Raw genomic sequence first — 144,179 nt, 5'->3', positions numbered from 1 at the left:
GGAAAGGATATCAAGTCTTCTATGGGCTGCTTAAAAGAGAAGTAACGGGTCAAGTTTTTCCCTTGAATCATACTTACCTAGGTGGATGCCGTCTGATCAGTGGCGGCTGGTGGGTTTTTTTTTGGGGGGGGGGTGGCAAACAACCACCCCTGCTTCCTGGTGGCATCCCCCCGCTCCTGCTCGGTCAGATCACCCGCACCCCCACCCCCCCGGGGGTCTCGCGGTTGGTCATCCCTTATCTAGGTTCCGGGCAGGCAGCGCTGCGACAGGTGACGGGCTGGTATCTCCTCCTTCTCTGCACCACAGCGGCTTCCACTGTGCGTCTTCTCCCTCCTCCTCCTAGGCGTCCAATAGGATTGTCTTTCCTTTCAGCCAATTGGGTGACGGGCCTCACTACCCGCTTCCTGATTGGCTGGGAGGAGGATCAGTGTGAGAATAGCGAATGTTCATTCGCTATTCTCACACAACTGGATAGGCTCGAAGCACAGTGCTCTGCGCCCCGTCCCCAACCTTTTTTGAAGTCTATCAGAGCCTCTGTCTCTAATCACGTGCTTAAACCCCCCCATTGGAATCCATGTATCCGGCGCCCCGAATGTAGATTGGGGGGGGGGGGGCGGACGCATGGATAGGGGGGGTGGCGCCCGTGTGGACGGGACCGCCACTGGGTTCTGATACTGTATCTGTCCCCCGCTGGCTCTAACACTGAGAACTGAGCGATCAAACACCACCAATCGCTCGGTTCTCAGGGCTCCCTGAACATAGAGCTTCTTAGTTATTATCTACTCTGACCATCTAACACCTCTCTAGCCCCTGTCCTGCCTGCTAGTCGGTGGGTGACGCATCGGGCCCAGCAAAGTCCACACCACAAACGGCTGGACCCGCAATGGTTTGCTCATTCTACGTGACACCGTCATCGGAATTTGGAATGCATATGGGCGGGGCCAGGGGTTTGGTACCCGGAGAGGAAAGAATGCACACAGAGACCAGGGATTGCAGTAATGTGTATGTGGCTGGAAGGCAGTTTGGCAGCGAGGCACTCAGATGCAGAGGGGCTCCCAGCTGGCGACCCAGGTGAGCAGTCCCTACTAGACATGTGCACTGCCAAAAAATGTGTTCGTTTTTTGTTTCATTTCGTTTTTTTGGTTTATAATTTCGCTTTTCGGGTCATTCTTTATGATCGAAATTCGTTATTTTGAATAAATTCATAAATTCTAAAATTTGAAATCCGAAAATTTGAAAATTCAGAAATCCGGAAACCTGAAAATTTGAAAATCTAAAAATTCGGAAATTCGAAAATCCGAAAATTCAAAAATCAAAAAATTCGCAAGAAAATCCGAAAATTCAAAGTAATAAGTAAATAACGAATAATAACTATTACTAACTATTTAGTTATAAGTATTGGAATTTCTTTGAAATTTGGCTGTTAGTGAACATAACAAATTTATCCGATGTTACGAATTATCCGAAATAATGAATGCCTTATCTAAATGAATGGAACGTAATAAATTAATAATAATAATAAATATTACCGTATATACTCGAGTATAAGTCAAGTTTTTCAGCACATTTTTTTGTGCTGAAAGTGCCCCCCTCGACTTATACTCGAGTCAAGCAATTTTCTGCAGCAAAAAATTTCATTTTCCGAACCGACTTTGGGGCCCCGTATCTCAGGGCCACTTGGTGCTAGGAACGTCATTCTCTGCTGCAGAAAAGTGCTTGACATTTTCTGAACTGATTTTTTGGGCCCTGTATCTCGGGGCCACTTTGTGCTAGAATCCCCAGCTTTGGAAATTTTATGGTGCTAGTTCCACTGGGTTTGCACACCAAATTTGGGGTTCTTAGCACTAAGTGGCCCCGAGATACGGGGCCCTAAATTCGGTCAACTGTGACCATCTGCAGCAATGTCATTTCGGGACCCTTTGGGTTCAGAGACCCCAAATTTTGGCTGCAGCTAGGGGGCATCTAGGAACCCTTAACTACCGAGTTTGAAGTTCGGGGGACCTATGGCTGCAAATGGGCACAGTGAGGCTGCAAATGGGCACAGTGAGGCTGCAAATGGGCATTGTTGACCCTCTTGTCCACTTACAGTAGCTGTGCATTTCTCACCCTCGTCTTATACTCGGGTCACTAAGTTTTTCCCATTTTTTTGTGGTAAATTAGGGCCTCGACTTATACTCGAGTATATACGGTAATAATGAAACATTATTATTATATTATTATTAATTCCTTACGTTCCATTCATTTAAATGCGGCATTCGTTATTTCGGATCATCTGTAACTTCGGATAAATTCCTATTCATTTCGTTCACTAACAGACAAATTTGAAAGGAAATTCCAATACCTATAATTTAATAGTTAGAAAAAGTTATTATTATTAGTTAGTTATTATTTCAGATTTTCGAGATTTCGGGTTTTCTAATTTTCAGATTTTTGTTCTTTCTTTTTTTTTTCTAGGGAATAAAATGGCATGTCATTGCAACTTTTTATGTCGCATGATATTTCCCAAATCCAATAAAAAAAAACAAAAGAAAAAAAAAAACAGTTTCATGAATTTAAAAAACAAACAAAAAAAACTTAAGTTAGCCCAATTTTTTTTGTATAATGTAATATATAAAGATTTTTTTTTAAACAGGTTTTATGTTAATTTGAATATTTCCAAAATAACCAATTTGTCGAACTTTGTCGAAAAACAAATTCAGAACTAAATGAAGGTGCAATTCATTTAGTTCAGAATTCGTTTTTCAACTAAATTCGACAAATTCGTTAATTTGGAAACATTCAAATTAACATAAAACCCGTTTAAAAAAAATTTAAATTTTAAATTTAAAAAAATGTCTAGTCCCTAACCATGTCCCTCTTCCACCGAAACCTTTCCCCGCACTAAACACACTGCCCCTAACCAGTGGATTCCTGTTCCTAACCTAGCCACTTACTGCAAATACATGCTAACTAAAGGGGGGGGGGGGCTAGTTATTAGCACTGCCCCCACTAAATATGGCCACTGAGGTCATTCAGGGCAGCAGCGCCCAATCAGACAGCTGCTCCCCTGATGAAGCCTGTGGGAGGCCTCAGAGGAACTAGAGTTCCTCCCTCTCCTCTGCTCTCAGGCTACACAGCAGCTGACAAATGGCGCCACCTATACAGGGAGGCCGAACTGCACCTGCCTACAAGCATTTTTGGCATATCTGGGTAGACTTCATCATTGGGGTCCCCCAAAGATAAAACAAGTCTGCAGCAACCGCCAAAAAAAAAAAAAAAAAAAAGCCATTAATCAGAGTATGGTGGAGTTTGCCTTTTAGGTAAGCCTAAACGTTTTAATCGTCTATACAATGCCACTTGATTGAATGTGACGCATATAATGGAAAATATTAATTTGTAGTGTTATTGGCTCTCGGAAGGGGGAAAAAAAGACCTTCAGGCTAATAGCTGGGATGGGGAAATCTAAGGAAACAGTAAATGAATATTAAATACGTTTCAGCCGTGTCTATTTGGCGAGATGCGCCCTGAAGGAGCACGGCTCGCGGTACGGCGTCAGACTTGTCAGGTGCTGCTTCTCCTAATGTGCTCTGTCAATGACAAAAGTGATTTTGTTTAAGGTTTGCTTGTGGGCAGTGTTTGCGCGAAGCGTGCGCAGCAAGCCTTCTATGTGCCCAGGAGGGGGGAGCCGGGCTTGTTTTCTGACAGTGCAAGGTGTGCGCGAGGAACGATCGACTCTACAACAAATCCTCTTTAAAAAAAAAAAGGGGGGGGGGCATTTTAGCATTTCAAACCTCCCTGCCGTCTCTTCAAACATTGGAAACGGTTTTCTTTTGCAATGTAAAATCCCACGTCACTTTATAAAAAGGATGCTGAAATGAAGCAGATTTCTTAAAAGATAACTAAACCTTCATTTAAAAATAAATTAAAATAATAACAAACATGTCATACTTGCCTCCTCTGTGCAGTTGTCAGGGCTGGGCTCAGCCCTTCTTTCCTCTGAGGTGGCCGCTCAGCTGTCGGCTAATTGCCAGCTCCTATCGCTCCACAGTGTCTCACCTGTTGATGATATCCTGCTCGTCAGTCCTGCCTACTTAAGCCGCCCAGCCCAGATGAGCTCTGCCTTCGCCTTGGTCAACATCACAGAGACTATCTCCTGCGTTCCTGTTAAAGACTTCCTTGGCTGTAATTCCTTCTGGCTCCAGATCCTGCTTGCTGTTCCACTACACCAGCGGTTCTCAACCTGGGGGTCAATTGCCGATTTGCCAGGGGGTCACAAATGCTGGCCGAGACGGACCCGAAGATATTGTGTTACGCCGGAGTCTGTCCGTCTCGGCCAGAGAGATGTCACTTCCGAGAGAGGAGAGACCGCACGGAAGTGACGTTCCGTCAGCGCCATCTTGGTACTTTCGTCCGCAGTGAGGCTACACTTAGAAGTCGGCAAGCGGACATCTTTTTACACCCACCGAAGTCCGCTTGCTAAGAAAGAGTCTACCAAGATGGCGGTGACGAAATGTCTTTTCCGGTTAACACAGACGGCTTGCTAATTCTGACGGAACACCAGTGATTTGGTAAGTCAGAGATACTAATTAATAAAAGCATTTTTGTACATCAATTGCCGCCACTGTGCCATCTAACGCCGCCACTGTGCCATCAAACGCCGCCACTGTGCCATCAAACGCCGCCACTGTGCCATCAAACGCCGCCACTGTGCCATCAAACACAGCCACTGTGCCATCAAACGCAGCCACTGTGCCATCAAACGCAGCCACTGTGCCATCAAACGCAGCCACTGTGCCATCAAACACAGCCACTGTGCCCATCAAACGCAGCCACTGTGCCATCGAACACAGCTACTGTGCCCATCAAACGCTTCCACTGTGCCATCAAACGCCGCCACTGTGTCATATCAAATGCTCCCACTGTACCATCAAATGCTGCCCCCGTGCCATATCAATGCTTCCACTGTGCCATCAAACGCAGCCACTGTGCCATCAAACACAGCCACTGTGCCATATCAAATGCTCCCACTGTGCCATCAAACGCCGCCACTGTGCCATCAAACACAGCTACTGTGCCCATCAAACGCCTCCACTGTGCCATCAAACGCCGCCACTGTGTCATATCAAATGCTCCCACTGTACCATCAAATGCTGCCCCCGTGCCATATCAGTGCTTCCACTGTGCCATCAAACGCAGCCACTGTGCCATCAAACACAGCCACTGTGCCATATCAATGCTTCCACTGTGCCATCAAACACAGCCACTGTGCCATATCAAATGCTCCCACTGTACCATCAAATGCTGCCCCCGTGCCAAAATAAATGCTTCCACTGTGGCCCGCCGCCCGCCCGCCGTCTGCCCCCTGTCTCTCAGTGGGGCATTTTATTCATTTGTAACTTATATGTTAATTAAATATTTTGCGCTGTATATTACAGATTGTTTTTGTGATTAATCACTACGCTTTAAGATGTTAAATTTGTAGGAATGAAAATACATCCTGCGACCATACCTCTACCTTTCAACCCTTTTTCTTCTTTCTCTTTCCTTTTCTCCACCTTACGATTAAAGCCCATTATCAGAATTTATTTGACCTCTATACACTCTACCTGTAAACAATATGTATAGTAGGTATAAATCATTTAAATACCTACAAAAGTAACTAAGGAAATGATATATATCTTTAATTTAGGTTTACGTGAACCCAATGTTTAATATTTGAAATTTCATGATATTTACCTATATAAACCCCACTGTAAAACAATGAGCTTACTATATAGATCCTTGTAAACTTACTTTATGTATCTTTATAACATTGTATACTCAATAAACTTCTTTTGACAAGGAAAATACATCCTGCATATCAGATATTTATATTTCGATTCATAACAATCACAAAATTACAGCAATGAAATGACCAACGAAAATAATTTTACTGTTAGGGGTCCCCACAACGTGGGAAATTTTATCAAGGGGTCACGGCACTAGTAAGGTTGAGAACCGCTGCACTACACTGATCTCTGGCTTCCTGACTTTCTGGCTTGTCTGACTATTGGTTCCGGTTACCGAACTTTGCCTATGTTTTGCCTACGTTTTTTCCATTTACTTTTATTATTAAACAAGTGTGATTTAACTGGTACTTCTGTCTCGGTCTGATCCAATGTTTTTGACTGAAGTCTCCCCCCTCCTTTCTCTCTCCTGCCTCCGGGCGAGTGAGTACACTAAGGTAATAGGAACTCGGATGTAAAGGGGGTCCTGTGGAATCTGATGTAAGGAGGCTTTGGGAACCCTGATTTAAGGGGGGATTCTGGAAACTCTGATGTAGGTTTGGGGAGCAGAAACCCCTCATCAGAGTTCTTCTTTATATCAGAGTCCACAGCGTCCCCCCTTAAAAAAAGAAAATGTTGCCGTAACCAATTAAAGTGTTCGGGTTTGGCTTGCAGAAACCCTAGGGACAATCCTAAGGACCATGACCTGGTGACAGTTTGCAGCAGTGGCAGCTGGTGCTTAATTTTTGGGGGGGCAGCAAAAAAACCTGCCCCCCCAGGGGAGACCGACGGTGGCGATCAGTGCCACTCCCCCACGGGAGACCCTGCGGTGCCGATCAGTCCGAACAACCCCCCTGGACGGCGGAGATCAGTGGCCTTGCCTTAGGAGGCCAATGCCAATACTGCTCCTTGCTCCAGAGAAGAGCAGCTGCTTCTCCTCGCGGCTGAATAAGAAGTGGGTCCTCCTGAGACCCGATTGGCCGGCAGTCCTAAGACTCCCCAGCCAATTGGATCTCAGGAGCCACTTTCTGATTGGCCGGGAGGGGAATCAGGAAGACAATAGTAATTATAAATTCGCTATTGTCACACAATTGGTTGGGTTGAGGGTGCAGTGCTCTGCGCCCCGAGCCCACCCATTTTTGAAGCCTCAGGCTCTAATCATGTGCTTCAAAAAAAAAAAAAACCCCTATTGAAATCCATGCGTCCAGCACTCTGCATGTGGATTAGGGGGCTGGCGCCCCTGCGTCCCTAGTGGACAGGCTGCCACTGGTTTGCAGCAAAGTAAAAATGGGACCTCTAGGGTTCTTGGTCCATCTCCGTAATCAGGAGCTCTGGTGAAGACCAACTGCCACCGTGCCCTGTGTGAGCAACTCACCTTTCCTGAAAAGGGGAAGCCATAAAAGCCAGTGACCGCAACGCACTTCACCAGAATGACAAAAATTTCAGACAGACCTTTTCAGAATTTCAATGAAATTTCAGGCAAATGAAAACTCTCATTTTTTGCTCACCTCTATTTGATAACTGCGTGACCTAAAGATAAAAAAAGCAAATTCTGTCCTCCACTTGCATTTTTCATTGCACAATTTTTTATAAAAAAAAAAAGTCTCAGTCCCCTTTCCTTAGTGAGGAGGAGGATGACCCAATCAAATTTGGTCACCTTGAGGGTACAGCTAATGAAACCGGTCATATCATAAATAAAACATGTACATTCAAAGGCTGAATATGTGAATCGCGGAGAGCCGTCTACGGAAATAGGTGCCAAAACGATAATGGAAGTTGTTTAAGATGTGCTCTCCTGCTTTTCCTTTCTGAATTTCAATCACACCTCGTACCCCCTTACAGAGCCCGGAGGGGCTGCAGCGATAGCACAGCGATAAGTGCCTTCGACAAAGAGATGGCAGAACACATCTGCATAGACGGAAGAGGGGAATTTCATGCCTTGTTAACCAGCTCAGGCCAGATGGATATCAAGTCAAGGAGTCTTCTAAGACTTAGGTTGGTCCAATGACTGAGCGGCCAAAGTGGAAGCAAGGGGGTTCCAAATACAGAACCCAGAGGAGGTGAGGATACCAGATGATGGGTCCAGATGAGGAAACTGAGAATGTTCCTGAGATGTCAGCACTGTGTTCATAATTACCCCGTGTAATTCATATTAATGTTATTGCTACGGGATGGGATGAGAGAATTGATATTGCAACAAAAATTCAAAATTCCCCACTCAGTAAAATGTTATCAAAATTGGCCTTGACTTTTTACCATGCAGACAGTGCTGGGACAAGGTCATTCATCGATCAGGGCAAGGATGCCAAACTGCACCCCACCCCACCCCTCTTTCCCTTAGGGTTTGGGGCAGGTCACCCCCAATCCCTGCAATTTCACCCAGGGCAGCCACCCCTCCTGACCCCTCCTTGTCCTGGCCCTGCTTGCGGACCACTTGGTTGAGTTTCGCTCAACTAAGTTTGACTTGCCCTGATCAACTCATTGATCAGGGCAAGGATGCCAAACTGCACCCCACCCCTCTTTCCCTTAGGGTTTGGGGCAGGGAACCCCCCATCCCTGCAAAAAAACATTGCACCCAGGGCAGCCACCCCTCCTGACCACTCCTTGTCCCGGCCCTGCATGCGGACCACTTGGTTGAGTTTTGCTCAACTAAGATCGACTTGCCCTGATCAACTCATCGATCAGGGCAAGGATGCTAAACTGCACCCCCTACCTCTTTACCTTAGGGTTTGGGGCAGGTCATCCCCAATCCCTGCAAAAAACCATTGCACCCAGGGCAGCCACCCCTCCTGACCCCTCCTTGTCCTGGCCCTGCATGCGGACCACTTGGTTGAGTTTCGCTCAGCTAAGTTTGACTTGCCCTGTTCAACTCATCGATCAGGGCAAGAATGCCAAACTGCACCCCCCCCTTTCCCTTAGGGTTTGGGGCAGGGCACCCCCCATCCCTGCAATAAACCATTGCACCCAGGGCAGCCACCCCTCCTGACCACTCCTTGTCCGGGCCCTGCATGCGGACCACTTAGTTAAGTTTCGCTTAACTACTTCACCTCCGGAAGGTTTTACCCCCTTCATGGCCAGACCATCTTGTGCTATTCAGCACTGCACTACTTTAACTGGCAATTGATCGGTCATGCAACACTGTACCCAAATTAAATGGATATCATTTTTTTTTCCACACAGAGCTTTTTTGGTGGTATTTAAGTTATACTGCGGCAGGTTGGCTCCCCTGGGCAAATCGCCGTAGCTGTACGTCGGCCGCTTTAAGAGCTGTAGGGGGGGCGCGATTCAACGTCAGGGCCGATGCACATGGCCGGCGGGCGCAATGCTCCCCCGGCCACCCGCGATCGCTCATGACAGAGACAGAACTGAGATCTGTCAATGTAAATAGACAGATCTCCATTCTGCCAGGGGAGGAGGGAGGAGTCGAGGCAGATCTCCTGTTCCTACTGTTTAGGAACAGCAATCTCTGTTCTTCTCCAGGCAATCCCATCCCCCCACAGTTATAAACACCTCCCTAGGACACACGTTTAACCCCTTGATTGACCCCTAGTGTTAACTCCTTCCCTGCCAGTGATATATATACAGTAATCAGTGGCTATTTATAGCTCTGATCGCTGTATAAATTTCACTAGTCTCAAAAAAGTGTCAAAAGTGTCCGATGTGTCCGCCACAATGTGGCAGTCCTGCTAAAAATCGCAGATCTCCGCCATTACTAATAAAAAAATAAATAAATAATAAAAATGCCATAAATCTATTCCCTATTTTGTAGATGCTATAACTTTTGCGCAAACCAATCAATGTACGAGTATTGCAATTTTTTTTTTACCAAAAATATGTAGAAGAATACCTAAATCGGCCTAAACTGAGATTTTTTTTTTTTTTAGATATTTATTATAGCAAAAACTGCTACTTTGGATGGTGGCAAAGCAATTGCATCTTAGCAAGATGCTCCTCCCTGGTAAAATGAGTATCAACTAGCGCAGCTTCCAACCAGGATTCTGAGGGTTCCTCCTGAGGTTTTAAGGTGTTCTTTGAGCTGTGGACGATGAACTCCCTTCTGATGGTCCCTGCATAGATTCACGTTCAATGCCACTTAGTAGAGCCAGTGGCATAACACCAATGAATTTGACTGTATGACATTCTTCCCACTGACCACCAATGTAAGGAACATTCTTCTCACTGATCACCAATGTAAGAGACATTCTTCTCACTGATCACCAATGTAAGGAACATTCTTCTCACTGATCACCAATGTAAGGAACATTCTTCTCAGTAATCACCCATGTAAGGAACATTCTTCTCACTGATCACCAATGTAAGGAACATTCTTCTCACTGATCACCAATGTAAGGAACATTCTTCTCACTGATCACTAGGGATGAGCCGAACACCCCCCGGTTCGGTTCGCACCAGAACCCGCGAACGGACCGAAAGTTCGCACGAACGTTAGAACCCCATTGACGTCTATGGGACTCGAACGTTCGAAATCAAAAGTGCTCATTTTAAAGGCTAATTTGCATGGTATTGTCCTAAAAAGGGTTTGGGGACCCGGGTCCTACCCCAGGGGACATGTATCAATGCAAAAAAAACTTTTAAAAACGGCCGTTTTTTCGGGAGCAGTGATTTTAATGATGCTTAAAGTAAAAAAAAAAAAGTGAAATATTCCTTTAAATATCGTACCTGGGGGGTGTCTATAGTATGCCTGTAAAGTGACGCGTGTTTCCCATGTTTAGAACAGTCCCTGCACCAAATGTCATTTTTAAAGGAAAAAATCTCATTTAAAACTGCTTGCGGGTTTAATGTCATGTCGGGTCATGGCAATATGGATGAAAATCAGTGAGACAAACGGCATGGGTACCCCCCAGTCCATTACCAGTCCCTTTGGGTCTTGTATGGATATTAAGGGGAACCCCGCACCCAAATTAAAATAAGGAAAGGTGTGGGGCCACCAGGCCCTATATACTCTGAACAGCAGTATACAGGCGGTGCAAACAAGACAGGGACTGTAGGTTTGTTGTTAAGTAGAATCTGTTTGTAATTTTGAACATTTTTAACGTGTTTAGCTCCAGCCAAAAAATCTTTTCTAAGCTTTTTGGAAAACATAGGGAAGGGTTATCACCCCTGTGACATTTGTTTTGCTGTCTTTCCTCCTCTTCAGAAGATTTCACCTCACTTTTTTGTCCCAATGAAAAATGTTTTTTGAAAATTTGGGTTTTTTTGTGGAACAAGGATTGGAAAGCATCAGTGGAAAGGAGAACTTGTTTTCCCATATTAACTCTTACAGGAGAGAATTTCCCTTCCTAGGGGTAGATTTCATCTCACTTCCTGTTGTCTCCTTCCGTTTGCAAGTAGGAGTCGTTTGTAAGTTAGATGTTTGAAAGTAGGGTCCTGCCCTATATACTCAGCAGAAATTTGGGCCTTAGGTGTTGCTGTGGCCACAACACTGTAAGCCCTCACAGGGCCCTGCTGTGAAATATTAGATCAAGAATTGTAATTACATGCCCCTGTTGAACAGGAGCTGAAAAATTAGGCCTTAGGCACTGGTGCTGGTGCCACAACACTGCAACCCCTCACAGACACTCTAGTTGGAACGCAGGAACGAGCCCTGCTGCAAATTATTGCTTCAAAAATTGTAATTACACGCCCCTGTTAGACAGGGGCAGAAAAATTGGGCCTTAGGCACTGGTGCTGGTGCCACAACACTGCAACCCCTCACAGACACTCTAGTTGGAACGCAGGAACGAGCCCTGCTGCAAAGTATTGCATCAAAAATTGTAATTACACGCCCCTGTTAGACAGGGGCAGAAAAATTGGGCCTTAGGCACTGGTGCTGGTGCCACAACACTGCAACCCCTCACAGACACTCTAGTTGGAATGCAGGAACGAGCCCTGCTGCAAAGTATTACATCAAAAATTGTAATTACACGCCCCTGTTAAACAGGGGCTGAAAAATTGTGCCTTAGGCACTGGTGGTGGCGCCCAGAACCAAAAATGTTCTTACAAGCTATCAGCGTGATGATTGAGGAGGAAGAGGATAATTACTCAGGGATAGTCACTCAGCATCAGCATAGGCAGTCTTTGAAGGGATCTGAGATTTCAAAAAAAATTATTCGGTTACATCAGCATCAGGTGCTTGGTAGCTGGTGGTGATCCAAGACTCATTCATTTTTATGAAGGTCAGCCGATCGACCGAGTCGGTGGACAGACGCACCCTGTGATCGGTTACCACGCCTCCAGCAGCACTGAATGTGCGTTCCGAAAGAACGCTGGATGCAGGACAGGCCAGTAGCTCAATTGCATACTGTGCAAGCTCTGGCCAGTGATCCATCCTCAAGACCCAGTAACCCAGAGGATTTTCGGTGGGAAAGGTGTCCAAGTCTGATCTTGCCCCTAGGTATTCCTGCACCATGTAAAACAGACGCTGGCGATGGTTGCTGGAACCGATCATACCTTGGGGCTGCGGACCAAAAAATTGTCTGAACGCATCGGTCAGACGGCCACCTTCTCCACCGCTCCTTCTTTGACTGACCGAAGCCTCAGCAACACGTTGTCCAGAAACAGGAGTTTGTAACCTCCCAGTCTCTGGGAACGCGTTGCACAGACCTTTCTGCAAGGCCTCCCGAAGATGTTTCATCCTCTGCTCCCTCTGCGATGGCAAGATAAGGTCCGCAACCTTACCCTTGTAACGTGGATCAAGGAGGGTTGCCAGCCAGTATTGGTCCTTCTCCTTGATACCACGAATACGAGGATCCTTACGCAGGCTTTGCAGGATCAGGGAGGCCATGCAGCGTAGGTTTGCTGAGGCATTCGGTCCGGAGTCCTCTGGGTCACTAAGAACGACATGGTCCGCAGCCACCTCCTCCCAGCCACGTACAAGTCCATGTGTTTCTTGGGACTGATCCCTTAAAGACTGCTGCTGATGCTGAGTGCCAGGCTCCACCTCCATACTGACACAATCTTCCTCCTCCTCCTCTTCCTCCTCGTCCTCTTCCTGTGTGATCGGCGGGCACGCAGGAACACTGTCTGGATAAAGGGGGCCTTGAGAGCTAAGGAAGTCCTCCTCTTCCTGCCTCTGTTCTGCCTCAAGTGCCCTGTCCATTATTCCACGCAGCGTGTGCTCCAACAGGTGGACAAGGGGGACAGTGTCACTGATGCATGCACTGTCACTGCTCACCATCCTCGTGGCCTCCTCGAATGGTGACAGGACAGTGCATGCATCCCTGATCATGGCCCACTGGCGTGGGGAAAAAAAACCAAGCTCCCCTGACCCTGTCCTGGTGCCATAGTCGCACAGGTACTCATTGATGGCCCTCTGCTGCGTGTGCAGCCGCTGCAGCATGGCCAACGTTGAGTTCCACCTGGTGGGCATGTCACAGATTAGGCGGTTCTTGGGCAGGTTAAACTCCTTTTGGAGGTCCGTCAGCCGAGCACTGGCATTATATGACCGGCGGAAATGCACACAGACTTTCCTGGCCTGCCTCAGGACATCCTGTAAGCCCGGGTACCTGCCCAAGAACCGCTGCACCACCAAGTTAAGGACGTGAGCCAAACAGGGCACATGGGTCATTTGTCCCTGTCGGAGGGCAGAGAGGAGGTTGGTGCCATTGTCGCAAACCACCATTCCTGCCTTAAGTTGGCGTGGCGTCAACCACCTCTGAACCTGCCCCTGCAGAGCTGACAGAACCTCTGCCCCAGTGTGGCTCCTGTCCCCCAAGCACACCAGCTCAAGCACCGCATGGCATCTTTTGGCCTGCGTACTTGCGTAGCCCCTTGAACGCCTACGGAGCACCGCTGGTTCCGAGGAAGAGGCCATGGAGGAAGAAGAAGAGGAGGGGGTGGAGGAGAGAGGTGTGTCACAATCAGCATTTTGGAGGCGTGGTGGCGGAACAACCTCCAACACTACTGCACCTTGTCCTGCATCCTTCCCAGCTGCCAGCAGAGTCACCCAATGCGCCGTGAAACTTAGGTAACGTCCCTGTCCATGCCTGCTGGACCATGAGTCAGCGGTAATATGCACCTTACCGCTGACCGCCCTGTCCAGCGAGGCATGGACATTGCCTTCCACATGCCGGTAGAGAGCCGGAATCGCCTTCCGTGAGAAAAAGTGGCGTTTGGGTACCTGCCACTGAGGAACCGCACATTCCACAAACTCACGGAAGGGGGCAGAGTCTACCAACTGAAAAGGCAGCAGTTGAAGTGCTAGCAATTTTGCCAAGCTAGCATTCAACCGCTGGGCATGTGGATGGCTGGGAGCAAACTTCTTTCGGCGGTGCAGCAGCTGGGGCAGGGAAATTTGCCTGGTACAATCTGACGTCGGTGTACCAAAAGCAGATTGCCCACAAGTACTTGGCTGTGACACACCTAATTCTACACCTTCATTCCTCTCACTGCAGGTCTCAGAGAGGACTGAAGGTCTAGTGGGGTTGGAAATCTCAGCTGATGAGGAGCAAGGAGAGATCCTCTTTGTTCTTTGGTGTGGGTCTTTTAGATACGCTTGCCAACGAACTGCATGGCAGGTCAACATATGTCTGGTCAAGCATGTGGTACCCAAGCGGGAGATATTTTGGCCACGCGAGATACGCTTGAGACATATGTTGCAAATAGCAGCGGTGCGATCTGATGCACTCGTCTCAAAAAAGGCCCACACCAAAGAACTTTTTGAATAACGCGCAGAGACTGCAGCGCCCTGCACATGTGGAGCTTTGGGGTGTGATGCAGTCAATGTGCTGCCCTTAGGCTGGCCCCTGGAGGGCATCCTGCCTCGTTGGTGATGTGCTGCCGCCTCCTCCTCCTCCTCCTCCTCCTCCTCCTCCTCCTCCTCTCTCCTATCAGGCACCCACGTTGAGTCAGTGACCTCATCATCCCCTCCCTCCTCATCACTGGAGCAAACCTGGCAGTATGCTGCAGCAGGGGGAGCATGACTGCCAGATTGCTGTCCTTCTTGGGCACCCCCTCTGTCCGCGCTCATGTTACTGCCTTCATCGAGCTCAGTATCGTCATCAGAGCCTTCCAAACGCTGGGCATCCTCCTGGAGCATGTACCCAACACTGTGGTCAAACAGTTCGAGGGAATCCTCATGAGGACATGGTGGAGCTAGGGAAGGAGTCACTGATGACATTGAGCTGAGGGAAGAGGCCGCTGCTTTGCCAGACAAAGCACCCTGGGCATGGGTGAGAGAGGATGAGGAGGATGAGGACGGCTTGGTCATCCACTCGACCAAGTCTTCCGCATGTTGCGGCTCAACATGGCCAGCTGCCGAAAAAAAGGCCAAGCGTGTCCCATGGCCACGTGCTGATGAGGATGCACCGTCTCCACGACCAGCACTAGACACAGAGCCTGCTTGCCCTCTCTTATTGGCTTGTGACTGTCTGCCTCTCCTTCTTGGCCTTCCAGACATACTAATGGCCTGTAGCTGCACTAAGCTGGGATAGAACACCTGTAATTTTCTTCAAGTAGCTTTATATACTGTAACCAGACAAGCCTGCCTGTCAGTAGGAAGATAACAGGAACGGATCTAGCTGAACACTGTGAGCAGGACGCACTGTACTAAATGTAAATAGTCTAGCTGCCTGACCGTGGTACTAATAGGATCAAATAGAACACCTGTAATTTTCTTCAGGTAGCTTTATATACTGTAACCAGACAAGCCTGCCTGTCAGTAGGAAGATAACAGGAACGGATCTAGCTGAACACTGTGAGCAGGACGCACTGTACTAAATGTAAATAGTCTAGCTGCCTGACCGTGGTACTAATAGGATCAAATAGAACACCTGTAATTTTCTTCAGGTAGCTTTATATACTGTAACCAGACAAGCCTGCCTGTCAGTAGGAAGATAACAGGAACGGATCTAGCTGTACACTGTGAGCAGGACGCACTGTACTAAATGTAAATAGTCTAGCTGCCTGACCGTGGTACTAATAGGATCAAATAGAACACCTGTAATTTTCTTCAGGTAGCTTTATATACTGTAACCAGACAAGCCTGCCTGTCAGTAGGAAGATAACAGGAACGGATCTAGCTGAACACTGTGAGCAGGACACACTGTACTAAATGTAAATAGTCTAGCTGCCTGACCGTGGTACTAATAGGATCAAATAGAACACCTGTAATTTTCTTCAGGTAGCTTTATATACTGTAACCAGACAAGCCTGCCGGTCAGTAGGAATTTAACAGGAACGGATCTAGCTGAACACTGTGAGCAGGACGCACTGCACTAAATGTAAATAGCAGGAACGGATCTAGCTGAACACTGTGAGCAGGACGCACTGCACTAAATGTAAATAGTCTAGAAGATAACAGGAACGGATCTAGCTGAACACTGTGAGCAGGACGCACTGCATTAAATGTAAATAGTCTAGATAGAAGATAACAGGAACGGATCTAGCTAAACTGAATACAGTGTATATATATATATGCAACACCTGGGATGCATATATATACACAATACACTGTAAGTGCAGCTAACTGACTGACTGTTCTGCCTAATCTATCTAACTCAAATCAAATGACACTGTCTCTCTCTCTCTCTATCTCTCAGCACACCGGAACACACACTACACAGGGCCGCCGTGCAGGCGGCCTTATATAGTGTGGGGTGTGTACTAAATGCCCTGAGCCGTAATTGGCCAAAGCCACCCTGGCTTTGGCCAATTACAGCTCTCTCTACTGACAGCGCTGTGATTGGCCAAGCATGCGGGTCATAGTGCATGCTTGGCCAATCATCAGCCAGCAATGCACTGCGATGCCGCAGTGAATTATGGGCCGTGACGCGCCACACGAATTTAGCGCGAACGGCCCATAACGTTCGCAATTCGGCGAACGATCGAACAGCCGATGTTCGAGTCGAACATGGGTTCGACTCGAACACGAAGCTCATCCCTACTGATCACCAATGTAAGGAACATTCTTCTCACTGATCACCAATGTAAGGAACATTCTTCTCACTGATCACCAATGTAAGGAACATTCTTCCCACTGATCACCAATGTAAGGGACATTCTTCCCACTGATCACCAATGTAAGGGACATTCTTCCTACTGATCACCAATGTAAGGGACATTCTTCCCACTGATCACCAATGTAAGGGACATTCTTCTCACTGATCACCAATGTAAGGAACATTCTTCTCACTGATCACCAATGTAAGGAGCATTCTTCTCACTGATCACCAATGTAAGGAACATTCTTCTCACTGATCACCAATGTAAGGAACATTCTTCCCACTGATCACCCATGTAAGGAACATTCTTCTCACTGATCACCAATGTAAGGAACATTCTTCTCACTGATCACCAATGTAAGGAACATTCTTCTCACTGATCACCAATGTAAGGAACATTCTTCCCACTGATCACCCATGTAAGGAACATTCTTCTCACTGATCACCAATGTAAGGAACATTCTTCTCACTGATCACCAATGTAAGGAACATTCTTCTCACTGATCACCAATGTAAGGAACATTCTTCCCACTGATCACCAATGTAAGGAACATTCTTCCCACTGACCACCAATGTAAGGAACATTCTTCCCACTGACCACCAATGTAAGGAACATTCTTCCCACTGATCACCAATGTAAGGAACATTCTTCTCACTGATCACCAATGTAAGGAACATTCTTCCCACTGACCACCAATGTAAGGAACATTCTTCTCACTGATCACCAATGTAAGGAACATTCTTCTCACTGATCACCAATGTAAGGAACATTCTTCCCACTGATCACCAATGTAAGAAGCATTCTTCTCACTGATCACCAATGTAAGGAACATTCTTCTCACTGATCACCAATGTAAGGAACATTCTTCTCACTGATCACCAATGTAAGGAACATTCTTCTCACTGATCACCAATGTAAGGAACATTCTTCTCACTGATCACCAATGTAAGGAACATTCTTCCCACTGATCACCAATGTAAGGAACATTCTTCTCACTGATCACCAATGTAAGGAACATTCTTCTCACTGATCACCAATGTAAGGAGCATTCTTCTCACTGATCACCAATGTAAGGAACATTCTTCCCACTGATCACCAATGTAAGACTTTCTTCCTAATGATCTCTGATTAATTCATTTTAGCATGGGTTCCCTGATATCTAAAAATTATTTTAAGGGTTCCTTTGGGTTAAAAAGGTTGAGAAATGCTGAACTACAGTCATCCTCCTGGTGGCTCAACTATCTTTGAAGAAGAGCAATGATTGATGTCACTTGTCTCCTCCTGCAATACGTTATTGAAGAGAAAGCAGAGAAGCTGATGAAATAAAGGTTTTGCCATTTAGGGAACCTTCACTGACGAAGGAATAAAGATTTTTTTTTAAAGAAAAAAACATGTTTTCTGCAAATGCAGCCAATAGATTTTTTAGGAAAATGGCAGATTATCTGCAAAAGTAGCTGAGGTCTTCCAAGGTGTGAAGAAAAGGTCTTACCCAGCACAAGCAATGAGTTTTGCCCCATTGACTGCGAGTGCTTATTCCCCGCGAGTCCTAAACTAATCTCAGCACTCACCCCCTGATATTGCTGTGCTCAGCCCACCTGCAAAATTCTGCGGGGATTTCAAACTACAGCACACAGCAAGAAAAATCATTGCTGCTTATTCAAGCAGCAGCATTAGAAAAGGATTAACCGGTTTAGGACATGGATACCTCCGCAATATGCTGGATTCAACGTTCGATGGGTATGAGGAGATCCGCGGAAATTGTCAGGAGATTCTCTTCAGTCTGGAGAGATGGTTTATTAATGATCAACGCTGTAATCCCCAGGAACGCAGTATTCCCCAGGAACGCAGTATTCCCCAGGAACGCTGTATTCCCCAGGAACGCTGTATTCCCCAGGAACGCTGTATTCCCCAGGAATGCTGTATTCTCTGGGAACGTTGTATCCTCCAGGAACGCTGTATTCCCCAGGAACGCAGTATTCCCCAGGAACGCAGTATTCCCCAGGAACGCAGTATTCCCCAGGAACGCTGTATTCCCCAGGAACGCTGTATTCCCCAGGAATGCTGTATTCTCTGGGAACGTTGTATCCTCCAGGAACGCTGTATTCCCCAGAAACGCTGTATTCCCCAGGAACACTGTATTCCCCAGAAATGCTGTATTCCCCGGGAACGCTGTATTCCCCAGAGACGCTGTATTCTCTGGGAACGCTGTATTCCCCAGAAATGTTGTGTTACCAGGGAACACTGTATTCCACAGAAACGCTGTATTCCTCAGAAACACTGTATTCCCCGAGAACGCTGTATTACCCGAGAACGCTGTATTCCACGAGAACGCTGTATTCCCCAGGAATGCTGTATTCTCCGGGAACGCTGTATTCCCCAGGAACGCTGTATTCCCCAGGAATGCTGTATTCTCTGGGAATGTTGTATCCTCCAGGAACGCTGTATTCCCCAGAAATGCTGTATTCCCCATGAACACTGTATTCCCCAGAAATGCTGTATTCCCCAGAGACGCTGTATTCTCTGGGAACGCTGTATTCTCCAGAAATGTTGTGTTACCAGGGAACACTGTATTCCACAGAAACGCTGTATTCCTCAGAAACACTGTATTCCCCAAGAACGCTGTATTCCCCAAGAACGCTGTATTACCCAAGAACGCTGTATTCTCCAGAAACGCTGTATTCCCCAGGAACGCAGTATTCCCCAGGAACGCTGTATTCCCCAGGAATGCTGTATTCTCTGGGAACGTTGTATCTTCCAGGAACGCTGTATTCCGCAGAAACGCTGTATTCCCCAGGAACACTGTATTCCCCAGAAATGCTGTATTCCCCGGGAACGCTGTATTCCCCAGAGACGCTGTATTCTCTGGGAACACTGTATTCTCCAGAAATGTTGTGTTACCAGGGAACACTGTATTCCACAGAAATGCTGTATTCCTCAGAAACACTGTATTCCCCGAGAACGCTGTATTCCCCAGAGACGCTGTATTCTCTGGGAACACTGTATTCTCCAGAAATGTTGTGTTACCAGGGAACACTGTATTCCACAGAAATGCTGTATTCCTCAGAAACACTGTATTCCCCGAGAACGCTGTATTCCCCAGGAACGCTGTATTCCCCAGGAATGCTGTATTCTCCGGGAACGCTGTATTCCCCAAAAACGCTGTATTCCCCAGGAACGTTGTATTCCCCAGAAACGCTGTATTCCCTGGAAACTATGTATTCCCCTGGAACAATGTATTCCCCTGGAACAATGTATTCCCCAGAAATGCTGTATTCCCCAGGAACGCTGTATTCCCCAGGAATGCTGTATTCCCCAGGAACGCTGTATTCCCCAGAAATGCTGTATTCCCCAGGAACGCTGTATTCCCCAGAAATGCTGTATTCCCTGGGAACGCTGTATTCCACAGAAATGTTGTATTCCCCAGGAACGCTGTATTCCCAATGAACACTGTATTCCCCAGAAATGCTGTATTCCTCTGGAACGTTGTATTCCCCAGAAATGCTGTATTCCCCTTGAACGCTGTATTCCACGGGAACGCTGTATTCCCCAGAAATGCTGTATTCCCCATGAATGATGTATTCTCCAGGAACGCTGTATTCCACAGAAATGCTGTATTTTCCTGGAACGCTGTATTCCTCAAGAACGTTGTATTCCCCAGAAATGCTGTATTCTCTGGGAGTGATGTATTCCCCAGGAATGCTGTATTCTCCAGGAACGTTGTATTCCCCAGGAATGCTGTATTCTCCAGGAACGCTGTATTCCCTGGGAGCGCTGTATTCCCCAGAAACTCTGTATTCCCCTGGAACGCTGTATTACCCATGAACACTGTATTCCCTGGGAACGCTGTATTCCTTGGGCTTATCAATGCTACAATAGTTTTACCATCAGCTGACTATTTAAAGGGATTTATTAGGGTTGATGGTTGTATTAAAAGTTTATATGTTTTCTAAACTTTGCATACCATATATATATATATATATATATATATATATATATATATTAAAAGAGGATGAGAGAAAGCGGCGGGGGGAGAGAGAGGAAGTGGGAGAAGGAGAGAGAGATAAAGAGGGGGACAGAGAGAAATTGGTGTCTGTGGGAGGAAGAAATGTAAACATTGTTTGTTACATAGTATATAGTAACAAGGGATGTGTATATTCCTTGTAATAACAATAAAAAGGAGAAAAAAAAACAAAAATGAAAAGGACAGTGTATAAATAAAAAGTAAAATAAATAATAATAATATATAATAATATTGTAATAGAAATAAGCATGACAGATCCTCTTTATGGAGAGATCTTGGGTCAAAGAGGACCCCAAATTTCTTTTCTACCTTTAAAAGCAAAAGATAAATATATATATATATATTCTTTGATCTTTCGCTTTCATTTTATTTTATTTATTCATAACGTCATAACGTCGCTCAAGGCCATAGAGTCGATCAAAGAGTGTTAACAATGTGTATACAATATATACAGCCGGTGTCAGTAGAGCAGCTGACGATGTCAGTAGTAGGCAGAGTTTGGTGTCAGTGGACGGTGTCAGTAGTTTTTATTTTTACTATTTTATTTTTTATTATTTTAAAAGATTTTTTTTTTTTTTTTTACAATTTTATTTATTTTTTCATTATTATTTACAATTTTTTTTTATTCGTTTTTTTACAATTTTTTTTAGGAGCCCCATTAGGGGGCTTTGGTGAAATATCACGGGTCTAAACAGGGGGGCATCTGCAGCATACAAGGCGATTAGGGAGTGCCCAGTCACACCTGGCACACCCTGTGCGCACGCCTATGGGTAAGTCCAAGAAACACCGGCAAGCGGCGGGAAAGGACGTCCCAGCGGCTCATGAGAAAGTCAGCCACCTGCTGAAAAAAAAACGTTGGGGGGGGCTGTGGATGGTAATCCCGATAAACTACTTGCAGACCGTAAGTACGTATTGTGGTCGGCAAGTAGGGCTATGCGGTGGGGGATGCATACAGATGTTTTTTTACCTTAATCCATAGAATGCCTTAAAGCGGAGGTTCACACAAAAATTGAACCTCCGCTTTTCTGAACCCCCCCCCCCTTCCGGTGTCACATTTGGCACCTTTCGGGGGGGGGGGGGGTGCAGATACCTGTCTAAGACAGGTATTTGCACCCACTTCCAGCATAGACTCCCACGGGAGTCTACTCCCCCTCCCATCCCCACAGCGCTGTCTGCTGGGACACACACGGGTCCCAGAGACAGCGGGGACCAGTTAGGAAGCGCAGTGCGACTCGCGCATGCGCAGTAGGGAACCGGGAAGTGAAGCCGCAGCACTTCACTTCCTGATTCCCTTACAGAGAACGGCGGAGGCAGCACCCGAGGACCGAGGGATGTTTCAGTCTCGGGTGCCGACATCGCTGGACCCCGGGACAGGTAAGTGTCCTTATTTTAAAAGTCAGCAGCTGCAGTATTTGTAGCTGCTGACTTTTAAAATGTTTTTTTTCGCGGGACTCCCTCTGTAAGATAAAAACGTTCTTTTATTACTATCATACAGGATTTATATAGCGGCAACAGTTTGTGCAGCTCTTTACAACATGAGGGCAGACAGTACAGTTACAATACAAATTAATACAGGAGGGATCAGCAGCCCCAGCTCATTAGGGGTTTAAAATCTAGGAGAACCACTTTGAGACATCCGCACCACCATGGTTTTATTCGGAGACCCCCCTTAGCATTTGAAACGCATGTCAAAGCCAGGTCTGAGCCAATAAAACAACGTTTAGTATGAGATCTGATCCATTGCCGACAGTCAATGATAACAATACAGCCCTGGTTCCAAAACTATTCCCACACCTCCCAACTTTTTAAATTGGGAATGAGGGACACCTATCGGCAAAAGTATGCAGGCGTAGGACACACCCCTCGCCACGCCACCTTAAAGGAGAATTGTACAAAAAAACAAGATTGGGTAAACCCACAAGTGCTTTTTTTTACCACTACTATTCCTTTATATTGGCTTTTGGAATTTACAAATGCAGCAATTTAGAAATCAGATGAAAGGTTTAGCGCTGAAAAACTATTTTTGATAGATAAAAAAAAGCGTGTTTTATATACAGCTATACAGATCAGACCAAAATGAGGGACAAATGAGGAGGAATGAGGGACGGAGGGACATTGCTCCAAATCCGGGACAGTCCCTCGAAATCCGTGACAGTCCCTCGAAAACCGTGACAGTCCCTCGAAATCAGGGACAGTCCCTCGAAATCAGGGACAGTCCCTCGAAATCAGGGACAGTGCCTCGAAATCAGGGACAGTCCCTCGAAAACAGGGACAGTTGGGAGCTACTGTATGTCTTCCCGTAAGCTCGGTATTGAGCTGTGTTGGTTGGTGCTTCTTATGCCGCGTACACACGAGCGGACTTTACAGCAGACTTGGTCCGACGATCTTTCCGACGGACTTTGTAGCATAGGTGCGCCGGACTTACAAACGGACGGACTTGCCTACACACGATCACACCAAAGTCCGACGGATTCGTACGTGATGACGTACCACCGGACTAAAATAAGGAAGTTGATAGCCAGTAGCCAATAGCTGCCCCAGCGTCGGTTTTTGTCCGTTGGACTAGCATACAGATGAGCGGATTTTTTGACCGGACTCGAGTCCATCGGAAAGATTTGAAACATTGTTTCATTTCTAGGTCCGTCGAACTTTTGGGGAAAAAAAGTCCGCTCGATCCCACGCACGATCGAATTATCCGGCGGAGTCCGGTCCGCCGGACCAGGTCTGCTTGAAGTCCGCTCGTGTGTACGCGGCATGAGGAGCGAAGGAAGAATAATATAATAATAATCTACTGTAGGGCATGCCCCTCTTACCAGGATGCTGCGCTAGTGTCTGCGGCGCGGAGAAGGGCAGACGGCGCCGAGCCTGGCGACTAAAAACAAGACGGATTCGCATTATCAATTAAGACTTCGGCAGAAGAAGAAGAAGCTTTCATATCTGCCACAACCGGGTGACAGAGCTTTCACCATCTCACTATTGACCGGGCTTAATTGCTCTTTGGTGTTAGTTGATTAAATGCGTTAAGTGCTGTAAATTGTCTCGTTTTATCGGCCTGGGGGAAAACGCAAAGCAAGAGCTTTATTTTTATTTTTTTTATTTTATTTTCTTTTTAGAAAACTGTTTGATTCTTGTAGCACCTTTTGTCTTTGGGGGTTATAATTCACTCCAACATTCTTTAGCTGGTACGAACCGATAATAAGTCAAATCCCAGAGCTCCAGGAACTTTTTTTTTTTTTTTTACGTAGACCGCTTTCACACCGAGGCAGTTTTCAGGTGTTTTAGCGCTAAAAGTAGCGCCTGCAAAGCGCCTGCAAAGCGCCTCTCCTATCATTCCAGTGCGAAAGCTAGACATGTGCACAACAAAAAAATTAGTTTTGTTTCTTTGCGTTTCCGTTGATTTGCAACAATTCGTAATTTCATAACACGCGAGTTTTTATATTCGGACTCGTTCGTATTTTCGTAAGAGATCTATTTTCGGAATGATTCGTAATTCCGTCTAATTTTCTTTGATTCGAAATTCGTCATTTTGTTAGCTAATGATTTTCGTTTATTCGGTACACTACTCGTAATTTAGTAATTGTTACTTTTGTGAGATTTGCCTTTTTCGTTGATTCGTACTTTTGTAGGAAATAAAGAATAATAATCCTATGCTGGCTTTTCTAATAAGTCCTCCTGTACTTACTCCAGTCCAATCCCTCAGTCACCAGACCTGACTCCGCCTCCTCCTCAACTGAATCTAAAAAGATTCAGGAATGCAGAGTGACTCAAAAGGGATAAGCTGATTGGCTAAAGATATTAGCCACTTGCCGACCGCCGCATGTACATATACGTCCTAACTTTGGCGGCGGATGTCGTTGTTATGGCAGCAGCTAGCTGCCATAACCCCGGTATCCCAGTTTTCGTGCGGCGGTCGGCTACAAGATAAAAGTGGTCTCTGCGGCAGATTCGCCGCAAGATCACTTTTATCGGTGGCGGGAGAGGGGGCCCTCCCCTCCCGCAGCGATCCGGTGCCCTCCGTCGCTTACCGGAGCCGTCGGTAGTGGCGGAGGCGATCGCGTCTATCCTCTAGCTGTGTATGGAAACGAGTGAGGGGAAGATGGCGCCCACTCGTCTCCATGACACTGCAGGGCGGAAGCAACGTCAAAACGTCACTTCCGCCCAGGGGCGGACTGATAACTCATGGGGCCCCTGGGCAATAGGAGATTATGGGGCCCCCAGGCAATCAGAGATTATGGGGCCACACAGTATACACACACACAGTATACAATCACACAGTATACACATATATGTACACACGGTATACACAGACAGATGTAAAAAAAAAAACGCAGATTTATACATACTGTCCCTGGTTTTACTGAGGCTGGCAACCCTGATGGGGCCCCCTAGTGGCCCAGGGCCTTCGGGCAGTGCCCGAGTGGCTCAATGGTCAGTCCGCCCCTGCTTCCGCCCATACGTCTTAAAGGCATATTTTTTTGAATGTCATTTTTTTAAATTACTTTTTTTTTTTTATCACATTTTAGTGTAAATATGAGATCTGATGTCTTTTTGACCCCACATCTCATATTTAAGAGGACCTGTCATGCTTTTTTCTATTACAAGGGAAGTTTACATTCCTTGTAATAGGAAAAAAAGTGACACATTTTTTTTTAAACAGTGTAAAAATAAATAAAATCATATAAAATAAATAATAAAAAAAAAAAAAAAAAAATTTAAACGCCCTGTCCCGACGAGCTCGCGCGCAGAAGCGAACGCATGCGTGAGTAGCGCCCGCATATGAAAACGGTGGTCAAACCACACATGTGTGGTATCGCCGCGATCGGTAGAGCGAGAGCAATAATTCTAGCCCTAGACCTCCTCTGTAACTCAAAACATGCAACCTGTAGAATTTTTTTAAACGTCGCCTATGGAGATTTGTGAGGGTAAAAGTTTGACACCATTCCACGAGCGGGTGCAATTTTGAAGCGTGACATGTTGGGTATCAATTTACTCGGCGTAACATTATATTTCACAATATAAAAAAAAATTGGGCTAACTTTACTGTTGTCTTATTTTTTTATTCAAAAAAGTGAATTTTTTCCAAAAAAAGCGCGCTTATAAGACCGCTGCGCAAATACGGCGTGAAAAAAAGTATTGCAATGACCGCCATTTTATTCTCTATGATGTTAGAAAAAAAAACAATATATAATGTTTGGGGGTTCTAAGTTATTTTCTAGTAAAAAAAAAACTGTTTTAAACATGTAAACGCCTACAATCCAAAACGAGGCTGGTCCTTAAGTGGTTAAGTAAGATACATCACTCACTAATACACTGCCCATTCGCAATAACGATTCGAGAACACAAACAAACGAAATTATGAACAGACGAATGAAAATACGAACATACAAAATTACGAACGGACAAAGGACGGAAAATACTAAATGTAAATCATTCGTTACAGATGTCATTTTCTTCCTTTTACTGTTTCGTAGTTTCGTAAGTTCGTATTTTCGCGTGTTCGTTATCTTGCTTATTCATAATTTCGTAATTTTCGTACTTTGGTTCTTTCAGCAATTTGGATGTTCGAATTGATCCAAATGTACGAATACTAACAAATTCGTACGAAAATCTATTCATTACGAACCGGATCGCACATGTCTAGTGAAAGCCAGAGTGCTTTTACACTGGAGCGGTGCACTTGCGGGATGTTAAAAAAAGTCCTGCAAGCCCCTGCCCATTGGAAATGAATGGGCAGCGCTTCCGAAGAGCCTGAAAAGAGCTTCGGAAGCGCCGCAACACCTCTGACCCCCCAGGTCTATTCTGACACTTCCCACATACATTATCTCACAAAAGTAAGTACACCCCTCACATTTTTGTAAATCTTTTCTTCTATCTTTTCATGTGACAACACTGAAGAAATGACAATTTGCTACAATGTAAAGTAGTGAGTGTACAGCTTGTATAACAGTGTAAATTTGCTGTCCCCTCAAAATAACTCAACACACATTAATGTCTAAACCGCTGACAACAAAAGTGAGTACACCCCTAAGTGAAAATCTCCAAATTGGGCCCAATTAGCCATTTTCCCTCCTCGGTGTCATGTGACTCGTTAGTGTTACAAGGTCTCAGGTGTGAATGAGGAGCAGGTGTGTTAAATTTGGTGTTATCGCTCTCACTCTCTTATACTGGTCACTGGAAGTTCAACATGGCACCTCATGGCAAAGAACTCTCAGAGGATCTGAAAAAAGGAATTGTTGCTCTACATAAAGATGGCCTAGGGCAGGGATATGCAATTAATGAACCTTCAGCTGTTGCAGAACTACAAGTCCCAAGAGGCCTAGCAAGACTCTGACAGCCACAAGCATGACACCCAGAGGCATGATAGGTCTTGTAGTTTTGCAACAGCTGGAGGTCCGTTAATTGCATATCACTGGTCTAGGCTATAAGAAGATTGCCAAGACCCTGAAACTGAGCTGCAGCACTAGTGGCAGTTGTTTTTTTTTTGGGGGGGGGGGGCGGCACTAACACACGGCACTAACAGACCCCCCCCACCACCACCACCACCACCCGCTGTCCTTACCCTGGATGCAGGCAGTGAGAGCGTGGTGGGCTCGGGGAAAGCTGCTCCAGTGATCGCTGTCCTCTCCTGGAGCAGCTTCTGCAGTGTCTCCTCTCTCCTCCTCCCGGCGCTAGGCGTCCAATAGAATTGCCTGCTGTTTTGGCCAGTCGGGAAACAGGTTTCATACCTGCTTCCCGATTTTCCAGGAGGAAGATCAGTGTTGCAACAGCAACTGCTCCCAGCAGTCAACAGTTCCTAGTAATTAGTATCCACGTGATGCTGGCTGTTGGGAGGGTATTTAAGTCTCTCCTCTGCTAGTTCACCTTGCCTCAGTGTTTTGATTTGCTTGCTGTGCTAAGTCTGATACTGTTGCCATTTATCCTGCTTCAGATCCTGCTCCAGATCCTGATCTTGCTCTGGCCCTGCATCCTGTGCCCTGCACCTTGCTGCTCTACTCCCCTTGTTCCTGATCTCAGTCCTGATTCCTCTCTTCCTTGCATCGCTGGTATTCCTCCCTGTTACCCATGCTCCTCATCATATATATTGTACATATTGTATATAGTTAGGTATATAGTTAAGTTATATGGTTGTAGTTCTCTTCTCTTCATGTTTACTTGTTTCTTGTTGTCTGGTGTGTGGAGGTCTTTTGTTTTATTATTAATAAATTGACTTCACTATATATATATATATAGACTGGTCTCAGTTTCTAAGTGTAGCCACATAGATCTGACCATCTCTGCTGCAGATTCCTGACCGGGTTAGAACTTCCATTGAGAGCCGGATCCTCTCATCCAACAATACCCGACCTCACAACTGGGCACAGACTCCCCTGCCAAGACGCACTCCAAAATCTTACGGAAAGTTATCCTGAAGAGTGGAGCAGGGGCGGAGCCAGAGTCTAGAAGGGGGAGACACAGGAAGCGCCAACCTGAGTTTAGTATATTAAATGCAATTTATTAGCAAAGTAAGTAATGCACTTGCAAGAAATAACTTAAAAACAAGCTCATCTGTATATAGCGGTGTCTGCAGGTGTAGACCGGCATCCAAAGCGAGCATCCAACAATGGCTTTCTTCTTGTCACCCTTCCATAAAGGGAAGATTTGTGGAGAGCACGACTAATGCTGCGTACACAAGAGCTGACTTTTCGACCGGACTGGTCCGACAGACAATTCGACCGTGTGTGGGCTTCATCGGACCTGCAGCTGACTTTTTCGGTCCAAAATCTGACTTGAACTGTTTCAAGTCTTTCCGACGGACTCGAGTCCGGTCGAATAGTCCGCTCGTCTGTATGCTAGTCCGACGGACGAAAACCGACGCTAGGGCAGCTATTGGCTACTGGCTATCAACTTCATTATTTTAGTCCAGTCTTACGTCATCACTTACAAATCCGTCAGACTTTGGTGTGATCGTGTGTAGGCAAGTCCGTTTGTTCGGAAAGTCCGTCGAAAGTCCGTGGAAAGTCCGTTGGATAGACCGTCAGACCAGTCCGGTCGAAAAGTCCACTCGTGTGTACGCGGCATAATAGTTGTCCTGTGGACAGATTCTCCCACCTGAGCTGTGGAGCTCTGCAGCTCCTCCAGAGTTACCATGGACCTCTTGGCTCTTCTCTGATGAATGCTCTCCTTGCCCGGCCGGTCAGTTTAGGTGGACGGCCATGTCTTGGTAGGTTTGCAGTTGTGCCATACTCTTTCCATTTTCCGATGATGGATTGAACAGAGCTCCGTGAGATGTTCAAAGCTTGGGAGATTTTTTTATAACCTAATCCTGCTTTATACTTCTCCACAACTTTATCCCTGACCTGTCTGGTGTGTTCCTTGGCCCTCATGAAGCTGTTTATTCACTTATGCCGTGTACACACGGGCGGACAATCCGACCGTGTGTGGGCTTCATCGGACCTGCAGTGGACTTTTTCGGTCGAAAATCAGACGGACTTTAGATTTGGAACACGTTTCAAATCTTTCTGACGGACTCGAGTCCGGTCGAAAAATCCGCCCGTCTGTGTGCTAGTCCGACGGACAAAAACCGACTCTAGGGCGGCTATTGGCTACCGGCTTATTTTAGTCCGGTCGTATGTCATCACGTACGAATCTGTCGCACTTTGGTGTGATCGTGCGTGTGCAAGTCTGTTTGTTCGAAAGTCCGTCGGACCTTTGATGCCGAAAAGTCCGCCCCTGTGTACACGGCATAAGGTTCTCTAACAAACCTCCTGAGGGCTTCACAGAACAGCTGTATTTATACTGAGATTACATGACACACAGGTGGACTCTATTTACTAATTAGGTGACTTCTGAAGGCAATTGGTTGCACTAGATTTTAGTTAGGGGTATCAGAGTAAAGGGGGCGCCATACAAATGCTTTGTAAAAAAAATGTATCATTTTCCTTCCACTTCACAATTATGTGCCACTTTGTGTTGGTCTATCACATAAAATCCCAATTAAATACATTTACGTTTTTGGTTGCAACATGACAAAATGTTGAAAATTTCAAGGGGTGTGAATACTTTTTCAAGGCACCGTAAGTCAGCAGGGAAAAAAAAAAAATCAGGTCTCCTCCCCTGCCAGACAGGGCTGTGCTGTGTGGCATAGCTGTGTAAATCCCAGTACTGGATTGAAAGATGTACAAATCCTCATATATGTATTTTATTGGTATATTTAGTCATTGCCTGGAGCTCAATAACACGTCGATATTTCACTGAGAACAGATACCGGTGAAGAAGTTGCAGACATCCCCTTAGGAAGGGAAGCTTTTGGCAGAGAATCGGGTTCAAATGAAGCATTAATCTGTAAAAATGAAAGATAATATTCAGAGAGGCCCTGGGCTGTGATTGGTGTTGGTACCCGTTAAATACAACAATTTTTTTTTTTTTAATTACAACAATTTAAAGTCAGGAGGGAGCCTGCAAAATGCCTATTGGTGGGAATTGGGAGGAAGAAGTAAATGGATTGGGTGATTCAATGCATGCTAACGTTTAATCTGCTTATAATTTCATTGCCCCCCCCCCACCCCCCCATCAACATGCTAATCAAATGTTCAAATAAATCCTTTCCATGTTCATTACATTCCTTACTGAAGACCCACCGATGTCATCACTGGGTCTCTGTGCTTCTTTATGCAATGCATTGCTAAAAAAGATTTATTACAATATATTATTTTTGCATGCCTTAAGTGAATTAAAGCTGCTTCAGTTTTATCTTCCCCTGTCCCCCCCCCCCCCCCCAATCAATATGCTAATGAAGTTTTTGAATAAAGTCTTTCAATTTCTATTCTTCCTTTTTTAGACCCGGTGCAACTCCAGCAGATCTTGGCTGGTTTGAGGGGCCGGCGAGGGGGGGTGTACATAGGTTACCAAAAACATCACAGCACCCCCCGCCTCAGTACTCCTCTCAAGAGCCCTCAGTCCAGATGCAAGCAGTGGGAGGAGTTATGCAAATATCAAACTGCCTGGATGGTTGTCAGTTTGGAGGAGCGGGTGTTCCTGGGCAGCAGTGGCGGCTGGTGTTTTTTCTTTTTTGGGGGGGGGGGGAGCGGCAAACAACCCCCCCACAACCCCCCCCAGTCAGTCGGCTGGCGGCACCTCCGGCTCTAGATAGGTAGGTAGGTCGGTTGGTTGGGTTACCCTCACCGGTCGGTCATCCAGCCCTGTGTCCTTTCCTCCTCTTCTGCGTCAAGGCGGCTTCCGCCGCGCTTCTCCTCCCTCCTCCTCTTAGGTGTACAAAAGGATCACCTGTCCTTTCAGCCAATTAGGTGACGGGTCTCAGGACCTGCTTCCTGATTGGCCAGGGGGAGGATCAGGGTGGTAATAGCGAATATCTATTGTCACACAACTGGGTGGGCTCGGAGTGCAGTGCCCACCCTTTTTTGAAGCCTATTAGAGCCTCAGGCTCTAATCACGTGCTTAACCCCCCCCCCCCATTAGAATCCATAGTCTGGTGCCCTGCATGTAGATCAGAGGGCTGGACGCATGGAATGGGGGGGGCGGCGCCTATGCACCCCTAATGGACGGGCCAACACTGCTAGGCAGGCTGTATCTGCATGGGTAACGCCCATATTTAATGCTGATCCTCCATGATTGAACTTCTGCGCATTTTTTCACGCTCTGCCACGCGTCTCTTATAGGGCAAACCATTCCTTTCAGTGGGCTGCCCTAGAACCAAGAAACGTGGAAAAGAAGTCCCCAACTCTTTTCCAAAAACACGCCGCACCAGTGGCGGCTGGAGATCAACATTTTTGGGAGGCACAAACAAACTGAAAAATGCTGAAAAAAACTCCATCAACCTCACTGTGCCCATCAAACGCAGCCACTGTGCCCATAAAATGCCACCACTGTGCCCATCAAATGCAGTCACTGTGCCCATAAAATGCCACCACTGTGCCCATCAAACGCAGTCACTGTGCCCATCAAACGCTGCCACTGTGCCGTCAAATGCTCCCAATGTGCCCATCAAATGCTGCCACTGTGCCCATTGAACGCTGCCACTGTGCCATCAAACGCTGCCACTGTGCCCATCAAATGCTGCCACTGTGCCCATCGAACGCTGCCACTGTGCCCATCAAATGCTGCCACTGTGCCCATCGAACGCTGCCACTGTGCCCATCAAACGCTGCCACTGTGCCATCAAATGCTGCCACTGTGCCCATCAAATGCTCTCACTGTGCCCATCAAATGCTGCCACTGTGCCATCAAATGCTGCCACTGTGCCCATCGAATGCTGCTACTGTGCCCATCGAATGCTGCCACTGTGCCATCAAATGCTGCCACTGTGCCCATCGAATGCTGCCACTGTGCCCATCAAATGCAACCACTGTGCCCATTAATGCAGCTACTGTGCCCATCAATTGCAGCCACTGTGCCCATCAATTGCAGCCAGGGGCAGCGGGTGACGGCGGCGAGTGGTGTCCTCCATGCTCCTCTATGTCCTCAATGTCTTCTCCCATCCTCTCCTCCCGTCCTCTCCTATGATTGGACGCCTGATAGGCATCCAATCACAGCGCCTGTCATTTCAGCCAATCGGGTGACGGGTAACAGACCCGAGCACCTGATTGGCGGAGAGGCGGTTCAGTGTTAGGAAAGCGAATATTCATTCACTTTTCTAACACCCCTGGGTGAATTACGAGCGTCAAGCATGGCGCTCGCAGGTCACATTTTTTGATGCCTATTAGAGCCTATGGCTCTAATCAGGTGCTTCAAAAACTACCCCCCGCCTCTGTAATTCAGGTTCGCGAAAAGAGTCCAGGCGCCTTAATAGGGGGTGGCATCGGCGGCCATGGATAGAGTCATGCAATGCATGACTCTATTCATTGGTCATATGGGGATGGCTGGAGAGAGGGGGCGGCGCCCGTGCGCCCTTTTGGACGCACCTCCACTGCGCTGCACCCAGGGCCAGGACAAGGGGTGGGCTGGAGGGTTTGGCTACCCTGGGCTCAATGGTTTACTGGGGGCGCCTTCCTTCTGTCGCTATGCTGACAGGAGTAGTGATAGCGGCAGTGATTTCGGCAAGCGAGTGACTGCTGGGCGTGGGACCCCCTAAGCTTGCACATCATGAGTGGCGGAAGGGGGTGCAGTTTGGAATCTTTGCCCTGGGCGTTGGATGAACTTGCCCCGGCACTGGCCACATCGAACCACATAATGTCACTGCACCATGCGGTTTGATGCGTGCCTAAACGGGCACGTTCGCTGATGCTCTGGCATGACATTACCAAATAATGGCATCTCCGCGCGTCTGCTAAAGTGCAGCATGTTTCCGGGCATGGTGCGAATTTTGCACACGTTCCCGACACACGTAGATGTGAACCAAGCTTTATTGCCTCTGGAAATGAGACAAAAAGGGCAAAAATTGCCATAAAACACGTCTCATCTGTTATTTAATGTGTAAGCGTGTGTCCTTTTCCTGGAAATTGTGGGATTTAGAAAAAAATATTACAAGCTCTCCTCCTTGGCCAAAAAAAAGAAAAAAAGAAATAAGTAAAATAAAATCTTACAAAGGCCTGTGGGGAGGGTGAGTGCAATGGGGGGGGGGGGAGTGTTGGGATTCGCATGGAGAGAGAGAGGTGGGAGGGAAAGAAGGAGTGAAAGAATCAGACTGACTAAGCTGTAAACCTCAGTGCAACCCAGAGACTCGGCTCTCAAGCTGCAAGCGTCCTCCTCTCCTGCGAAGATCCTTCACAGGCAAATCCAGAACCCCAACAGGATGTGTAGTAAGGAGATGACTTGTGTGGAATGGGACTAAGGCTGGACAGTGGCATGAAATCCAGCTCCGGGGGTCAGAGTTATCTAAGAAGGAAGGGGGCACTCTCAAGTTGGTGAGACCAAATCGCCATCAGTTTTCTATGACAGGATAGACTTTTTTTGGAACTTCAGCTTGAAGATGAGTTGCTGGAATTGAAGGCAATTTTACTGGAATAATATGGAACTTGACATACAAAGACGTAGTACCACGGCAAAGGCAGGACAAATATGAATGGGACATCCGTGTCGAAGAAAGCTGGGTCACTCCGGACAAACATGGCCATCTCGCTAAGGGCAAGATGTTCTGTGCTGCACTTCAGCTCTTGATGCTGTGCAGGGTAAGATCCAAAACCCACAGAGATACCCAAAACAGAAGAACCTTAACCTCTAACCTCCTGAACTTAACTCTTGACATTACCTCTAGACCTAACACCTACCTCTTGCACTAACACTATTCCTAACTCCTACCCCTAACACTAACTCTAAATCTAGCATCTACCTCTTACACTAACTCTATCCTTAACTCCTATCCCCAACACTAACACTAACCCCTAACTCCTACCCCAACACTAACCCTAACTTCTACCTCTTACACTAACCCTAACTCCTACCCCAACACTAACCCTAACTCCTATCCCTAACACTAACTCCAAATCTAACACCTACCTCTTACACTAACTCTAACCCTAACTCCTACCCCAACACTAACCTTAACTTCTATCTCTAACACTAACCCTAACTCCTACCTCTAACATTACCCTAACTCCTACCCCAACACTAACCCTAACTCCTATCCCTAACACTAACTCCAAATCTAACACCTACCTCTTACACTAACTCTAACCCTAACTCCTACCCCAACACTAACCCTAACTTCTACCTCTTACACTAACCCTAACTCCTACCCCAACACTAACCCTAACTCATATCCCTAACACTAACTCCAAATCTAACACCTACCTCTTACACTAACTCTAACCCTAACACCTACCCCAACACTAACCCTAACTCCTACCTCTAACACTAACCCTAACTCCTAGCTCTAACTTTACCCTAACTCCTATCCCTAACACTAACTCCAAATCTAACACCTACCTCTTACACTAACTCTAACCCTAACACCTACCCCAACACTAACCCTAACTCCTACCTCTAACACTAACTCTAACTCCTACCTCTAACACTAACCCTAAATCCTACCTCTAACATTACCCTAACTCCTACCTCTAACATTACCCTAACTCCTATTCCCAACACTAACACTAACCCTAACTCCTACCCCAATACTAACCCTTACTCCTACCTCTAACACTAACCCTAACTCCTACCCCAGCACTAACCATAACTCCTATCCCCAACACTAACTCTAACCCTAACTCCTACCTCTAACACTAACCATAACTCCTATCCCCAACACTAACCATAAGCCTAACTCCTACCCCTAACTGTAACTCCTACCCCTAACACTAACCCTAACTCCTACCTCTAACATGAACCCTAACACCTATCCCCAACACTAACTCTAACCCTAACTCCTACCCCTAATACTAACTCTATCCCTAACTCCTACCCTCAACACTAACTCTAACTCCTACCCCTAACACTAACCCTAACTCCTACCTCTAACACTAACCCTAACACCTATCCCCACCACTAACTCTAACCCTAACTCCTACTCTTAACACTAAACCTAACACCTACCTCTAACACTAACCCTAATTCCTACCCCTAACACTAACCCTAACACCTATCCCCACCACTAACTCTAACCCTAACTCCTACCCTTAACACTAAACCTAACACCTACCTCTTACACTAACTCTATCCCTAACTCCTACCCCCAACACTAACTCTAACCCTAACTCTAAACCTAACACCTACCTCTTTCAACTAACTTTATCCCTAACTCCTACCCCATGCATTAACTAAACCTAACACCTACCTCTTACACTAAATCTAACCCTAACTCCTCCCCCCTAACACTAATTCTAACCCTAAAACTTGAACCTGACAATTTAACACATACCTCTAAAATTAACATTTTTTTAATTTCAGGTGTGCTTGTTTTAGTTTTTACTTTAATGTAGCACTGTAGTGAGGAGGCAACTTAAATATATGAATGTGTTTGAATATTATTACATACGACCTTTAGCCTAATAATCACTAATGAGAGCCATACCTTGTGAGTTCCAAACAAAATAGCACTCTGACATTTACGTCCTCAACATGAGACTGAGCTCTTTCACACAATGGTTTAGAGGTCCCCTAACCTGCAAAAGCTCCAAAAACAACAGCAATGGGACTTCCATAAGTTGGACATCCATGACGATTAAAGCTGGGTCACTCTGGACAAACATGGCCATCTCCATGAGCTCCAAGATGTTATGTGCTGCACTTCCCCTCTTGAGGCTGTGAAGGGCAAGATGTAAAAACCAGAGAAATCCATAAAGCAGATAGATCTCAGGTCTTAATCCCCTAAATGTAACCCCTAACATTAACTCTAAACCCAACACCTACCTCTTGCACTAATTCTAACCCTAACTGCTACCCCTAACACTAAATCTAATTCCTACCCCTAACACTAATTTTATTTCTAACTGCAACCCTTAACACTACCTTCAACCCTAACTACTACCTCTAACACTATAACCCTACAGCCTACTCCTCACATCAACTCGAACCCTAACTCCTACCCCAACACAAATTGAAACCTAACTCCTACCCCTAACACTAACTACAACTCTAACTATAACCCTACATCCTACGCCTAACACTAATTCTAACTCTTACCCCTAACACTAATTCTAATTCTAACTCCTACCCCTGCACAACCCTTACTACTACCTCTAACACTAACTATAACCTTATCCTATTTCTAAGACCAACTCTAACCTTAACTCCTACCCCTAACACCATCTTCAACCCTAACTACTACCTCTAACACTAAATATAACACTATATCCTACTCCTAACAACAACTATAACCCTAACTCCAATCCCTAATACTAATTCTACCCCTAAAACTGCCATCCATCCTAACTACTACCTCTAACACTAACTATAATCCTACATTCTATTCTTAACGTCAACTCTAACCCTAACTCCTACCCCTAACACAAATTCTAACCCTAACTCCTACCCCTAACATTAAATATTACCTCTAACACAAACTCTAACCCTATCCTATTCCTAAAACCAACTCTAACCCTAACTCTTACCCCTAACACCATCTTCAACCCTAACTACTACCTCTAACACTAAATATAACACTATATCCTACTCCTAACACCAACTATAACTGTAACTCCTACCCCTAAGACTATCTTCCACCCTAACTACTACCTCTAACACTAACTGTAACCCTACATCCTACTCCTAACGCCGACTCTAACTCAAATTTCCACCCCTAACACTGTCATCCACCCTAACTACTACTTCTAACACTAACTATAACCCTACATGCTACTTCTAACACCAAGTCTAACCCTAACTCCTACCCCTAACACTATCTTCAACCCTAACTACTACTTCTAACACTATCTCTAGCTATACATCCTACTCCTAACACCAAGTCTAACTCCTAACACCAACTGCTACCCCTCAAACTAATTGTAACCTTAACTCCTACCCCTAACACTATCCCTAAAATTAATATCCACATCCAGCACCAACTTAACACTTACCCCTAAAACGAACCTTTTTTATTACAGATGTGTATGTTCCATTTCTTGCTGTAATTGTAATCCTGTAGTCTAATCCCGTGAAGAGGCATCTCAAATTTTACTGTTTTTTGTTTTGTTTTTTTTTTAATTAAATGTGACCCGTTAGCCTACTAATCTCTTTTGGGATCTGTATCTTTGTGAGCTCCAAAAACAATAGCAATCTGACACCTAGGACCTCCTCATCATAAGACTGAGCTCTTTCTTGCAATGATTTAGAGGTCTCCTACCTAAACCATAAAAGCTTGCAACTTCTTAAGAAAGCCAAATCTGCCTCATGTGAACCAAGATCACAGGTTTGCAGAGGAGAACTAAGGCAATGAGGTAAAATCATTTTTTTTTTAATTCATTGCATTACAACATATCCAGCCATAGACAATCCAAACCCATGGGACCTTCTGCTCAAACCTTGGAATCATTAGTAGCAAAATATGGAGTTGTTGGAGCTCTCAACGTTTCTCTGTTCTTGGCTGCTTCAGACACTTATTCAAATTATTTATTATTATTATTATTATTATTATTATTATTATTATTATTATTATTTCAGGTACTTAGCGCTTTACCTATATATATTATACATTCACATCAGTCCCTACCCTCAAGGAGCTTACACTCTAAGGTCCCTAACTCCCATTCAGACATACTAGGGCTGAATTTAGACAGGATTCAATTAACCTACCAGCATGTCTTTGGAGTTATATTGTAACAATAGTCCAGACTTTGAAATGTTTTAGGGCAAAACATTGTATCATCTGATACATGGGCTGCAATGTATCCAGGAGCTTTTTGTCTTCAGGATTGCCTTGAAGCTACTCATTAGCACAAGCATCTGGTTAGCTGGGTTGTAGCCGGAGAAGTTTGTTGGGGGGGAACTTTTAAGAAGTGCAAATTGTTATTTATTAATATTACCAAAATAGTATTTGTATTGGCTTCATTCTTTATTATCTCTGAATTTACTACTTACTGTAAAGGCTCATGGAAAAATATACATTCTGGTCATTATTTTTTATTATAATAAATACGCCCCCATCACCATTTTATTGCTGCCCACCTTATGTGTTTATGTTACAAACAGCTACAATGTGTCACAGGCTTAGTATGGAGTGATTTATGGTATAGTTGGTGATTCTCTCATCCAATTGTTTTATTTTTACATTTATTGATTTGGATGTATTTCTGATTGTTTGAAATGTAATTTATTAATGATTTATTATTATTATTATTATTATTATAAACCCTGTACAATATAATAATAAATAATGATTTAAAGGGACGCCTCTATGTACATGCCAGTATTGGTGAAATTATGGTAGCAAAGTAGCCTAATTCTGGATGATAATTAATTTATTTATAAAAAAAAAAAAAAAAAAAAAAAAAGGAAAGGTTCCCCCAGGAAGTTTAGCGAAGGGTCACGTGTCAATGAAACGGTGTTATGTGGAACAGGAATATTCCCTGTAAACGACGCTCATCATCCACCCCGGTACAATATTAGCCATGGCTACGATGCTGCCTTGATTAGCAAGTAGCAAGTTAGTGATTTCCCAAGACGGAGATAGAAGCAGAACAGACTGGTACCCAGATTTCCTGTCTCCTAGCAACAGCGCGGAAGATGTGAGACCCAGTAAAGAGAAAAAAAAAAATGCCAATGTGGCAGGAGTGATAAACATGCCTCTTATGTGTATCAGCGCCGCTGATTTAATGGATTAAATTATTTTCCAGTCTTTCCTTGCGTGCGCGGACAGGCGAGCTTCCCGACTCGGAGAAGCAAAATCCGCTGAACGCAGGGATTTTTTCTTTTGGCTTCTGTCAGGTTAACCCTTTAAATGTTATTCCTTCCTTACTGGCGTTCTAAGGGACGATAAGACATTTAACGGGGCAACGAGCTGCCCAAGCTTTGAAGGTCCGTTAATGTCAGTTTGCAATCCGTTTGTGCCGCGCTTTGATCGCTTGGGGCTGGCGAACGCATGGCAAACACACCTCAGACGCGTGTGTGGAGCTCTATAGTCACGCCATCAAAGTTGTACGATTTATGAGGTTCTTTATATATATATATGTATATATATATATATATATATATATATATATATATATATATATATATATATATATATATATATAAGAACCTCATAAATCGTACAACTATATATATATATATATATATATATATATATATATATTATACACTCGCTGAGGCTACCTTAAAACAATTTGTAACAACATTTTTTTGAAAATTTCAAACAAAATTTACTTACATAAAAATTCAAAAACAAAATAATTATTTTTTTTATTGTTATCAGTGCTCATTGTAATTGTCTTTTTTTATTTTTCTTAAAATGGATTTTTATATATAAATGTAAATAAATAGAATTAATCAAAATCAATGATTTTTTTAGTAATAATTACTTGTCAATGGTAGCAAGAGTTTGTAAAAGGCAAACAATGGTACAAACAGATGCTGATACTTACATGGAACGCCAGCTATGATCTTACAGCAGTATTAAACCCAAAACCAGAAATGTAACCACTTGCTCACTGGGCACTTATACCCCCTTCCTGACCAGGCCAATTTCCACTGTTTTTTTTTTTTTTTTTTTGCTTAAAAAACAAAAGTTTTTCATATTTTTTTATAAAATTTTGAAAACAGGTAATTTTTCTCCTTCACTGATGGGCACTGATGAGGTGGCACTGATGGGCACTGATAGGTGGCACTGATGGGCACTGATGAAGCAGACACTGGTGGGTATTGATCAGGAGGCACTGATGAGGCTGCACCGATGGGTGTCACTGATAGGTGGCACTGATAAGTTGCACTGATGGGCACTGATCAGGAGGCACTGATGAGGCTGCACTGATGGGTGGCACTGATGAGCACTGATAGGTGGCACTGATGGGCACTGATGAGGCAGCACTGATGGGCGCTGATCAGGAGGCACTGATGAGGCTGCACTGATGGGTGGCACTGATGGGCACTGATGAGGTAGCACTGGTGTGTACTGATCAGGAGGCACTGATGAGGCTGCACCGATGGGTGTCACTGATAGGTGGCACTGATGGGCACTGATCAGGAGGCACTGATGAGGCTGCACTGATGGGTGGCACTGATGGGCACTGATGAGGCAGCACTGGTGTGTACTGATCAGGAGGCACTGATGAGGCTGCACCGATGGGTGTCACTGATAGGTGGCAGTGATGGGCACTGATAGGTGGCACTGATAGGTGGCACTGATCATGAGGCACTGATGAAGCACTGATTGGCAGAGATTGGCAACACTGATGGGCACTGATAGGTGTCACTGGTGGGCACTGATTATCAGCACTGGGGGGCAGTGGTGGGCACAGATTTGCAACACTGGAGGGCACTGATTAGTAGTACTTGTGGGCACTTAGGGAACTGATGTCCCTCTAACAGAAGCCAGTTACCGGCTTTATTCTTTTATTCACACCGACAGCATGAAGAAGAAAAAAAGCCGGCTTCCGTTTACTTCCGTGATCAGCTGTCAAGGGCCCGGTGTGATTGGCCCTTTACCCTGCTCTGTGATTAGCCGAGCCTGAAGGCTTTTTCCCCCTCTGTTTTAACCTGGTGATCTGTCCTGACACATCTATTAGTAGAGCATTAGAGCGCCCCCACTTGGGATGAAGGAGCACAGGGGACACCTTTGGACAACAGCATTGTCAGTTTTGGGGGAGGGGGTGTTAAATGGACTAGCAGATTTAGATACACTAACAAATTAAAGCCAGATTCCACCTAATACTTTATAATCAGTTACAGCAAACAGTCTCTTTTTCTTTTGGGATAAAGGTTTTACATGAGCAAATAAAAGCTGAATATTGTAAGCACCCCGGTCAGCGGTAAATGAATTGTCTCATCCTTGTAAACTGATACATTCTGCTGGAGAGCTTGTGTTTTTTTTTAAAAACAACAGACTTACTGGCTGGATCACCACATCAAAATAGAGGAAGTAAAGCCTAATAAAGAAAACTTATACAGCCATCACATCTAAGAATTGGTAAGCTGCAATATAAGAAATGTTTGTGTTTGGGTTTAATACTGTTTTAACCATTTGCCAACCACGCTATGGCCAAAAGAAGGCTACAGCGTGGTCATCCAGTTCTAAGAAGGGTGTCAATTGATGTCCTTCCAGAACGGCTCCCGCCATGTGCCCGCTGCAGCACACACCCGGCGTGCTCTACGATCACTGTGTAATTCGGACCCAGCTGATCATAGATCAGGGTAAATGGCCAATCACTGCAGCCCTTTACCATGTGATCAGCTGCGTCCGATTACAGCTGATTATGATGTAAACTCAATTGCCGGTTATCAGTATTCCTTTCCTCATGCCAATGTCACAGCATGAGGAGAGGAAAGCTGGTAACTGGCAAGTGTGAAATAGGACATCTACACTGTCCTGATTATCAGTGCAGTCCCAACAGTGTCCATCAGTGCTGCCTATCAGTGCACTTCAGTGCCTCCTCATCAGTGTCCATCAGTGCCACCTATTAGTGCCCATCAGTTCCACCTATCGGTGCCACCTATTAGTGCCCATCAGTGCCACCTATCAGCGCCCATCAGTGCCACCTATCAGTGCCCTTCAGTGCAGCCAATCAGTGCCGCCTCATCAATGCCTCCTCATAAGTGCCCATCAGTGCAGCCAATCAGTGCCGCCCATCGGTGCAGCCTCATCAACGCACATTGGTGAAGGAGAAAATGTACCTGTTTGCAACATTTTATAACAAAAACTAGGAACATTTTTTTTTCAAAATGTTTAGCCTTTTACCCAGTAGTGAATAAATACCACAGAAAGAAAGCTCTATTTTTGTATTAAAAAAAAGAAAAAAAGGCATATGTGTACAGTGCTGCATGACTGCGCAATTGTCATTATGGCTGCACTGATGGGCACTGATAAGGCGGCACTGATGGGCACCGATGAAGTGGCACCAATGAAGTGGCACTGATGATGGGCACTTATAGGCGGCACTGATGGACACTGATAGGGAGCACTGGTATGTGGCACTCATAGGCGGCACTGATGGGTACTTATGGGTGGCACTGATGGGTACTGATGGGCACTCATAGGCGGCACTGATGGGTACTTATGGGTGGCACTAATGGGTACTTATGGGCACGGATGGGCACTGATAGGTGGCACAGATGGACACTGATGGGTGACACTGTTGACACTGATTGGTGGCACTGGTGACATTGATGGGTGGCATTGCTGGGCATCACTGATTTATAATGGTGCCAGTCAGTGCCCATTTGTGGGCACTGATTGGCACATATTGGTCATAAGTTGCACATGTGGATGGCCATGGGGTATATACCTGGCCATTCACATGTTGCCCGCTTCCCTGGTGGTCCTGGCGGCTTCCCTGGTGGTCCAGTGTGGGCATCCGAGGGGGGAGCTGCGCTGATAAACAATCAGTGCAGACCCCCCTGTCAGAAGAGCCGCCGATTGGCTCTCCTCTACTCGCATCTGTCAGACGCGAGTGAGGAAAAGCCGATCAATGGCTTTTCCTATTGACATCGTGATCAGCCATGACTGACACACCGCTCCACTGATCGCTGCGAGGAGCGCCCCCACTGGCGCGCCCCGGCTGTTATCCTGAAGGACGTCATATGATGTCCAGTCAGGATAACTGAACCACCGCCTGTCCGTCAATCTGCTATAGGCCGAGCGGGAAGTGGTTAATAATGCTTAAAGTGAAACAATAAAAGTGAAATATTCCTTTAAATTTCATACCTGGGGGGTGTCTATAGTATGCCTGTAAAGTCGCGCATATTTCCCGTGTTTACAACAGTCAACAACAGAGCAACATGACATTTCTAAAGGAAAAAAAGTAATTTAAAAGTACTCTATAATGAATTGTCAGTCCCGGCAATACACATAAAAGTCATTGAAAAAAACGGCATGGGATTCCTTCACAGTCCATTACCAGGCCCTTTGAGTCTGGTATGAATATTAAGGGGAGCACCGAACCAAAATTTTTTTAAAAAATTGTGTGGGGGTCCCCCCAAATTCCATACCAGGCCCTTCAGGTCTGGTATGGATTTTAAGGGGAACCCCCGCATCAAAATTTTTAAAAAAATGGCGTGGGGGTCCCCCCAAAAATCCATACCAGATCCTTATTGGAGCATGCAACCTGGCAGGCTGCAGGAAAAGAGGGGGGACGAGAGGACGCCCCCTCTCCTGAACCGTACCAGGCTACATGCCCTCAACATGGGGAGGGTGCTTTGGGATAGCCCCCCAAAGCACCTTGTCCCCATGTTGATGGGGACAAGGGCCTCATCCCCACAACCCTTGCCCGGTGGTTGTGGGGGTCTGCGGGCGGGGGGCATATCAGAATCTGGAAGCCCCCTTCAACAAGGGGACCCCCAGATCCTGGCCTCCCCCCTGTGTGAAATGGTAACGGGGGTACGTATGTACCCCTACCATTTCACAAAAAAGTGTCAAAAATGGTAAAAATTACAAGACACGGCTTGGGACAAGATCACAATTGGAAAAATGTGCTCATTTGTAAATTAAAAAAAAAATTCATAAATTCAAAAAAATTTGTAAATTTGTAAATCCGAAAACCTGAAAATTCGAAAATCTGAAATAATAACTAACTAATAATAGCTTAACTATTAAATTATACGTATTGGAATTTCCTTTCAAATTTGGCTGTTAGTGAACTTAACGAATACGAATTTATCCTAAGTTACGAATTATCCGAAATAACGAATGTCGCATCTAAACGAATGGAACGGAATTAATTAATAAATAATAATAACAATAAAATGTTTTTAATATTATTATTGTTATTTATTATTATTAATTAGTTACATTTCATTCGTTTAGATACGGCATTCGTTATTTTGGATAATTCGTAACTTCGGATAAATTCGTATTCGTTAAGTTCACTAACAGCCAAATTTGAAAGGAAATTCCGATACCTATAATTTAATAGTTAGCAATAGTTAAGTTATTATTAGTTAATTATTATTTCAGGTTTTTGGATTTTTGAATTTCGAATTTACGAGTTTATGAATTTATGAATTTAACATTTTTTTTAACTTTACAAATTTTTTTCGAATTTTTTTGAATTTACACATTTTCGAATATTCGAATTTACAAATATTTAGAAAAGTTCCTTAAACGTTTGTTTCTGTGCAGAGCTGCACCAGATTTTGCACTCCGAATTAACGTATTTGTCAAAATTCGTTGAAAAACGAATTCGGGACAAAACAAATTGCACATGTCTACTTGCTATGTGCTGTCTAAGACTAATGCTGGCCATACACTATACAGAAAATCGGCCGAACCCTTTTTCGAAAAACGAACGTTCGACCGTGACCGCAAACGATCGTGCCATCATATAATGACCGATAAATTGTTCAGTGGACATGAATAAATAATTTTTTGTTCGTTTTTTTACATATACCTAGTGCAGACAGTTCGGACGGGAAACACATTAACCTTGCAATTTATCGTACGTTCGGCAGAAATTTTCCAAACTTCCCGTTCGTTTTTTTCCCACAAAAACGTCACAAACGATTATCGATTTGTGCCCATTAACTTGCCGAAAAACTAACGAAGTGTCTATACGAACGATTTTTCGGCCGATTTTTCGTATAGTGTATGGCCAGCATAACTGTGAGATCGGGCGGGGCACCTCTCCTCCCTCCATGTCCGTCCAACAACGCAGCTAGTAAGGAGATGACTGCTTTTACAAATGGCACTCCTCCAAGCATTTGACTGGAACATTTTAGCTGACAAGCCCCCCCCCCCCTTCCCATGCTTTTGGAGACATAGAAAAGTGCAAGAAAGCATGGTCCAAGTTCCTGCAGTGGGGAGAGGAAGCTCCAGGCTGAGTGCTGGAACAAAACCGTTACTGATAAGGGAGAGAAAAAAAATTCAATGCGTGCGCCTTGTGTAAGACATAGAGAATCCATACAGAAGCTCCTCCTCTTTTCTGCAGGTTCCTCCCAGGAGTTCCCTAGATTTGTCATGTGACCTGTGATCTATAGAGTCAAAGAATTCCTAGGAGGAACCATGAGAGAAGAAGACACATCACTGAAGCCCCCAAAAATACTCAGTATGGAGATTACATGTTCAGCCTCCCTGTCTCCCAGAATGCAGAGCTAAATGGCCAACTCCATACCTGATGGCTGCCACATGGGAGGGGATGGATTTGTTATTTCCTTGTGCGAGTGTTGACTTATTTACAAAGCTGAAACCCCCATAAGTATCTATAGAGCTCTGGATGTGGGGCTACAGAAAATAAGTACTTCACAGGTCTTGCTAAGCAGCTTAGTCTATTTTATTTTGTTACAGTTAGATATTCACATAACAATTTAACGTATTTTATTGTAAGTGCTTGAACACGCCCTGATATCAAACTTCTACGGCACTCTAACACAATGAACATGCTTACTGGGAGGAGGGGGAGGGACACAGGGATCATGTTATCTGTATGCTGCTGTTCATTTTTTTTCTAACATTGAACCCTGACATATATACAGTATATATATATATATATATATATATATATATACAGTGGAACCTCGGATTGCGAGTAACGCGGTTAACGAGCGCTTCGCAATACGAGCACTGTATTTTAAATAAATCGTAACTCGGTTTGCGAGCACAATTCAGGCCAAAGCGGTGTGCAGTACCGCTTTTGGCCTGGGGTGGGGGAGGGGGGGCGCGCCGGAGCCGAGCAGAGCCGAACGTTGCCGATCGTAGCCAATGCACGGAAAGGCCATGCTGTCCTCGGCAAATCTCGGGTAGGAAGTCTTTCCGAGGTTTGCCGAGGTCAGCCGAAGTGTCCTCGGGCCTTTTCGGCCGTTTCTGAGGCTCTCCGATGCCCCCCCCCCCGGCCTCTGGCCACATGCGGTATTGCATCCCATTGAAGTCAATGCGGAACTAATTATTTTCGTTTCCACTGACTTCAATGGGAAAACTCGTTTTGATATGTGAGTATATCACGATATCTCCTGGAACGGATTATGCTCATAATCCAAGGTTCCACCGTATATATAAATTTACATGAAGCTCTCCCTACCCATAATTCAGGCTACCATCAAGACATTTTTTATTCAACAATCCATGATCCTGAAACACACCTGAGAATGATGCTGGAACACACCTGCTGGTGATGCAACATACCTGTTACAGATGTTGGAAAACACCTGCTTGTGATCTTGGAACACACCTTCTAATGATGCTGGAAAACGCCTTCTAATGATGCGGGAACATATCTGCTAATGATGCGGGAACATACCTGCTGGTTATCCTGGAACACACCTGCCGGTTATCCTGGAACATACCTGCTGGTTATCCTGGAACACACCTGCCGGTTATCCTGGAACATACCTGCCGGTTATCCTGGAACATACCTGCTGGTTATCCTGGAACACACCTGCTGGTTATCCTGGAACATACCTGCCGGTTATCCTGGAACACACCTGCTGGTTATCCTGGAACATACCTGCTGGTTATCCTGGAACACACCTGCTGGTTATCCTGGAACACACCTGCCGGTTATCCTGGAACATACCTGCCGGTTATCCTGGAACACACCTGCCGGTTATCCTGGAACATACCTGCTGGTTATCCTGGAACACACCTGCCGGTTATCCTGGAACATACCTGCAGGTTATCCTGGAACATACCTGCCGGTTATCCTGGAACATACCTGCTGGTTATCCTGGAACACACCTGCCGGTTATCCTGGAACATACCTGCAGGTTATCCTGGAACACACCTGCTGGTTATCCTGGAACATACCTGCTGGTTATCCTGGAACACACCTGCCGGTTATCCTGGAACATACCTGCTGGTTATCCTGGAACACACCTGCCGGTTATCCTGGAACATACCTGCCGGTTATCCTGGAACATACCTGCCGGTTATCCTGGAACATACCTGCCGGTTATCCTGGAACACACCTGCCGGTTATCCTGGAACATACCTGCCGGTTATCCTGGAACACACCTGCCGGTTATCCTGGAACATACCTGCCGGTTATCCTGGAACATACCTGCCGGTTATCCTGGAACATACCTGCCGGTTATCCTGGAACATACCTGCCGGTTATCCTGGAACACACCTGCCGGTTATCCTGGAACATACCTGCCGGTTATCCTGGAACATACCTGCCGGTTATCCTGGAACATACCTGCCGGTTATGCTCGAACACATCTACTAATGATGCTGGAACACACCTGGTGGTGATACTTGAACATAAATGCTAATGATCCTGGAGCACACACTGAAGGCTATTTGCTGCAGCTCACATACAGAAAGGATGTAATGATGTCAGTACTAAGCAGTTACTCTTGGATTCAGATGCAAAGCTGCCTGGGAAGTTTGAATGTGATCGGTACATGAAGCAGAGAGTTATTTCACAGCACAGGTTTCAAAAAAACACTTTCCTTCCGGCCTAGCTTAGAACCACCTCTGCTTATGACCATAATGAACTTAGATTACAAGAAACTGAGTGACTGTAGCACAGCTGCAGCATTTGCTGGTTAACAACATCAGCTCAATCATTTGTTTTCTGGAGTTACAGTCTGTGATATACAAATGACCACTAGAGGGAGCATTACATATCTACATATGACAGTTGATAAAGTACACTATATTGTCAAAAGTATTGGGACACCTTCCTTCACACGCACATGAACTTTAATTTGTCCGTAGGGTTCAATATTGCGTTGGCCCACCCTTTGCAGCTATAACAGCTTCCACTCTTCTGGGAAGGCCGTCCACAAGGTTTAGGAGGGTGTCTATGGGAATGTTTGACCATTCTTCCAGAAGAGCATTTGTGAGGTCAAACAAATTCATAAAAACACAGTGGTGCGCTAATTCTCAAAAAAACAATGATAAATATTGTTCATACATCTTGTGAATTAGCACGCTAACCCAATAAATATGGCAGTAGTAGTGTCAGGGCTGGGCTCAGACCTTCCTTCTCTGAGCTGGCCACTCAGCTGTCAGCTAATTGCCAGCTCCCATCTCTCCACAGTTACTCAGCTGTTGATGATATCCTGCTCGTCAGTCCTGCCTACAAAAGCCGTTCAGCCCAGTGGATCTCCACCTTCGCCTTGGTCAACATCACAGAGACTATCTCCTGCGTTCCTGCTCTAAGACTTGCTTTGCTGACATCCTTTCTGGCTCTAGATCCTGCTTGCTGTTCCGTTACATTGATCCCTGACTTCTGGCTTGGCTGACTATGCGTTCTGGTTACTGAACTTTGGCTATGTTTTCACTACGTTTGTTCTTTTTACTTTTATTATTAAACAAGTGTGATTTAACTGTACTTCTGTCTCGGTCTGATTTCATGGTTTCTGACAGGTAGCTCTCAAAGTTCTCTCAACGTTTTCCAGGGTCTTGGAGACACCGGAAATTACGTCACAAGCTCCTCCCCACACGTTGCGTCACTGGTTATGTGACTTCCTCAGCGTACCATCTCCCTTAATAAGGAAATCATATGCAGAGGAGGACCTAAAGGGATGTGGAGTGAGCCAACCCTATTGATTACCCAAACCGCGATTATTGACCTTTTAGGTCAAATTATTAAGGTGAGCGCGCACTGCACATAGAGGTGAAACACAGGTGGCTGGATAGTATATTGGATGAAATCACTTATATAAGCATCAGGAAGTGTGAACTTGTTGCTTGGGGCACGGATCACGTTGGATTTAAGGATTGTTTATTTCTTCACATGTGGTCTTTATTTTTTCACAGTTCCATATTTTATGCAATAAGCCGTAGAGCTGCACGATTCTGGCTAAAATGAGAATCACGATTTTTTTATGCTTAGAATAAAGATCACGATTCTCGCGGCATAACATCATCTTTCACATTATACAAAAAAATTGGGTTAACTTTACTGTTTTTTTTAATGCATTAAAGTGTATTTTTTCAAAAAAAAATTGCGTTTTGAAAGATCGCTTCGCAAATACAATGTGACATAAAATATTGCAACAACCACCATTTTATTCTCTAGGGTCTCTGCTAAAAAATATATATATAATGTTTGGGGGTTCTAAGTAATTTTCTAGCAAAAAAAATACTGATTTAAACCTGTAAGCAGCAAGTGTCAGAAAAAGGTTTAGTCTTTAAGTGTTTAAACTGCCCTCATTTACAGACAGAAGTTCATTCCCTTGATCTAAGAAGGAAATGTTACTTTGTTTATAGTTATCAGTGATGTTGAGATAACTTGGCAGGCTGCCTGGATTTTTTTTTTTGTCAGCTGTCAGAAGTGAGCAGAGAATTCTGCACTTGTTACATAGAATCAGGAAATGCTGTTTTAAGATCGGGAGGGAAGTAGAATCGTGATTTCAATTCTTAACGAATTGTGCAGCTCTAATAATAATAATTTGTGATATTTTTTCCTGAGGATTGTAATGATTATGGATTCACAGAAGATCTTTTAAATTCACAATATTTTTCATTGTTTTTTTTTTTTTTTTTTGAGAACTAGCGCACCACTGTGTGATGAATTTATTTGCTTTTAATTTTAGTGAGAGAGTGCACTGAATCGGTGTTTGCAGTAGTTCGCAAATTGATATCAATTACCACACAGCACAATTTTATTCCTAGTATAGCAAAACTCATGAGTATTTAATCACATTTATTTGTGAGGTCAGGCACTGATGTTGGACGAGAAGGCCTGGCTCGTAGTCTCCGCTCGAATTCATACTAAAGGTGTTCTATCGGGTTTAGGTCAGGACTCTGTGCAGGTCAGTTAAGTTCCTCCACCCCAAACTCTCTCATATCTGCAAGCACTGTGTCCATTGAACACAGCAGATTGTGGTGCTTGGTATGTCCCAGATTCAGGACAAAGTCCCTCTGTCCCTCTTTCCTCCTCATTTGTCATTCATTTTGATCTATATAATTGTATAAAAAATGCACTATTTATTTATCAAAAAGTGTTTCCTTTCATCCAGTTTCTAAATTGCTGCATTCATAAATTCCAAAAGCCAATATAAAGGAATAGTAGTGGTAAAAATAATAGTAGTGGTTAAAAAAAAAAAAAAAAAACACTTGTGGGTTTAACCAATCATTTTTTTGTATAATCCTCCTTTAAGAGGGGTGTGGCAGGGGGTGTGTCCTATGCCTACATACCTTTGCTAATAGGTGTCCCTCATTTCCCATCTCAGAAAGTTGGGAGGTGTGCAATCACATGACACATAGTAAACAATAGTCATGAATGGAATCCATGACATCGTTGTTTACTACTATGTGTGATCTATGATTGGTCGCCAGTGATCACATGGTACCTGAGCCGATCACAGCAACCTGTACCATGTGATAGCTGTGGCCCAATCACAGCATCACAATAGCAAACAATGAGTCATGAATGAAAGCCATCCATGACAGTTCTAATGATGATTATTATTATACAGGCATAACTCTGTGACAGGAACGATGGACACCTATTAGAAAAATTATATAGGCATAGGACACACCCCCTGCCACACCTCCTCAAAGGAGAATTATACAAATACATTAAAAAAAATAAAAAGACTAGTTAAACCCACAAGTGTTTTTTTTTATTCTATTTTTAATTACCACTACTATTACTTTATACTGTTTTTTTATATTTAGGAATGCAGTAATTTAGAAATTGGATAAAAGGTTTAGCACTGGGAAACACTTTTTAAAAGATAAAAAGTGCATTTTATACATAACTATACAGATCGGACCAAAATGAGGGACAAATGAGGAGGAATGAGGGACAGAGGGACTTTTTTCCAAATCAGGGACAGTCCCTCGAAATTCGGGACAGTTGGGAGCTGTGTACAGGATTTCTATAGAGCCAACAGTTTGCGCAGCATTGGACATCACAATGGTGAAAAAAATGAAAGTTAAAAAAATATATATTTATTTATTTATTTTAATTACATACCCTCGGCAGTCTGTATCCCTGATCACCGTCACACCAGTCATATGATGACGCTATACTGCACTGATGACAAAATGTTAAAAAAAAAAATTAAAAAAAAATTGTAAATAAAACAAAATTTATTTAATTTCTTCATTTTCCAAAAAATTACAAAAATTAAAAAAATTACAACTTCAAAAATCTCGCCGTGCCTCTTAATAAATACCTCAGCCTACTTTCCAAAAAGGGGTCATTTGGGGGAAATTTGTACTGTCCTGGCATTTTAGGGCCTCAAGAAATGAGATCAGTACATCAGGATTGATCAATTTCCAAATACTGTATATATCCTGTAGTTTGTGGACGCTATAACTTTCCTACAGACTAAATAATATACACTAATTTGGATTACTTTTTTACCGAAGACACGTAGCAGAATACAATTTATGAAGAAAGATTATTTATTTGCAAAACAAAGAAAAACCTGTTGGTTTTTTTTTTTTTTTTTTAATTATTTGTTTATACAGTGGAACCTTGGATTATGAGCATAATCTGTTCCGGGAGAATGCTTGTAAAACAAAGAACTGGCATATCAAAGCGAGTTTCCCTATACAAGTCAATGGAAACGAAGATAATTCGTTCCGCATTGACTTCTATTGCATGCAATACCGCATGTGGCCAGAGGTGGGGGGGGTCGCCGTAGAGCCTCGGAAATACTCGTGGACAGCTTGGCTGAACTCGGAAACCCTCGGAAAGGCTCGGAAACACTCGGGAACTGAGTATTTCCGAGTGTTTCCGAGTGATTCCGAGTATTTCCAAACAGCTCCGAACCGTTCCGAGTGTCACCAGCGCCCCCCGCACCTCTGGCCAAATGCGGTACTGCACACCCCATTAGCTTGAATTCTACTCGTTTTGCGAGACAACACTCGTAAACCGAGTCAGGATTTTTTTTAAAAAGTTGCTCGTCTTTCAAAATGCTCGTTAACCTCGTTACTCGTTAACCAAGGTTCCACTGTATAGCAAGAACTTACTATAAAAACAAAGTCCTGGACTTCTTCACTAGGGATGAGCTTCGAGTTCGAGTCGAACTCAGGTTCGACTCGAACATTGGCTGTTCGCAAGTTCACCGAACAGCGAACAATTTGGGGTGTTCGCGGCAAATTCGAAATGCCGCGGAACACCCTTTAAAAGTCTATGGGAGAAATCAAAAGTGCTAATTTTAAAGGCTAATATGCAAGTTATTGTCATAAAAAGTGTTTGGGGACCTGGGTCCTGCCCCAGGGGACATGGATCAATGCAAAAAAAAGTTTTAAAAACGGCCGTTTTTTCAGGAGCAGTGATTTTAATAATGCTTAAAGTCAATCAATAAAAGTGTAATATCCCTTTAAATTTCGTACCTGGGGGGTGTCTATAGTGTGCCTGTAAAGGGGCGCATGTTTCCTGTGTTTAGAACAGTCTGACAGCAAAATGACATTTTGAAGGAAAAAACTCATTTAAAACTACCCGCGGCTATTGCATTGCCGACAATACACATAGAAGTTCATTGATAAAAACGGCATGGGAATTCCCCAAAGGGGAACCCCGAACCAAAATTAAAAAAAAAAAATGACGTGGGAGTCCCCCTAAATTCCATACCAGGCCCTTCAGGTCTGGTATGGATATTAAGGGGAACCCCGGCCAAAATTTTAAAAAAAAATGACGTGGGGTTCCCCCTAAATTCCATACCAGACCCTTCAGGTCTGGTATGGATTTTAAGGGGAACCCCGCGCCAAAAAAAAAAAAAAAAACGGCGTGGGGTCCCCCCAAAAATCCATACCAGACCCTTATCCGAGCACGCAACCTGGCAGGCCGCAGGAAAAGAGGGGGGACGAGAGTGCGGCCCCCCTCCCTCCTGAACCGTACCAGGCCACATGCCCTCAACATTGGGAGGGTGCTTTGGGGTAGCCCCCCAAAACACCTTATCCCCATGTTGATGAGGACAAGGGCCTCATCCCCACAACCCTGGCCGGTGGTTGTGGGGGTCTGCGGGCGGGGGGCTTATCGGAATCTGGAAGCCCCCTTTAACAAGGTGACCCCCAGATCCCGGCCCCCCCCTGTGTGAAATGGTAAGGGGGTACATAAGTACCCCTACCATTTCACGAAAAAAGTGTCAAAAGTGTTAAAAATGACAAGAGACAGTTTTTGACAATTCCTTTATTTAAATGCTTCTTCTTTCTTCTATCTTCCTTCATCTTCTGGTTCTTCTGGTTCTTCTGGCTCTTCTGGTTCTTCCTCCGGCGTTCTCGTCCAGCATCTCCTCCGCGGCGTCTTCTATCTTCTTCTCCTCGGGCCGCTCCGCACCCATGGCATGGGGGGGAGGCTCCCGCTCTTCTCTTCTTCTTTTCTTCTCTTCTTCTCTTCTTCTTTTCTTCTCCGGGCCACTCCGCAATCCATGCTGGCATGGAGGGAGGCTCCCGCTGTGTGACGGCGCTCCTCGTCTGACAGTTCTTAAATAACGGGGGGGCGGGGCCACCCGGTGACCCCGCCCCCCTCTGACGCACGGTGACTTGATGGGACTTCCCTGTGATGTCACGGGGAATGCCACAGGGAAGTCCCGTCAAGTCACCGTGCGTCAGAGGGGGGCGGGGTCACCGGGTGGCCCCACCCCCCCGTTATTTAAGAACTGTCAGACGAGGAGCGCCGTCACACAGCGGGAGCCTCCCTCCATGCCAGCATGGATTGCGGAGCGGCCCGGAGAAGAAAATGAAGAAGAGAAGAAAAGAAGAAGAGAAGAGCGGGAGCCTCCCCCCATGCCAAGAAGACAGAAGACGCCGCGGAGGAGATGCTGGACGAGAACGCCGGAGGAAGAACCAGAAGAGCCAGAAGAACCAGAAGAACCAGAAGATGAAGGAAGATAGAAGAAAGAAGAAGCATTTAAATAAAGGAATTGTCAAAAACTGTCTCTTGTCATTTTTAACATTTTTGACACTTTCTTCGTGAAATGGTAGGGGTACTTATGTACCCCCTTACCATTTCACACAGGGGGGGGGCCGGGATCTGGGGGTCACCTTGTTAAAGGGGGCTTCCAGATTCCGATAAGCCCCCCGCCCGCAGACCCCCACAACCACCGGCCAGGGTTGTGGGGATGAGGCCCTTGTCCTCATCAACATGGGGACAAGGTGTTTTGGGGGGCTACCCCAAAGCACCCTCCCAATGTTGAGGGCATGTGGCCTGGTACGGTTCAGGAGGGAGGGGGGGCCGCACTTGAAAAAAGACACAAGTCCATCAAGTCCATCCTATGTGTGTGATTATGTGTCAGTATTACATTACATATCCCTGTATGTTGCGGTCATTCAGGTGATTATCTAATAGTTTCTTGAAGCTATCAATGCTCCCTGCTGAGACCACTGCCTGTGGAAGGGAACTCCACATGCTTGCCGCTCTTACAGTAAAGAACCCTCTACGTAGTTTAAGGTTAAACCTCTTTTCTTCTAATTTTAATAAGTGGCCACGAGTCTTGTTAAACTCTCTGTCCCTTCATGTAAGTAAAACAAAAGGAGGTTGTGATGGATTTTAGGAGAAACTCCGTTGATCACCCCGACCATCGACATCTTGACTGTGGAGAGAGTCAGCAGTACTACATTTCTGGGAGTGTACATCTCAGAGGATCTCACCTGGACAACCAACGTCACCTCACTCACCAAGAAGGCACAACGGCGCCTACACATTCTCCGTCGCCTCAACCACTCACAGACCAGAAGAATTTCCCCTCTTAATGACTCGGCCATTTTTTGCGATAGGGCACTGCGTCGCTTTAACTGACAATTGCGCGGTCGTGCGACGTTGTACCCAAACAAAATTGGCGTCCTTTTTTTTTTTTTTCCCCACACAATAGAGCTTTCTTTTGGTAGTATTTGATCACCTCTGCAGTTTTTATTTTTTGCGCTATAAACAAAAAAAGACCGATAATTTTGACAAAAAAAAAATAGATTTTTTACTTTTTGCTATAATAAATATCCAAAAAAATAAAGAAAAGAAAAAACAAATGTCTTCATCATTTTATGCCAATATGTATTCTTCTACATATTTTTAGTAAAAAAAATAAAAATCGCATTAAGCGTATATTGATTGGTTTGCGCAAATGTTATAGCGTCTACAAAATAGGCTATAGGTTAGATTTATGGCAATTTTATTATTATTTTTCTTTTACTGGTAATGGCGGCGATCTGCGATTTTTAGTGGGACTGCGACATTGCAGGCGGACAGATTTTTGACACTTTTTTGGGACCAGTGACATTTATACTGCGATCAAAGCTATAAAAATGCACTGATTACTGTGTAAATGTCACTGGCAGGGAAGGGGGTTAACACTAGGGGGCGATCAAGGGGTTAAATGTGTTCCCTAGGGAGGTGTTTCTAACTGTGGGGGGGGGGGGACTGGCTGGAGGAGGAGAGAGATCACTGTTCCTGATCAGTAAGAACAGCAGATCTCTCTCTCCTCCCCTGTCAGAATGGGGATCTGTCTGTTTACATTGACAGATCCCCGTCATGGCTCTCTTTCCCGCTATCGCATGGGGGGGGGGGCGCCACCTAATATGGCTTTTAAACGAGTTGACGTACACCTACAGCGATTTGCGGGAACAAGCCGACCTGCCGCAGTATAATGACGGCAGCTGGTTGGCAAGAGATTAAAAGAGCCTCCACCCATTCTTACCACATTCTATAGGGGAACCATTGAGAGCGTGCTGACTAGCTGTTCCATTGGCTGGTATGGGAACTGTAGTTCTGCTGACCGCAAGACTCTTCAGCGGTTAGAGAAGACAGCTGAAAAAAAATCATTGGTGCCCCTCTCCCTTCCATCTTGGACATTTTCCATATGCGATGCTCTAGCAAAGCTACCAATATTGTGAAGGATCCTACCCATCCCTCCCACAGTCTCTTCCAGCTCCTGTCATCATAGTAGAAGGTACCAGAGTATCAAACCCCGGTCTATCAGCTCCCCCCCCCCCCCCCCCTGGCTGTGAGAGCCCCCAACTCCGATCCCCTCTGAACTTGCCGCTACAAAGATTCAATAGGAAATGTATAGGGCTTGGGCAGTACGCTACAAATCATCTTGCACTTCATACTGATTGCCCTGAAATATCTCTTTTACACAATCTTATGTACAGTAGTAATTATGTAGCTCTCATATATATTTACTCACTCACAGTATACAGTGCCTTGAAAAAGTATTCATTCGCCTTGAAATTTTCCACATTTTGCTACAACCAAAAACGTAAATGTATTTTATTGGGATTTTATGCGATAGACCAACACAAAGTGGCACATAATTGTGAAGTAGAAGGAAAGTGATAAATGGTTTTCAATAAATAAATATGTGAAAAGTGTGGGGGGGGGGGCATTTGTATTCAGCCCCCTTTACTCTGATGCACCTAACTAAAATCTAGTGGAACCAATTGCCTTCAGAAGTAACTTAATTAGTAAATAGAGTCCATCTGTGTGTCATTTAATCTCAGACAGCATCATGAAGGCCAAGGAACACACCAGACAGGTCAGAGATAAAGTTGTGGAGAAGTGTAAAGCAGGGTTAGGTTATAAAAAAATCTCCCAAGCTTTGAACATCTCACAGAGCTCTGTTCAATCCATCATCAGAAAATGGAAAGATTATGGCACAACTGCAAACCTACCAAGACATGGCCGCCCACCTAAACTGACCGGCCGGGCAAGGAGAGCATTCATCAGAGAAGCAGCCAAGAGGTCCATGGTAACTCTGGAGGAGCTGCAGAGATCCACAGCTCAGGTGGGAGAATCTGTCCACAGGACAACTATTATGCCGCGTACACACGGTCGGACTTTTCAGCTACAAAAGTCCGACAGCCCGTCCAACAGACTTTTGACAGACTTTTGGCGGACTTTCAACAGACCTTCTAACGAACGGACTTGCCTACACACGATCACACCAAAGTCCGACGGATTCGTACGTGATGACGTACACCGGACTAATATAAGGAAGTTGATAGCCAGTAGCCAATAGCTGCCCTAGCGTGGGTTTCTGTCCGTCGGACTAGCATACAGACGAGCGGATTTCTGGGTCCGGCGGAGTTACGACGTAAAGATTTGAAGCATGTTCCAAATCTAAAGTCTGTCAGATTTGCGACTTGAAAAGTCCGCTGAAGGTCCGGTGAAGCCCACACACTTTCGGATTGTCCGCCGGATTTGGTCCGTCGGCGTCCGTCAGACAAGTCCGGTCGAAAAGTCCGACCGTGTGTACGCGGCATTAGTGGTGCTCTCCACAAATCTGCCCTTTATGGAAGAGTGACAAGAAGAAAGACATTGGTGAAAGAAAGTCATAAGAAGTCCTGTTTGTAGTTTGTGAGAAGCCATATGGAGGACACAGCAAACATGTGGAAGAAGAGACCAAAATTGAACTTCTAACCTTGCTTTTTTTTTTTAATTTTGGCGCGGGATCCCCTTAATATCCATACCAGACCTGAAGGGCCTGGTATGGAATTTGGGGGGATCCCCAGTGGCGCATGTTTCCCGTGTTTAGAACAGTCCCTGCACAAAATGACATTTCTATAGGAAAAAAAGTCATTTAAAACTACTCGCGGCTATTAATGAATTGCCGGTCCGACAATACACATAAAAGTTCATTGATAAAAAGGGCATGGAACCCATGAACCAATTTTTTTTTTTAAAAATGCGTGGGGGTCCCCCTAAATTCCATACCAGGCCCTTCAGGTCTGGTATAGATATTAAGGGGAACCCCACGCCAAAATGAAAAAAAAATGGCATGGGGTCCCCCTAAATTTCATACCAGACCTTTTGGTCTGGTATGGATATTAAGGGGAACCCCGCACCAAAATTAAAAAAAATGGCAGGGGGTCCCCCTCAAAATCCATACCAGACCCTTCAGGGGTCTGGTATTGATTTTTTTTCAAAAAGCATTTTTAAAAAAAAAAATGGTGTGGGGTTCCCTCAAAAATCCATACCAGACCCTTATCCGAGCACGCAACCTGGCAGGCTGCAGGAAAAGAGGGTGGGACGAGAGAGCGACCCCCTCCTGAACCGTACCAGCACCTTGTCCCCATGTTGATGGGGAGAGGGGCCTCATCCCCACAACCCTTGTCCGGTGGTTGTGGGGGTCTGCGGGCGGGGGGCTTATCGGAATCTGGAAGCCCCCTTTAACAAGGGGACCCCCAGATCCCGACCCCCCTGTGTGAATTGGTAATGGGGTACAAATGTACCCCTACCATTTTACAAAAAAAGTGTCAAAAAGGTTAAAAAAACACAAGAGACGGTTTTTGACAAGTCCTTTATTAATTTCTTCTTCTTTCATCTTCTTTCTTCTGATCTTTCTTCGGTGTTCTTCTTCTTCCTCCATCTTCTTCTTCTCCATCTTCTACTTCCTCTGCTCTTCTTGTCCCGCATCTTCCTCCTGCTGCTTCTCCGCTCCGTCTGCATGATCCGCCTCAGTGGGAGTCTTCTGCCGTGTGACGCTTTGGTTCTTCTGACACTTCCTATATAATGGAGGGCGGGGCCACCCAGTGACCCCGCCCTCCTCTGACGCATGGGGAATGCCACAGGGAATTCCCCATAAAGTCCCTGTGTATCAGAGGAGGGCGGGGTCACCGGGTGGCCCCACCCTCCGTTATATAAGAAGTGTCAGAAGAACCGAAGCGTCACATGGCAGAAGACTCCCAGAAGAGCGGAGGAAGATGGAGAAGAAGAAAATGGAGAAGAAGAAGATGGAGGAAGAAGAAGAACACCGAAGGAAGACCAGAAGAAAGAAGATGGAAGAAGAAGTGGAAATAGAAGAAATTAATAAAGGACTTGTCAAAAACCGTCTCTTGTGTTTTTTAACCTTTTTGACACTTTTTTGTAAAATGGTACCCCATTACCAATTCACACAGGGGGGGCTGGGATCTGGGGGTCCCCTTGTTAAAGGGGGCTTCCAGATTTCGATAAGCCCCCCGCCCGCAGACCCCCACAACCACCAGGCAAGGGTTGTGGGGATGCGGCCCTTCTCCCCATCAACATGGGGACAAAGTCCTTTGGGTGGCTACCCCAAAGCACCCTCCCAATGTTGAGCACATGTGGTCTGGTACGGTTCAGGAGGGGGGGCGCTCTCTCGTCCCCCCCTGTTTTCCTGCGGCCAGGTTGCATGCTTGGAAAAGGGTCTGGTATGGATTTTTGGGGGGACCCCATGCCGTTTTTTTAAATTTTGGCGTGGGGTTCCCCTTAATATCCATACCAGAGCTGAAGGGCCTGGTATGAAATTCAGGGGGACCCTCACGCATTTTTTTTTTTACATTTTGGTTTGGGGTTCCCCTGTGGGGAAATCCCATGTCGTTTTTATAGCCACGAGTATTTTTAAATGACTTTTTTTCCTTTAGAAATGACGTTTTGCTGTCAGACTGTTCTAAACATGGGAAACATGCACCCCTTTACAGGCATACTATAGACACCCCCCAGGTTTGAAATTTAAAGGAATATTACACTTTTATTGTTTCACTTTAAGCATTATTAAAATCACTTTTCCCGAAAAAACGTCCGTTTTTAAAACTTTTTTTTGCACTGATCCATGTCCCCTGGGGTAGGACCCGGGTCCCCAAACACTTTTTATGACAATAACTTGCATATAAGCCTTTAAAATGAGCACTTTTGATTATTCATGTTCTTGTCCCATAGACTTTAATGGTGTTCACGCGTTCAAACTAATTTTTTGCCTGTTCGCACGTTCTGGATGCGAACCGAACCGGGGGTGTTTGGCTCATCCCTACTAGGGTCATGCCGCTTATAGATAAGGGAACTTTATTACACAAAAATATCAAATGGTAATACGAAAAACACTGGATAAAAATCCCATCACCGGCAACTCAGTAAAAAATAAAAACTAGACAACGTTGTCTGATCAAGATGCAGCTGCATCATAAAAATCAACACACATACATGTCAACGTATCATCCCCGGGGTAATAGAGCACCTGACACTATGGTGAAGTGAAATCACTGTTGAAAAACCATAGATAAGGAATATTCCCACAGTGTACGGGATGGTTGGGCAAAAATGGGGGCTCTACAAGTGCAGCGGGGGGTGGGAGCACGATATGACCACTGTGGATAGCACCTCCAGGCACTAACGTGCCATATGCAGTGCAATTATGTATCCCAAGTCCAAAGTTTTCCACAGGAGGGTGTAGCATGGATGGTTGTCACGACACCACGTGAATGACGCACTGACGTCACCTTCGATGTTGGCTTGCTAGCCCACACATGCTCATGGGAATCTGCGAGTACCGCGGCATTCATTATAACTAAGGGATACTGAGACCACTACGGGACCGGAGCACATCAAACTGCACCCGCCGCTGACCTAGTGCCTGACCAGCAGCACGGCCACATCCCTGATTCAAAGCCAACGGATGTGCAGGCGGGAAAGCTACAGCCAGTATCCATGCAAGTCCACACTGCTTCCAGGCTGGGTGAGCGGACCTGATGGTCCATGCACTATACTCCTATGCTGCGTCTTTTTGTGCTGCAGTGAACACTGGTCACACTGAGAACAATATCCCGTGCTATACGCTGGACTGATATCCTAACCACTATATGACCTTACTGCATCACTACTTCTCAACTTCACACTCCTGTGGAGAACTTTGGACTTGGGATACCTACTTGCACTACATATGGCACGTTAGTGCCTGGAGGTGCTACCCACGGTGGTCATAGGAACCCCCCCCGCTGCACTCGTAGAGCCCCCATTTTTGCTCACCCATTCCGTACACTGTGGGAATATTCCTTATCTATGGTGTTTCAACAGCGATTTCACTTCACCATAGTATCAGGTGATCTATTACCCCGGGGATGATATGTTGACATGTATGTGTGTGGATTTTTATGACGCAGCTGCATCTTGATCAGACAACGTTGTCTATTTTTTATTTTTTATTTTTTACTGAGGTGCTGGTGATGGGATTTTTATCCGGTGTTTTTTTGTATTACCGTTTAATATTTTTGTGTAAAAAAGTTCCCTTATCTATGAGCTGCATAGTCCTTAGTAATTACTGTAGGCGAGGCTCTCTTCTCACCTTTTTCTTTTGCATGCTTGGCTGATTACCAGGATCACACCTTATTGAGGTGAGTCAGCTATTTGAGGGACACTGTGTTTGTTCTCAGAGCCTTCCCAGCCCAAACACCCCAGAGAGCTACTGGCTATCCAACTGGTTTTCTTTCCTTACTTTGTATCTCTCTGTCTCCCGTCTGGTCAATGTTTATAAACAATGTTACTTTGTATCTCTCTATCTCCCGTCTGGTCAATGTTTACAAAAAATGTTACTTTGTATCTCTCTATCTCCCGTCTGGTCAATGTTTATAAACAACGTTACTTTGTATCTCTCTATTTCCCCTCTGAATAATGTTTATAAACAATGTTGCTTTGTATCTCTCTATCTCCCGTCTGGTCAATGTTTATAAACAATGTTACTTTGTATCTCTCTATTTCCCGTCTGATCAATGTTTATAAACAATGTTACTTTGTATCTCTCTATTTCCCGTCTGATCAATGTTTATAAACAATGTTACTTTGTATCTCTCTATTTCCCGTCTGATCAATGTTTATAAACAATGTTACTTTGTATCTCTCTATTTCCCATCTGATCAATGTTTATAAACAATGTTACTTTGTATCTCTCTATTTCCCATCAAAATAATGTTTATAAACAATGTTTTTTGTATCTCTCTATCTCATCTCAACAATGTATATAAACACTGTGTCATTTGGTTTGTTGTAGCAGAGTAGCAGCTTCTACAGTGGCTGGATTTACTGCAGGATAGAAGGACAGTGAACACTGCACTCCCCCTGTGTACTTCAGTGAATTTGGGGGGGGGGGGGCATGTGTAGCACACCCAGTGTCTGCAATTAGATACATTAGAGGAGAAGTAAACCCTGATGGGTTTTACTTCCTCTTTTTCCCCCTGCAAAGTAAAAGCATAATGGGCTAGTATGCATCACATACTAGCCCATTATGTTGCACTTACATGCAAACGAAGCACGCTGTCCCCGCTGGTGGCCGCATCCACCTTCACCCCTCTCCCGGGGCCGTGGACACCGGCTCTGTGACTGGCCAGAGTCAAGTGACGTCACTCCCGCGCAGGCGTGCGGGAGCCGCCGGTCACGGCACGGGCCCTTTAGAAAAGGCACGATCGTGCCCTTCCTTCAGTGCGCATGCGCCGATGACATCAGCGCATACATTGATGGTAAATATCTCCTAAACCAGGTTTAGGAGATATTTCCAGTATGTACAGGTAAGCCTTATTATAGGCTCACCTGTGGGTAAAAGTGGTGTAACTAGGTTTACAACCACTTCAAACATTCCTATTTATTACTGTAAGGGTCTAAATCAATTACCTTCTTAACAGAAAACTGATTTTTGCACACCCATATGAGTCTGTGGGAATGCAAAAGCTTCTTGAAGCAGGTGAAATGCAGGTCAGATGGAGGTAGATTTTCAGTTAAATGCACCTGTCAATAATCTCTGAATATTCTCATAAGCTACTCAAACTGATGCCGTCAACACAACCCTGAGGACTCAATGCCAGACATCCCAAGTCTCCCGCGAGGTATCGGAGCCTCACGCATTTTGGCTGCGGCTCTCGCACACCCGCGAGTGCCCCTCTATATCCCGGCTGCCAGCCCCAGCCGCACAAGAAGAACTGCCGGGGCCACAGTCAAAGAGGAATACATGCCGATGAAACTAATTCCACTTCCTACTTTCTCCCCCCTCCGTGTCTGATCAGCGCTCTCTCATTGGGGACTCACTCCTACAGAGTACACCCCTGAGGGGGAGCCTGCTCCTAGGCTCACATTTTGATTGGGTGGGACTTGGGGAAGGGGTGTGGCTGGCCTCAGAGGTGGTCACACCCAGCCCACCTTCTCTGGTGCAGGAAAGAGCAACACGGAGAGAGGTAAGTGTGCTGTGGCAGCCACTTTCTCTGACTGCACTAAGAAGACATCTTACACCATAGATTACATGGCAGTACAGGTCATATACTCCGACAACAGGAGAGTGTCCTACATTATAAGGAAAGAGGGAATACAGGGATAAATAAGATGGAGAAAAGGATGGTGGGGATGAGGATGATGGGTGATTATGGAGAGAGGGAAGGATAGAGGCTTCTTGAGGCATGAGGATGAAGATGGATCATGTGGTGATAGATAGAGGAAATAGAGGCAAGAGCACATAGAGAATACAAGGATGAGGATGATGGGTTACAAAGCAGGGAGGGATGGGGATGATTATGGAGAGTGAAGTTGAGGAAGAAGATGGTTATGGAGAAAGATGAGAATGATGGAGTTACAATTGTGGAGAGAGATGAGGATCATTCTAGAGAGGGATGAGGATGATGGGGATGATTATAAGAGGAATGAGGAAGATCAACAAGGATGACTATGGAGATTGAAGTGGATGATGAGGTTACAATGTGGAGAGGAACAAGGATGACTGTGGAGAGGGACAAGGATCATGATTATGGAGGGGGTGTTGGGGTTGAGGATGATGAGGGTACACTGTGGAGAGGAATGAACACAGATATTTATTAAGAATTCATGGATGAGGAAGATTTGGATACAGTGTGAAATAGAATGAGGATGATACTGGAGATGGAAGTTAGGGATGAAGATGGTTGTGGTGGTTAGTGTTCCTTTAATATCTCTCAGAAGAAGTAAATCTCTGTATACTGATTCCATTTCATTTGATCATCATGTTAAATTGGGGGGGAGGGGGGTTGGGGGCGGCACAGGAGGAAGCATTTCCTCAGTCTCTCTCCTGGTGATCACATTGGTTTAATATCATAGTTCTGGAGTTTCTTTCTGATTGACACAACCAAGTTGGAATGCAACAAGTTGTAACATCAAAGCTTTGTAACATATCAGAATATTCACAGATCAGGCCTCCATCAAGGCTTAACAAAAGCTTGGCTCCTGATTGACTGGTGTGATAACATGGAAATCCTTGATTAGCCCTCTGCAAGCAAGCTTCAAAGGGACCATAGCTGACAAGATGATTGATGAATGTCCTGCTACAAAGATCAAAAGATCAACAGGTACTGCATTGACCCAGGATACATTGACATGATACATGGACAATGCTGCCTCTAGAGGCCAATACAGCAAGATGGACAGTAATATAATATATTGAGAAGGACTGCCCCGGAACTAATTTAATTCGTTATAAACCTAAATGGGCAGACAATGGGGTTGGGTCTGGACGGTGTATAGATGAAGTTTAAAAAGTGCACACAGGAGGGAAGTCGTCCCTTTTCGCTCTCGGCTCATGCCTGATGGCTCTCTGAGCCTTATGGTTCTCTCTGTTACTATCATCTTGAGCCCAGCTGATGAGACCGTGTCTTGCAATAAGTATCTTTGATGTTCTTTTGTTATATGCTTTGTAATATCTTTCTTGGGAAATAAATAAGACGTTGTTTTATTAAGCAGTGTGTTTGTTTTCATAGCTAACCTTATATTATTGTGCTACCAACAGTAACTATCAGAGTTTTAATAGACTAGCTAACTGTAGGAATAGACAAATTAATACATATATGGAATAAATAGAAGGAATCCGTAACCCCCCTCGGTATTATTTCAATCTCAGTATTTATTTCAATTAGCACCCCAGATTTTATTTCAGCCACTTTGTTGCCAGTCTCAAGGTGAGAGGCTACAGCAGGGGCTGATCAGACATTTGTGCAAAGGCACCCATATACAGTGCCTTGAAAAAGTATTCATAACCCTTGAAATTTTCCACATTTTGTCATGTTACAACCAAAAAACATAAATGTATTTTATTGGGATTTTATGTGATAGACCAACAGAAAGTGGCACATAATTGTGAAGTGGAAGGAAAATGATAAATGGTTTACAAAATTTCAAAACTAAAGCATATGTGAAAAGTGGGGGGGGGGGGGCATTTGTATTCAGCCCCCTTTACTCTGATACCCCTAACTAAAATCTAGTGGAACCAATTGTCTTCAGAAGTCACCTAATTAGTAAATAGAGCCCACCTGTAATTTAATCTCAGTATAAATACAGCTGTTCTGTGAATCCCTCAGAGGTTTGTTAGAGAACCTTAGTGAACAAACAGCATCATAAACGCCAAGGAACACACCAGACAGGTCAGGGATAAAGTTGTGGAGAAGTATAAAGCAGGGTTAGGTTATAAAAAATCTCCCAAGCTTTGAACATCTCACGGAGCTCTGTTCAATCCATCATCGGAAAATGGAAAGAGTATGGCACAACTGCAAACCTACCAAGACATGGCCGTCCACCTAAACTGACCAGCCGGGCAAGGAGAGCATTCATCAGAGAAGAGCCAAGAGGTCCATGGTAACTCTGGAGGAGCTGCAGAGATCCACAGCTCAGGTGGGAGAATCTGTCCACAGGACAACTATTAGTCGTGTTCTCCACAAATCTGCCCTTTATGGAAGAGTGACAAGAAGAAAGATATTGGTGAAAGAAAGTTATAAGAAGTCCTGTTTGTAGTTTGTGAGAAGCCATGTGGAGGACACAGCAAACATGTAGAAGAAGGTGATCTGGTCAGATGAGACCAAAATTCAACTTTTTGGTCTAAAAGCAAAACACTATGTGTGGAGGAAAACTAACACTGCACATCACCCTGAACACACCATCCCCACCGTGAAACATGGTGGTGGCAGCTTCATGTGGTGGGAATGCTTTTCTTCAGCAGGGACAGGGAAGCTGGTCAGAGTAGCTGGGAAGATGGATGGAGCCAAATACAGGACAATCTTAGAAGAAAACCTGTTAGAGTCTGCAAAAGACTTGAGACTGGGGCGGAGGTTCACCTTCCAGCAGGACAACGACCCGAAACATCCAGCCAGAGCTACAATGGAATGGTTTAGGTCAAATCATATTCATGTGTTAGAATGGCCCAGTCACAGTCCAGACCTAAATCACATTGAGAATCTGTGGCAAGACTTGAAAATTGCTGTTCACAGACGCTCTCCATCCAATCTGACAGAGCTTGAGATATTTTGTAAAGAAGAATGGGCAAAAATTTCACTCTCTGGATGTGCAAAGCTGGTAGAGACATCCCCAAAAAGACTTGCAGCTGTATTTGCAGAGAAAGGCGGTTCTACAAAGTATTGACTCCGGGGGGCGCCATACAAATGTACCCCACACTTTTCACATATTTATTTGTAAAAAAATTTAAAAAACATTTATCATTTTCCTTCCACTTCACAATTATGTGCCACTTTGTTCTGGTCTATCACATAAAATCCCAATAAAATAAATTTTAGTTGTAACATGACAAAATGTGGAAAATTTCAAGGGGTATGAATACTTTTTCAAGGCACTGTATATACGGTACATATGTCATCCCGTGTCATCTCTGAGCCGACATCACAGTCTCGAAAGTGGATGACAACCCTGGATGATGCCTGAACAAAGACGGCGCCATCCTTCTAGACATAAAAAAATAAGAAGAAGGCATTGTCGGGGAGGATTGTGACCTCTGTGAAGAGGGAATAAAAAGCGCTACAATTACAATCGCAGAGAGCAGTAACCTATGGCAGCCGTTCAGCACACTCATCCCAATTAAATATTTATTAAAAAGTCTATAGATTCCCTTTAAGATGGTGAATGTAACTTTTCTGGTGAAGTGATATTTTGTGGGAAGCCGGTGACCCTTGAAAAGATCGAGATACATTTTATCTGCTCCATAAAGCCGGAGCAATGACTCAGAGGAGGCAAGGTCACCCGGAACATCATGAAAATAGCAGACAGGTTTGTAGCCGGAGTCGTTACATTAGGGAACAGTGATAACTTAATGGAATAAGATTTGTACGGAAAGGCGAGGAGAGCAGACAGTCATAACTCTAAAAAACTCTGCGCAGAAACTTCTTCTTCTTTTTTTTTAATGCATTCGGAGGTGGCGGTGTGACTTTTTCTAAAATCGATTCAAATATGTATTTTTTTTTTAAAGCTTGTGTCATGTTAATGGCGAGTCGCTCCCATTTATAAAAATTCATAACACACACAAGCGGCAGTTATACAGTTCTGGGGCTAAAAAAGGATATTCCAGATCAGTGGTCTCCAAACTGCGGCCCGCATGTGACCCTTTGCTTGCTTTTATCCGGCCCTTGGGGCATAATTCCCCCCACTGTTGGTGCCACTCTATTCCTCCTACTGACACCAATGATGGGGCACTTTTTTTTCCACTGACACCAGTGATGGGGCACTATTCCTCCCATAGACACCAGTGATGGGGCACTATTCCTCCAACTGACACCAATGATATGGCACTATTCCTCCCAATGATGCCAATGATGGGGCATTATTCCTCCAACTAACAACAATGACGGGCACTATTCCTCCCAATGACACCAACGATGGGGCACTATTCCTCCCAATGACACCAGTGATGGGACACTATTCCTCCAACTGACACAAAAAGATGGTCACTATTCCTCCCACTGACACCAATGATGAGGCACTATTCCTCCCACTGATACCAATGATGAGGCACTATTCCTCTGACTGACACCAATGATGAGGCACTATTCCTCCCACTGATACCAATGATGAGGCACTATTCCTCCCACTGATACCAATGATGGGACACTATTCCTCCCACTGATACCAATGATGAGGCACTATTCCTCCCACTGATACCAATGATTGGACACTATTCCTCCCACTGACACCAATGATGGGACACTATTCCTCCCACTGACACCAATGATGGGGCACTATTCCTCCCACTGATACCAATGATGGGGCATTATTCCTCCCACTGACACCAATGATGGGGCACTATTCCTCCCACTGACACCAACGATGGGCCACTATTCCTCCCGCTGACACCAATGATGGGGCATTATTCCTCCCACTGACACCAACGATGGGCCACTATTCCTCCCACTGACACCAATGATGGGGCACTATTCCTCCCACTGATACCAATGATTGGACACTATTCCTCCCACTGACACCAATGATGGGGCACCATTCCTCCCACTGACACCAACGATGGGCCACTATTCCTCCCAATGACACCAATGATGGGACACTATTCCTCCCACTGACACCAATGATGGGGCACCATTCGTCCCACTGACACCAACGATGGGCCACTATTTCTCCCGCTGACACCAATGATGGGGCACTATTCCTCCAACTGACACAAAAAGATGGTCACTATTCCTCCCACTGATACCAATGATTGGACACTATTCCTCCCACTGACACCAATGATGGGGCACCATTCCTCCCACTGACACCAACGATGGGCCACTATTCCTCCCAATGACACCAATGATGGGGCACTATTCCTCCCACTGACACCAATGATGAGGCACTATTCCTCCCACTGATACCAATGATTGGACACTATTCCTCCCACTGACACCAATGATGGAGCACCATTCCTCCCACTGACACCAACGATGGGCCACTATTCCGCTGACACCAATGATGGGGCATTATTCCTCCCACTGACACCAACAATGGGCCACTATTCCTCCAACTGACACCAATGATGGGACACTATTCCTCCCAATGACACCAATGATGGGACACTATTCCTCCCACTGACACCAATGATGGGGCACCATTCCTCCCACTGACACCAAGGATGGGCCACTATTTCTCCCGCTGACACCAATGATGGGGCATTATTCCTCCCACTGACACCAACGATGGGCCACTATTCCTCCCACTGACACCAATGATGGGGCACTATTCCTCCCACTGATACCAATGATTGGACACTATTCCTCCCACTGACACCAATGATGGGGCACTATTCCTCCCACTGACACCAACGATGGGCCACTATTCCTCCCAATGACACCAATGATGGGGCACTATTCCTCCCACTGATACCAAAGATGGGGAACTGTTTACTACCACTGACTCCAGGTCATTTTTTACTCCCACTGGTTGTCCAACCTGGCCCCCCCTAAAGTTTGAAGGACATTAAACTGGCCCTTTGTTTAGAAATTCTGAAGACCCCTGATCATCCAGATAATTCAGCAATTATGTTTTTTCCCCTCATCAGGATCGGTTGGAGTCATCGGAATATTTTTGAACCTATAGAAGCATCCTGCAAATTGACCCTTTCGCTGCCAGAGACATTTTTGCATTTTTTTGCGCAAATGTTAAAAAAAAAATTTTTTTAAATCCGCGCCATCTTTGTTTTAGGTCTGAAGATTACGAAAGCCCCCAAATAGTATATATTTTCCGAAAGCAGAGACCCTGGTGAATTAAATGGTGGTAGTTCCAACTTTTTTTATGTAGTGTGATATTTGCACAATAGTTTTTCAAGCACAAATGTTCAGTACAAAATGCACTCAAATCAATTTCAGGGCATACATGTGCAATATATTAACCTTTTTTTTTTTTTTTTTTTTTTTTGGAAAATAGAAAAGATGCCCAACATGTCCAGCTTTAAAACCTGTGAATTTCAATTAAAAAAATGCAGGTATCTTTAGGGTGCACAAACACAATATATGTATTATTTATTACAGGTAATTATATGGCTCCACCGATTTACGCAGTGCTTTACACATATTTATTATACATTCATACCAGTCCCTGCTTTCATTACATTAACCACTTCAGCCCCGGAAGATTTGGCTGCTCAATGACCGGGCCATTTTTTTGCGATACGGCACTGCGTCGCTTTAACTGACAATTGCACGGTCGTGCGACGCTGTACCCTAACAAAATTGACGACCTTTATTTTTACCACAAATAGAGCTTTCTTTTGGTGGTATTTGATCACCTCTGCGGTTTTTATTTTTTTGCGCTATAAACAAAAAAAGAGCGACAATTTTGAAAAAAAAAAAACACAATATTTTGTACTTTTTTGCTGTAATAAACGGCCCCAATTTTTTTAAAAAAAAGCTAATCTTTTCCTCAGTTTAGGCCGATATGTATTCTTCTACATATTTTTGGTAATAAAAATCACAAAAAGCGTATATTGATTGGTTTGCGCAAAATTTTATAGCGTCTACAAAATAGGGGATAGATTTATGGCATTTTTATTATTATTATTTTTCTACTAGTAATGGCGAAGATCTGAGATTTTTATCCAGACTGCGAAATTATGGCGGACACATCAGAGACTTTTGACACATTTTTGGGTCGATTGACAATTTTACAGCGATCAGTGCTATAAAAATGCACTGATTACTGTATAAATGTCACTGGCAAAGAAGGGGGTTGACACTAGGGGGGTGATCAAGGGGTTAACTGTGTTCCCTAGTGTATGTTCTAACTGTGGGGGAGGGGACTTACTATAGAGATGAGAGATTGGTGTTCCCAGCTCGTAGGAACTCACGATCTGTCTCTCCTTTCCTCACAGGACTGGGATGTGTATGTTTACACACACACGTCCCTATTCTGCCTCTCATGCCCGCAAACGCTCGTGGCCGGCAGTAGCCGCGACAGCCGGTCACGAGCATCGCCACCCCCGCTGTGCAACAGGCTCGCGCCTGCTATCCCGCTTAAAGGGACCGACGTACAGCTACGACGGTTGGCGGGATCGTGCCGACCTGCCGCGGTATAATGACGATGGCGGGTCAGCAAGTGGTTAAATCACAATATAATAATGTATTGGCAAAATTTAAAAGATGAGGTTGCACCGAGTAAATGGAGAACCTGTCACAGTAAATCTGCTATCATGTAGGGGGCTGATGATATGGGATAGCGGAGTTACTGCGACAGGTTCTCTTTAATGAGACATCGAGGGTCAACCCCGGATGTCTCCCCTGCACTTCACTGAAGCTAAAGAAGTACATATAAGCACATCTGTAGCATGTATAGAACCTGCTGCAGCAAAAATTAAATTTCTAAAGAAAAAAAACGAGTCAAATCACATTTAAATTGACTTCGTGGTTGCAATTGCCGACACCCGGCTATTGAAAAAATAGGGAATAATTGATCTCAAATTAAATAAATAATGAACCAGTGAATTATAAACGTTAATACACATATATTATACCATGGATATAGTTAAAGTGCCTAGTGCATAACTGCGTATTACAAGCCAAAAAAAAAATATATATATATATATATATTGCGTATCGATGCAGGGATTACGCATCTACTTCAGGGGGAAAAGGGTAATGCGAAATCCCTGCATCGATACGCGTTGGGGAGGGGTCAGGACGGCACAGCAGGCATCTTGTACACTGAGGAGGACGCCTGCATCATCCCGATGCCACCATTGGTATACATCAGTATAGGCTGACTATAGAGCGATGCACTGACGCACCTAATCTGTGTGAGTACCCCTGAAGGGGATCTTTTTTTGCATTATTTAATAAATGGTTCAAACTGTACTTGCACTATCGAGTTTTTTCCTGTTTCATATCCCGGTTGGTGTACGCTGAGGAATCCAGGAGCCCAATACCATTATAGAGCCCAGAGGCAGTTCACATGCGTGTTTTTGACTTACCGTATATACTCGAGTATAAGCCGGGTTTTTCGTGCTGAAAATGCCCCCCTCAGCTTACACTCGAGTCAAGCACTTTTCTGCAGCAGAGAATGACATTTTACAAACCGAATTTGGGGCCCCGTATCTCGGGGGCCACTTGGTGCTAGGAACCTCAAATTTTGAATGCAAACCCAATGGAACTAGCACTACAACATATCCAGAGCTGGGATTCCTAACACCAAGTGGCCCCGAGATACAGGGTCCCAAAATCGGTTTGGAAAATATCATTCTCTGCTGCAGAAAAGTGCTTGACACTTTCCGAACCAACTTTGGGGCCCCCGTATCTCGGGACCACTTAGTGCTAGGAACTTCAGCTTTGGATTTGTAGTGCTAGTTCCACTGGGTTTGAACACCAAATTTGGGGTTTCTAGCACCAATTGGCCCCGAGATAAGGGGCCCCAAAGTTGGTCAACTGTGTCCATCTGCAGCAATGTCATTTCAGGACCCTTTGGGTCCAGAGACCCCAGATTTGGCTGCAGCTAGGGGGCATCTAGGAACCCTTAACTACCGAGTTTGAAGTTCGGTGGGACCTATGGCTGCAAATGGGCACAGTGAGGCTACAAATGGGCACAGTGAGGCTGCAAATGGGCATTGTTGACCCTCTTTTCCACTTACAGTGGCTGCGCATTTCTCACCCTCGTCTTATACTCGAGTCAATACGTTTTCCCAGTTTTTTGTGGTAAAATTAGGTGCCTCGGCTTATATTCGGGTCGGCTTATACTCGAGTATATACGGTAGCTTAATCGCAAAGTCGCACGCTCCAAGGTGAGCACTTATTACCTGTGTGATGACACCTTAGCACGGCTTGGATCACAGCTTCTGGATTACACGGACCTTTATCAATACTGGATTAGTGATGCAATTGGTCACTACTTACATGAGCACCTTGTTATGTGATTTAAATCACTTACAGGATTGTTTTCAGCACAGTCATTATTGACTTATTTGGACACTATATGAAAGCACAGAAGCACTTTGATATATTGTTGCTTTTTTAATATATATATGTTTTTTGATTTATATATAAATATAGTAATGCACTAGGCACTTTAACTATATCCATAGTATGATATATGTGTATTAACGTTTATAATTCACTGGTTCATTATTTATTTATGAATGCGTAGATAAGGGTCTGGTATGGATTTTGTGGGGGGGGGGGGCCGCTTTCTTTTTTTCTTTTTTTTGGGCATGGGAGGCCAACAAGGAGAGGCAGACATTCCCATGCCGCTTTGAGGGGGCCAGCAGCGTCTGTGCCCACAGGCAAAGGTGGACATGGTCTGTCCTCAGGCAGGGCATCATTTCCTCTGTTTAGTGATGTTGCCCGTTAGTGTTGGAGGTGAACAGTGCAGCCCTAACAGTTAAGGCTAATGCCACGCCAAAAAAAAAAAAACGGCGTGGGGTCCCCCCGCCCAAAATCCATATCAGACCTGATGCCGCGGCTGGCTTCCCCGCCCTGCCCCTTAACAGCCAGCTTTTACTGAGCCCTGATTGGGCAAAGCTTTACCCAATCGGGGCACATAATGCACTGTGCAGCGCGCAGTGCATTGCAGGGCGTTCGGTGGGGCGAACATCCATCAAACACCCTGCAAATTTGGCCAATGTTCGGTCCAAACTCATGCTCGGGCTGAACTGTTCCGCCCCCTCTGCCATCACGGGGAATGCCACAGGGAAGTCCCCGTCAAATCCCCGTGTGTCAGAGGGTGACCCCGCCCCCCCCCCCCCATTATTTAAGAACCGTCAGACGAGGAGAAGCGTCACACAGCGGTAGCCTCCATCCATGCCATCATGGATGCGGAGCGGCCCGAAAAGAAGATGAAGACAAGAAGATGAAGACAAGAAGATGAAGAGAAGAAGATAAAGAGAAAAAGATAAAGAGAGAAGCGTTACACAGCGGGAGCCTCCCTCCATATCAACATGGATGCGGAGCGGCCCAAGGAGAAGAAGGGAAGAAGACGCTGACGCCGCAGAGGAGATGCCGGACGAGAACACCAGAGGAAGAACCAGAAGAAGAAGAAGATGGAGGAAGAAACCGAAGGAAGATAGAAGAAAGAAGAAAGAAGATAGAAGAAAGAAGACAGAAGAAAGAAGAAGCATTTAAATAAAGGAATTGTCAAAATCTCTCTTGTCATTTTTAACATTTTTGACAGTTTTTTTGTGAAATGGTAGGGGTACTTTTGTACCCCGTTACCATTTCACACAGGGGAGGGAGGGATCTGGGGATCCCCTTGTTAAAGGGAGCTTCCAGTATCCGATAAGCCCCTCGCCTGCAGACCCCCACAACCACCGGCCAAGGGTTGTGGGGATGAGGCCCTTGTCCTCATCAACATGGGGATAAGGTGCTTTGGTGGGCTACCCCAAAGCACCCCCCCCAATGTTGAGGGCATGTGGCCTGGTACGGTTCAGGAGGGGGGGCGCTCTCTCGTCCCCCCCTCTTTTCCTTCAGCCTGCCAGGTTGCGTGCTCGGATAAGGGTCTGGTATGGATTTTTAGGGGGACCCCACGCCAATTTTATTTTTAATTTTGGCGCGAGGTTCCCCTTAAAATGCATACCAGACCTAAAGGGTCTGCTATGAATTTTGAGGGGGACCCCTACATCATTTTTTTTTTTTTTTGGCGTGGGGTTCCCCTTAATAACCATACCAGACCTGAAGGGCCTGGTATGGGATTTAGGGGGACCCCCATGCCAGTTTTTTTTAAATTTTGGTTCGGGGTTCCCCTGTGGGGAATTCCCATGCCGTTTTTATCAATGAACTTTTATGTGTATTGTCAGACCGGCAATTCATTAATAGAACCGAGTAGTTTTAAATTACTTTTTTTCCTTTGAAATTTAATTTTGCTGTCAGACTGTTCTAAACACGGGAAACATGCGCCCCTTTACAGGCATACTATAGACACCCCCCAGGTAAGAAATTTAAAGGAATATTACACTTTTATTGTTTGACTTTAATCATTATTAAAATCACTGCTCCCGAAAAAACGGCTGTTTTTAAAACTTTTTTTGCATTGATACATGTCCCCTGGGGCAGGACCCAGGTCCCCAAACCCTTTTTAGGACAATACCATGCAAATTAGCCTTTAAAATGAGCACTTTTGATTTCGAACATTCGAGTCCCATAGACTTCAATGGGGTTCTAACGTTCATGCGAAGTTTTGGTCTGTTCGCAAGTTCTGGTGCGAACGGAACCGGGGGGGTGTTCGGCTCATCCCTAAATGACACACTACACAACACTGTACTCACACTATACTGACACACTACACTCACACTACACTGTACTCACACTATACTGACACACTATACTCACACTACACTGTACTCACACTATACTGACACACTACACTCACACTACACTGTACTCACACTATACTGACACACTACACTCACACTACACTGTACTCACACTATACCGACACACTACACTCACACTACACTGTACTCATACTATACTGACACACTACACTCACACTACACTGTACACTGTACTCACACTATACTGACACACTACACTCACACTACACTGTACACTGTACTCACACTATACTGACACACTACACACACACTACACTGTACTCATACTATACTGACACACTACACTCACACTACACTGTACTCACACTATAATGACACACTACACTCGCACTACACTGTACTCACACTATACTGACACACTACACTTGCACTACACTGTACTCACACTATAATGACACACTACACTCACACTACACTGTACTCACACTATAATGACACACTACACTTGCACTACACTGTACTCACGCTATGCTGACACACTACACTTACACTACACTGTACTCACACTATACTGACACACTACACTTACAATACACTGTACTCATACTATACTGACACACTACACTCACACTACACTGTACTCACACTATAATGACACACTACACTCACACTATACTGTACTCATACTATATGACACACTACACTGACACTACACTGTACTCACATACTCACACTACACTCACACTACACTGTACTCATACTATAATGACACACTATACTCACACTACACTGTACTTACACTTTTCATTCGCTATGGTCACACAACTGGGTGGGCTCAGGGTGCCGCAAGCCCACCCATTTTTGAAGCCAATTAGAGCCTCTGGCTCTAATCATGTGCTTAAAAAAAAGACTAGAATCCATGCATCCAGCGCCCTGCATATAGATTAGGGGGCCGAACGCATGGATAGGAGGGCCGCGCCCTGCATTACGGGCCGCCACTGGTGTCTTTCCATTGGAAGGAAAATCAAGGGGGTCTATTGATAAAATATTTGCATAGCCATTCATCCAGCGAATTGGCTTGTACATACTTTCTGTGTGATTAGGCAAGTCTCTTTGGTCTATTTTCTTTAAAGAATCCTGCACAAATGATCTTTTATTACGGTCATTGGTAAATAAAATAAAAAAACACATTATGGCCACTAGATGGAGCTGTGGAGCACAGGAAATACAGTGGAACCTTGGTTAACAAGTAACACGATTAACAAGCGTTTTGAAAGACGAGTAACTTTTTTTTAAAATCCAGACTCGGTTTACGAGTGTTGTCTCGCAAAACAAGCAGAATTCAAGCTAATGGGGTGTGCAGTACCGCATTTGGCCAGAGGTGTGGGGGTGCCGGTGACACTCGGAACAGTTCAGAGCAGTTCACAAATACTCGGAATCACTCGGAAATACTCAGCTCCCGAGTGTTTCCAAGCCTTTCCGAGGGTTTCCGAGTTCAGCCGAGCTGTCCCCGAGTATTTCTGAGGCTCTCCAGTGTCCCCCCACCTCTGGCTACATGCGGTATTGCATGCAATAGAAGTCAATGCGGAACAAATTATCTGCGTTTCCATTGACTTTGATATGCGAGTGCTTTGGATTACAAGCATTCTCCTGGTACGGATTATGCTCGTAATCCAAGGTTCCACTGTGCATATATTACATCTTTGTACATCTTTGTACCAAGGGATACAGTGTAACATTTCTACAGAACGTTAGAGCCTGATATGTGTGTGATAGTGTTGGACCGATAGAAGTGAAAAGTGGTTCAGATGAATCAACGGTAAAGTGATTTTTCCTTCAACGAACCAGATCCATGATTAGAGTATAGTATTGGTGGACCCTGTACTGGTCCTAGGCCACGCCCTCTATGATAGCAGTACAGGAAACGCTCACCAGATGGTAAATTCTTGATCGTGTACGGAGGAGCATCTGGTACAAAAGTTCATCTCACTTAAAGGACTTTTTGAAACATTAAACCGGTAAGATCATCAGATACAGACAACGCATTTTGGGGGAAGAAGGCTTCCTTCTTTTTCCGGGCCGGACCAGTCAATGGTAATACAATCACAACAGAATGCACTAAGGGACCTGTGTTAGGGATTGATGAAGACTGGCATCTCCTGGTGAAACTAAAGGGAGCCGATCCCCTAGAGTGCCATCAGGTGACACTAGTCTTCATACATATAGGGCAGGGGATCCATCATGTATCCATGGTATCAAAGAAAGGAAAAAATGCCACAGCACCGGTGGTGTCACTGGGAGGAAAGAAGAGGAGGATCGGGGCTGCTCTGTGCAAAACCACTGCACAGAGCAGGTAAGTATAACATGTCTGTTATTTAAGAAAAAAAAAATACTTTAGAATCACTATAAGAAAGGAGACACTGGGTCCCTCCCTTCTTATAGGAACAGTAGCCATCTGGATTTAAAATCAGCAAGAACAGTTAGCATGTGCAGAGATATTGCCTTGGGACTCCTTGCACAGTTCTCTGTCCCCAACATGGCATGGCTGATAGGTTGGGAGTGATTGTGACTGAGGTCCCTCCCCACAACCTGGGCGGTCTCCTCCAATCACATTGCAAGCTGCAAGGAATGGGGCCAGCACCCGTCTGATGGATAGCACTTCTAATCAATCATGACTCATCCTGGTTCCCAGAAGAACCGCCCCCCCCTGCCGCTGACCTGATGGGCTTTGGGCCTGGTACAGGAGGGTCGGTTGTACCCCCTATCAGCAGCCCTGGGCAGCATTCACACCTTAATCCAAACACCATGGAATGTGTCAAGGAAGATGTTGATTGTCCAAGAACAGGAAGGGAGGCATAGGTGTCTACAGGGGGTGTGCTAGGTGTGCCTGGGCACACCCTAATCACTATGTGTAGTGCCGATTCCCCCTACTGCCTGCCCCCCCACGCTGCAGTGCTGCTGGCTTCCCCCCCTCTCGTGCATTAGGGTGTGCACCCCAAAGCTCAAACACCAATGCCTTTCTCTGCAGCCTCAGCTGCGCGGGGCAGTGAATGAATGGGAAGTACTGAGGGGCTCCCTGTTCATTCACAAACTGAAGCATAGTAAACACGGTAAACTATGCTTCAGTTATGAATGAACACAGTGAGTGATTGGTACCGATCGCTCTCTGTGTTCATTCAGAAAAGGAAGGGGCTAGTAAATTACATATTTACTAGTCCTCTCCCCGCTCTCCATTCTGGAACCTCCCCCACAGCAGCCAGGGTGAGGAGAGGAGAAGAGGGAAGCCAGCAGCACTGCGGGGCAGGGAGGCCAACGCAAGCGAAACCTGGGCAGTAGGAGCAATCGGCACCGCACGCCTATGGGGGAGGTGTGAAAGTTGCACAACCACCTTATTCCAGTTACATCATCTCATCAGAAAGTGCCAGACATTTGTATAAGTGTTTATTGATTTGCATGGGTGAAGGCGTGAATTTGCAAATCATCAGTGTAGAGATGTTAAAAAAAGGCATTTTATGTGGCAAAGAGATGGTGTCAAAAGCCCCCCCACCCCTGTTCAGGGTTGGTTGTTCCCGTCGGATATAGATTATTATTATTATTATTATTATTATTATACAGGATTTATATAGCGCCAACAGTTTGTGCAGCGCTTTACAACATCAGGGAAGACAGTACAATTACAATACAATTCAATACAGCAGGAATCAGAGGGCCCAGCTCGTTAGAGCTTACAATCTAGAAGGGAAGGTCAAGTGGAACAAAGGGTAGTAGCTGCGGGTGATGATCAGATGGAAAAAATGATAATACAGTTGTTGAGTGGGGGTAGGGTAGGCTTCTCTGAAGAGGAGGGTTTTCAAGGATCGTCTAAAAGCTAATAGAGAAGGAGATAGATGGACAGATTGGGGGAAGGAGTTCCACAGGCTTGGAGAGGCTCTGGAAAAGTCCTGAAGATGAGCATGGGAGGAGGTGAAGAGGGAGCTAGAGAGCAGGAGGTCTTGAGAAGAACTAAGAGAACGATTAGGTTGGTATTTTGAGACTAGGTCAGTGATGTAGCTGGGGGCAGAGTTATGAATTGCTTTGTAGGTAGTTGTTAGTATATTGAATTTAATTCGTTGGGTGAGCGGAAGCCAGTGGAGGGATTGACAGAGACGAGTAGCAGAGACAGAGCGGTTGGTAAGGTGGATGAGTCTGGCAGCAACATTCATGATGGACTGAAGGGGGGATAGAGTATACAGAGGTAGGCCAACGAGGAGGGAGTTGCAGTAGTCGAGACGAGAGATGACCAGGGAGTGAATTAAGAGCTTTGTTGTGTCATTGGTAAGAAAGGGGTGTATTTTGGAGATGTTCCGAAGGTTGAGGAGGCAAGATTTGGACAGTAATTGGATGTGGGGCTTAAAGGAGAGTTCAGAGTCCGGGACTACTTCTAGAACCTTGGCATGTGGGGATGGGCTGATAGTTGTGCCATCGATTTTGACAGAGAGATCAGGGGAAGATGTAGATTGTCTCTTTAATTCTTCTTGCAGACTAGTTGTCCTCTCTGGGCTCAAAAATGTCCTTGAAGGACAATTAATACCTTCAAATACGTAAATCGAGGTATTAACACCTGTGCAGACCTCCTGACACCAAGGATGGGATGATGCAAGTAGAACCGGAAGGTTCCACACCTTTCAAATCTCCCATCCTGCTCTTGGACAATTAACATCTGGCTTGCCTCAATAGAGCTGAAGAAGTGGCCAAAAGTAGTTAGTCAAAATCAACTGAACTTGTTCTGTAATGTTTATTGATGTTTCATTGCTTAGTCAGGCCACTTCATCTGTTCTATGAGGCAAGAGAGATGCTGATTGGACAAGAATGGCATGGAAGGTGTAAAAGTTGTGGAACCCATTCTTCTAATTACATACATTCCCATCCTTGGTGTCAAGGAACTTTGCATAGGTGTTAATCCTCCCATTCACATGGCTAAAAAGAGGCCATTTACGTCAAACCGGAGCAACCATCACTGAACAGAGGTGGGGGTATTCAACACCATCTGTCTTCCACATATAACGCCGTTTTCCCAGGCCATTTAACAACAATTTACATTTTTTCAGCTATATGACTCAAAGGATTAACACATATCACAGACACAAAGGATGGGATTAGATGACTAGAGCAGGCTGAGTACACAACTTTTTATAGCTCTCATCCTGTTCTCGGACAATAAACATCTGCCTTGCATCAACAGAAGTGGCCAGTGGTAGCCACAATCAGTTTAGCTTGTTCTGTTGAAGATGTTTCATAGCTTATCCAAGCCACGTCTCCATCCGTTTTTATAGGGTAAGGCAGATGTTGATTGTCCAAAAAAAAGGTTGGGATGGGTGAGAGTTGTGGAACAGGATCTTAAAGAAATGCTGACACTTTGGTAGAATCCACAAGCCTTTATGAACCACTTGCCTACCGACACCTTCACTCCCTTCCTGCCCAGGCCAATTTTCAGCTTTCAGCGCTGTCACACTTTGAATGACAATTGCGCGGTCATGCCACACTCTACCCAAATGATATTTTTATAATTTTCTTGAGACAGAGCCTTCTTTTGGTGGTATTAAATTACCACTGGGCTTTTTATTTTTTGCTAAACAAATGAAAAGAGGCCGAAAATGTTGAAAAAGAAAATTCTGAGTTTCTGTTATAAAATTTTCTAAATAGTAATAGTAATTTTTCTCCTTCGCTGATGTGCGCTGATGAGGCTGTAGGGATGGGCACTGTTTTCCTGCCTGGGGTGGGGTCCCTTGCCTCAGCTCCGGAACAGACAACCATTTGGGGTCCCATCTTCCTCACTGCCAGCCAAGTACAGTGTTGCCGGCCTGTGAGTATAGATTTCTTTCTCCCCATGAGAAATTAATTAATAATATATATCCATTTGTATTTACAGTTTACTTCTGTATCCAACTCCTGATGAATGGCATATAGCCATGAAACGCGTTGAGTTTCCATGGGGTGCTCAGTCAAGCCTGGCTCACTACCTATTCACTGGCCCATATATATCTTTTATACATTTAAAATTCATTGAGTAGTATGTAACCACTCATGTGTATGTGCATCTATCTTACGGCAGCTCTTTTGCATATGGGTTACCAATGAATGCTAATAGGAAATACCTTGTATTACACTTTATTAATATTTACTATCTCTTATGTGCTTCCAAGTTGACATATATGTATCTATTATGTTTATGCCATGTGTATGTGCAGATATATGAAAATACTTTTTTTATCTGTTTTATATTATTGTTACAAATAAATAATGTTTACCAACCGCTCTACCTACACAAGTCAGTTGCCTCATTTAAAGTCCCACATTCCCTTTTTCTGTTTACGTACTCGTACCCGGGATGGAGGTACATATAATGTGCCTCATTTAAAGTCCCAAACTCCCCTCCCTCTTGAAGGGATGGGCACTGATGAGGCGGCACTGATGGGCACTGATCAGGCTGCACTGATATGCAGGTCTAGTGGGGCATTGACAGGCGGCACTAATGGGCACTGATAGGCTGTAGGGATGGGCACTGATAGGCTGCACTGATGGGCACTGATGAGGCGGCACTGATGGGCACTGATGAGGCAGCACTGATGAGTAGGCACTGATATGCAGCACTGATGGGCATTGATAGGCGGCACTAATAGTTAGCACTGACAGGCATCACTGTTGACCACTGATATGCAGCACTGATGGGCATTTATAGGCGGCACTAATAGGCACTGATAGGTAGCACTGGCAGGCATCACTGATGGCCACAAATATGCAGCACTGATAGGCATTGATAGTTGACACTAATGGTCACTGGTGAGGCTGCACTGATAGGCATCACTGATGGCCACTGACAGGCAGCACTGATTGGCAGCACTGGTGGGCACAGTTTGGCAGCACTGGTGGGCACAGTTTAGCAGCACTGGGGGGCACAGATTGGGGTTGCACTGATAATCAGGACACTGTGTGGATATGCTGGTTATCGGCTCTCCTCCCCTCATGCAGAGTGAGGAGAAGATTGGTGATAACCAGCAAACCCTGTTTACACTGTGATCAGATGTGATTGGACACAGCTGGTCACGTGGTAAAGAGCTGCTGTAATTACTAGATCTACTGATTACCAACAATACAGACCTGATCACAGATGTGGAAATACGGGGCAATTTAGGTAACAGCGATCACAGGTCAATTAGTTTCAGTATAAATCACACAAATAGGAGACATGAAGGGAACACAAAGACACTGAATTTCAAAAAAGCCAACTTCCCTAAACTACAAACCTTGCTAAAAGGCATAAATTGGGATAAAATATTAGGAACAAAGAATACGGAGGAGAGATGGGTTTGCTTTAAGAGCATATTAAATAAGGGCATTAGCCAATGTATCCCATTGGGTAATAAATTTAAAAGAGCGAACAAACATCCTGGATGGCTTAACTCCAATGTAAAAATGCATATAAAAGCAAAGGAGAAGGCCTTCAAAAAATACAAGGTTGAGGGATCATCCACAGCATTCAGAATTTATAAAGAATGCAATAAGAAATGTAAGGGTGCAATTAGGTTGGCTAAGATAGAACATGAAAGACACATAGCGGAGGAGAGCAAAAAAAATCTCAAGAAATTCTTTAAGTATGTAAACAGTAAAAAAGGGAGGACAGACCATATTGGCCCCATAAAGAATGAGGAAGGACATCTGGTTACAAAGGATGGGGAGATGGCAAAGGTATTGAATTTATTCTTCTCCTCAGTCTTCACGAGTGAATCGGGGGGCTTCAGTAACCAAAACTGCAGTGTTTATCCTCATGACACAACACAGGAAGCACCTCCATGGTTAACAGAGGATGGAATTAAAATTAGACTTGAGAAACTTAACATTAATAAATCACCGGGACCAGATGGCTTGCATCCGAGGGTACTTAGGGAACTCAGTCAGGTGATTGCCAGACCGTTGTTCCTAATTTTTACAGACAGTCTATTGACTGGAATGGTACCAGCTGATTGGAGAAAAGCCAATGTAGCACCAATATTTAAAAAGGGCCCAAAAAACATCCCTGGGAATTACAGACCAGTTAGCCTAACATCAATAGTATGTAAACTCTTGGAGGGGATGATAAGGGACTATATACAAGATTTTAGTAATAAGAATGAAATCATTAGCAGTAATCAGCATGGATTCATGAAGAATCGTTCTTGCCAAACCAATCTATTAACCTTCTATGAGGAGGTGAGTTGCCATCTAGATAAAGGAAGGCCCGTAGACGTGGTGTATCTGGATTTTGCAAAAGCATTTGACACGGTTCCCCATAAACGTTTACTGTACAAAATAAGGTGCGTTGGCATGGACCATAGGGTGAGTACATGGATTGAAAACTGGCTACAAGGGCGAGTTCAGAGGGTGGTGATAAATGGGGAGTACTCGGAATGGTCAGGGGTGGGTAGTGGGGTTCCCCAGGGTTCTGTGCTGGGACCAATCCTATTTAATTTGTTCATAAACGACCTGGAGGATGGGATAAACAGTTCAATCTCTGTATTTGCAGACGATACTAAGCTAAGCAGGGCAATAACTTCTCCGCAGGACGTGGAAATCTTGCAAAAAGACCTGAACAAATTAATGGGGTGGGCGACTACATGGCAAATGAGGTTCAATGTAGAAAAATGTAAAATAATGTATTTGGGTGGCAAAAATATGAATGCAATCTATAGACTGGGGGGAGAACCTCTGGGGGAATCTAGGATGGAAAAGGACCTGGGGGTCCTAGTGGATGATAGGCTCAGCAATGGCATGCAATGCCAAGCTGCTGCTAATAAAGCAAACAGAATATTGGCATGCATTAAAAGAGGGATCAACTGCAGAGATAAAACGATAATTCTCCCGCTCTACAAGACTCTGGTCCGGCCGCACCTGGAGTATGCTGTCCAGTTCTGGGCACCAGTCCTCAGGAGGGACGTACTGGAAATGGAGCGAGTACAAAGAAGGGCAACAAAGCTAATAAAGGGTCTGGAGGATCTTAGTTATGAGGAAAGGTTGCGAGCACTGAACTTATTCTCTCTGGAGAAGAGACGCTTGAGAGGGGATATGATTTCAATTTACAAATACCGTACTGGTGACCCCACAATAGGGATAAAACTTTTTCGCAGAAGAGAGTTTAATAAGACTCGTGGCCACTCATTACAATTAGAAGAAAAGAGGTTTAACCTTAAACTACGTAGAGGGTTCTTTACTGTAAGAGCGGCAAGGATGTGGAATTCCCTTCCACAGGCGGTGGTCTCAGCGGGGAGCATTGATAGCTTCAAGAAACTATTAGATAATCACCTGAATGACCGCAATATACAGGGATATGTAATGTAATACTGACACATAATCACACACATAGGTTGGACTTGATGGACTTGTGTCTTTTTTCAACCTCACCTACTACTACTACTACTACTACTACTACTACTACCCCGATCTGTGATCAGCTGTGTCCCAAGGATGTGTGCAGCCAATGTGTGCCGAAAGAGTAATCACAGGAGGACATCCATGGACGCCCTCCCAGCAATCTGTGCTGTTGCCATCTTTCAGCTTTAGCGCAGATGGGATGTGGGTAAAAAGAGCAACGCATAAAATCCACACAGGGAGGCAACACTTTCAGCGCTGTCACACTTTAAATGACAATTGCGCCTTCATGCAACACTCTACCCATATGATTTTTTTATAATTTTTTCACACAAATAGAGCTTTATTTTTAATCACCACTGGGGTTTTATTTTTTGCTAAACAAATGAAAAAAGACAGAAAAAAAAAGAAAAGAAAAAAATCTTTTTTTTTAGTTTCTGTTATAACATTTTGCAAATAAGTAATTTTCCTCCTTCACTGATGTGCGCTGATGAGGCTGCACTGATGTGATGGCACTGGTGGGAACTGATGAGGCAGCACTAATGGGCACTGATGGGCAGCACTGATATGAGGCACTGATGGGCACTGATGAGGTGGCACTGATGGGCACCAATAGGTGGCACTGATGAGGCTGCACTGATATGTGGCACTGATGGCCACTGATGAGGCGGCACTGATGAGGCGGCAGTATTGGGCACTGATAGGTGGGACTGATGGGCAGCACTGATATACAGCACTGATGGCCACTGATGAGGCGGCACTAATGGGCACTGATGAGGTGGCACTGATGGGCACTAATAGGTGGCACTGATGAGGCTGCACTGATATGCGGCACTGATGAGGCGGCACTAACGGACACTGATATGTGGCACTGCTGAGGCGGCACTAATGGGCACTGATAGGTGAGACTGATATGCAGCACTGATAGCCACTGATGAGGCAGCACTGATAGGTGGCACTGATGGGCAGCACTGATATGCGGCACTGATGGGCACTGATGAGGTGGCACTGATGGGCACCAATAGGTGGCACTGATGAGGCTGAACTGATATGCGGCACTGATGGGCACTGATTAGGCGGCACTAATGGGCACTGATATGCAGCACTGATGAGGTGGCACTAATGGGCACTGATAGGTGGGACTGATGGGAAGCACTGATATGCAGCACTGATGGGCACTGATTAGGCGGCACTAATGGGCACCGATAGGTGGCACTGATGAGGCGGCTCTGATGCACTGGTGAGGCTGCACTGATATGCGGCACTGATGGGCAGCAGCTCCCACCCAGTGTCAGGCATCTCCCACCTAGTGTCGGTTAGTCTCATATTGCCCGCCACAGATTCCCACTATAAGTTGCTGATCACCAACTTTAGTAATATAAAAAAAAAAAATGACAGTATATACATCATAGTTTATAGATGCTAGAACTTTCAAGCAAAACAATCAATATACACTAATTGAGATTGTTTACCAAAAGACATGTATCAGAATACATTTTGGCATAAATTTCTGAAGATATTTTTATTTATTTTTTGGATATGTTTTATAGCAGAAAGTAAAAAATATTGGTATTTTTCTAAATTCTCGGTCTTTTTCATTTATGTAATAAAAAAAAAAAAAATCCCGGGAGTGATCAAATACCACCAAAAGAAAGCTCTATTTGTGGGGAAAAAAAATTATATAAATCTCATTTGGGTACAATGTTACATAACCGCACAATTACCAGGTAAAGTAGCGCAGTGCCAGATAGCATGTCCTGGTCATGAAGGGGGTGGGGGGGGGTAAAAACTTTCCAAAGCTGAAATGTACAAAGTCCTACTTTTTTATATACTGCAAAATAAACCATGACTTGGAAAAATGAGAACCGACATTTTGTCTGCAATAAATAATAATAATAATAATAATAATTGATAGTATAATTATTATTACTTCCCGAAAGGATACTTTTCCCTGAAGGTCATCCTTACTAATAGATGGAATTGAAGGCTGCCCTTGCAGATCGTTTCGTGATTTCCTTGTCAATGAAAAGCTCGGCACATATCGCACCGTCCGCGGACCCTCTGAATAAAACAATTCACACTCTAATTCTCCGCGATGATCTTCAGCACATGTGACAGCGAAGATTTGTAGCAGGAGCTCCTGTTTGCTGTTCCCGCTTCTAGGCAACCCGAGAAACATCTCAGTGAAATGTTAGCAGCGGAGATTGATAAATGAAATCACGAGCTGCTCGCAGGAAATCAGATATCTCCGCCGCGGAGGCCGAAAATGGAATTTTAAATCAGGTTTTAGGATATAAGAGGAAGGTATCAGAACACACATCTCACAATCCTCGGGCTTCGTGTACACGAGCGTCGGGCCCGCGAAGGAAGGCGGACGCAGAATCATTTTCAGGTGCTTTCAGGCAAAAGAGTTCCGGCTCCTTTCTTTTTTTTCTTTTTTCTTTTTTTTTGGGGGGGGGGATTTACGTCAGTTTGCAGGGAGAGAAAAGGCAGAGGAGACGCAGATGAGGACGGGCCGTATTTTCCTAACTGCAATGCAAAATTCAAATGTTGCATTCAAATCCTTTTATAGGTCTGCAAATATTAAAGTGATATTAAAGGCTCAGCTTTTTTGTAAAAATAAAAATAAAAAATAAACTTCATGCTTAACCTGCTCTGTGTGATGGTTTTGCAAAGAGCAGCCCGGATCCTCCTCTTCTCGGCGCTCCTGGCTCCTCCCCCTTGACTAGTGCCCCCCAATAGAAAGCCACATGCTATGGGGGGGGGGGGGCACTGGTGCGTGCTCACTCCTAAACCGCTATCCATTCACACACAGACCCGCGGCTCAGTAGCGCCACCTCTCTCTCCTCATTGGCTGTGATTAGACATGTGCAATTCGTTTTGTTCTGAATTCGTTTCGTTAATTCGGAAACATCCGAATTTAAGAAAACCAGTTTAACAAATTTTTCTGAATATTCATAAATAGGAATATTCGCAAAACCATAAATTCAAAAATTCGTAAATTCAAAGATTTGTAAATTCTAAAATTCGTAAGTTCAGAAATTCAAAAATTCGCAAGAACTGAAATTCAAAAATTCGGAAATTCAAAAATTTGAAAATTCGGAAATTCAAAAATTCGAAAATTCGTAAATGAAAAAATGTGTAAATTCAAAAATTCAAAAATACGGAAATTCAAAAATTTGGAAATTTGGAAATTCAGAAATTCAAAAATTCAGAAATTCGGGAATTAAAAAATTCATAAGATCGTAAATGCAAAATTTCAGAAATTTTGAAATTCTAAAATTTGGAAATTTGGAAATTCAAAAATTCGTAAATTAAAAAATTCGGACATTCATAAATTCAGAAATTCAAAAATTTGGAAATTTTAAATTCTAAATTCGAAAACCCAAAAATTCGAAAATATGAAATAACTAACTATTAAATTATAGGTATTGGAATTTCCTTTCAAATTTGGCTGTTAGTGAACTTAACAAATACGAATTTATTTGAAGTTACGAATTATCTGAAATAACGAATGCCGCATCTAAACTAATGGAACGTAACAAATTAACAATAATAAATAACAACAATAATAATAATAAAAACGTTTTATTATTATTATTGTTATTTAATAATTTGTTCCTTTCCATTTGTTTAGATGCGGCATTCATTATTTCTGATCATTTGTATCTTTGGATTAATTCGTATTCGTTACGTTCACTAACATCCAAATTTGAAAGGAAATTCCAATACTTATAATTTAATAGTTAGTTATTTTTAATTAGTTAGTTAGTTATTATTTTGAATTTTTGGATTTTATTTCTTATTTTCGAATTTTCAGATTTTCGAATTTACAAATTTAAAAATTTATGAATTTACGAATTTTCACATTTTCACATTTTCAAATTTACAAATTGCGATCATAACGAATGACCCGAAAAACAAAAAACGAATGAAACTAAAACGAAAACAAAACAAATATTTCAGCAGTGCACGTGTCTAGCTGCGATTGATAGCAGAGGGATCCAATGGCGCCAATGTTGCATTCAAATCCTTCCAAGCCGCTAAAATGTCCGAAGCCAAAACCAAATGTCTTTTAAAGGTCTATATACAGTCAGCGCAATATCAAAGTGATATTAAAGGCTTGACTTTTTTGTAAAAAACAAAACAAAAATCAAACATGTAATACTTACCTGCTCTGTGTAATGATCCTCCTCTTCTCGGGTCCCCATCAGTGCTACTGGCTCCTCCCCCTTGACCAGTGCCCCCTATAGCAAGCCACTTGCTATAGGGGCACGCTGTCTATCCATTCACACGAAGAGCCTGCGGCTCGGTTCCGCCACTTCTTTCTCCTTATTGGCTTACTGGTTGTGGTTGACAGCAGCAGGAGCCAATGGCACCGCTCCTGTCTCAGCAAATGAGGAGGGAGAGTCCCCGGAGAGCCGAGGCTGCCGAGACATCGCTGGATTGAGATGGGGCTCAGGTAAGTATACAGTGAGGGAAAAAATTATTTGATCGACTGCTGCTTTTGTACGTTTGCCCGCTGACAAAAAAATGATCAGTCTATAATTTTTACTTACAAAAGTATCCAGAAAAATGCATTTCAACAAAAGTTATAAATTGATTTGCATTTTAATGAGTGAAATAAGTATTTGATCCCCTATCAGTCGGCAAGATTTCCGGCTCCCAGATGTCTTCTATACAGGTAACAAGCTGAGATTAGGAGCACTCTCTTAAATGGAGTGCTCCTAATCTCAGCCTGTTACCTGTATAAAAGACACCTGTCCACAGAAGCAATCAATCAATAAATTAGATTCCAATCTCTCCACCATGGCCAAGACCAGAGAGCTGTCCAAGGATGTCAGGGACAAGATGGTAGACCTACACGAGGCTGGAATGGGCTACAAGACCATCGCCAAGAAGCTTGGTGAGAGAGGGACAACAGTTGGTGTGATTATTCACAAATAGAAGAACCACAAAATAACTGTCAATCTCCCTCGGTCTGGGGCTCCATACAAGATCTCACCTTGTGGAGTTTCAGTGATCATGAGAACAATGATCGATCAGCCCAGAACTACAGGGGAGAATATTGTCAATGATCTCAAGGAAGCTGGGACCATAGTCTCCAAGAAAACAATTGGTAACACACTACGCCGTGAAGGACTGAAATCCTGCAGCACCTGCAAGGTCCCCCTGCTCAAGAAAGCACATGTACAGACCCGTGGCATCACTAGGGTTAGTGTCACCCCCCCCCGGCTCAAAGCATACTAGTGCATCGTTGTGGCTCTACCCCCTTAACCTGCCACAATGGATGGAGCTGGGTTGGGATTCAGGGGATGGATGGAGCCGGGATGGGATCGGGGTGGTGGATAAAGTCGGAATGGGATCGGTGGATTGGATGGAGCCGGAATGGGATCGGGGGTGGATGGAGCCAGGATGGAGCAGGGATGGGATCAGGGGGGTGGGTGGAGCCGGTATGGTAACAGGGCGGGTGGATGGATGGAGCCGGGATGGGATCATGGGGGTGGATAGAGCTGGGATGGGACCGGGGGAGCTGGATGGAGCTGGGATAGGATAAGGGGGGTGAATGGAGCCGGGATGGGATCAGGGGGGTGGATGGAGCAGGGATGGGATCAGGGGGGTGGATGGAGCAGGGATGGAATCATGGGGGTAGGATCAGGGGGAGGTGTATGGAGCCAGGTTAGGATCAGGGGGGTGGATGGAGCTGGAATGGGATCAGGGGGAGATGGATGGAGCCAGGATGGGATCAGGGGGAGATGGATGGAGCCAGGATGGGATCGGGGGAGATTGATGGAGCAGGGGGGTGGATGGAGCCGGGATGGGATCGGGGGGTGGATGGAGCCAGGATGGAGCAGGGATGGGATCAGGGGGTGGGTGGAGCCAGTATGGTAACGGGGCGGGTGGATGGATGGAGCCGGGATGGGATCATGGGGGTGGATAGAGTTGGGATGGGACCGGGGGAGCTGGATGGAGCTGGGATAGGATAAGGGGGGTGAATGGAGCCGGGATGGTATCAGGAGCGTGAATGGAGCAGGGATGGGATCAGGGGGGTGGATGGAGCAGGGATGGGATCATGGGGGTGGGATCAGGGGTGGTGTATGGAGCCGGGATAGGATCAGGGGGGTGGATGGAGCTGGAATGGGATCAGGGGGAGATTGATGGAGCCAGGATGGGATCAGGGGGAGATGGATGGAGCCAGGATGGGATCAGGGGGAGATGGATGGAGCAGGGGGGTGGATGGAGCCGGGATGGGATTGGGGGGAGCTGGATGGAGCTGGGATGGGATCGGTGGGGGTGGATGGAGCCGGGATGGGATCAGGGGGATGGGATCAGGGGGAGGTGGATGGAGCCAGGATGGGATCAGGGGGGTGGATGGAGCCCGGATGGGCTCTTTGATTTTTTGGGGGTTAGAGGATATGTGCTAGGGGGTGCTTTGGGAGAGGAGAGGAATTGTGCTGGGGGTTAAACTTTAAATCTGTCCTCCTCCTTCTACTTCTAGTACAAGTCCTCTCTAACCCAAAAAAGCACCCCTAGCACCTATCCTCTAACCCCCCTAAAATCGCTCCTGGCAGCATAATTGTTACCTGCCAATGCCCCCCCCCCCCCATCACCATGTCCCCCTCCTCTGCGATACTCCTGTTATTACATACCTCAGGGCAGGTGCTGTAGCATGGTGTCCCTCTTCCTCGGCTCTTCCTTCTGGCCTGTGTACTTGAAATGTCGGAGCCGAGGAGGAGGCAGCTATAATCCAATCTGCAGTGTGTGCAGCCAGCCGGGACAGAGATGTGATTGTGGCCGCGGTGTGTGGGGGTGTGATGGACAATCAGAGTCGGACCAGGGCGCCCTATCTCTCTCTGCCTCATTCCCTCATCCCCCCCCACTCTCTCTCCCCGCAGATTGCGTGGAGCAGAGAAGATCCCAGATGGAAGAAAGGCAGCCGCTGGGTGGCACCCTCTCAATGCGGCTCCGGTGCCAGTCTGAGGCGAGCCTCTGGCGGGTGACACCCGCACCCCCATAGCAACGCCACTGGTGCAGGCCCATCTGAAGTTTGCTAATGAACATCTGAATGATTCCTAGGAAAACTGGGTGAAAGTGTTGTGATCAGATGAGACCAAAATCAAGCTCTTTGGCATAAACTTAACTCGCCGTGTTCGGAGGAGGAGAAATGCTGCCTATGACCCCAAGAACACCATCCCCCACCATCAAACATGGAGGTGGAAACATTATGCTTTGGGGGGTTTTTCTGGTTAAAAGGACAGGACAACTTCATGTGCAATTTGTTTTGTTCCGAATTCGTTTTTCATAAACATTCGGCATATTCGTTAATTCGGAAACACCGGACCGGAATTAACGAAAAACCGTTTAATGAATCTTTCAGAATTTTCAAAAAGAATGAAAATTCGAAAGAACGAAAATCCAAAATTCGAAAAATTTGAAAGAACGAAAATCCGAATATTGGAAAGAACAAAAATCTGAAAATAAGAACGAAAATCCGAAGATCCAAAAGAACAAAAAACATTCTGATCATTTCTATTATAATGAAATTATTACGTTTATTAACCATTATTATAGTTTTTTTGTATTATTATTATTATCATTTATTATTAATAATAATAACAATAATAGTAATAAAACTATAATAATAGTTATAAACTATTAGATTATAGGTATTGGAATTTCCTTTCAAATTTGGCTGCCTGTTAGTGAACATAACAAATACAAATTTATCCGAGTTTATGAATTTTCGAAATAACAAATACTGCATCTATACCAACGGAACGTACCGAATTAGAATTTTCCTGAATTTACGAATTACCAAAATAACGAATACTGCATCTATACCAATGGAACTTACCGAATCCAAATTTTTCCAAATTTATTCTAAATAACTAATTTTGATCATATTGAATGATCCGAAAAACGGGAAAAAAAAGATTTTTTTTGGCAGTGCGCATGTCTACTTCCCCGCATCAAAGGGACTATCAATGAGACCATGTACTGTCAAATCTTGGGTGAAAACCTTCTTCCCTCAGCCAGGGCATTGAAAATGGGTCATGGATGGGTCTTCCAGCATGACAATGACCCAAATTACACATCAAGGCAACAAAGCAGTGGCTCAAGAAGAAGCACATTAAGGTCCTGGAGTGGCCTAGCCAGTCTCCAGACCTTAATCCCATAGAAAATATGTGGAGGGAGCTGAAGGTTCAACTTACCAAACATCAGCCTGGAAACCTTAATGACTTGGAGAAGAACTGGAAAGAGGAGTGGGACGAAATCCCTCAAGAGATGTGTGAAAACCTGGTGGCCAACTACAACGTCTGACCTCTGTGATTGCCAACAAGGGTTTTTCCACCAACTACTAAGTCATGTTTTGTGTAGGGGTCAAATACTTATTTCACACATTAAAATGCAAATTTCTGGCTCACTTCACCTCAGCAAACTGAGCTGGAAATGAGAGTCGGGTATCTGTCAAAAGCGGGTACCCCGCTCCCCCTCTCCCCCCCAAACGGTACCAAATGTGGCAGCAGAGGGGGGAGGAGGCAAACAAGCCTTATTTTAGACACAGTGATAAAAACATAGAAGAGTGACAGCCAATAAAAGACAGAGTAGTCCATTGAGTCTGCCCGTTTTTGTTTTTTTTTTCTTGTTTGTTTTTGTTATTTATTTTTGTTTTGTTTTTGGTAACTTTTTTTTTGTCTGAGTATAGATCTATGTTTGTCCCAAGCACGTTTGAAGCCGTTTACTGTTGACTGTCTCACTACCTCTGCTGGAAGTTTATTCCAAGCACCAACTACCCTTTCAGTAAAATAGTGATGTAGGTGCTGGGTCTCTGTGCTTCTCTACTCAATGCAGGCAGATCATGGCTGCTGGGAGGGGCTGGCCTAAGTGTTCCTCTCAAGATTAGGGTTGCCACCCGTCCGGGATTCACCCGGACAATGCCGGGTTTAGAATCGTGTGTCCGGGATTCAGAACTTCTCAAGCCCGGACACATTATTGAGAATGGACTGCGGTTCCCCAACTAACTGAGTACCACAACCGCCAAGGACATAGTTGTGAGCACGGGCCCCACCCCCATACATGGACAGGAGAGGAGAGAGGGTTTGATTCCCTTCTGCTGTTCATGCCTTTATGTCAGAAACCGTGAAATCAGACAGAGACAGAAGTACAGTTAAATCACACTTGTTTAATAATAAAAGTAAAAAGAACAAACATAGTCAAAACATAGCCAAAGTTCAGTAACCGGAAAGGATAGTCAGCCAAGCCAGAAGTCAGGGATCAATGTAGTGGAACAGCAAGCGGGATCTGGAGCCAGAAGGGGTGTCAGCAATGCCAGTCTTGAACAGGATCGCAGGAGTTTCTGTGATGTTGACCAAGGCGAAGGCAGAGATCCTCTGGACTGGACGGCTTAAGTAGGCAGGACTGACGAGCAAGATATCATCAACAGCTGAGTAACTGTGGAGAGATAGGAGCTGACAATTAGCCGACAGCTGAGTGGCCAGCTCAGAGAAGGAAGGGCTGAGCTCTGACACCTTATCCCTCTGTCTGCCCACCCACACTCCAATCCCTGATCTTCTGTGGTCAGGAAAGGGATGCATGGCCTGGAAATTTGAAGCTCAGAAGCCGGAAGATACTTTGTGGGTGAAAGGTGTCAATGCTTGAGCCTCCATCCTCGTCTAAGTGAGCTCACCGTCCAATGTCTGTAGTCTCCCCCCTTCCTCCCTTCTCTCTCCTGCCTCTGAGCGAGTGTGTTCACTACAAGATAAGGGGGACTCAGATATAAAGGGTGCCCGGTGGACTCTGATGTAAGGGGGGACTTTGGGAACCCTGATTTAAGGGGAAATGCTGGAAACTCTAAAGTAAGCGGGAGCTTTTGTGGGCAGAAACCCCCTTACATCAGAATTCCCCTTTACACCACAGTCCACAGCGTTCCCCCTTCAAATAAATTGCCATGCGCTGCTAAAGTGTTTGGGCCGGGACGAAGGTGGCAACCCTACTCAAGTGCACTCAGCTCTGATTCAGGCAGTGGGAGGAGTTATGCAAATATCAAAAAGCCTTGATGCATGGATGGCAATCTAGAGGAGAGGACGTTCCTAGGCAGGCTGTATTTGCATAGGTAACACCCACATGTGATGCTGAGCCTCCACGATTGAAAGAACTGAAATCCAATGAATGAAAGGGGCGGGCCAGGGATAGCCAGGCTGGGGAGGAAAAGGTTAGATGATGCTGATTGTCCTCCTGCCGGGAAATGAGGTGGGGCTCTATCTGACTTGCTGCAGCTTCTAATGCACATTGTGAGAAGCTCACAGTGTGCAGCAAAATCAGAGGAAGCCATTTCAGTCCAGGAGAGGAGCCGCTACACCTGTGCAAGACTGACTTGTCTTCTCTGTCCTGTTAGGATGATTTTTTTTTATCTTCCTGTAGTAGATAAAACAGGAAGTTAGCGGAAATCTCTCCAAAGGGAGGGTAAATCCCCTCTTAGTTGTCACCTGAATAGGTGTCCATTAGGGGCGCCCAGGCTCTGCCCCTTCTCTCCACACCACTCCCTTCTCTCCACACCACCTCCTATATGACTAATGGATATATTCATGCATAGAATGAGGGCAGGAGATTACGGTTCTCCACCCCCCCCCCAAAGAAAATTACCACCGGCCGCCACTGCCCCATTGGTAGATAGAATACGGAAGAGTAAAACCCCCCGCCAAGCTTTTATTGTTCAGACCATAGAAATATAGAGAGAAAGACCAGACCAAAAGATGAGAGAGTCCAAGATGTGTTTTATGGTTTTGTCCCATCCCATGAAACAGTCAATAAATTTGGTCACTGGATGGCAATCTACTAAATCTCCCTGATGAAGGAGGATTGTCCCCCGAAACGCACTGTCTGTTTTATATGACCAGATTATTAACAATAAAAGCATCTTGGACTCTCATCTTTTGGTTTGAACCCTTTTTTCCTATATTTCTATGGTTTGAGTAACTTCCCACCAAGGGAAGCCTGGCTGCATGGGAGCCTCCATACCAGAGCCAGTGAGCTAGTTTGAAATTTTCCATCGCTTGATTGTAAAAAAAATACATTGAGAAGCCCCAGTGATTCTTTGCTATGTTTCCTGAAGCTTTGTTTGCTGTCTGTATGCCCATAAGGGAGAGTCACCCCTTTTTATCCACTCTGGGGATCATTGACCCCCAATTACCATGGGATCTGTCCCTTTCCCTGGTGGTGTAGCCTTTATTGCCATTAAAGTTATTGGTAGCATTGTCTATAATGAGACATCGGGGGTCTATTAGACCCCTAATGTCTCTCCTGCTCCCCATTGAAGTTAATAGCTGTGTTGTCTATAATGAGACATCGGGGGTCTATTAGACCCCTAATGTCTCTCCTGCCCCCCATTGAAGTTAATAGATGTGTTGTCTTTAATGAGACATCAGGGGACTATGATATTTGATGGCGGCGAAGTGAGCGGACGGATGATCGGCTTGCTCTGTGGGCTCCACATGCCAGATAGTTCTTATTGCGCTAATCCTTTTATGTGACTGGATACTACTTAAGCAATATATTTAGGAGCACTGTACCATATTTTTTGCCCCAGTTCGGATTGTCCTTTTTTGCTTATCCATCGGTACACATTCTCCCCCTGGCTTTCTACTTTGGTAAGCTTTGATCCACATTGGTGGTACTGTCCGTCTCGGTGCGCACTGCCCTCTTTTGTGTTTGGGTGGACCAGTGTGGATAAAGTGGGGCCAGCTACACTCCCCCCTTTTTCCCTCCTGGATTCTGGGGTGTTGTTGTTTGATACGGTCGTCGCCGCGGTCTTGGCGGTGAGATTCCAACTATGCTGGGTTTGGTGCGATTTTTGTTCCACTGACTGCCCCTGATGAAGGGACGCTTCAGATAAATCCCGAAACACGTAGGGCCATGTGGAAGACTGCACATACACCATGACCGCTTCACGCTCTTGTTTTTAGTGGTTCTACGATTATTATTATCCTTACGCTTATATGTTTATTGTGACTCTGTACTCAATTTTCTTGTGTTCTTTGTAATTAATAAATTATTCTTTTTTAATACTCTGTTGCCTTTAAAGTCCCATTACCTCTTTGGGGTTTTTTTATTCTTGATATCCAGGGATGATGGCAACCCATATGATCTATTTGGATGGCTTCCTCTTTTAAAACATCAGGGGACTATTAGATCCCCAATGTCTCTCCTGCCCCCCATTGAAGTTAATAGCTGCATTGTATTTACTGAGACATTGGGGGTCTATTAGACCCCTAATGTCTCTCCTGCCCCCCCCCCATTGAAGTTAATAGCTGCATTGTCTTTAATGAGACATCGGGGGTCTATTAGACCCCTAATGTCTCTCCTGCCCCCTGTTGAAGTTAATAGTAGCGTTGTCTTTAATGAGACATCAGGGGGTCTATTAGACCCCTAATGTCTCTCCTGCCCCCTGTTGAAGTTAATAGTGTGAGTGAGAACAATAATTCTATATCATTTTTTAAAAAATATTTTTTTTCATCACGTGTGATGATTTTTAGGTGACTGGTTCTCTTTAATGAGACATGCAGGGTCTAAAAGACTCTCATTGGCTCCTCATTGCTCCACTGAATGTAGTGCTCAGTGCTCCACTGAATGTATGGACATAAGTGGACATGTGTCTGCTCTTCTCCCCCCCTCCACCCGCCGTGTCGGACCCGTGCCCGCAGATGGGCAAGCAGAGCCTGGAAAACATTGGGGGCGGTACCGGGGGTGTGTGGAGGCAATCAGGCGCAGCTGCCTGAATGCATCTACCTGACAGACACTGAACTATTCTAGGTGACAATATGTAAAAGAAAAAAACTGTAAAAAAGTAAAAAGAAAGAAATTGTTTTTTTTTTTTTTTACCTAGTGTCACCAGTCAGGATCTCTGATCACCACAACACCAGTTATATGAGGATGCTGCACTGGGGACAATATGTAAAAACAAAAAAAAATTGTGCTTGAAATCTTTTTCCAAATTATTCAAAAAACTTGCCATGCTCCTTACTAAGTACCTTGGACTGTCTGCTTTCCAAAAAGGGATCATTTGGGGCGGTATTTGTACTGTCCTGGCATTTTGTACTGTCCCGACATTGCAAAATTTTATAACATAAAATAAGAAAAATGTGTTTTTAAAAAATACAAATAAATTTGGTATTTTTTTTGTTTATATAGCAAAAAATTAAAAAAAACCCCCAGAGGTGATTAAATACCACAAAAATAAAGCTCTATATGTGTGAAAAAAATTATAAAAATGTCATTTGTGTACAGTGTAGCATGACCGCGCAATTGTCATTCAAAGTGTGAGAGCGCTGAAAGCTGAAGATTGGCCCGGGCGGAAAGGGGGTGAAAATGCCCGGTATTGAAGTGGTTAAAGTAGCGCAGTGCTGAATAGCAAAAAAAAATGCCCTGGTCATGAAAGGGGTAAAACCTTCTGGAGGTCACGTGGTTAAAGTAATCAAAAATAGCCTGTACTCCAAACAACCAATCATGTGCGGGGAAACTCAAACCAAAAAAATAGGGGAAAAAAACGGGGAGGATCTTGTTTTCAGGGGGCGGGGCACACATTAAATAAAAAAGATGAAGATAGAAACATTGTATGGCCAAGAAGCGGATCTCAGGAGGGTGTCAGGCAGGCGGCCGGTGGAGGGGACTCCAGCAGATCTTCGGTGAAATGTAGGAAGTGACAGCGTCTGTTGAAGGAGCCTGTCCGCCTGCAGTTTGAATCTAATAATTGCGGACAAGTTTGTTGCTCCTGGTTCTGCTTTTGTTCACATTACATAAGCTCAGTGCAGCCGGAGCTGGCTTTTATTATTGCACTTGAGGAAGCATTTCTTCGTTGGCCAGCTATTTACCAATGTGCTATGAGAGATGTCTGATACTGTTACCGTAATTGGTTCCACCAAATGATCCGGGAATTGCTTCTTCTTTTTTACTTGGAACTTGGGAACGCTCCGCACGCTCAGTCAGTAAGTTCTAATTTTACGTCAGTAGCGAAATTCAAACATCTCTTTTATGATCTAAAATTAAGGGTAGAAAATATAATAAGAGCACCAATGATCGTAGGGTCCAAGAGGGCTTTCAATTACTTCATACAGGAGTAACAATAAAATAAATCAGCTAACGCATTTCACACGCTTGGGTACCTCCCCCTTTTTCAGGGTTTTAAAGTTGTGTAAGCTGGAAAGGTAGGACTCCAAGGAACTTATCAGTGGAAATGTATACATAGTTCACTGGGGTTTGTCTGAATTAAAACTTCAATAGCATATAGTAGAAAGTGTGTACTATTGGTTTGGATATGTTCAGTGGCGGCTGGCGCTCTAAATTTCTTTTTGGGGGGGGGGGGCGCAAACAAACTGAAAAATTCTGAAAAAAAACCCCATCAAACGCAGCCACTGTGCTCATGAAACAGCGCCACTGTGCCCATCAAACGCCGCCACTGTGCCCATCAAGCGCAGCACCGTGCCCATAAAATGCTGCCACTGTGCCATCAAGCGTTGCCATTGTGCCATCAAGTGCTGCCACTGTGCCATTAAATGCAGCCACTGTGCCCATCAAATGCTGCCACTGTGCCCATCAAATGCTGCCACTGTGCCCATCAAATGCAGCCACTGTGCCCATCAAACACCGCCACTGTGCCCATCAAATGCAGCCACTGTGCCCATCAAACGCAGCCACTGTGCCCATCAAACGCTGCCACTGTGCCCATCAAACACTGCCACTGTGCCATCAAACACTGCCACTGTGCCGATCAAATGCTGCCACTGTGCCATCAAATGCTCCCACTGTGCCCATCAAATGCTCCCACTGTGCCCATTAAATGCTGCCACTGTGCCATCAAATGCTGCCACTGTGCCCATCAAATGCTGCCACTGTGCCATCAAATGCTCCCACTGTGCCCATCAAATCCTACCACTGTGCCCATCAAATGCTGCCACTGTGCCATCAAATGCTCCCACTGTGCCCATCAAATGCTCCCACTGTGCCCATCAAACGCTGCCACTGTGCCCATTGAATGCTGCCACTGTGCCCATTGAATGCTGCCACTGTGCCCCCCGCCGTCTGCCCGGCACTTACCCTGTTTCGTTTGGGCAGCGGGTGGCTGCAGCGGGCGGCAAGTGGTGCCGCTCCTCCATGTGTTCGACCTCTTCTCCCATTCTCCTCTCCTATGATTGGACGACTGATAGGTGTCCAATCACAGTGCCTGTCATTTCTGCCAATCAGGTGATGGGTAACAGACAGGAGCACCTGATTGGCGGAGAAAAGCAAATATTCATTTGCTTTTCTAACACAGCTGGGTGAACTGGGAGCGGCAAGCATGGTGCTCGTTGTTTACCTTTTTTGACGCCTATTAGACTCTATGGCTCTAATCAGGTTCTTAAAAAAAAAACCCGCCGCTGTAATTCAGGCGCCTGAATTCAAGCTGGGCGCTTGAATAGGGGGTGGCAGCGGTGGCCATAGATAGATTCATGCAATGCATGAATCTACCTATTGATGATAGAGGGGGGGGGCCACCACCACTGGATATTTTGTAAAATAACTCTCTAGCAACCTTTCTCAATGATTTTACCGTGAGGGAACCTTTGAAATCATTTTCAGGTTTTGAGAAACCCTTGCTAAAACCACTCTATTCATGGTCAGTGGGAAAAAATTCCCTTTACATTGGTGATCAGTGGGAAGAATGTTCCTTACATTGGTGATCAGTGAGAAGAATGTTCCTTACATTGGTGATCAGTGAGAAGAATGTCCCTTACATTGGTGATCAGTGAGAAGAATGTTCCTTACATTGGTGATCAGTGAGAAGAATGTCCCTTACATTGGTGATCAGTGAGAAGAATGTTCCTTACATTGGTGATCAGTGAGAAGAATGTTCCTTACATTGGTGATCAGTGAGAAGAATGTTCCTTACATTGGTGATCAGTGGGAAGAATGTTCCTTACATTGGTGATCAGTGAGAAGAATGTCCCTTACATTGGTGATCAGTGAGAAGAATGTCCCTTACATTTGTGATCAGTGAGAAGAATGTTCCTTACATTGGTGGTCAGTGAGAAGAATGTTCCTTACATTGGTGATCAGTGGGAAGAATGTTCCTTACATTGGTGATCAGTGAGAAGAATGTTCCTTACATTGGTGATCAGTGGGAAGAATGTTCCTTACATTGGTGATCAGTGAGAAGAATGTCCCTTACAATGGTGATCAGTGGGAAGAATGTTCCTTACATTGGTGATCAGTGGGAAGAATGTTCCTTACATTGGTGGTCAGTGAGAAGAATGTTCCTTACATTGGTGATCAGTGGGAAGAATGTTCCATATAATGGTGATCAGTGAGAAGAATATTCCTTACATTGGTGATCAGTGAGAAGAATGTTCCTTACATTGGTGATCAGTGGGAAGAATGTTCCTTACATTGGTGGTCAGTGAGAAGAATGTTCCTTACATTGGTGATCAGTGGGAAGAATGTTCCTTACATTGGTGATCAGTGAGAAGAATGTTCCTTACATTGGTGATCAGTGAGAAGAATGTTCCTTACATTGGTGATCAGTGAGAAGAATGTTCCTTACATTGGTGATCAGTGAGAAGAATGCTCCTTACATTGGTGATCAGTGGGAAGAATGTTCCTTACATTGGTGGTCAGTGAGAAGAATGTTCCTTACATTGGTGATCAGTGAGAAGAATGTTCCTTACATTGGTGATCAGTGGGAAGAATGTTCCTTACATTGGTGATCAGTGAGAAGAATGTTCCTTACATTGGTGGTCAGTGAGAAGAATGTTCCTTACATTGGTGATCAGTGAGAAGAATGTTCCTTACATTGGTGATCAGTGGGAAAAATGCTCCTTACATTGGTGATCAGTGGGAAGAATGTTCCTTACATTGGTGGTCAGTGAGAAGAATGTTCCTTACATTGGTGATCAGTGAGAAGAATGTTCCTTACATTGGTGATCAGTGGGAAGAATGCTCCTTACATTGGTGATCAGTGAGAAGAATGTTCCTTACATTGGTGATCAGTGAGAAGAATGTTCCTTACATTGGTGATCAGTGAGAAGAATGTTCCTTACATTGGTGATCAGTGAGAAGAATGTTCCTTACATTGGTGATCAGTGGGAAGAATGTTCCTTACATTGGTGATCAGGGAGAAGAATGTTCCTTACATTGGTGATCAGTGGGAAGAATGTTCCTTACATTGGTAGTCAGTGGGAAGAATGTTCCTTACATTGGTAGTCAGTGGGAAGAATGTTCCTTACATTGGTGATCAGTGGGAAGAATGTTCCTTACATTGGTGATCAGGGAGAAGAATGTTCCTTACATTGGTGATCAGGGAGAAGAATGTTCCTGACATTGGTAGTCAGTGGGAAGAATGCTCCTTACATTGGTGGTCAATTAGACGAATGACAACCTTACAGACAGCTAAAAAGATCATTGGTGTCATGCTGTTGCCCTGCCAGGTGGCATTAGCTACATATTTATTCAGCTACTATCATATTGGAGGTCAATCAGCCTCAGCTCAAGGAACCCCGAGCAACCGCTTGAGGTCCGGGCCATAGCCGAATGACGGCCACAGCTCGGACCTCAATTTCTGGGAGGCCGTTATGGGACGTCCTCCCCGCTGCACGCGCTGTGATCACCGAGTCACGGAGACTCGGATGATCACAGATCCGAGTAAGGGGCCAATCCCGGCACCTTACCATGTGATCAGTTGTCAGCCAATGACAGCTGATCACATGATGTAAACAAAAGCTCGGTAATTGTTTTTTTTTTCTCCTCACGCTGTCAGCGTGAGGAGAAAAAAAAGCCAATCACAGGTTTATGTTAAAGAGACATCGGTCCCGAAGCGGAAGGAGGCACATATGCCTTATCTGTGCCTGCCAGTGCCACCTGCCAGTGCCCACAGTGCCACCTATCAATGCCCACAAGTGCCACCTATCAATGCCCACAAGTGCCACCTATCACTGCCCACCAATGGTGCCAATCAGTGCCACCTAGCAGTGCTGCCATCACTGCCACCCATCAGTGCCCATCACTGCCACCCATCAGTGCCCATCACTGCCACCTATTGGTGCCCATCAGTGCGGCCTCATCAGCATACATCAATGAAGGAGGAAAATTACCTGTTTGCAAAATTTTATAACAAAATATTTAAAAAATATAAAAAATTTTTTTTTTTAATTCGGTCTTTTTCAATTTTTGTAACAAAAACTAAAAACTGCAGAGGTGATCAAATACCACCAAAAGAAAGCTCTATTTGTGGGGAAAAAAATGATAAAAATTTCATTTGTGTACAGTGTTGTATGACCGCGCAATTGTCATTCAATGTGCAACAGCGCTAAAAGCTGAAAATTGGTCTGGACAGGTGGGGGGTTTAAGTGCCTGGTAAGCAAGTGGTTAATAATCCATTACCCTGTTTTTCCTTCTTCTAGGTGAACCAGAGGAAGGGAAATTTGGAATTTTTGACCAAAATGGTCATCCCTGGGGGAGGAGAAGATGACAGAGGAAGCCAAGAAAAAGAAAGTAAAGAGGAGACAATCCTGGCCATGCTGGGGATCATCGGAACCATACTCAACCTGCTGGTCATCATATTCGTCTACATATATACTACTTTATAACTCGCGGATGGCACGCAGACTCACATTCCAGACAATCCACAAAAACTTTGGGCCAGACTGGAAGTTATAGCAAACTCAAACCACAAGCACAAACTTTAACCGCTTTCTCCTTGGCGGCAAAACGAACAATTTTTTCACTTTTTTCTTGGACAAAGTCCACAAGGGACCATGAAATCTATTATTAGGTGCCATAGAAGCGGAGTGTCTTCCCATCGGCCCATTCGCCGTGTAAATGTTATGCTTTTGTTTTCTATCTGGTTCTTGTGGTCACATGGCGGGCGCGGCGCTGCCTACAGACAATTTGCCGCCTCAGTTTGCAAATGAAAGATATATTTTTTTTTTCTCTCTTTCTTTCTTTTTTTTCTTGCTATACTTCGATTTTAACTTGTTGACATGAATGTTCATACCTGTACTTTTGAAGTAAGTGCAATACTTTTTGCATGTGGCAAATACACATGGGATTTCTTATCGAATAAAGGGAATTTTCTTTATCACGACTCTTTATGAGATAAACTCTGTGTGTGTAGTAAATAAATTAAATGGCGTGGTGCTAAATGATTACAACACGATAGAAAATATACCGTACTTAGTGTGCATAATGTGATTAAAAAAAAAAACTAAAAATATACCCAGAAAAATATATTCAAAAATGTGAAAAAAAATCCAAATTTATATTTCATAAAAAAGATTCCCCTACATAATGAAATCAATATTGAACAATATAAACAAGTAATAAGTCCCAATTCACAAATTTAAAAAAATCAAAAAAATTAATAATCCCCCCTCCAAAAAATATAAAGTCCCATATCCAAGTAGAAGTGAATGCTGCTCTTATCCAAAAAATATAAGCAATCCAAGAAATAGATAGTGATTTGTTTTTTGGGTCATTCGATGGCAATTCGTAAATTCGAAAATTTGAAAATTCGTAAATTTCGAAAATTCTGAATAAGAAAGAAAATCCAAAAGAATAACTAACCAATAATAACTAACTATTAAATTATACCTATAATTTAATAGTTAGTTATTATTAGTTAGTTAGTTAGTTATTTTTTTTGATTTTCTTTCTTATTTAGAATTTTCGAATTTTCGAATTTTCAAATTTTCAAATTTACGAATTTGCGAATTGCGATCATTACGAATTGCCTGAAAAAAAAAATGAATGAATCGAAAATGAATTAATTTTTTTCTTTCAAATTTTGCTGTTAGTGAATGAATATGAATTTATGCAAAGTTCAGAATTATCCAAAATAACGAATGAAGCATCTAAACAAACTAAACAAATGGAACGGAAGGAATTATTAATAAATAATAATAATATGTTTTTATTATTATTATTGTTATTTATCATTATTAATTTGTTACGTTCGGTTCGTTTAGATACGGCATTTGTTATTTCGGATAATTCGTAACTTTGGATAAATTAGTATTCGTTCACTAACAGCCAAATTTGAAAGGAAACTCCAATATCTATAATTTAATAGTTAGTTAAGTTATTATTAGTTCGTTATTATTTCAGATTTTCGAATTTTTGGGTTTTCAGGATTTTTGGATTTCTAATTTACGAATTTTCAAATTTTCGAATTTATGAATTTACGAATTTACGAATATTCGAAAAAAATTGTTAAACGGGTTTTCAAATATATGTGAATTAATGAATTTGTTGAAATTCACTAAAAAAACAAATTCGTAATGAAACAAATTGCACATGTCTAGACCCCAATGGAGAAATTTTTCTCCACTTCCTGTCCCTGTGACTCCAGTACAATAAACACTAGAATAGGAAGGCACTGGTAATAAAATCATTTCAGACAGGTGGGTGGATGGGCGGGGGGTCATGGTAAAAATAGGCACATGAAACAGCCTCAGCATTTTTAATTGGGGCCGAATTTATCCAAAGTTCCGAATTATCCGAAATAACGAATGCCGAATCTAAACAAATGGAACTGAATGCATTATTAATAAATAATAATAATACGTTTTTATTATTGTTATTTATCATTAATAATTTGTTATGTTCCATTCGTTTAGATACAGCATTTGTTATTTCGTTAACTTATTGTTAGTTAGTTATTATTTCAGATTTTCGAATCTTTGGATTTTTGGATTTCGAATTTACGAATTTTCGAATTTATGAATTTACGAATTTACAAATATTCAGAAAAATTTGTTAAATGGTTTTCAGATGTATCCGAATTGACGACTTTGTTGAAATTCATTAAAAAAAAACAAATTGAGAATGAAACAAATTGCACACGTCTATGGAGACATTTTTCTTCACTTCCTGTCCCTGTGACTCCAGTACAATAAATACTAGAACAGGAAGGTACTGGTAATAAAATAATTTCAGACAGGTGGATGGGCGGGGGGGGGCATGGTAAAAATAGGCGTGGGGGGGGGGCTGGTCACATGAAACAGCTGCAGCATTTTTAACTGGGGCTGAATTTAACCAAAGTTCCGAAGTATCCGAAATAACGAATGCCGAATCTAAACAAATGGAACGGAATGAATTAATAATAAATAATAATAATATGTTTTTATTATTATTATTGTTATTTATCATTATTGATTTGGTATGTTCCATTCATTTAGATGCGGCATTTGTTATTTTGGATAATTCGTAACTTCGGATAAATTTGTATTTGTTCACTAACAGCCAAATTTGAAAGGAAACTCCAATACTTATAATTTAATAGTTAGTAATAGTTAAGTTATTATAAGTTAGTTATTATTTCAGATTTTTTCAGGGTTTTCAGGTTTTTGGATTTCGAATTTACGAATTTTAGAGTTTTTGAATTTATGAATTTACGAATATTCTGAAAAATTTGTTAAACGGATTTTCAGATATATCCGAATTAACGAATTTGTTGAAATTCGTTAAAAAAGATGAATTCGGAACGAAACAAATTGCACATGTCTAGACCCCGATGTAGACATTTTTCTCCACTTCCTGTCCCTGTGACTCCAGTACAATCATAGGCGTGCGCACAGGGTGTGTCAGGTGTGCCTGGGCACACCCTAATCGCCTTGTGTGGTGCATATTCCCCCCTGTTTAGACCACTGATATTTCATCCCAAAAAAATATGTTACCAAATAAAATATTTTTTTTTCAAATCTAAGAAAACTACTGACACTGCCCACTGCCCTACTGACACCATCAGTACATATACACATGCATATGTATTAGAGCTTTGGGGTGCACACCCTAATGCAAGAGGCTGCGCACACCTATGAGTACAATAAACACTAGAACAGGAAGGCACTGGTAATAAAATAATTTCAGACAGGTGGGTGGGCAAGGGGGGTTGGTCACATGAAACAGCCGCAGCATTTTTAACTGGGGCCGAATCTATCCAAAGTTCTGAATTATCCAAAATAACGACTGCCGCATCTAAACAAATGGAACAGAATGAATTAATAATAATAATAATACGTTTTTATCATTATTATTGTTATTTATGTATCTTTGCCCTGGGTGCTGGATGACCTTGTCCCGGCACCGCATAGATGGAAGGATCGACCAGCTGGGTATGTTAGAAATGTCTCTGTGGTGCAATGCCGGCAGAGCCGCCAATAAGCCGAGACTGGGGCCGATCTAGCCACCGTATCCACAGTGGAGAGAATCCCCGCCCCTGAACACCGCCATGAGTACAATGAAACCACAAAGAATGCTGGGAATATGTTTCAGGAGACGTTACCTTCATCAGACTGATGTGACAGTTAATCACCCCGTCAAACTCGCCTATTGGGTTCAGTGGGGCCGTACCACAACCACCAGCCAAAACTTTGGCTCGCAGTTGCGGCTAGGTCCCGCAATGTAGAACTGCTGTTGTTTTTTAAAATAGGAAACACACGATCACCACACCAAAGATAGAGGAGTCGAAGAATATTTATGTCATCAGAAAGGCCGAAGACAACAATCCAATATGTTTCGAGGGGGGTCCCCTTTCATCAGGACTAAGAAGCATAAAAACAGTGTAAATATCCACTTCCCAACCAGTGATGTGCAAAAAGGCCATTAAAAAACTTGTAAAGTTACAAAGAGAAAACACACCGCTTCGGACGTGAGGTCGCGGCGGCAATAATGTCAGTGTATAGGACCCTTCCCAAAAGAAAATTGCAAAACCCACCAATTTAAGGGTTCTAAGTTCCTGCAGCTGGAGGCATCATCCCGGGACCGTTTTTTAGGCTGCTGGTCAGCTCTCTTGTAAAAGCAATACTAGCGGCTAACTACCTGCTGGACTGCTTTTACAAACAGCGAGAGGGAATTCCCCCCTCCTGCCATCTTCCATGGCTTGCTTGGGCTCTTCCGTCCCACCGGATACACTGGCTGGTCAGGAAGCCAAACAAAGTCAGGTTCAGGTTTGATTGGCTGTCCGCTATAGTAACCTGGAAGTCATGACATCCCTTCCAGTTTACCCAGATGTCAATGGCGCTATTTTAAAAAAATCGAAAGCATTTGATCTCACCAATCTTGGTGTTTTGGATGCTTTAAAGGGAAGAGGAGGGATTTGGGGGTGTTATAGAGTAAGTACCTGCACACAGTGGCGTAGCGTGGGGGGTGCGGGGGGGGTGCCGTGGCCCCGGAGCACGACATTTAGGGGGGCAAAATTTTGTGCCAGTAGTGTCACTACTGACTGCCTCCTCCTAATTTTAATTTCCTGTGTCCCCCGCGCCCGGGCCGCCATGTTCAGTGTCCGGCGCCCTGTGATTGGGCGTATGGGGGTCATGTGCGACGTGGGGCTGGCCTCTCCGCGATCGCGGTTGCTCCTGAAGTCCCGCCTCAGCACATGACCCCCATACGACCAATAACAGTGCCCTGGGAAACACTGAACATGGCGGCCAGAGCGCGGGAGAGACAAGCACTGGAAAGTGTGAGCCGCTGGGGCCGCTGTCTCCTCCTCCTCCTATCCTCCGGAGTCCGGACCGATGCAGGACAAGAAGGTGAGGAATGGATGGACACGGACTGGGGGGGAGAGGCGCCGTATGTAGTGTCAGTATAGGAAGACTGTAGCCAGGACAGTATAGTGGACAGTATAGTGTAGTGGACAGTATAGTGGTCAGTGTAGTGTAGTGGACAGTATAGTGTAGTGGACAGTATAGTGGTCAGTATAGTGTAGTGGTCAGTGTAGTGGCGTGGACAGTATAGTGGTCAGTGTAGTTTAGTGGACAGTGTAGTATAGTGGTCAGTGTAGTTTAGTGGACAGTGTAGTATAGTGGTCAGTGTAGTGTAGTGGACAGTGTAGTATAGTGGTCAGTGTAGTTTAGTGGACAGTGTAGTGGTGTGGACAGTATAGTGGTCAGTGTAGTTTAGTGGACAGTGTAGTATAGTGGTCAGTGTAGTTTAGTGGACAGTGTAGTGGTGTGGACAGTATAGTGGTCAGTATAGTGTAGTGGTCAGTGTAGTGGTGTGGACAGTATAGTGGTCAGTGTAGTTTAGTGGACAGTGTAGTATAGTGGTCAGTGTAGTTTAGTGGACAGTGTAGTGTAGTGGTCAGTGTAGTGTAGTGGACAGTGTAGTATAGTGGTCAGTGTAGTTTAGGACAAGAAGGTGAGGAATGGATGGACACGGACTGGGGGGGAGAGGCGCCGTATGTAGTGTCAGTATAGGAAGACTGTAGCCAGGACAGTATAGTGGACAGTATAGTGTAGTGGACAGTATAGTGGTCAGTGTAGTGTAGTGGACAGTATAGTGTAGTGGACAGTATAGTGGTCAGTATAGTGTAGTGGTCAGTGTAGTGGCGTGGACAGTATAGTGGTCAGTGTAGTTTAGTGGACAGTGTAGTATAGTGGTCAGTGTAGTTTAGTGGACAGTGTAGTATAGTGGTCAGTGTAGTGTAGTGGACAGTGTAGTATAGTGGTCAGTGTAGTTTAGTGGACAGTGTAGTGGTGTGGACAGTATAGTGGTCAGTGTAGTTTAGTGGACAGTGTAGTATAGTGGTCAGTGTAGTTTAGTGGACAGTGTAGTGTAGTGGTCAGTGTAGTGTAGTGGACAGTGTAGTGGTGTGGACAGTATAGTGGTCAGTATAGTGTAGTGGTCAGTGTAGTGGTGTGGACAGTATAGTGGTCAGTGTAGTTTAGTGGACAGTGTAGTATAGTGGTCAGTGTAGTTTAGTGGACAGTGTAGTGTAGTGGTCAGTGTAGTGTAGTGGACAGTGTAGTATAGTGGTCAGTGTAGTTTAGTGGACAGTGTAGTATAGTGGTCAGTGTAGTATAGTGGTCAGTGTAGTTTAGTGGACAGTGTAGTATAGTGGTCAGTGTAGTGTAGTGGACAGTATAGTATAGTGGTCAGTGTAGTGAACAGTGTAGTGGTCAGTGTAGTATAGTTCTCAGTGTAGTGTAGTGGTCAGTATAGTGTAGTGGACAGTGTAGTGGACAGTGTAGTGTAGTGGACAGTTTAGTTCTCAGTGTAGTGGACAGTATAGTGTAGTGGACAGTATAGTATAGTGGTCAGTGTAGTGGACAGTGTAGTGTAGTGGACATCTTTTATATATTACAAAAAAATTGGGTTGTGTATTGCATTTTTCGGCAATAAAATTCCAAAAAGTTTATTTTTTCCCAAAAAACTGCGTTTAAAAAAACACTGCGCACATACTGTACAAAAATAATAAATAGAAAATTGCAACAAAAAAAAAATCAAGTAAGCAAAGCGCTAAAAATAGAGTAAATGATTCTCCCAAGTGAAAAAAAACGTGAATATAAAAAAAACATCAATGTATGATTGAACATAAAGTGAAACAATACATAGTGATAGCAAGTTGTAAAGTCTGTGAAAACTTCTCTTTTCAAAGAATTTGTGGGGTCTTGCATCAGCAATCATCATCCAGGTGGGAGTGGAGTAGACAGCAATGAATCCACGTGCCCCTTCAGTGGGGCTAAAAACTCTATAAAAAAATCTCACCGGGAGCCAAAAATGTACTTAAAGCGGGATTCCGGACAGCTAAAAAAAATGTTTAAAGTCAGCAGCTACAAACACTGTAGCTGCTGACTTTAAATAAGTAGACTCGGCTCTTGGGTCCCGGCACCGCCATCCTTGGTAAGGGAAACAGGCAGTGGAGACTTGCGGCTTCACTGCCAGTTTCCTACTGCGCACGTGCGAGCGGCGCGGCGATCTGTGAATGGCCCTGTGGTTTTCTGGGAACACACACAGTTCCCAGAAGGCAACGGGGCCGCTCAGCTAGGAGCAGAACACGCCGGCGAATAGGAACAGGCAGATTAGGAAGACTGCCTAGTAACAAGGGTTCAGGTAAGTTTAAAAAAAAAAATTTTTCAAATGTTTTTTTTTTAATTTTTGTTAGGATTTTTGGTGCAATTTTTTTTTTTCAGGGTGGCCCTCCACTTTAATATAGTGTAGCATTTATTCGATAAAATTGCGAGTACATGTGTAAAAAGAACATAAAAAACTTGTAAAGTTACAAAGAGAAAACACACCGCTCCTGCCGTGAGGTCGCAGCAGCAATAACGTCAGTGTATAGGACCCTTCCCAAAAGAAAATTGCAAAACCCACCAATTTATTCTCTAGGGCCTCTGCTTTAAAAAAAATATATAATGTTTGGGGGTTCTATGTAATTTTCTAGCAAAAAAAATGCTGATTGTTACATGTAAACAAAAAGTGCCAGAAAAAGTCTGATCTGGAAGGGGGTATAAATGAAAAAAAAAAATAAACAGAATAATGCACATATTTAAAAACAAAAAAAAACTAGAGAGTTTAAAATTGGTGGTAGGTCTGAAAAGTATGTGCATGCAAGCATGTTAAAAAAAGTTCCCTGTTTATAAAACATAATTCAATTTATATATATAAATATATATATATATATATATATATATATACAGTATCTCACAAAAGTGAGTACACCCCTCACATTTTTGTAAATCTTTTCTTCTATCTTTTCATGTGACAACACTGAAGAAATGACACTTTGCTACAATGTAAAGTAGTGAGTGTACAGCTTGTATAACAGTGTAAATTTGTTGTCCCCTCAAAATAACTCAACACAAAGCCATTAATGTCTAAACCGCTGGCAACAAAAGTCAGTACACCCCTAAGTGAAAATGTCCAAATTGAGCCCAGAGTCAATATTTTGTGTGGCCACCATTATTTTCCAGCACTGCCTTAACCCTCTTGGGCATGGAGCTCACCAGAGCTTCACAGGTTGTCACTGGAGTCCTCTTCCCCTCCTCCATGACGACATCACGGAGCTGGTGGATGTTAGAGACCTTGCGCTCTGCCACCGTCCATTTGAGGATGTCCCACAGATGATCAATAGGGTTTAGGTCTGGAGACATGCTTGGCCAGTCCATCACCTTTACCCTCAACTTCTTTAGCAAGGCAGTAGTCGTCTTGGAGGTGTGTTTGAGGTCATTATCATGTTGGAATACTGCCCTGCGGCCCAGTCTCCAAAGGGAGGGGATCATGCTCTGCTTCAGTATGTCACAGTACATGTTGGCATTCATGGTTCCCTCAATGATCTGTAGCCCCCCAGTGCCGACAGCACTCATGCAGCCCCAGACTATGAAACTCCCACCACCATGCTTGACTGTAGGCAAGACACACTTGTCTTTGAACTCCTCACCTGGTTGCCGCCACACATGAAGACTAGAAGAATGGTCAAACATTCCCATAGACACGCTCTTAAAACTTGTGGACCGCCTTCCCAGAAGAGTTGAAGCTGTTATAGCTGCAAAGGGTGGGCCAACTCAATATTGAACCCTATGGACTAAGACTGGGATGCCATTAAAGTTCATGTTTGTGTAAAGGCGGGTGTCCCAATACTTTTGGTAATATAGTGTATTACGCTGGCTGCTCTATATGAGGCTGATAATAGCAACAAAAAAAAAAGCCTGGAAAAAAAAGAAAACAAATGCAGGCACCACATCTAAGGACTAGAAAACCCTGATATATTACATTTATGTTTTTTTAGACATGTTTTAACCCATACAAGCCAACTAGTCAATATTCAGCTTTGTTTACTCCAAGAGTGGGCAAATGGTGCACCTCAGCCTGCAAAGAACATGCTTGACTAGCTGTGGCTGCTGAGACCTGTAGTCCCTCGCAGCTGGAGGAGGATATAAATAGGAGGTCATTTGTCTTTGTGGACACGTTGCTGCAAAAATGGTTCTAACAAAACTACCAAGAGAAATTAGTATTTCAATGCAATATGTTATTGGATCCATCAGCAAAAAAAATACATTCAGGAGGCGTCAGCAGAAATTAGTCGAGTCTAATATCTCACGTATGCTCAATAGAGAAAAGAAGTGTATGTTATTAAGGGAAATTCAAGTATGTTCTAAGTGACAACATATTTGTTGTCATTGCAAGCTAATAAATCGCAGCCCCCTTGGAAGTACCGAGAATTGTTAATAAATGGATTCTGGTTTGATCTCTAACTTATTTGTAATAACAAATGGATTCCCATTTCCCAAACAACAAGAGAAATATTAACATTGTATCTTTACAGAACAAATGTTTCAAACATGACAAGTCCTTGATGGAAGAAGCTTGTGACCCTCTGGGGTAATGACAGCTGGAAACAGGATAATTGGACTGTTGGGTGTTCTTGTGCTCTGAGCAAAATACAATTGTAACATTTTTTTAAGGGAGCCTTAGAAGAACATTAGTAGAAATGCATAATGAGCAAAAAGTATACAAAATAATTTCTAGAACTCTGGGAGCCCCATAATCCACCGTCTACAGCAGCCTCTCTCAGAAATGTTACCCCAAAGAACCTTTGAAATTATTTTCAGGTCTAGGTCCTCTGATAGAACCAGTTTATAGGTGATAGAAAGGAAAAATGCTCTGTTCATTGGTGGTCAGTGGGAAGAATGACCCTTACATTGGTGGTCAGTGGGAAGAATGTACCTTACATTGGTGATCAGTGGGAAGAATGACCCTTACATTGGTGATCAGTGGGAAGAATGTTCCTTACATTGGTGATCAGTGAGAAGAATGACCCTTACATTGGTGGTCAGTGGGAAGAATGTTCCTTACATTGGTGATCAGTGGGAAGAATGTTCCTTACATTGGTGATCAGTGAGAAGAATGACCCTTACATTGGTGGTCAGTGGGAAGAATGTACCTTACATTGGTGATCAGTGGGAAGAATGACCCTTACATTGGTGATCAGTGGGAAGAATGTTCCTTACATTGGTGATCAGTGAGAAGAATGTCCCTTACATTGGTGATCAGTGGGAAGAATGTTCCTTACATTGGTGATCAGTGAGAAGAATGTCCCTTACATTGGTGATCAGTGGGAAGAATGTTCCTTACATTGGTGATCAGTGAGAAGAATGTTCCTTACATTGGTGATCAGTGAGAAGAATGTTCCTTACATTGGTGATCAGTGGGAAGAATGTTGGTCATCAATGTAAGGAACATTCTTCCCACTGATCACCAATGTAAGGCACATTCTTCCCACTGATCACCAATGTAAGGAACATTCTTCCCACTGATCACCAATGTAAGGAACATTCTTCTCACTGATCACCAATGTAAGGAACATTCTTCTCACTGATCACCAATGTAAGGAACATCCTTCTCACTGATCACCAATGTAAGGAACATTCTTCTCACTGATCACCAATGTAAGGAACATTCTTCCCACTGATCACCAATGTAAGGAACATTCTTCTCACTGATCACCAATGTAAGGAACATTCTTCTCACTGATCACCAATGTAAGGAACATCCTTCTCACTGATCACCAATGTAAGGAACATTCTTCTCACTGATCACCAATGTAAGGAACATTCTTCCCACTGATCACCAATGTAAGGAACATCCTTCTCACTGATCACCAATGTAAGGAACATTCTTCTCACTGATCACCAATGTAAGGAACATTCTTCTCACTGATCACTAGGGATGAGCCGAACACCCCCCGGTTCGGTTCGCACCAGAACCTGCGAACGGACCGAAAGTTCGCACGAACGTTAGAACCCCATTGACGTCTATGGGGCTCGAACGTTCGAAATCAAAAGTGCTAATTTTAAAGGCTAATTTGCATGGTATTGTCCTAAAAAGGGTTTGGGGACCCGGGTCCTACCCCAGGGGACATGTATCAATGCAAAAAAATTTTTTAAAAACGGCCGTTTTTTCGGGAGCAGTGATTTTAATGATGCTTAAAGTAAAAAAAAAAAAAAAGTGAAATATTCCTTTAAACATCGTACCTGGGGGGTGTCTATAGTATGCCTGTAAAGTGGCGCATGTTTCCCGTGTTTAGAACAGTCCCTGCACCAAATGTCATTTTTAAAGGAAAAAATCTCATTTAAAACTGCTTGCGGCTTTAATGTAATGTCGGGTCCTGGCAATATGGATGAAAATCAGTGAGACAAACAGCATGAGTACCCCCCAGTCCATTACCAGGCCCTTTGGGTCTTGTATGGATATTAAGGGGAACCCCGCACCCAAATTAAAATAAGGAAAGGTGTGGGGCCACCAGGCCCTATATACTCTGAACAGCAGTATACAGGCGGTGCAAACAAGACAGGGACTGTAGGTTTGTTGTTAAGTAGAATCTGTTTGTCATTTTGAACGGGTACATTTTTAACGTGTTTAGCTCCAGCCAAAAAATCTTTTTTAAGCTTTTTGGAAAACATAGGGAAGGGTTATCACCCCTGTGACATTTGTTTTGCTGTCTTTCCTCCTCTTTAGAAGAATTCACCTCACTTTTTGTCCCAATGACAAATGTTTTTTGAGAATCTGGGTTTTTTGTGGAACAAGGATTGGAAAGCATCAGTGGAAAGGAGAAATGTTTTTCCCATATTAACTCTTACAGGAGAGAATTTCCCTTCCTAGGGGTAGATTTCATCTCACTTCCTGTTGTCTCCTTCCGTTTGCAAGTAGGAGTTGTTTGTAAGTTAGATGTTTGAAAGTAGGGGCCTGCCCTATATACTCAGCAGAAATTTGGGCCTTAGGTGTTGTTGTGGCCACAACACTGTAAGCCCTCACAGGGCCCTACTGTGAAATATTAGATCAAGAATTGTAATTACATGCCCCTGTTGAACAGGGGCAGAAAAACTGGGCCTTTGGTGGTGGTGCTGGTGCCACAACACTGTAAGTCCTCACTCGCTCTTGGTGGGTGCAGAAATGGGCCCTGCTGTGAAATATTAGATCAAGAATTGTAATTACATGTCCCTGTTAAACAGGGGCAGAAAAATTGGGCCTTAGGCACTGGTGCTGGTGCCACAACACTGCAACCCCTCACAGACATTCTAGCTGGAACGCAGGAACGAGCCCTGCTGCAAAGTATTGCATCAAAAATTGTAATTACACGTCCCTGTTAAACAGGGGCAGAAAAATTGGACCTTAGGCACTGGTGCCACAACACTGCAACCCCTCACAGACACTCTAGTTGGAACGCAGGAATGAGCCCTGCTGCAAAGTATTGCATCAAAAATTGTAATTACACGCCCCTGTTAAACAGGGGCAGAAAAATTGGGCCTTAGGCACTGGTGCTGGTGCCACAACACTGCAACCCCTCACAGACACTCTAGTTGGAACGCAGGAACGAGCCCTGCTGCAAAGTATTGCATCAAAAATTGTAATTACACGCCCCTGTTAAACAGGGGCTGAAAAATTGTGCCTTAGGCACTGGTGGTGGTGCCCAGAACCAAAAATGTTCTTACAAGCTATCAGCGTGATGATTGAGGAGGAAGAGGATAATTACTCAGGGATAGTCACTCAGCATCAGCATAGGCAGTCTTTGAAGGGATCTGAGATTTCAAAAAAAATTATTCGGTTACATCAGCATCAGGTGCTTGGTAGCTGGTGGTGATCCAAGACTGATTCATTTTTATGAAGGTCAGTCGATCGACCGAGTCGGTGGACAGATGCACCCTGTGATCGGTTACCACGCCTCCAGCAGCACTGAATGTGCGTTCCGAAAGAACACTGGATGCAGGACAGGCCAGTAGCTCAATTGCATACTGTGCAAACTCTGGCCAGTGATCCATCCTCAAGACCCAGTAACCCAGAGAATTTTCGGTGGGAAAGGTGTCCAAGTCTGATCTTGCCCCTAGGTATTCCTGCACCATGTAAAACAGACGCTGGCGATGGTTGCTGGAACCGATCATACCTTGGGGCTGCGGACCAAAAAATTGTCTGAACGCATCGGTCAGACGGCCACCTTCTCCACCGCTCCTTCTTTGACTGACCGAAGCCTCAGCAACATGTTGTCCAGAAACAGGAGTTTGTAACCTCCCAGTCTCTGGGAACGCGTTGCACAGACCTTTCTGCAAGGCCTCCCGAAGATGTTTCATCCTCTGCTCCCTCTGCGATGGCAAGATAAGGTCCGCAACCTTACCCTTGTAACGTGGATCAAGGAGGGTTGCCAGCCAGTATTGGTCCTTCTCCTTGATACCACGAATACGAGGATCCTTACGCAGGCTTTGCAGGATCAGGGAGGCCATGCAGCTTAGGTTTGCTGAGGCATTCGGTCCGGAGTCCTCTGGGTCACTAAGGACGACATGGTCCGCAGCCACCTCCTCCCAGCCACGTACAAGTCCATGTGTTTCTTGGGACTGATCCCTTAAAGACTGCTGCTGATGCTGAGTGCCAGGCTCCACCTCCATACTGACACAATCTTCCTCCTCCTCCTCCTCATCCTCTTCCTGTGTGATCAGCGGGCACGCAGGAACACTGTCTGGATAAAGGGGGCCTTGAGAGCTAAGGAAGTCCTCCTCTTCCTGCCTCTGTTCTGCCTCAAGTGCCCTGTCCATTATTCCACGTAGCGTGTGCTCCAACAGGTGGACAAGGGGGACAGTGTCACTGATGCATGCACTGTCACTGCTCACCATCCTCGTGGCCTCCTCAAATGGTGACAGGACAGTGCATGCATCCCTGATCATGGCCCACTGGCGTGGGGAAAAAAAACCAAGCTCCCCTGACCCTGTCCTGGTGCCATAGTCACACAGGTACTCATTGATGGCCCTCTGCTGCGTGTGCAGCCGCTGCGGCATGGCCAACGTTGAGTTCCACCTGGTGGGCATGTCACAGATTAGGCGATTCTTGGGCAGGTTAAACTCCTTTTGGAGGTCCGTCAGCCGAGCACTGGCATTATATGACCGGCGGAAATGCACACAGACTTTCCTGGCCTGCCTCAGGACATCCTGTAAGCCCGGGTACCTGCCCAAGAACCACTGCACCACCAAGTTAAGGTCGTGAGCCAAACAGGGCACATGGGTCATTTGTCCCTGTCGGAGGGCAGAGAGGAGGTTGGTGCCATTGTCGCAAACCACCATTCCTGCCTTAAGTTGGCGTGGCGTCAACCACCTCTGAACCTGCCCCTGCAGAGCTGACAGAACCTCTGCCCCAGTGTGGCTCCTGTCCCCCAAGCACACCAGCTCAAGCACCGCATGGCATCTTTTGGCCTGCGTACTTGCGTAGCCCCTTGAACGGCTACGGAGCACCGCTGGTTCCGAGGACAAAGCACAGGAAGAGGCCATGGAGGAAGAAGAAGAGGAGGGGGTGGAGGAGAGAGGTGTGTCACAATCATTAGCATTTTGGAGGCGTGGTGGCGGAACAACCTCCAACACTACTGCACCTTGTCCTGCATCCTTCCCAGCTGCCAGCAGAGTCACCCAATGCGCCGTGAAACTTAGGTAACGTCCCTGTCCATGCCTGCTGGACCATGAGTCAGCGGTAATATGCACCTTACCGCTGACCGCCCTGTCCAGCGAGGCATGAACATTGCCTTCCACATGCCGGTAGAGAGCTGGAATCACCTTCCGTGAGAAAAAGTGGCGTTTGGGTACCTGCTACTGAGGAACCGCACATTCCACAAACTCACGGAAGGGGGCAGAGTCTACCAACTGAAAAGGCAGCAGTTGAAGTGCTAGCAATTTTGCCAAGCTAGCATTCGACTGCTGGGCATGTGGATGGCTGGGAGCAAACTTCTTTCGGCGGTGCAGCAGCTGGGGCAGGGAAATTTGCCTGGTACAATCTGACGTCGGTGTACCAAAAGCAGATTGCCCACAAGTACTTGGCTGTGACACACCTAATTCTACACCTTCATTCCTCTCAGTGCAGGTCTCAGAGAGGACTGAAGGTATAGTGGGGTTGGAAATCTCAGCTGATAAGGAGCAAGGAGAGGTCCTCTTTGTTCTTTGGTGTGGGTCTTTTAGATACGCTTGCCAACGAACTGCATGGCAGGTCAACATATGTCTGGTCAAGCATGTGGTACCCAAGCGGGAGATGTTTTGGCCACGCGAGATACGCTTGAGACATATGTTGCAAATAGCAGCGGTGCGATCTGATGCACTCGTCTCAAAAAAGGCCCACACCAAAGAACTTTTTGAATAATGCGCAGAGACTGCAGCGCCCTGCACATGTGGAGCTTTGGGGTGTGATGCAGTCAATGTGCTGCCCTTAGGCTGGCCCCTGGAGAGCATCCTGCCTCGTTGGTGATGTGCCGCCTCCTCCTCCTCCTCCTCTCTCCTATCAGGCACCCACATTGAGTCAGTGACCTCATCATCCCCTCCCTCCTCATCACTGGAGCAAACCTGGCAGTATGCTGCAGCAGGGGGAGCATGACTGCCAGATTGCTGTCCTTCTTGGGCACCCCCTCTGTCTGTGCTCATGTTACTGCCTTCATCGAGCTCAGTATCATCATCAGAGCCTTCCAAACGCTGGGCATCCTCCTGGAGCATGTACCCAACACTGTGGTCAAACAGTTCGAGGGACTCCTCAGGAGGACATGGTGGGGCTAGGGAAGGAGTCACTGATGACATTGAGCCGAGGGAAGAGGCCGCTGCTTTGCCAGACAAAGTACCCTGGGCATGGGTGAGAGAGGATGAGGAGGATGAGGATGGCTTGGTCATCCACTCGACCAAGTCTTCCGCATGTTGCGGCTCAACACGGCCAGCTGCCGAAAAAAAGGCCAAGCATGTCCCACGGCCACGTGCTGATGAGGATGCACCGTCTCCACGACCAGCACTAGACACAGAGCCTGCTTGCCCTCTCTTATTGGCTTGTGACTGTCTGCCTCTCCTTCTTGGCCTTCCAGACATACTAATGGCCTGTAGCTGTACTAAGCTGGGATATATATATATATATATATATATATATATATATATATATATATATGTACTGATACTGCAGCTAGCAAAATCAACTGCCTGCCTGTAGTATGAGAACACCACCAACCTTCTACAGGTAGCTTTAGCTGAACACTATGAGGTGGACGCACCCCACTAACTTGTAGGTTTAGCTGAACACTGTGAACAGGACGCACCCCACTAACTTGTAGGTTTAGCTGAACACTGTGAGCAGGACGCACCCCACTAACTTGTAGGTTTAGCTGAACACTGTGAGCAGGACGCACCCCACTAACTGTAAATAGTCTAGCTGCCTGACTGTGGTACTAATAGGATCAAAAGAACACAAGTAATTTTCTTCAGGTAGCTGTATATACTATAACAAGACAAGCCTGCCTGTCAGTAAGAAGATAACAGGAACGGATCTAGCTGAACACTGTGAGCAGGACGCACTGCACTAAACTTGTAGGTTTAGCTGAACACTGTGAGCAGGACGCACCCCACTAACTTGTAGGTTTAGCTGAACACTGTGAGCAGGACGCACCCCACTAACTTGTAGGTTTAGCTGAACACTGTGAGCAGGACGCACTGCACTAACTTGTAGGTTTAGCTGAACACTGTGAGGTGGACTTACCCCACTAACTTGTAGGTTTAGCTGAACACTGTGAACAGGACGCACCCCACTAACTTGTAGTTTTAGCTGAACACTGTGAGCAGGACGCACTGCACTAACTGTAAATAGTCTAGCTGCCTGACTGTGGTACTAATAGGATCAAAAGAACACCAGTAATTTTCTTCAGGTAGCTGTAAATACTGTAACAAGACATGCCTGCCTGTCAGTAGGAAGATAACAAGAACGGATCTAGCTAAACTGAATACAGTGTATATATATATATATATGCAACACCTGGGATGCATATATATACACAATACACTGTAAGTGCAGCTAACTGACTGACTGTTCTGCCTAATCTATCTAACTCAAATCAAATGTCACTGTCTGTCTCTCTCTCAATGAACGCCGGAACACACACTACTCAGGGCCGCTGTGCAGGCGGCCTTATATAGTGTGGGGCGTGTACTAAATCCCCTGAGCCATAATTGGCCAAAGCCTCCTTGGCTTTGGCCAATTACGGCTCTCTGTTCAGGCGGCGCTGTGATTGGCCAAGCATGCGGGTCATAGTGCATGCTTGGCCAATCATCAGCCAGCAATGCACTGCGATGCCGCAGTGAATTATGGGCTATGGCGCGCCACACGAATTTGGCGCGGACGGCCCATATCGTTCGCAATTCGGAGAACAACCGAACAGCCGATGTTCAAGTCGAACATGGGTTCGACTCGAACACGAAGCTCATCCCTACTGATCACCAATGTAAGGAACATTCTTCTCACTGATCACCAATGTAAGGAACATTCTTCTCACTGATCACCAATGTAAGGAACATTCTTCTCACTGATCACCAATGTAAGGAACATTCTTCCTACTGATCACCAATGTAAGGAACATTCTTCTCACTGATCACCAATGTAAGGAACATTCTTCTCACTGATCACCAATGTAAGGAACATTTTTCTCACTGATCACCAATGTAAGGGACATTCTTCCCACTGATCACCAATGTAAGGAACATTCTTCTCACTGATCACCAATGTAAGGAACATTCTTCTCACTGATCACCAATGTAAGGAACATTCTTCTCACTGATCACCAATGTAAGGAACATTCTTCTCACTGATCACCAATGTAAGGAACATTCTTCTCACTGATCACCAATGTAAGGAACATTCTTCCTACTGATCACCAATGTAAGGAACATTCTTCTCACTGATCACCAATGTAAGGAACATTCTTCTCACTGATCACCAATGTAAGGAACATTTTTCTCACTGATCACCAATGTAAGGGACATTCTTCCCACTGATCACCAATGTAAGGAACATTCTTCTCACTGATCACCAATGTAAGGAACATTCTTCTCACTGATCATCAATGTAAGGAACATTCTTCTCACTGATCACCAATGTAAGGAACATTCTTCTCACTGATCACCAATGTAAGGAACATTCTTCTTACTGATCACCAATGAACGGAGCATTTTTCCTTCTGATCACCTAAAAAACTGGTTCTTGCAGAGGACCTAGACCTGAAAATTATTTCAAAGGTTCTTTGAGGTAACATTTCTGAGAGAGGCTGCTGTAGACGGTGGATTATGGGGCACCCAAAGTTCTAGAGATTGGCTATTGTCTTCCTGCTTCTTAAGACCAGCTTCCTGATTGGCCGGGAGGAGAAGCGACCGGATTGGCCAGTAGGAGAAGCAGCGGGGAAGTCGCCCGGGAAGCCCGCCGAGGAGAAGAAGCAGCTGGAAATCCGCCGGGGAAGCCGTTGAGGGGGAGAAGCAGAGGGGAAGCCGCCGAAGCTGCCCACGACCTGGATGGGGTAAGTAGTGCAGGACAATTGACCAATCGGTCGATCGGGAGGGGGGTGCGGGGGGCAGCTTGGAGGTTTGTTTGCCCCCCCAAAAAATTGAGCACCAGCTGCCATTGTCATTGACACCCCCCCTCTACACAGTCTCATAGGCAAACATGTACAGCTGAGGCTCTCAATCACCTTCTGTGTATGGGGAAATGCAGGGGGGGCCGCCACCAGGGATCCCGTGGTGTCAGTATAACCTGTCAATAGTGCAGATAACAGAGGGAGAAGAGAGTAGATTGGAACTATGCTAGGTATACACAGGGCCAGCAGGGGGAGTTCCCGGGCAGCAGGGGAATCAGATATAGGCAGTAGAGGGGGTGACTGGTAAAGCGGGGGGGAGGGGGGAAATTGGGGAAACTGATCCCCTGGGCGTCTCTCCCGCCAGCAGCTAAAGGCTGGCTTCTCCTTCTCTCGCACCCATCGTCTTTCAGCTGCTGCAGGGAGAGACACATAAGGAATTGGTTCCTGTAATTGACACCCCCCCCGCGCTTTACCAATCCCCTACCCTGTCCAGGATTCTTTTCCCCCAACTGCCCACTAATTATGATGATTTTAGTGTTTTTTTAATCTTTGGTTTAAGCCAAGTACACACTATAGAGGGATATTGTCAGCCCTTCCTTCTCTGAGCTGGCCACTCAGCTGTCGGCTAATTGCCAGCTCCTATCTCTCCACAGGTACTCAGCTGTTGATGTTATTCTGCTCGTCATTCCTGCCTACTTAAGCCGTCCAGCCCAGAGGATCTCTGCCTTTGCCTTGGTCAACATCACAGAGACATTCTCTGGCTTTCCTGTTAAAGACTTGCTTGGCTGACATTCCTTCTGGCTCCAGATCCTGCTTGTTGTTTTACTACGCTCATCTCCGGCTCCCTGACTTTTGGCTTGTCTGACTATCCGTTCCAGTTCCTGAACTCTGGATATGTTTTGACTACGTTTTGGTCTATTTACTTTTAATTTTTTAAAAAGTGTGATTTAACTGTACTTCTGTTTTGGTCTGATTTCATGGTTTCTGAATGATATACTTTGTTCATTTTTCCTTTCAGAGGCTTGCAACCACTTTAAAGCGTATCTAAACCTAAAACATGGATGTAATAAATTGAGGCTTACCCATCCTTAGATGTGCTGGCTGCAAAAATTATCTTTTTTTTTCCTGGCTTTTTCCTTTATTTTCAGCTGGTGAAAGTAACACACTTCCTGTCCTGTGTGACAGCACTCACTCACTGTACTGTATCTATGGAGGAACAGCGTGGTCACTCTAGGACAGGACTACAGAGCAGAATTTTTCTTCCAATGAGCCCACCCTGTGGGATTTAGCTCTACTTTTTTCCTGAGTTCTCTACTACGCTCCCCCCCCCCCCCCTGCAGTGGCGCACTTTATCTAGACGCAGAGGCATGGCGAGCGCAGGACATATTTGCACTCCAGAGATGACGATTCAAAGTTTGCTCGCACACACGACCTGATGGAAGGAGTCACCGTGTCTCCTGTCATTTCACATTTACAGCACTCGGCTGCAAAGCAGACGGCACTGTAAATCCCCACTGCTGGTCTACAAGAGATAAGATAAGGTGAAGGAAGAAGGTCCTCTGGGAGGCCTGGACAGAAAACACACTTATCCAACTTAAAGGGAACCCGTCTGGGGTAGAAATACAGGATCTCTTGCTGCTGACTTGATCTGGGGGTGAATTTCGCGTTGTGATGTTTATCCTCTGTGGAGACACAGGTGTGAAAGAGGAGCACAGGGTGACATAAGGAGGGGGATTTATTAAAGCTGGAGCACTCAGAATCTGGAGCAGCTGTGCATGGGAGCCAAAGCTTCTAACTTCCGCTTCTTCAATTAAGCTTTGACAATAATACCTCGAAGCTGATTGGCTCCCAATGCACAGCTGCACCAGATTTTGCACTCTCAAGTTATAGAAAATAAACCCCAAGAGGTCATAGGATGACACAGGATGCTCTGGGTACGTTGGAATCATGAGGGACACAGGGGTCACTAGATGTTCTTGGAGAACTGGGGTAACTGGGTACACTGGGCACACTGGAGTCTCAGGATACACAGGAGTGCACTGGAGTAACTGGGTGTACTGGGCCTACTGGTGCCATAGGGTGCACTGAAATCACTGGGTAAACTAGGTGCACTAGAAACACTGGCATAGCTCCCAACTCTCCCGGATCCTAATTTGGAACAAAGTCCCTCTGTCCCTCTTTCCTACTCACTTGTCCCTCATTTGGTCATTTTGGTCTGATCTCTATAGTTGTATATAAAATGCACTTTTTATTTTTCAAAAAGTGTTTCCCAGTGCTAAACCTTCCATCCAATCTCTACTTTTTATTGGTAAATGTCAAAAACCAGTATAAAGGAATAATAGTGGTTAAAAAAAAAGCTCTTTTGGGTCTAACTAATCTTTTACTTTAAATAATTCTCCTTTAAGGGGGGTGTGGCATGGGGTGTGTCCTATGCCTACATACTTTTGCTAATAGGTGTCCCCCATTCCTATTGCAAAAAGTTGGGAGGTGTGCACTGGGTGCAGTGAGTGGAGTCATTCGGTATACAAGGTACACTGGAGTCACTGAGAACACTGGGTACACTGGACACTGAGAACACTGGGTACACTGGAGTCACTGGGTTCACTAGGTGCATTGGGGTCACTTGGGACCCTTAGACTGATACAAGTTGGAGGAGGAAATCTATACCCTTCTTTGCTCCTTCCAGCATCTGCATGGTTAATGTCAGCCTCTTCCAACCCCAACATTATAAAGGCTTTGTCAAGCGTCACTTTGCTGTAGGCAAAACTTGGCACTCAGAAGCCGCAGGAGCCTGCCAGGGTTACAGGGCGTTTTTTTAGAGAGGAACCCGTATAACAAGTCACTTTAGAGCGTTAGAAGGAGAGACATTTTAGTTATTAATATTATTATTCAGGATTTATATATTATATAGTTACATATATAGTAGGTGAGGTTGAAAAAAGACACAAGTCCATCAAGTCCAACCTATGTGTGTGATTATGTGTCAGTATTACATTACATATCCCTGTATATTGCGGTCATTCAGGTGATTATCTAATAGTTTCTTGAAGCTATCAATGCTCCCCGCTGAGACCACCGCCTGTGGAAGGGAATTCCACATCCTTGCCGCTCTTACAGTAAAGAACCCTCTACGTAGTTTAAGGTTAAACCTCTTTTCTTATAATTGTAATGAGTGGCCACAAGTCTTATTAAACTCTCTTCTGCGAAAAAGTTTTATCCCTATTGTGGGGTCACCAATACAGTATTTGTAAATTGAAATCATATCCCCTCTCAATCGTCTCTTCTCCAGAGAGAATAAGTTCAGTGCTCGCAACCTTTCCTCATAACTAAGATCCTCCAGACCCTTTATTAGCTTTGTTGCCCTTCTTTGTACTCGCTCCATTTCCAGTACGTCCCTCCTGAGGACTGGTGCCCAGAACTGGACAGCATACTCCAGGTGCGGCCGGACCAGAGTCTTGTAGAGCGGGAGAATTATCGTTTTATCTCTGCAGTTGATCCCCCTTTTAATGCATGCCAATATTCTGTTTGCTTTATTAGCAGCAGCTTGGCATTACATGCCATTGCTGAGCCTATCATCCACTAGGACCCCCAGGTCCTTTTCCATCCTAGATTCCCCCAGAGGTTCTCCCCCCAGTGTATAGATTGCATTCATATTTTTGCCACCCAAATGCATTATTTTACATTTTTCTACATTGAACCTCATTTGCCATGTAGTCGCCCACCCCATTAATTTGTTCAGGTCTTTTTGCAAGATTTCCACATCCTGCGGAGAAGTTATTGCCCTGCTTAGCTTAGTATCGTCTGCAAATACAGAGATTGAACTGTTTATCCCATCCTCCAGGTCGTTTATGAACAAATTAAACAGGATTGGTCCCAGCACAGAACCCTGGGGAACCCCACTACCCACCCCTGACCATTCCAAGTACTCCCCATTTATCACCACCCTCTGAACTCGCCCTTGTAGCCAGCTTTCAATCCATGTACTCACCCTATGGTCCATGCCAACGCACCTTATTTTGTACAGTAAATGTTTATGGGGAACTGTGTCAAATGCTTTTGCAAAATCCAGATACACCACGTCTACGGGCCTTCCTTTATCTAGATGGCAACTCACCTCCTCATAGAAGGTTAAACCTCTTTTTGTTATATTGTTATTATTATTATTATTTTTCAGGATTTATATATCATATTATTATTATTATTCAGGATTTATATATTTTTATTATAATTCAGAATTTATATATTATTATTATTATTATTATTATTATTATTATTATTCAGGATTTATATATTATATTATTTTTATACACAATTTATATATTATAATTATTATTATTATTATACACCATTTATTTATTATTATTGTTATACGCTATTTATATATTAATAATATTATTATTATTATACACCATTTATATATTATATTATTTTTATACACAATTTATATTATATAATTATTATTATTATCATTATACACTATTTATATATTATTATTATTATACACCAGTTATATATTATTGTTGTTATTATTATTTTTATTATTATTATTATACACCATTTATATATTTTTGTTATACACAATTTAGATATTATAATTATTATTATTATTATTATTCAGTATTTATATTATTATTATTATTATTATTATTATTATTATACAGGATGTATATATTATTATTATTATTATTATTAGTCAGGATTTATATATTATTATTATTATTATTCAGTATTAATATTTTTATTATTTTTATTATTACTATTCAGTATTTACAGGCATTAATTATTATAAATAATAATTATTATTATTATATAGCGCCAACAGTTTGCACAGCACTTTACAATATAAAGGGAGACAGTTTGTTACAATACAATAAAATATATGAGGGTTAAGAGGGCCCCGGTCATAAGAGCTTACAGTCTAATAGTTGCTGCCATTCTCATAGGCTGCATCCCTTTGTCAGGGCCCCTGGTAATATGATGGACGTTGCAAGATTTTAGTATGCCAGGCCTTCCCCTCGCCCCTCCACCTCCGCCGCCGGGGGAAAAAAAAAATTGGATCTTTCTTGCAGTACATGTAATCATTGCTATTGAAGTCGGTATCAAACAGAGCCGCCTTGTGCATTGACCTCCCATGTCCTTATTCATTTTTACATTATTCCCATTATACACAGCATCGGCTTCCAGGGCGACAAGGCGGCTTTTATAGGGCAGACAAGAGGAGGAAAGGATGTGAGGAGGAAGGGAGGGAGAAAGTGTCCCCATTCAGGATCAGAACAGCAAGAACATGATATACCTTCTGTAAGCTCCTTGAGGGCAGGGACTGCTGTGAATGTACAATATATATGTAAAGCACTATGTAAACTGACAGCGCTATATAAGTACCTTGTAATACAAAATAAAAAAATAATATACAGCATATTACGAGGACTTTTCATTAAACCACTTTAGTTCTCACATCTGTACACTCCTACGGAGCAGAACTCTTTTTACATTACTGCTTTATTTTGCAAAAACTTTATTACTTTAAAAAAAGTGATAACTTGCCGATCAGGCTTTTTCTGGCATTTTTTTATTTACAAGTTTAAATCAGTATTTTTAGCTAGAAAAACAAATATTATACTTTTTTTTTTTTTTTTTTTTTTTAGCAGAGAACCTAGAGAATATAATGATGACTGTTGCAATTTTTTTATATCGCACGGTATTTGTACAGCGTTTTTTTTTTTTTTTCAAATGAAATTTTTTGGGATGAAATACACTTTAATGAATAAAAAAAGAACCAAAACACAATAGTTACCCCAATTTTTTTGTATAATGTGAAGGATGATTTTATGCCGAATAAATAGATACCTAACATGTCACGCTTTAAAATTGGGCACGCTCGTGGAATGGCGAAAAACCACGGTACTTATAAATCTCCATAGGTGACGCTTTAAAGGCCTTTACCTGTTACCTGTTCAGAGTTACAGAGGAGGTCTAGTGCAAGAATTATTGCTCTCGCTCTAACAATCGCAGCAATACCTCACATGTGTGGTTCGAATACCGTTTACATATGTGTAGCGTGTCATTTACATATGCGAGCACGAACAGATGGGGGCGCTTTACATTTTTATATATTTTATTTTTTTTTTACTATTTTTTTTTTCTTATGCTGTCCTTTTAATTTATTTGAGATCACATTTATTCCTATTATAAGGAATGTAAACATCCCTTGTAACAGAAATAAGGATGACAGGTCCTCTTTATGAAGAGATTGGGGGTTACATATGAATACATTTTATTTAAAAAGAAAAAGTTTTGCTTACATGTGTTATTTATGTGCAGCTCAAACCTTATCCTTTCGATCTGCAGATGAAGGAAACAAAGTAGATACAAAAGTAAAAAAAAAATATTACTTTGTATCTCTCCATCTCTTGTCTGATCAATCTTTGTAAACAATGTTATTTTGTATCTCTCTATCCCCTGTCTCAACAGTGTTTTTATAAACAATATTTCTTTGATCTCTCTATCTTGCATCTGAACAATGTTTATAAACAATGTTACTTCACATTTGAGGGGGGGATTTACACAAGCAGCTATTACAGCTGCTTTATTCACATATCAACTCTCTGTTGTCATTTTTTATTTTATTATCTCTAAATAATGTTAAAATGAATACCCTGCTGGTGTTTTTTTATAAGCTGACACATGGACACAAATGTTTTTAGTCATTTTACGTATAGCGGTTTTAATTAACCACTTAGGGACCAAGCCTCTTTCTGAAGTTTGTTCTTTACAAGTTCAAAACTGTTTTTTTTTTTTTGCTAGAAAATTACTTAGGACCCCCAAACATTGTATATTTTATTTCTAACACCCTAGAGAATAAAATGGCGGTCGTTGCAATACTTTCTGTCACACCGTATTTGCGCAGCGCTCTTACAAGCGCACTTTTTTTGGAAAAAATACACCTTTTTAATAAAAAAATAAGACAACACTAAAGTTAGCCCAATTTTTTTTGTGAAAGATAATGTTATGCCGAGTAAATTGATATCCAACATGTCTCACTTCAAAATTGCGCCTCGTGGAATGACGACAAACTTTTACCCTTAAAAATCTCCATAGGCGATGTTTAAAAAATTCTACAGGTTGCATGTTTTGAGTTACAGAGGAGGTCTAGGGCTAGAATTATTGCTCTCGCTCTGCCGATCACGGTGATACCTCACATGTGTGGTTTGAACACCGTTTTCATATGTGGGCGCTGCTCACATATGCGTTCGCTTCTGCACGCGAGCTCGGCGGGACGGGGCGCATTTCAAAAAAAAAATGTCTTATTTATTTTACCTTTTATTTTTAAACTGTTCTTTAAAAATAAATAAATGTGTCACTTTTATTCCTATTACAAGGAATGTAAAAACATCCCTTGTAATAGAAAAAAAGCATGACAGGACCTCTTGAATATAAGATCTGGGGTCAAAAAGACCTCAGATCTCATATTTACACTAAAATGCAATAAAAAAAATGTAGTTAAAAAAAAATTGAGCTATGGGTGGAAGTGAAGTTTTGGCCCCTCTCCCGCCGCTGATAAAAGTGATCTTGCGGCGAATTCGCAGCAGAGACCACTTTTATCTGAAAGAGGACTGCCCGCTGAAGAAGAGGATACCGGGGTTATGTAGCTAGCTGCTCCCATAACAACGATATTCCTCTTCAAAATACCGCCATATAATGGCGGCGGGCGGTCCACTTAAAGCGGGGTTCCACCCAAATTTTGAACAATATCTGTATGTATTCTCTTCCTTGCCTAGATGCTGACATGCAATTTAAAAAAATTTAAATCGCCGTAATTACCTTATTTTTCTATTCTTTGCACTTCCTGGTTCTCCTCCCGTGGGAGTAGGCGTGTTTCTAGCCTCTCCTAGACTCATGGGAGCTAGTCTCAGGCTTCCCAGGATGCCACTGAGCATGTGCGGGAACGAGCGGTGAATGCTGGGAGCACAGCATTCACCACATCCAGGAAATAAATGCTTGTGGGCTTCAAATGCCCACAATGAAGATGGAAACCGCCTGCAGTGAATAATATAAGTTATTCTTTCCGACGAAATCTGACACAGGCGGACATATTACACACAATATGTGAGTATGTAATGCTGAGAAGAAAAGTTTGTGAATGAACTCAAAAAAAAAAAAAACGATAGATAGGTGGACCCCCCGCTTTAATAATGTTTTGGACTTTTTAAATCAATTTATGTATTTATTTATGACGCTGTATTGTACTTCGACAGCTGCAGCCTGCCAACATCAGCTGTCACTATGGCTCTCTCTCTGCCAGAAGCTCAGTGACATCTGAAGCCCACAACCGTAATCGCCTGTCGAAAAGCACTGTACTAAACGATCTGAAAATCAGCAGTTCGTTCGTCGGATGAAATTTTTACTTCCGATTCTCATATTGTGTGTACAGGCCTTTAGAATTAGGAGTGTGCGCAAGTGTGCGCACCTCTTTTTTTACGATGGAACTTTATGCTAAGGAACGTTAACCCCTTCATGCCTGATGTAACACATATATGTGGTCTCATGGTCCTCATAATTGGGACCCAGATCTCGCTTGATTCCGGGTCACCTAATCGCTGTGGTAGCCTCTGATTGGCTACCACAGTGATCAGTCACTGTGAAGCCCGCCTCTGTGTTTTTTGTTTTTTTTTTCCTTTCTGTGAATGGAGAGGAAAGATGCAATGTATCATTCTCTTTCCTTGCACAAAGAAAAATTAATGTGGTCTCATGGTCCTCATGATCGGGACCCAGATCTCTCTCGATTCCGGGTCACCTGATTGCTGTGGTAGCCTCTGATTGGCTACCACTAGGGATGAACTTTGAGTTTGAGTCGAACATTGGCTGTTCGCCAGTTCGCCGAACAGCAAACAATTTGGGGTGTTCGCGGCAAATTCGAAAGCCGCGGAACACCCTTTAAAAATCTATGGGAGAAATCAAAAGTGCTCATTTTAAAGGCTTATATGCATAGTGTTGTCATAAAAAGTGTTTGGGGACCCGGGTCCTGCCCCAGGGGACATGGATCAATGCAAAAAAAAGTTTTAAAAACGGCCGTTTTTTCGGGAGCAGTGATTTTAATAATGCTTAAAGTGAAACAATAATGTAATATTACTTTAAATTTTGTACCTGGGGGGGTGTCTATAGTATGCCTGTAAAGTGGCGCGTGTTTCCCGTGTTTAGAACAGTCTGACAGCAAAATGACATTTCAAAGGAAAAAAGTCATTTAAAACTACTCGCGGCTATTAAAGAATTGTCGGTCCGACAATACACATAAAAGTTCATTGATAAAAATGGCCTGGGATTTCCCCACAGGGGAACCCCGAACCAAAATTAAAAAAGAAATGGCGTGGGGGTCCCCCTAAATTCCATAGCAGGCCCTTCAGGTCTGGTATGGATATTAAGGGGAACCCCACGCCAAAATAAAAAAAAATGGCGTGGGGGTCACCCTCAAAACCCATAGCATATGGATTTTGAGGGGAACCCTGCGTCAAAATTTTAAAAAAATGGCATGGGGTCCCCCCAAAATCCATACCAGACCCTTATCCGAGCCCGCAACCTGACAGGCCCCAGGAAAAGAGGGGGGGATGAGAGAGCACCCCCCCTCCTGAACTGTACCAGGCCACATGCCCTCAACATTGGGAGGGTGCTTTTGGGTCCCCCCCAAAGCACCTTGTCCCCATGTTGATGAGGACAAGGGCCTCATCCGCACAACCCTTGCCCGGTGGTTGTGGGGGTCTGCGGGCGGGGGGCTTATCGTAATCTGGAAGCCCCCTTTAACAAGGGGACCCCCAGATCCCATCCCCCCCTGTGTGAAATGGTAAGGGGGTACAAAAGTACCCCTACCATTTCACAAAAAAAGTGTCGAAAATGTTAAAAATGACGAGACAGTTTTTGACAATTCCTTTATTTAAAGTCTTCTTCTTTCCATCTTCTTTCTTCTATCTTCCGTTACATAACCGGGTGACCCCGCCCCCTCTGACATCACGGGGAAACCCATAGGGAAGTCCCCGTCAAGTCCCCGTACGTCAGACGGGTTGGGGTCACAGGGTGGCCCCGCCCTCCGTTATTTAAGACGTGTCAGAAGACGAGAAGTGTCACACAGCGGGAGCCTCCCATCATGGATGCGGAGCGGCCCGAGAACGAAGAAGGGAAGAAGACGCCACGGAGGACGATAGAAGAAAGAAGATAGAAGAAAGAAGATGGAAAGAAGAAGAGGAATTGTCAAAAACTGTCTCTTGTCATTTTTAACATTTTTGACACTTTTTTTGTGAAATGGTAGGGGTACGACCCCCTTACCATTTCACACGGGGGGGGCGGGATCTGGGGGTCCCCTTGTTAAAGGGGGCTTCCAGATTCTGATAAGCCCCCCACCTGCAGACCCCCACAACCACAGGGCAAGGGTTGTGGGGATGAGGCCCTTGTCCCCATTAACATGGGGACAAGGTGCTTTGGGGGGACCACAAACACCCTCCCAATGTTGAGGCCATGTGGCCTGGTATTGTTCAGAAGGGGGGGCACTCTCTCATCCCCCCCTCTTTTCCTGCAGCCTGCCAGGTTGCGTGCTCGGATAAGGGTCTGGTATGGATTTGGGGGGACCCCCACACCTTTTTTTTTTAATTTTGGCGCGGGGTTCCCCTTAATATCCATACCAGACCTGAAGGGCCAGGTATGGAATTTAGGGGGATCCCCACGCCATTTTTTAAAAAATTTTGGTTCAGGGTTCCCCCCATGCCGTTTTTATCAATGAACTTTTATGTGTATTGTCAGACCAGGAATTCATTAATAGCCGCGAGTAGTTTTAAATGACTTTTTTTCCTTTGAAATATCATTTTGCTGTCAGACTGGTCTAAACACGGGAAACATGCGCCCCTTTGCAGGCATACTATAGACACCCCCCAAGTACGAAATTTAAAGGAATATTACACTTTTATTGTTTCACTTTAAGCATTATTAAAATCACTGCTCCCGAAAAAACGGCCGTTTTTAAAACTTTTTTTTGCATTGATCCATGTCCCCTGGGGCAGGACCCAGGTCCCCAAACACTTTTTATGACAATACCATGCATATAAGCCTTTAAAATTAGCACTTTTGATTTCTCCCATAGACTTTTAAAGGGTGTTCCGCAGCTTTTGAATTTGCCGCGAACACCCTAAATTGTTCGCTGTTCGGCGAACTGGCGAACAGCCAATGTTCGAGTCGAACATGAGTTCGACTCAAACTCGAAGCTCATCCCTAGTGGTAGCCAGTTTTGATTATTCATGTTCGAGTCCCGAAGACTTTAAAGGTGTTCGCGTCTTCGAACAAATTTTTTGCCTGTTCGCATGTTCTGGTGCGAACTGAACAGGGGGGTGTTCGGCTCATCCCTAGCTACCACAGTGATCAGTCACGATCAGTCACTGTGAAGCCCGCTCCCGTGTCATGTTTTTTTTTTTTCCTTTCTGTGAATGGAGAGGAAAGATACAATGTATCATTCTCTTTCCTTGCAGAAAGATAAATAAAAGCGTTTGTAAAAAAAAAAAAAAATTACAAATAAATAAATAGTAAAAAATAAAAGAAAAAAATAAAGAAAAAAAATACCTAGATCAAGGTTTGATCAAGGTCAGTGCCCTGATTAGTGTTTGGGGCAAGTAAGGGTCAAAAGGTCAAGGTCTGTATATTTTGGACAGGTTTTTTTTTTTGTTTTTTTTTTAATTAGCATCAGTTCCAGTTTGTTTAAGGTAGGACAAAAAATAAATACAAATGCTCACTATTGTTTCTGGGCTGTACTACGGGTACAAACAAGAAATAACATACACATATGTGGTATCGCTGCGATCGTCAGGAGCAGGAGAATTTATTTTGGATTGTTCTTTGGTGGTAGGCTATGGTAGTAACAAGAAATATGCAGATACATTTTTTAAAAAATTACCATTTTGGGACAGTTTCCCTTTGATAATAGAAAAAAAAAATACAAATAAATACATAGTAAAAAAGAAAAGGAAAAAATGAAAAAAAAAATACCTACAGTAGATCAAGGTTTGATATAGGTCTGTGCCCGGGTTAGTGTTTGGGGCAAGTAAGGGTCGAAAGGTCAAGGTCCGTATATTTTGGGCAGGTTTTTTTTTTTTTTTTTAATTAGCATCAGTGTCAGTATGTTTAAGGTAGGACAAAAAATAAATAAATATGTGCACTTTTGTTTCTGGGCTGTACTACGGATACAAACAAGAAATAACATACACATATGTAGTATCGCTGCGATCGTCAGGAGCAGGAGAATTTATTTTGGATTGTTTTTTGGTGGTAGGCTATGGTAGTAACAAGAAATATACAGATACATTTAAAAATATATATTTTTTTATTACCATTTTGGGACAGTTTTCCTTTATTAAAAGAAAAAAAATCAGGAGATATCTGTTTTCCACCTAATGAAAGCCCAATTTGTCCTGAAAAAAATGCGGTATAATTCACCTGGATGCACAAAGTATTTGTGATGATATGTACAGTTTTACTAACACATGTCAAAGTTGCAAAATTGTGCTTAGGCTTTTAGATTTGTTTTACCCTTAGGCGGGAAGGGGTTAATCTATAGATTTTGATTCTTCTCAGGTTCATGGAAAAAAAAAATCTCAAAGCTCCATATATAATTGGTAGATGCCAGCTGTACACGATGCGTTTCAGACTATCCTTTACCATCTGAGCTTTGTGTAAAGCAGACCCAATTCATTCATTCTGTCCTCTCATTCACTGGCAGGGCAGCACTGGGACGGCTTCTCTCTACAAGCTAGACGCTTTTCTTTTTCTCTGTACATCGATATTAATAGAACTTTGAGACGGCAGATGTATTTTTGCCTTTTGACCAGATGGTTTTCCCCGTCTGTTGTCCAGCTTCTATAAATCTTCTACGCATTTGCACCGCGTTGGAAGACTTTTCCAAGTCTATGGGGATGCTACCGCTTACTGAAAAGAGGCCAAAAAGAGCAAAGCGAGGTTTAAAGGGACAGTCCACCCAAAAAGTGAAATTTTCCAAGTTAGTAAACTCAATTAAAATATTTTAATCTGACCTTCAGTCTTGCACAGTTATACCGTCTTCTCTGCTGGACTGAAATGACTTACTCTGATTTCACTGCACACTGTGAGCTTCACTGTGAAGCTGCAGAAAGTCAGACAGAGCCCTGAATCATTTTGTAGCTGGAGGACATTCGCTATCTTTTCCTTCCCTCCCTGCTGTCCCTGGCCCTGCCCTTTCATTTTTTTGGATTTCAGGATATTCAAGCATGGAGGCTCAGCATGACATATGGACAGGGCTGGGACAAGGGGTGGGCAGGAGGGGCAGCTTCCCTGGGCACTATGGTATCATGTGAGGTGGGGGGCATGAGAATGGTTTCATTTATTCAACTCATTCGCGTGTTGATGGGGGTGATGGAACTTTAGCTTCAGCATAAAATTGTATAATCTCATACTGGGGGTGTCTGTACTAGGGGTGTCTGTACTGAAGGGGGTCTGTACTAGGTGTATCTTTGTATATTTCCTAGGGGTGGTCTGTACAACGGGTGTCTGTACTGATGGGTTATCTGGCCTGAGGAAGGGCCTGTACTGGGGTGGGTGTCTGTACTGATGGTGTCTGTATTAGAGCTGTCTGTTCTGGGGGAGTGTCTGTACTGATGGGGTCTGTACTAGGAGTGTCTGTTCTGGGGGAGTGTCTGTACTGATGGGGTCTGTACTAGGGGTGTCTGTCCTGGGGGAGGGTCTGTACTGGGGGTTTCTGTACAGATGGGATCTGTACTAGGGGTGTCTGTACTGGGGGTTTCTGTACAGATGAGATCTGTACTAGGGGTGTCTGTCCTGGGGGAGGGTCTGTACTGGGGGTTTCTGTACTGATGGGATCTGTACTAGAGGTGTCTGTCCTGGGGGAGGGTCTGTACTGGCAGTGTCTGTACTGATGGGATCTGTACTAGGGGTGTCTTTCCTGGGGGAGGGTCTGTACTGGGCGTTTCTGTACCGATGGGATGTGTACTAGGGGTGTCTGTACTGGGGGAGGGTCTGTACTGGGGTTTCTGTACCAATGGTATCTGTACTAGGGGTGTCTGTCCTGGGGGAGGGTCTGTACTGGGGGTGTCTGTACTGATGGGGTCTGTACTAGGGGTGCCTGTCCTGGGGGATAGTCTGTACTGGGTGTGTCTGTACTGATGGGATATCTTTCCTGGGGGTGTCTGTACTAGGGGTGTCTGTCCTGTGAGTGATCTGTACTGGGAGTGTCTGTACTGATGGGGTGTCTGTCCTAGGGGAGGGTCTGTACTGGTGGTGTCTGTACTGATGGGGTCTATACTAGGGGTGTCTGTACTAGGGGTGTGTGTCCTGGGAGAGGATCTTTACTGGGGGTGTCTGTACTGATGGAGTCTGTACTAGGGGTGTCTGTCCTGGCAGAGGATCTGTAGCGGGGGTGTCTGTACTGATGGGGTCTGTACTAGGGGTGTCTGTCCTGGAGGATGGTCTGTACTGGTTGTGTCTGTACTGATGGGGTATCTGACCTGGGGGAGGGTCTGTACTGGGGGTGTCTGTACTGATGGGGTCTGTACTAGGGGCATCTGTACTGGGGGAGTTTCTGTGGTGAGGCAGTATGTACTGGGGGGGTTTGCAATGAGGGGGGTCTGTACTGGGGGAGGGACTGTCCTGAGGGGTTAGGATGGGAGGGGGGCTGTACTGGGGGTCTGTAGTACATGTGGCGCACACGAATGCACGCACGCGATCTGGCGCACACACAAGTGTTATCTAAACCCAAGTATGTACTGATCCCTGTACTGTCTGTACTGGGGGTGCCTGTACTGATGGGGTCTGTACTAGAGCAGTCTGTTCTGGGGGTTTCTGTACAGATGGGATCTGTACTAGGGGTGTCTGTCCTGGGGGAGGGTCTGTACTGGGGGTTTCTGTACTGATGGGATCTGTACTAGAGGTGTCTGTCCTGGGGGAGGGTCTGTACTGGCAGTGTCTGTACTGATGGGATCTTTACTAGGGGTGTCTGTCCAGGGGGAGGGTCTGTACTGGGGGTTTCTGTACCAATGGGATCTGTACTAGAGGTGTCTGTCCTGGGGAGGGTCTGTACTGGCGGTGTCTGTACTGATGGGATCTGTACTAGGTGTGTCTGTCCTGGGGGAGGGTCTGTACTGGGGGTTCTCTGTACCGATGGGAACTGTAATAGGGGTGTCTGTACTGGGGGAGGGTCTGTACTGGGGGTTTCTGTACAGACGGGATCTGTACTAGGGGTGTCTGTCCTGGGGGAGGGTCTGTACTGGGGGTGTCTGTACTGATGGGGTCTGTACTAGAGCGGTCTGTTCTGGGGGAGTGTCTGTACTGATGGGGTCTGTACTAGGGGTGTCTGTCCTGGGTGTGTCTGTTCTGATGGGGTATCTTTCCTGGGGGTGTCTGTACTAGGGGTGTCTGTCCTGGGAGTGATCTGTACTGGGAGTGTCTGTACTGATGGGGTGTCTGTCCTAGGGGAGGGTCTGTACTGGTGGTGTCTGTACTGATGGGCTCTGTACCAGGGGTGTCCGTCCTGGGAGAGGGTCTGTACTGGTGGTGTCTGTACTGATGGAGTCTGTACTAGGGGTTGTCTGTCCTGGGAGAGGAACCGTACTGGGAGTGTCTGTACTGATGGGGTGTCTGTCATAGGGGAGGGTCTGTACTGGTGGTGTCTGTACTGATGGGGTCTGTACTAGGGGTGTCTGTCCTGGGAGAGGGTCTGTACTGGGGGTGTCTGTACTGATGGAGTCTTTACTAGGGGTGCCTGTCCTGGGGGAGGGTCTGTACTAGGGGTGTCTGTACTGATGGCATCTGTACTAGGGGTGTCTGTCCTGGAGGATGGTCTGTACTGGGTGTGTCTGTACTGATGGGATCTGTACTAGGTGTGTCTGTCCTGGGGGAGGGTCTGTACTGGGGGTTTCTGTACGGATGGGATCTGTAATAGGGGTGTCTGTACTGGGGGAGGGTCTGTACTGATGGGATCTGTACTAGGTGTGTCTGTCCTGGGGCATGGTCTGTACTGGGGGTTTCTGTACAGATGGGATCTGTACTAGGGGTGTCTGTCCTGGGGGAGGGTCTGTACTGGGGGTGTCTGTACTGATGGGGTCTGTACTAGAGCGGTCTGTTCTGGGGGAGTGTCTGTACTGATGGGGTCTGTACTAGGGGTGTCTGTCCTGGGGGATAGTCTGTACTTGGTGTGTCTGTTCTGATAGGGTATCTTTCCTGGGGGTGTCTGTACTAGGGGTGTCTGTCCTGGGAGTGATCTGTACTGGGAGTGTCTGTACTGATGGGGTCTGTACTAGGGGCATCTGTACTGGGGGAATTTCTGTGGTGAGGCAGTATGTACTGGGGGGGTTTGCACTGAGGGGAGTCTGTACTGGGGGAGGGACTGTCCTGAGGGGTTAGGATGGGAAGGGGGCTGTACTGGGGGTCTGTAGTACATGTGGCGCACACAAATGCACGCACGCGATCTGGCGCACACAAGTGTTATCTAAACCCAAGTATGTACTGATCCCTGTACTGTCTGTACTGGGGGTGCCTGTACTGATGGGGTCTGTACTAGAGCAGTCTGTTCTGGGGAGTGTCTGTATTGATGGGGTTTGTACTAGGGGTGTCTATCCTGGGGGAGGGTCTGTACTGACAGTTTCTGTACAGATGGGATCTTTACTAGGGGTGTCTGTCCAGGGGGAGGGTCTGTACTGGGGGTTTCTGTACCAATGGGATCTGTACTAGAGGTGTCTGTCCTGGGGGAGGGTCTGTACTGGCGGTGTCTGTACTGATGGGATCTGTACTAGGTGTGTCTGTCCTGGGGGAGGGTCTGTACTGGGGATTTCTGTACGGATGGGATCTGTAATAGGGGTGTCTGTACTGGGGGAGGGTCTGTACTGGGGTTTCTGTACAGATGGGATCTGTACTAGGGGTGTCTGTCCTGGGGGAGGGTCTGTACTGGGGGTGTCTGTACTGATGGGGTCTGTACTAGAGCGGTCTGTTCTGGGGGAGTGTCTGTACTGATGGGGTCTGTACTAGGGGTGTCTGTCCTGGGGGATAGTCTGTACTGGGTGTGTCTGTTCTGATAGGGTATCTTTCCTGGGGGAGTCTGTACTAGGGGTGTCTGTCCTGGGAGTGATCTGTACTGGGAGTGTCTGTACTGATGGGGTGTCTGTCATAGGGGAGGGTCTGTACTGGTGGGGTCTGTACTAGGGGTGTCTGTCCTGGGAGAGGATCTGTACTGGGGGTGTCTGTACTGATGGAGTCTTTACTAGGGGTGTCTGTCCTGGGGGAGGGTCTGTACTAGGGGTGTCTGTACTGATGGAGTCTGTACTAGGGGTGTCTGTCCTGGAGGATGGTCTGTACTGGGTGTGTCTGTACTGATGGGGTATCTGACCTGGGGGAGGGTCTGTACTGGGGGTGTCTGTCCTGGGGGAGGGTCTGTACTGGGGGTGTCTGTACTGATGGGGTCTGTACTAGGGGCATCTGTACTGGAGGAGTTTCTGTGGTGAGGCAGTATGTACTGGGGGGGGTTTGAACTGAGGGGGATCTGTACTGGGGGAGGGACTGTCCTGAGGGGTTAGGATGGGAGGGGGGCTGTACTGGGGGGTCTGTAGTACATGTGGCGCACACGAACGCACGCACGCACGCGCTCTGGCGCACACACAAGTGTTATCCGAACCCTAGTATGTACTGATCCCTGTAAGTGTCACTTTTACACTTTTGCTGTTCTGCATGTAAATGTGATATAAATAATATTATTAAAGGCACTTGAGATAAAAAAATAAAATAAATGGATATATTAAGTATTATCATTACGGGTATTAACCCCATACAGTTGCCGGAATACAATATCTTTCTCTACAGTGGGATGAAATCCTCTTCACATCTGTATCATAGATGTTCCGGGTCATTCCGGTGTTGGGGGTGATGGGAAGATGTCATGGTCTCACAACGTGAAGACAGTTGGCCTGAGGGTGGAACTCCAATGTTCCGTTCATAACGTGCTTCTATTTCGGGACCTCCAGAATTTCACCTCTGAATTCACAGATTCCCATCAGAGTTCTGTCACCAGCGCCTGACGCCCGGCCAAGCTGAGTCAAAGCTGGTGGCATTTAATAACATGTTGGGGCTTATTTATAGGTCATGGATGTCTTCTCGTTCTGCTACAGTAACCCAACCATGGGAGGACCGTCCTCTCCGTGGGGTTACACAGAGCGCCGAGGGGGCGGCAGAGGGGGATGAGTCACCCAACTCTTTATTTATAAATACCAGCGTACTGAATCTCATTCATGAGTGGAAATTATTTGGACCGTTGTCAACAATTCTTAAAGCAGAACTCCAGTCTTAACGATACTTTTATACTTTCTGATGGCAGAACTGTTTATGTCTCTAAGAAGTGTATTTATAAAGCAGTGAATGTGAAATTCACTAAATATTCTCAGGTGGAGAATCGGTCACCTGAAACATGTGCAATGGGAAGCAGTGGTGTACTTAGGGGGGGTGCAGTCCGCATCGGGTACCGGCACTCAAGGGGTGTTTTATCCATTTATTTATGTTGCACCGTGCAATGCCTATGATACCAGCACTGCAGTGCTGCATTTGCTTTTCTGACAGCCGCAATTCAGAGCCAATGGAAGGCTCTTCCTCAGCTCCGGTCACATGACACAGCTCTGGTCACATGACTTCCCTCACTCTGAACTGCAGTTGCATCTGGTAAGTTGATGAAGGAGATCTACAATGAAGGGAGGTCTGTACCGAGGGGTTAGGCTGGGAGTGAAGTGTGAAATGGGGGGATGGGGGTATCTGTACTGGGGGTGTCTGTACTGGAGGAGAGTCTGTACTGGGAGGTGTTTGTGCAAATAAGAACTGTACTGGAGGAGAGTCTTTACTGGGTGGTGGTGTCTGTACTAGGGGGTGTCTGTGCAAAGGGGATCTGTACTGGGGGAGTCCATACTGAGTGGCTAAGCTGGGAGGGTGGTCTGTACTGGGGGGAGTTTGTACTAGTAGGTGACTGTACTGAAGGGGTCTGGGGAAATCTGTTGGGGGGGTGTCTGTACAGTGGTGTCAAACTGGGAGAGGTGGCTGTACAGGGGATGTCTGTCCTGGGGGAGGGTCTGTACTGAGGGTATCTGTACTGATGGGGTATGTACTAGGGGTGTCTGTACTGGGGGGGTTTGTACTGGAGGAGAGTCAGTACTGGGGGATGTCTGCGCAAAAGGGGTTCTGTGCTGAGGCAGTCTGTACTGGGAGCATCTATACTGAGGGACTAGGCTGGGAGGGTGATCTGTATCAGGGAAGTTTGTACTGGTGGGAATCTACACTGGGGGGGTCTGTACTGGAGAAATTTGTACTGGGGGGTTAACCTGGGGGAGGGTCTGTATTGGGGGTGTCTGTCCTGGGGGAGGGTCTGTACTAGGGGTGTCTGTCCTGGGGGAGGGTCTGTTCTAGTGGTGTATGTCCTGGGGGAGGGTCTGTATTGGGGGTGTCTGTCCTGGGGGAGGGTCTGTATTGGGGGGTGTCTGTCCTGGGGTAGGGTCTGTATTGGGGGTGTCTGTCCTGGTTGGAGGGTCTGTACTAGGGGTGTCTGTCCTGGGGGAGGGTCTGTACTAGGGGTGTCTGTCCTGGGGGAGGGTCTGTACTAGGCATGTCTGTCCTGGTTGGAGAGTCTATGCTAGGGGTTTCTATCCTGGGGGAGGGTCTGTACTAGGACTGTCTGTCCTGGAGGAAGGTCTGTACTAGGGGTGTCTGTCCTGGGGGAGGGTCTGTATTGGGGGTGTCTGTCCTGGGGGAGGGTCTGTACTAGGGGTGTCTGTCCTGGGGGAGGGTCTGTACTAGGGGTGTCTGTCCTGGGGGAGGGTTTGTACTAGGGGTGCCTGTCCTGGGAGGAGTTCTGTATTGGGGGTGTCTGTCCTGGGAGGAGGTCTGTACTAGGGGTGGCTGTCCTGGGAGGAGGTCTGTACTAGGAGTGTCTGTCCTGGGGGAGGGTCTGTACTAGGGGTGTCTGTCCTGGGGGGAGGGTCTGTACTAGGGGTGCCTGTCCTGGGAGGAGGTCTGTATTGGGGGTGTCTGTCCTGAGGGAGGGTCTGTACTAAGGGTGTCTGTCCTGGGAAGGGTCTGTACTAGGAGTGTCTGTCCTGGGAGGAGGTCTGTACTAGGAGTGTCTGTCCTGGGGGAGGGTCTGTACTAGGGGTGTCTGTACTTGTTGCCTGCCTACAGTACTGAGGGAGGGGGCTGTACTGAGGCAATATGTACTGGGTCTGTACTGGGGAAGGGACCATCTTGGAGGTGTCTGTACTGAGGGGTTAGGCTGGGAGGAGGGCTGTAATGGGGTTATTTCTACTGGGAGGTGTATGTACTGGGGGGTCTGTATTGATGGGTTAGGCTGGGAAGGAGGGTCTGTACCGGGGTTGCCTGTACTGATGGGATCTATACTAAGGGTTTCTGTACTGGGGGAGGGTCTGTGCATTGGCAGTATGTACTGGGGGGGGTATGCACTGATGAGGTCTGTATTGAGGGGGTCTGTATTGGGGAAGGGACCATCCTGGAGGTGTCTGTTATGAGGGTTTAGGCTTGGGGGGACTGTACTGGAGGTATCTGTACTGGGAGTTGTGTATTGTGTCTGGGGGGATCTGTACTGATGGGTTAGGCTGGGAGGTAGGTTCTGTGCTTGCAAAGCACTGCGGGTGTCTGTACTTGGGGAGTCTTTACTGGGGGTGTCTGTATTGGGGGTGTCTGTATTGGGGGTCTGTACTGCAGTGGTCCATACCGAGGGGTTTGGCTGGGATAGGAGGTTCGTACTGGAGAGGGTCTGTACTGAGGGGGGTCTGAATTGGGGGTCTGTACTGGAGTGATCCGTACCGAGGGGTTTGGCTGGGAAGGGTGGTCTATACTGGAGAAGGTCTGTACTGAGGGGAGGGGGCTGTACCAAGGTGCTGTGCTTGGAGAGGGGATTCAGGGCTGTGGGTGAAGACTTGTGCTGGGTGGAGATTGGGGCTGTTGGTTGAAATAGAGTGCCTTGAAAAAGTATTCATACCCCTTGAAATTTTCCACATTTTGTCATGTTAGAACCAAAAACTTAAGTGTATTTTATTGGGATTTTATGTGATAGACCAACACAAAGTGGCACATCATTGTGAAGTGGAAGGAAAATGATAAATGGTTGTCAAAACTTTTTACAAATAAATACTGTATTTGAAAAGTGTGGGGGGGCATTTGTATTCAGCCCCCTTTACTCTGATACCCCTAACTAAAATCTAGTGAAACCAATTGCCTTCAGAAGTCACCTAATTAGTAAATAGAGTCCACCTGTGTTTAATTTAATCTCAGTATAAATATAGCTGTTCTGTGAAGCCCTCAGAGGTTTGTTAGAGAACCTTAGTGAACAAACAGCATCATAAAGGCCAAGGAACACACCAGACAGGTCAGGGGTACAGTTGTGGAGAAGTATAAAGCAGGTTTAGGTTATAAAAAAAATATCCGTAGCTTTGAACATCTCACGGAGCTCTGTTCAATCCATCATCGGAAAATGGAAAGAGTATGGCACAACTGCAAACCTACCAAGACATGGCCGTCCACCTAAACTGACCGGCCGGGCAAGGAGAACATTCATCAGAGAAGAGCCAAGAGGTCCATGGTAACTCTGGAGGAGCTGCAGAGATCCACAGCTCAGGTGGGAGAATCTGTCCACAGGACAACTATTAGTTGTGTTCTCCACAAATCTGTCCTTTATGGAAGAGTGACAAGAAGAAAGACATTGGTGAAAGAAAGTCATAAGAAGTCCTGTTTGCAGTCTGTGAGAAGCCATGTGGAGGACACAGCAAACATGTGGAAGAAGGTGCTCTGGTCAGATGAGACCAAAATTTAACTTTTTGGCCTAAGAGCAAAATGCTATGTGTGGGGGAAAACTAACACTGCACATCACCCTGAACACCCCATCCAAACTGTGAAACATGGCGGTGGCAGCATCATGTGGTGGGGATGCTTTTCTTCAGCAGGGACAGGGAAGCTGGTCAGAGTTGATGGGAAGATGGATGGAGCCAAATGCAGGAAAATCTTAGAAGAAACCCTGTTAGTGTCTGCAAAAGACTTGAGACTGGGGCGGAGGTTCACCTTCCAGCAGGACAACGACCCGAAACATCCAGCCAGAGCTACAATGGAATGGTTTAGATCAAAGCATATTCATGTGTTAGAATGGCCCAGTCAAAGTCCAGACCTAAATCTAATTGAGAATCTGTGGCAAGACTTGAAAATTGCTGTTCACAGACGCTCTCCATCCAATCTGACAGAGCTTGAGATATTTTGCAAAGAAGAATTTACAAAAAATGTCCTCTCTAGATGTGCAAAGCTGGTAGAGACATCCCCAAAAAGACTTGCAGCTGTAATTGTAGAGAAAGGCGGTTCTACAAAGTATTGACTCCGGGGGGGCGCCATACAAATGCCCCCCACACTTTTCACATATTATCATTATCATTTTCCTTCCACTTCACAATTATGTGCCACTTTGTATTGGTCTATCACATAAAATCCCAATAAAATACATTTACGTTTTTGGTTGTAACATGACAAAATGTGGAAAAATTCAAGGGGTATGAATACTTTTTCAAGGCACTGTATATGGGTGCCTTTGCACAAATGTCTGACACAGATCAGCCCCTGCTGTAGCCTCTCACCTTGAGACTGGCAACAAAGTGGCTGAAATAAAATCTGGGGTGCTAATTGAAATAAATACTGAGATTGAAATAATACAGAGGGTGGTTACGGATTCCCTCTAATTATTCCATATACGCTTTTTGGTTGTAACATGACAAACTGTGGAAAATTTCAAGGGGTGTGAATACTTTTTCAAAGC

General features: G+C 44.7%; 1 protein-coding gene across 1 annotated transcript; it reads left to right on the top strand.

Moving 5' to 3' along the window:
- The first annotated feature begins 33,260 nt into the window (after positions 1–33,260).
- On the top strand, positions 33,261–103,608 carry TUNAR (transmembrane neural differentiation associated intracellular calcium regulator). The gene is made up of 2 exons (XM_073610818.1): positions 33,261–33,809; positions 102,618–103,608. Exons 1-2 carry the CDS (start codon positions 33,771–33,773, stop codon positions 102,801–102,803), a joined length of 225 nt encoding a protein of 74 aa, XP_073466919.1. The 5' UTR covers positions 33,261–33,770; the 3' UTR covers positions 102,804–103,608.
- Positions 103,609–144,179: the final 40,571 nt, after the last annotated feature.

Source organism: Aquarana catesbeiana, linkage group LG13, assembly GCF_042186555.1.
Source record: "Aquarana catesbeiana isolate 2022-GZ linkage group LG13, ASM4218655v1, whole genome shotgun sequence".
NCBI classification, from domain to species: Eukaryota; Metazoa; Chordata; class Amphibia; order Anura; family Ranidae; genus Aquarana; species Aquarana catesbeiana.
The sequence above is the reverse complement of the archived record's forward strand: the minus strand, read 5'-3'. Positions and strand labels throughout refer to the sequence as shown.

Bases quoted from the DNA above. Each gene is read 5' to 3' on its own strand.
- TUNAR (XM_073610818.1), top strand. From the start codon at position 33,771: ATGTTCTGTGCTGCACTTCAGCTCTTGATGCTGTGCAGG. The intron at 33,810-102,617 runs GTAAGATCCAAA...TCCTTCTTCTAG, and splicing joins AGCTCTTGATGCTGTGCAGG to GTGAACCAGAGGAAGGGAAA.